General features: G+C 65.3%; 1 protein-coding gene and 1 long non-coding RNA gene across 18 annotated transcripts; one reads left to right on the top strand and one right to left on the bottom strand.

Annotated features, from left to right (window-relative positions):
• Positions 1-32,896: 32,896 nt before the first annotated feature.
• Positions 32,897-36,367, bottom strand: LOC121819255 (uncharacterized). Its single transcript, XR_006059526.1, has 2 exons — positions 35,557-36,367; positions 32,897-35,278 (listed from the first exon to the last, which is right to left on the bottom strand). It is a non-coding gene; the product is annotated as an uncharacterized LOC121819255 (long non-coding RNA).
• A 592-nt stretch (positions 36,368-36,959) lies between these two features.
• Positions 36,960-128,958, top strand: RXRA (retinoid X receptor alpha). Of its 17 annotated transcripts, none has more exons than XM_027966139.3 (10): positions 36,960-37,126; positions 101,540-101,805; positions 107,110-107,260; positions 107,827-108,006; positions 114,759-114,928; positions 118,574-118,703; positions 119,934-120,066; positions 122,283-122,374; positions 123,820-123,925; positions 125,534-128,958. In XM_027966139.3, exons 1-10 carry the CDS (start codon positions 37,099-37,101, stop codon positions 125,679-125,681), a joined length of 1,404 nt encoding a protein of 467 aa, XP_027821940.1. In that variant the 5' UTR covers positions 36,960-37,098; the 3' UTR covers positions 125,682-128,958. The 17 variants fall into 17 exon arrangements, with proteins under 17 accessions (XP_027821940.1, XP_042103912.1, XP_042103916.1 ...); XM_042247978.2 differs by lacking the exon at positions 36,960-37,126 and adding an exon at positions 37,521-37,841; XM_042247982.2 differs by lacking the exon at positions 36,960-37,126 and adding an exon at positions 40,322-43,859.
• Positions 128,959-135,822: the final 6,864 nt, after the last annotated feature.

Raw genomic sequence — 135,822 nt, 5'->3', positions numbered from 1 at the left:
ACGGAACCTCACCTCTGGGAAGGACATGAACCTAGGTGCCCCCCACCAGGCCCCTCTCCGGTGCCCAGGCGGACAGGACTAACCGAGCAGCGCCCCTTCTCCCGCAGAGCCTGGCTCCCAGCCCTCCCTGTGCAGCCAAGACCAGCCGATTGCAGCTGGCACCAGAGACCGTCCTGGCCACACCAGCTGTAAGTTATTATTAAAACTGACTGAAGCCCAAATCCACCAGCGTCCCAGCCTGCAGGCACCGCAGAGCACCTGGGGGAGCGTGGCTCAGACTTGCTCTCTGCTGGCCTTTCCCTACCGCCTGGCCAGCATCAGCCAGGGGTGCCCAGAGCCGGCTGCCCCAAGGAGCTCTGCAGTCCACCCCAGAGGCTCCAGGCCGGAGTCGAGGCCCCGCCCTGCCCAGTCTCTGCCCTCTGGGACCAGGCAGAACCCCCCGGGCCTCAGCAACCCTCGGTTCCAGGTCCCACGCCCAGTGGCGGGTGTCAGGGGGTCTCGGCTGGGGGCAGGCTGGAAAGCTGCATTTCGTACAGGCAGGTGCAGGGCTCCGGGGCCCCAGCAGAGCGCACTGCATGGCCCCTTCTTTGTGGACGGCCGGGCGCTAATGCCCCGGGACAGCCCTCCCCTGAGAGAGGTGCAGGCTGCCCACGTGCCCCGGGGCTGGGCGCCCCACCCTAACCGTCACCGCGCCCTCTTGCGGTTCTCAAGGGGCGTCCCCCGGGTTGGGGGGGTGGTCTCACATGCTCTGGCTCTGCTTCTTGCTCAGTGGGGCCAGGCTGGTCCTCGCCAGAACCTCCCTCCTGCCACCCGCCCAGCTCCAGGCCGGCCTGAGCAGACTGCTGCCCTCCCGGGCCTGAGTGCCCTCCTGGAGCCCTCGGTCACGGAGCCTCCTCAGCTCCTCCTGGGCCCCAGCATCTGTCACCCGTTTCCAAACAGCCTTGCCGGCGACGGGCCCAGACTCCCTACCGGTGTCCCCAGGACCCCGGACTTCCGGGCCCCTCTGGGTGAGGGTCCTCAGCGCTCGAGCAACTGGCTCGGAGCCGCCGCCTGGGGCGGGGGTCCCGGCTCTGGCCCTGGAGTTGAGTCACTTTGGAGGCTCAGCCTCTCTGGGCGTTGCCCCCGTCCCTGTGAAATCGAGTTATGCACCTGCCCCTGGGCCGTGCGGGAGTCATGGAAGAAGGAAAGAGAACAGGCCCTATATGGTGACCCTTTGCCCCGTGGCATGGGGACCATGCCGTCCGAGGAGCGAGGGTCTGATGTAACGAGATGGGGTGTGCGGTGCCCGGCACAGGGCGGTGGGCGCTGCTAAGGGTGGTGCCCCCGCGCTCCTCAGTCGGGGGACAGCCGCCCGTGGGCTGTGGGGCTGGGAGCCACCCGACCTCCACACAGACACACAGGGAGCCCTCTGTGCTCAGAGCCACCGCCCACCGCCTGACTGCCTGCTCTGGGCTGCCGGCCACAGGAGGCCCCGGGCCGCCCCCTCCACCCCACTGAAAGTCAACAGACCCGTTTTAGCAAACGTGGAAGCCGCAGAAAAACAGAGAGGTGTAAACAAAGTCCCCAGAGGCCCCCTCCCCAGCCCGGCCTCCGGAGTCGAGTCCTTCTGGATTATTCCTGCCTGGTTCTCCTCCTCACGTCCTGATGAAGCCCTGAGCCTTCCCCCTGCAGCGGGTGCCGTGTTCGGGGCGTCGGTGCTCAGCACACCCACAGCGCCGGGCCCTCCTGATGCTCAGCGTTCAGACGGGGAGACTGGGTGGCCGGGGGTGTGTGTGGCCTCAGGGGACCTGGAGGGCCGTGGCCCCTAGGCGTGGACCCTGGTCCTCCTGGCCCCCAGTCGGGCGCTGGTCACTACAGGACTGAACCTTGAGTGAGCACAAACAGCGGATCGAGGGAAACGTCCGCGCCTCCCAGAGGCTGGTGGGGCCAGTGGGCTGGCCAGGCTGGGTTTCTCACGGTCGGGGCCACGCTGACCCCGGGGGCCTTTCTAGGGGCGGCTGGGCAGGACCTAGGGGGCCACAGCGGGAGCTCTGGCCACCGCCCTCCCCCTGGAGGCCAGGTGGGCTTGGCTGTCTGTCCCTGGGGTTTTTTCTCTCCGGGTCCGTGTCTGCGTCCGGCCTGGGCAGAGGCAGAGGCCGCGGGTTGGCTCCCAGGAGCGCCCACAGCAGTCACCCCCCAACGACGGCGGCAGCTCCCGGCATGCCCAGCACCGCCCCCCGGCCCGCCTGGCCCGCCCTCCCCCGGGCTCGCCTTCCAGCTCGGTTAGCTGGCCCGCGGACAGGGCTGTCTCCCAGGTGAGCACGCCTTAGAAAAATGACTTCATTATCACCTTCGGCAGCTTGGAGCTGGGGGACGGATGTGTGTGGCCGAGAGGGGGCCGGCGGTGTGGACGCCCCCCGCTGCTCCTCGGGCAGCTGGGCGCCGGGTGGCAGGAGGGCCTGCGGACCCCCGCCGGAGCAGGCCTGCGGAGCTGGATCTGTGGGCCCGGGGGCGGGAGGGAGACGCTGCATTATGATAACAAATCACTCCGCTGATTGGAACTTAATTACGTCTCTTTTATCTTGGTGACAGTTACGCACCTGGGCTCAAGGCTGGCCTGGGGGTGGTGGGGGTGCTCAGCCCCCGGGGATTAATGAAACTGCGCGGAACTCCGCGGCCCTAGAGGAAGCCACGGAGGGCCCCTCCTCCTCCTGGGCAGGCCAGACAAAGCGGGTTTCTCCTGCTGCAGAACGAGAGTCACAGGGTCTTAGCAGGGGGTGGTGGGTGGGCAGGGGGTCTACCCAGTCCTGCCCAGCCAACCAAGGGAGGCAAATGGGCCTTAGCCACGCTCCGGGTCCAAGAGGCCCTGCCAGAGCCTGACCCCCTAAGTGCACAGCGAAATTGTCCCAACTCGGCCGCCACTGACCACGGTGCGGCCCTGAACGAAGGGGGTCCTATTCCAGGAGCCTCCGGGCGGACAGGGGGGCTCACAGGGCCTCTGTGCACCCCGCTGTGCGCTCAGCACCGCGAGCTGAGCTGACTCCGGAGGGTGGGCCACTGGGCCTCCAGGAGGCCTCCCGGCCGACACGGGAGTTCTGTTCAGAGAGTGAAATCCAACTATGCGTCACCTTTCTGACGGTAAATGTATCCTGTGTGGATTTTTCTGGAATGGTTTTGGTTTGAGAAACTCTGTCCCAGGAACTAACAAAATCCTGGTATTCTGGAGTTTCCGCGGCTGTCCTACGGCGGCTTTTCCCTGCCCGGGCAAGTTCAGATCCTGGGATGTGAGCGTTAACCCCAGTGGCCTCACCTGGCTCCCTGATGCGTGGCCTTGATGGGTCCCAGGCTCCTCACCTGGAGAGTGGGGGAGGCCCCGGGCGCCCAGGCCTAGGATGAGCTGGAGCTCTCACCCCGCCTGGGGCCACTGCTCTCCAGTATTGGCTGACAGGCCTCCAGGAACTCTTCCAGGGCCCATGACGGGTCCCAGGGCACGAAGGTGGAAGCGGAGGCACAGAGCGGGGCCATCGCCTGGCCAGGGCCACGCAGCTGCCAAGCGGCAGAGGCAGGATTCGAGCTGGGAGCTGGGCCCCAGGGTCTGCTCTGGGGGAGAGGTCTCCAGTCTGGCCACGGGCAGGCTGTTAGCATTTACACGACGGTTCACTCACCAAACAATAAATATTCTCTACACTTGGCAGGACACGCGGGGCAGATCGAAGCGGTATTTGGGTGGGAGAACGCGGTCCCCATGCCAAGCCTGGGGCAGGGGCTGATGGCTCCAGCACGGCTCAGACCCTGGGGGCTCCTGACCCTCTCTGGGCCCTGCTTGGGCCGGGGCTGCTCTGAGGCTCTTTTGCACCTCCGCCCACCCGGTTACAGAAGCTGGGGCTTGGGGGAGTGTCATCACCTGGGGGGCTGTCGAAGGTCCTTGGCAGGAGTTCCTGACACCGTCTCTCCCGCCCCTCCAGGTGACGGCGTCTGGGTGGGTCCCCTCCTGCTGCTCACCCCAGAGGCTGCTGAGCGGCCACACCGCTCTGCCTTCTGATGGAGACAGCCGGGGCAACCCTGGCAGAGTTACTGCAGTTTCATAGACTGGCTGATGGCCGCCGAGCCATCTCACGGGGTGATCCATCACCCAGGCCGCTGATGGCAGGGGCCGGGCGCGTCGTTGTTGCTCTGGGGGCGCTGGAGAGAGCGGGGCAGGCCTTGGTCTTCTCCCCGCTGCCTGACAGGGGCTGACCGTCGCCGTGCCACCGGGTGGGGAGGGAGGGAGGGGGTGGCCGTGGCTCGGAAGTGGATGTCCTCGCGGTGTGTGTGGGCGTCTACGGGTGCGCCCTGTGAGTGCAAGCCTGCTCGGAGCTACACTCAGCACTGGGGCTCACACACGCACCATCCAGAGCAGACACTGGGGCCCGGCTCCCCGGCTCGAACCCCTTTGCAGCCTGTGTCCGCGGATACTGTGCAGACGCGCCCTTCAGGGGGCTGAGGCATGACTTGGAGCTGGACGGGGGCCCCAGACCCGTGTGTCGTCCACCCTCAGGCGCGTCCCAGCCTCAGACCTCTCATCTGAAGACGGTGACGACGGCGGAGGCGACGTGGCACAGCGACACGGTGCAGACAGTGTGTGCGCGGACGTGTCTGTGTGTGCGCGTGCATGTGTGCATGTGTGTGCGTCTGTGTGTGCACATGTGTCTGCGTGTGTGTGCGTGTGTCTCTGTGTATGCATGTGTGTGCACGTGTGCATGTGTGTGTGCGTGTGTGCGTCTGTGTGTGCACATGTGTGTCTGCGTGTGTGTGCGTGTGTCTCTCTGTGTGTCTCTGTGTGTGTCTGTGTGTGCGTGTGCGTGTGCATGTGTGCATGCGTGTCTGTGTGTGCGTGCACGTGTGTGTCTTGTGTGCGTGTGTGCGCACATGTGTGTCTGCGTCTGTGTGCGTGTGTCTCTGTGTGTCTCTGTGCATGTGTCTGCGTGTGTGCATGTGTGTGTGCGCGCGTGTGTCTGTGTGTGCGTGTGCATGTGTGTGTGTGTGTGTGTGTGTGTGCGTGCGTGCAGAGATTTATCGTAGGGAATTGGCTCACGAGACCACGGAGGCAGAGCAGTCCCTCCGTCTCCCATCTGGGTGCCGATGGTGTCAGTCCCAGGCTGAGCCTGAGGGCCTGAGAGCCCAGAGCTGGTGCTGTGAGCTGCTGTCCGGGGGCCGCAGCAGGCCACTGCCCCACCTCCAGCCCTGGCAGAGAGCACATGCCCCCTGTCTCTGCCTTTCTGCTCTATTCAGGCCCCTGACGGACGGGTTGGCGAGGCCACCCACGCCGGGGATGGCAGTCCACTTTACAGCACTGGTGCTCACGCTAATCCCGCGTGGAGACAGCCTCACAGGCGCGCCCAGAGTCACGTCCAACCAGCTGCCTGGGCACTGCGTGGCCCAGACTCGTGGACTCGTGATGCTAACCCTCACGGGTGGGCTGGTGTGCGGGCATATGGCCACTGGTGCCAGCTCTTGCGGGCTTGTTGGGTGTGCGTGTGCAGACACGTGCGAGTGCAAGAATTTCCCTGGGTGTGCTTTCGTGTGGGCTTGCTGCAGTGTGTTGAGGGGTGGGATGGGGCCCCAGGGCCTCCAGGGCTGTGGGAAGGAGCAGAGGCCACCGGGACCCCAAACCTGGCACCACCAGGGGACGCAGGGGGGAGCCCGCCCAGTCCCACACCAGGGGCTGCACCCCTCAGGCCCTCTGCTCAGACCGCACCCTAGTGCCCCAGCCCGAAAGGGAGCAGGCGTGTTTCTTTCAATTTGGTCCCTCAGTCATGTCCGACTCTTTGCGACCCCATGGACTGCAGCAGGCCAGGCCTCCCTGTCCATCACCGACTCCCAGAGTTTACTCAGACTCGTGTCCATTGAGTCGATGATGCCATCCAGACATCTCTTCCTCTGTCGTCCCCTTCTCCTCCTGCCCTCAGTCTTTCCAAGCATCAGGGTCTTTTCCAGTGAGTCAGCTCTTTGCATCAGGTGGCCAAAGTATTGGAGTTTCAGCTTCAGCATCAGTCCTTCCAATGAACACCCAGGACTGATTTCCTTTAGGATGGACTGGTTGGATCTCCTTGCAGTCCAAAGGACTCTCAAGAGTCTTCTCCAACACCACAGTTCAAAAGCATCAGCTCTTTGGCGCTCAGCTTTCTTTATAGTCCAACTCTCACATCCATACATGACCACTGCAAAAACCATAGCCTTGACTAGATGGACCTTAGTCGGCAAAGTAATGTCTCTGCTTTTGAATATGCTATCTAGGTTGGTCATAACTTTTCTTCCAAGGAGTAAGCGTCTTTTAATTTCATGGCTGCAGTCACCATCTGCAGTGATTTTGCAGCCCCCCAAAATAAAGTCTGTCACTGTTTCCCCATCTATCTGCCATGAAGTGATGGGATCGGATGCCATGATGTTCGTTTTCTGAATGTTGAGCTTTAAGCCAACCTTTTCACTCTCCTCTTTCACTTTCTTCAAGAGGCTCTTTAGTTCTTCTTTGCTTTCTGCCATAAGGGTGGTGTCATCTGCATATCTGAGGTTATTGATATTTCTCCCGGCAATCTTGATTCCAGCTTGTGCTTCATCCAGCCCAGCGTTTCTCATGATGTACTCTGAATATAAGTTAAATAAGCAGGGTGACAATATACAGCCTTGATGTACTCCTTTCCTGATCTGGAACCAGTCTGTTGTTCCTTGTCCAGTTCTAACTGTTGCTTCTTGAGCTGCACACAGATTTCTCGGCAGGCAGGTCAGGTGGTCTGGTATTCCCATCTCTTTCAGAATTTTCCACAGTTTATTGTGATCCACACAGTCAAAGGCTTTGGCATAGTCAATACAGCAGAAGTAGGCATAGTGCGTATTTACACACCCAGAGACTCGGGTGTCCTGAGCCACCTCCAAGTCCTAATCCCCATTTCTGCGGAGAAATACACAGACGGCAGTTAGAGTCTGGGGATGAGCTTCCAGATGAGCGTCGTGGAGCTCGGGGTGCTGGCTTCCGGCAGGTCACCGTCGGCCGGCAGGTCACCATCGGCTGCTCCTTGGCCGACATGTGGGAGGTCGGCACGGCCTGGAGCCTCCCTGGGCTGCCTCTCTGCGGGATGCCAGGCTGTCTCCGGTGTGGGGTCTGGCATGTCACCCTGATGTTCATGTCAGCTTTGCTCCATGCAGCGAGTCCATTCAGGGCTGGTGGAAGAGATCGGCCCAGTGCCTTTGTGCGGCCCCTCCGTCCCAGAGCGCTGGTGGGAGAGTCGTGCAGGCCCAGAGAGCGACGAGGCCCATGTGGATGCTGCCCCGGCCCAGGTCTCACCTCCCGGCTGGCTGTTGCCTGCCGTACGACAGGTGTGTGGCAGGAGGGCAGGTGCACAGACCCCGAGCAGACCCTCTGGCCACCTGCTCCCGCAGGCCCAGGTCCGCCACAGGTGCGATGGAACCCTTCTGGAAGGGAGGGCCCTAGAGTGGGCCCTCCCCTCATGGTGCCCTCACTGTCTCTCGCCTCTGTCCCCCGAGCCCTGAGCGCGGGGGACCGGGGACAGAGGGAGCCACATGCACGGGAGACGCCCCCCAAGCATGCCCAGGCTCCCCGAGGCGGTGGTCTCGGAGGAGACTGTTTGATCTGCCCAGTTCCTAACAGGCTTGGGCGGCCTCTGCAGCCCCAGCTGCGGCTGGGAGTGGTGCCTCCAGATGGTTCTTGGGGACGGTTTTCACAGACGCCTGATCGCTGAGGACCTGACCCCACAAGACGGAGGCCCCCTCCATCCGGCTTGCTCAGCGACCGCCGCCAGGAAGGGACGTGTCTGCGCCCTGAGCCCCTGGTACCCGAGTTGGCGGTTTAAACTTCCAGCCTGAACCTCCCAATGACTCGCGTGCGGAAGGCCAACTGATGGAATGGGGACCGTGCTGCCCACCTGAGCCGCGAGGGGCGGTGAGGCTCGCAGGCCAGCCTCAGCTGCCCCCGGGGCCGGTCTGTGGAGCCCCAGGCCTTGCGGGCAGACCTGGGTGGCGGGCAGGCAGAGGGGCCACGAGGCCCGAGCCTGCAGTGTCCCGGGCAGGGTGCAGATGTGATGCTCTCGCTCAGGGCCTGCACCCAGCCAGCTTAGATGTGACTCTTCCCTGGAATGGTGGCCCTGATAGAAGCCTGAGTGTCGGCCGGGAGGAGGTGGGCCTGGGGCGGGGGCACTGGGCGGAGTCCGGGTGCACGCAAGGGGGTGTTGGGGGTGCGAGCACCCGTGGAGGGATGGGGGGCCGGGCCCGAAACAGGGGCGCGCTTCCCCGGCCTCTCCGCTTCCTGCAGAGCGGCTGCATTGAGCCTGGTGCCCCCAGCCCCCGAGAACAAAGCCCCAGGCCCCCTTTCATCTTCTCTGCTCAGGGTCCCGGGGGGAGGGATGAACAAAAGCCTGACGCCGCATCCCTTCCCGCCCCGTCACCCTCTGGCCCACCCTTTTCTTCCCTTTATATTGTATTTTAATAGAGTCAGACCAAGATGGATGGCTCTGAGCTCTGGGCGGTGGGGCTGCCCACCCGCCAGCCCCAGGGCCCTGCCTGGAGCCAGAACTGACCGCCAAGAGGTGTCCCCCCTGAGAGCTGAAGGTGGGGTGCCTTCTGTCTCCTGGGGGACCCAGTCTGGGCCTCTTGGGGTGCTGGGCCCTCAGCCTCAATCTTGGCTCTAATCTTCTCCCGATCCACCCCCAATGCTCCCGGCAATCAGCCAGGCCATGTGTGGGCCCAGGGGTCCAGTCCTGTGCTCAGCTCTGGTGCAGGGTGAGACCCCGAGTCACTGCCCCCGCTGGAAAGACCCCCAGCCATCACCCCCATGTGAGCCTGGGCTCTCGCCGTCGGCTTCTGGATCGCTGCTCACAGCTGACTGGCTCCTCACTCACTGCTTGCCCTCTTCAGCCCATCAGCTCACTTGCTGTTCAGGCGCTCAGTCGCGCCTGACTCTTTGCAACCCCGTGGACTGCAGCACGTGACACTCCTCTGTCCTCCCCTGTCTCCTGGAGTCTGCTCAAATTCAGGACACTGAGTCGGTAATGCCATCCAACCATCTCATCCTCTGTCATCCCCTTCTGCTCTTGCCTTCAATCTTCCCCAGCATCAGGGTTTTTTCCCAGTGAGTTGGCTCTTCCCATCAGGTGGCCAAAGTATTGGAGTTTCAGCTTCAGCATCAGTCCTTCTGAATATTCAGGACTGATTTCCTTTAGGATGGACTGGTTGATCTCCTTGCAGTCCACGGGACTCTCAAGAGTCTTCTCCAACATCACAGCTCAAAAGCATCAGTTCTTTGGCACTCAGCCTTCTTTATGGTCCAACTCCCACATCCGTACCTGACTACTGGAAAAACCACAGCTCTGAGTATATGGATCTTTGTTGGCAAAGTGAAGTCTCTGCTTTTTAATATGCTGTCTAGGTTGGTCAAAGCTTTCCTTCTAAGGAGCAAACATCTTCTAATTCCATGACTGCGGTTACCGTCTTCAGTGACTTTGGAGCCAAAAAATAAAGTCAGCCACTCTTTCCACTTTTTTCCCCTTCTATTTGCCATGAAGTGATGGGACCGGATGCCATGATCTTAGTTTTCTGAATGTTGAGCTTTAAGCCAACTTTTTCACTCTCCTCTTTCACTTTCATCAAGAGGCTCTTTAGTTCCTCTTCACTTTCTGCCATAAGGATGGTGTCATCTGCATATCTGACATTATTGATATTTCTCCTTGCCTCTTGAGAAACCTGTATGCAGGTCAGGAAGCAACAGTTAGAACTGGACATGGAACAACAGGCTGGTTCCAAATCAGAAAAGGAGTCCGTCAAGGCTGTATATTGTCATCCTGCTTAAATTCTATGCAAAGTACATCATGAGAAATGCTGGGTTTCATGAGAAACCCTGGAGTGGGTTGCCATTGCCTTCTCTGAAGAAGTATGGTGACTGTGTGGACCACCACAAACTGTGGAAAATTCTGAAAGAGAGGGGCATATCAGACCACCCCAGGGCTCTACCCTGGAAAATCCCATGGACGGAGGGGCCTGGCGGGCTGCAGTCCATGGGGTCGCTAAGAGACAGGCACGACTGAGAGATTTTACTTTCACTTTTCACTTTCATTCATTAGAGAAGGAAATGGCAACCCGCTCCAGTATTCTTGCCTGGAGAATCCCAGGGACAGAGGAGCCTGGTGGGCTGCCGTCTGTGGGGTCGCACAGAGTCAGACACGACTGAAGAGACTTAGCAGCAGCACACAGTCAAAGGCTTTGGCATAGTCATTGAAGGAGAAGTAAATATTTTTCTCTTGCTTTTTCTATGATCCAAAGAATGCTGGCAATTTTGTTCCTCTGCTTTTTCTAAACCCAGCTTGTCTATCTGGAAGTTTTCAATTCACATACTGCTGAAGCCTAGCTTGAAGGAGCTTGAGCATTACCTTGCTTGTATGTGAGATGAGCACAATTGTGTGGTAGTTTGAGCCTTCTTTGGCATTGCCCTTCTTTGGAATCGAAATGAACACTGACCTTTTCCAGTCCTGTGGCCACTGCTGAGTTTTCCAAATTTGCTGACATTTTGAGTGCAGCACTTTCACAGCATCATCTTTCAGGATTTGAAACAGCTCAGCTGGAATTCCATCCCCTCCACTAGCTTTGTTCGTAGTGATGCTTCCTAAGGCCCATTTGACTTCTCATTCCAGGATGTCTGGCTCTAGGTGAGTGATCACATCATCGTGGTTATCTGGGTCATGAAGACTTTTTTGCACAGTTCTTCTGTGTGTTCTTGCCGCCTCTTCTTAGTATCTTCTGCTTCTGTTAGGTCCACACCATTTCTGTCCTTTATCATTCCCACCCTTGCGTGAAATGTTCCCTTGGTATCTCCAGTTTTCTTGAAGAGATCTTAATCTTCCCTATTCTATTGTTTTCCTCCATTTCTTTTCATTGTTCACTTAAGAAGGCTTTCTTATCACTCCTTGTTATTCTTTGGAACTCTTCATTCAGTTGAGTATATCTTTCCTTTTCTCTCTTGCCTTTTATTTCTCTTGTTTTCTCATTTATTTGTAAAATCTAAAATTCTCCAAGCCAGGCTTCAACAGTACGTGAACCATGAATTTCCAGATGTTCAAGCTGGTTTTAGAAAAGGCAGAGGAAGCAGAGATCAAATTGCCAACATCTGCTGGATTATCGAAAAAACAAGAGAGTTCCAGAAAAACATTCTATTTCTGCTTTATTGACTATGTCAAAGCCTTTGACTGTGTGGATCACCACAAACTGTGGAAAATTCTGAAAGAGATGGGAATACAGACCACCTGACCTGCCTCTTGAGAAACCTATATGCAGGTCAGGGAGCAACAGTTAGAACTGGACATGGAACAACAGACTGGTTCCAAATAGGAAAAGGAGTATGTCAAGGCTGTATACTGTCACCCTGCTTATTTAACTTATATGCAGAGTACATCATGAGAAACGCTGGGCTGGATGAAGCACAAGCTGAAATGAAGATTGCCGGGAGAAATATCAATAACCTCAGATGTGCAGACGACACCACCCTTATGGTAGAAAGCAAAGAAGAACTAAAGAGCCTCTTGAAGAAAGTGAAAGAGGAGAGTGAAAAAGTTGGCTTAAAACTCAGCATTCAGAAAACGAAGATCATGGCATCCAGTCCCATCACTTCACGGGAAATAGATGGGGAAACAGTGACAGACTTTATTTTTGGGGCTGCAAAATCACTGCAGATGGTGACTGCAGCCATGAAATTAAAAGACGCTTACTCCTTGGGAGAAAAGTTATGACCAACCTAGATAGCATATTCAAGGGCAGAGACATTACTTTGCCGACTAAGGTCCATCTAGTCAAGGCTATGGTTTTTGCAGTGGTCATGTATGGATGTGAGAGTTGGACTATAAAGAAAGCTGAGCGCTGAAGAGTTGATGCTTTTGGACTGTGGTGTTGGAGAAGACTCTTGAGAGTCCCTTGGACTTCAAGGAGATCAGCCAGTCCATCCTAAAGGAAATCAGTCCTGAATATTCATTAGAAGGACTGATGCTGAAGCTGAAACTCTAATACTTTGGCCACCTGATGGGAAGAGCCAACTCATTGGAAAAAACCCTGATGCTGGGGAAGATTGAAGGTGAGAGCAGAAGGGGCCGACAGAGGATGAGATGGCTGGATGGCATCACAGACTCAATAGACCTGAGTCTGAGTAAACTCTGGGAGTTGGTGATGGACAGGGAGGCCTGGCCTGCTGCAGTCCATGGGGTCGCAAAGAGTCGGACACGACTGAGCGACTGAACTGAACTGTAAAGCCTCCTCAGACAACCACTTTGCCTTCTTGCATTTTTTTTTTTCCTTTGGGATGATTTTGGTCACCGCCTCCTGTACAGTGTTACAAACCTCCATCCATAGTTCTTCGGGCACTCTGTTTACCAGCTCTAATCCTTGAATCTATTCGTCACTTCTACTGTATAATCATGAAATATTTGGTTTAAGTAGTGCCTGAATAGTCTAGTGGTTTTTACTTTCTTTGATTTAAGCCTGAATTTTGCAATAAGAAGTTCATGATCTGAGCCACAGTCAGCTCCCAGTCTTGTTTTTGCTGACTGTATAGAGCTTCTTTATCTTTCGGCTGCAAAGAATGTAATCAATCTGATTTCAGTATTGACCATCTGGTGATGTCCATGTGTAGAATCTTCTCTTGTTTTTTTGGAAGAGGGTGTTTGCTATGAGCAGTGCATTCTCTTGACAAGACTGTTAGCCTTTGCCCTGCTTCATTCTGTACTCCAAGGCCAAATTTGCCTATTACTCCAGGTATCTCTTGATTTTCTAATTTTCCATTCCAGGCCTCTGTGATGAAAAGGACATCTTTTGGGGGTGTTATTTCTAGAAGGTCTTGTAGGTCTTCATAGAACCATTCAACTTCAGCTTCTTCGGCCTTAGTGGTGGGGCATAGACCTGGGTTACCGTGATATTGAATGGTTTGCCTGGGAAACAAGCTGAGATCATTCTGTCGTTTTTGAGGTTGGATCCAAGTTCTGCATTTCAGACTCTTTTGCTGACCCTGAGGGCTACTCCACATCTTCTAAGGGATTCCTGCCCACAGTAGTATATGTAATGGTCATCTGAATTAATTTCCCCCTTTCCAGACCTTTTAGTTCACTGATTCCTAAAATGTTGATGTTCACTCTTGCCCTCTCCGGCTTGACCACCTTCAGTTTGCCTTGATTCATGGGCCTGACTCCAGGTTCCTATGCAACAGTGTTCTTACAGCATCGGACTCCACCCTCATTGCCAGACGCCTCCGCGACTGCGCTTCACGTCTGCATAGGCCCAGTCTCTTCGCTCTTTCGGGCCGTTTCTCCACTTTTCCCCTTCTCCTCGCTACTCTCCACGAGTCCCCTTGGTCTTGGTCACCTGCTCCCCAGCACGGCCTCGGACCTCTCCCGTGGTCCGAGCAGGTGGATGGCGGGGTCCCTGCTTCACAGATGAGGAGGCTGGGCCTCTGGGCACGTTGGTCATGGCTGAGCGACACGGTCAGGAGTAACTTTGTCCTGGAGAGGGCCTCCCTGCCCTGTGAGTTCATGGGGAGACTGAGGCCCAGGCTCAGCCTTTGAGCATCAGGGAAACAGGACTTGGAACTGGGGGCTCGGGCGTTGGGCAGGCCTGCCTCTGCTCAGGTGAAGAAGGAGCACAGTCACCCTCCCAGAGGTCGAGTCACAAACTGAACTTGCCCAGTGAATGGAGAGGTCGGCGTTTCCCTCAACAAGAGGATTCGTCAGCTTCTCTGACTGGTTTCTCCTTCCTGGGGGTGAGGGCAGCTTTATCCATAGCAGCCAAGAGGTGGAAAGAGCCCACGTGTCCATCAGTAGATGAATGGACAACCCCACGTCCATCCATACAGTGGAATGCTACTCAGCCTGGGAAAGGGAGTTCTGACACACGCTACAGCGTGAATGAGCTCTAGGAACATCACACTCTGCACGAAGGAGGCCAGATGCAAAGTGTCCCGTGTCTAAATCCCCACTTAGTTCAGAATAGGCGAATCCACAGAGAGAGCAAATAAGTGCTTGCCAGGGGCTGGGGGAGGGGTGATGATAGCTGGATAGGGCAGGGTTTCTCCCGAAGGTGATGAAAATATGGAATTGGTGATGATGATGTGCAATGCTATGAAAATATCAAAAATCACTGAGTTGTACACTTCAAAAGATGACTTTTATGGTTTGTGACATATCTCAGCTTTAAACACACACACTCACAAAGCCGTACAGGGGAGCTCTGCGTGGCCGGGGGCAGTGGGGCCTGTTTCTGGTGCTTTGGGAATTGGGGCACAGGTGCAGCCCAGGCTCTGCTCAAGGAAGGGAGGCCGGGGTGGGGTCTCAGGCTGACCGCAGAGTCTCAGGGGGTCTGGGCCTCTCTGCCCAGCTCCCGCATTAGACGGATGGGCGCCGAGGCTCAGAGAGGGACCCTGGCTCCACGGGGAGGGACCCTGGCTCCGGGGGAGCGCTGTCTCAGCCTCTCTTCCCTGAGGTCTTCTCCAGCAGCCCTTGTGTCGTTGGGGGCTTCCCAGGGGTCGCCTGCAGACCCGGAGCTGGGACTCCTCCCTTTGGTCTCCGGCTGTCGCCTAGGATTGCAGGGAACTCCTGGGCTTGTGTCTAACTGTCTAAGAAATGATGCCTCACGCAGCAGGGTCAGTGATGATAACCGTCTGTGCTCAAGTGCTGTTTCTGTGCTTTTGGGAGCAGCTTTGCTGGGCAGGTCTGGTTTGGAGTCTCTTGAGAGGTTGCCGTCAAGGTGCCAGGGGGCTGAAGTGACTTGCTTGGGCTGAAAGGTCCACTTCCAAGGGCCTGGCACGCATCACTGGCAAGTCGGTGCCCGCGGTGGCCAGGAGGCCTCAGTTCCTCCCCACGTGGATGCTCCGCGGGGCACCCTCACAGCACGGTGGCAGCTTCGCCAGAGCTGGTGGTCTGAGAGCAAGCCAGGCAGAAGGGTCTTAGGACTGGCCTCAGAAGCCTCTCCTCATCAGGATCACACGATGCCCACCTCTGCTCCCCACGGGAGGGGACCACCTGCGGGCGAGAGGCAGAGTCACTGGGGCCGACAAGGGGACTGCTTGCCTGAACTTGTGAAGTTCACACTTCAAAACCTTTCTGGAGCTGGTGCGTGCAGCCTCTTCAACCCTTTGATCCTGCTGTTTTTAGTCCTTCCAAATAAATTGACGATAATTCACTGTGATTGCCCCTGCTGCATGGAGCCCCGGGACCATCTCTCGGCTGAGGTGATATTTTTAAAGCTGCCTGACACGGTCTCTTTAGCAGGCAGGAAGGCCGGCAGACCTGAGCCTTGATGGTGAAAACACCCCCAGGCGTGTCCCGTCCTGTGCGCAGCGGCCAACGCTGGGCAGGGAGGACAAAGCTGACAGCGCCATGGAAGCTCTGTGCTGGGGGAAGGGCCAGCAGTGCGAGGTCTGGAGGGCCCGCAGACCAGTGAGAAATGCCGGGACTTCCCACTGCTGGGGCCCTGGGTTCCATCCCTGGTCGGGGAACAAACCCCACAACCAAAAAATTAACCAATAAAAGTGAAAAGGGCTTCCCAGGTGGTGCAGTGGTATGGAACCCGCCTGCAAGCGCAGGAGACGCAGGAGATGTGGGCTCAATCCCTGGGTCCAGAAGATCCCCTGGAGCAGGAATGGCAGCCCGTTCCAGTATCCTTGCCTGGGAAATCCTATGGGCAGTAGAGCCTGGTGGGCTACAGTCTATGGGGTCCCAGAGAGTCAGACATGACTAAGACGACTAAACAATGACAGCAATAACTAAAAAGAGAGAGAAATGCTGCTCCCGGGGAGCCCGCTCCTTTTATTTCCAGGTGGCTCTGTGTTTCTCAGAGGCTGACCTTACTGATGGAATCAAGGCCTCCCTCTCCTCCGGCTTTAGACGGTAGTGGCTGTCACTAAGCTGTGTCCAGCTCTTGCGACCCCATGGACTGAAGCCCTCCAGGCTCCTCTATCCATGGAATTCTCCAGGCAAGAATACTGGAGTGGGTTGCCATTCCCTTCTCCAGGGGATCTTCCCAACCCAGGGATCGAACCCTGGTCTCCTGCGTTGCAGGCAGATTCTTCACTACCTCAGCTACCAGGGTAAACCAGCTACAGAGGGGTGTAGCAATTCTGGTCAGGGTATTGATTTCTCTCCAGGAGGTCAGTGCCTGCCAGGTGCCCCCATCCCAAGCCCTCTCTGCCGCTGGGTTCAGGTCACCACCCCCGCCCATCCCCCTTGCTTCTCCAAGCCTAGGGTGGGGACAGTCCCTGCTTCCAGCCCCGGCTCTTGGGGCCAGCCTCTTGCGGTTTCTCTCACCCTTGCAAACTCTCTGGTTTGTAAGCAGTCCTCAGATTACTCTGCCTGAGAGCAGCAACAAGAGGCCCCCCAACTGACGTGCCTCTGAAGGGGAGAATGGGCAAAGGACAGCCAACCAGCTCCTCCTGCTCTTCTGGGAAAGTCCATCTCTTCGCAAGGGGAGGCAGAGTTCCCATCTGTATTGCTGGGGTTCCGTCGCTCGGTCACGTCTGACTGATTGTGGCCCCATGGACTGCAGTGGGCCAGGCTTCCCTGTCCTTCACCGTCTCCCGGGGCTGCTCACACTCATGTCCACTGAGCTGGTGCTCAGTACTGTGGATGATGAGGCCAGGAGGCAGTGTTTGCACGCCTTTCATTAAAACTCCAAGAAGACACAAAAAATTTTCTAAGAACATAGTATAAGTGGGTGCTGGTCCCTTCTTGCTCACCAGGCTATGTGGGCACAGCTGGACCAGGGGCCAGGGCTGGGTTCATGGCCACTGGGTGGCAGGTGTCCAGTCTGGCACTGAGTGCTCCTCCAGAGGGCAGGGAGTTGGAAATACCTGAAGATGTCGAGAAGATCCCCTGGAGGAGGGAACGGCCACCCACTCCAGTCTTCTTACCTGGAGAAGCCCATGGTCAGGGGAGCCTGGCGGGCTGCAGTCCATGGGGTCGCACAGAGTCCGACTGAAGCGACTTAACACGCACACAGGTACAGAGAAGGACATTCGTCAGATGTGCTTAATTCCAGAAAGAGCTGAATAAATTAATCCAAATTTGCCTGCCAGACCCCGATGTCATCATTATAAATGATAACTTGAGTATTGAATGAGACAAGAAAATGTCTATGATATAATTTTAATAGAAAAACAAGAGCACAAAATGGTAAATATAGTATGATCTCTAGGTTTAATGTGTACATACATTCACAGAAAGTGAAAGAGGAGAGTGAAAAAGTTGGCTTAAAGCTCAACATTCAGAAAACGAAGATCATGGCATCTGGTCCCATCACTTCATGGGAAATAGATGGGGAACCAGTGGAAACAGTGACAGACTTTATTTCTTGGACTCCAAAATCACTGCAGATGGTGACTGCAGCCGTGAGATTAAAAGACGCTTGCTCAAAGTTATGACCAACCTAGACAGCATATTAAAAAACAGAGACATTACCTTGCCAACAAGGTCTGTCTAGTTAAAGCTATGGTTTTTCCTGTGGTCATGTATGGATGTGAGGGCTGGACTGTGAAGAAAGCTGAGCGCTGAAGAATTGATGCTTTTGAACTGTGGTGTTGGAGAAGACTCTTGAGAGTCCCTTGGACTGTAAGGAGATCCAACCAGTCCATCCTAAAGGAAATCAGTCCTGAATATTCATTGGAAGGACTGATGCTGAAGCTGAAACTCCAATACTCTGGCCACCTGATGTGAAGAACTGACTCACTGGAAAAGGCCCTGATGCTGGGAAAGATTGAAGGTGGTGGGGGGAGAAGGGGACGACAGAGGATGAGATGGTTGGATGGCACCACTGACTCGATGGACATGAGACCGAGTAACTTCTGGGAGTTGCTGTTGGACAGGGAGGCCTGACGCACTGCTGTCCACGGGGTTGCAAAGAGTCGGACACAACTGAGCTACTGAGCTGAACTGATTCACAGAGAAACGAAAAGACTAGTGGGAAAAGCCAAAGTATTAATAAAGATCATTTCTCCGTGCTGGGATTATTGGTGTTTTAATTTCGTCTCTTACCCTTTAGCTTTCTACATTCTCCAGACTTTCCCAAGGGAGTTGCTTTTCCATTTGTTTGTTTAGAGTGTTATGTTGGTCGCTCAGTCATGTCCGACTCTTTTGCAGCCCCGTGGACTGTAGCCCACCAAGCTCCCCGGTCCGTGGAATCCTCCAGGCAAGAAGACTGGAGTGGGTAGGCTGTTCCCTTCTCCAGGGGATCTTCCCAGCCCAGGGGTCAAACCCGGGTCTCCCGCACTGCAGGCATATCCTTTACCACCTGAGTCACCAAGGAAATGACTTAAAAACGCACGCTGAGAAGGACCAGTACAGACAGAAGTCGGGTGGTGCAGACGGCATCGCGTGGCGGCATCTCACCCCGATCACGTGTGCACCGCGCTCTACAGTTTCCAGAGGCCTCTCCCTGCGTCATCGCTGGGGCGGCCTGGGGAGCTGTGGTCACAGCCGGCTCCAGCCCACCTCTCTGCCAGTGATCTGTCCCCCTCAGACTGGTTCAGAATGCACCCCCGCACCCACGCCAGCCTGATTCCTCCCAAACGCTCTTCTTGTAAGCTCTGTGGCTTTGCAAGACGATGCCGAGGTCTGCTCAAGACAAGCAAGTCACACCTCAGGGTCCTGAGTCCTGAGCTGAGCTGCCATTGGCTGGGGAGCGGGTGGGGACACCGGCGGAGCCGCAAGTCCCCAGGAAACGTACACTCACTGAAGCTGTGGAAGACGGACTTTCCTGGTGGCTCAGAGGTTAGGACTCCACGCCTTCACTGCCGAGGGCGCAGCTTCCCTGGTTGGGAAGCTGAGATCCTGCAAGCCACATGGCGCGGCCTAAAAGCCTCCAAAGACAAACCCCAAACCCCACAAAACAACAGCAACGAAGGCTCCAAAAAGTCACCAAGAGCTGAATCAAAATGACGGCACCGGGAGATGGATGGGCGGCAAAGGGTGGCCGGAGGGTCCTGATGAGGTCGGGGTCAGCCAAGCCTGGTGATTGCAGTCGAGAGGGCCACAGGATGGTCGGAAAGGAAACGGGTTCCTAAGAGAAATCGTGGGGGAACTGAAGGCGTATCGACGCCAGGAGAGTGGCCGGGGCTGAGGACGCCTGGCCGTCACAGCTGCAGGGTCTGCTCCCGAGGCTCCGCACCTGGTTCTGTGTTGGTTTTCTTCAAGAGGCCTGGGATCTGCGCCCGCTGCCTGCCATGCAGAGCCTGGCTCTGCCTTGATATGGATGCCTGTCTGAGTCCCCCTGGAGGGTTCCCGGCTCAGAGGGGGCAGAGGTGGCTCCTGGGCATGAACCCTCTGGCCCAGGTCTCGCCCCTCTTACCTGGAGCGGGACCCAGGGAGTCTGGTCCGTTTCTCAGCCTCCCTGGCCCCCTCTCCCAGCTCCTTCAGCCGGAAACACGCTTCCTCTGAGACTTACGTTGCACCCCTACCTTGGGAGCCCCCTGTAGCCCCCTGGGTGGATTAGGCCCGGATGGTGCCCCACCCCCGGCCCATCACTCCCCTGCCCTTGCCTCAGGCTCTCCTCTCTCCCTGTATCACCAGGCCAGAACCCCGCAGACAGGCTCTGCCCTGGTCACCCCTGGATCTCCAGCACCGGGCTGGGTGCCCACTGCTCATGGGATACTCAACACCTCCTCCCTCAATAAACGCCCGAGTCGAGGAAGGACCGGAAGCAGGCCTGGCCAAGCCGTGTGGCTCTGACGGGCGCCTGGCGCGGGTCTCCGCAGCACACACGGGGGTCCTGAGCAGGCGGCGTCCTTCCTGCCGGAGGAACCCTCGTCCCAGTCCTCCGGGCCCTTCTGTGCTGAGTGGCGTGGCCTGAGCGGGGTGTGGACTCTGCAGGAAGCCCGCAACTTTCCCGGATCTGCCCCCAGCAGAGAGGGCTCCTGCTCACCCAGCGGGCCCCCCTCTTGGCCCGTTCGGGGACCTCCAGGTAAAGCCCCCTCAAAGGCCGCAGCCACCCCAGGCTTGGCAGAGGGCTGTGAGACGTGGGCCCCTTCCCAGGGTGCCCTGCCGCGCCTGGCTCCTGGCTGCGGAGCCCGCGTCCCCGGCACAGCTGCGCCCGCGGCCGGCGGGCCTGCCCGTCTCCTCCGGCCCTGGCATCGTCGGTGACACCCTGTTAAAAGTTGAGCATGCATTTTCCTCCTGCCAACGTTTCTCCTTTTCATTTAGCAAACATGGATTCCCTCCTGAAGATGGGATGGAGTGGAATCACACACGCCTCTGGGGCGACTTAGCCGTCAGAGCCAGAGGCGCTGGGCAGACGGGGGCTTCTCCTGCCCCCTCATCCACTGCTGGCTTCGTGACCTCAGACAGCTGTTTAGCCTTTCTTGTCTGCTGGTTCCTCCCCCCAGCCCCAGCGGCTGGAGAAGGAGCCCCCGGCGCCCCTGGCCTGCAGAGCAGGAGGCTTTATTCGCCAACCAGCGGGGCCTCCCAGAGCGGCTCCGAAGAAACCTTCTGTAAAAAAGCCAAGTTCAAGGTTGTGTCAACACCAAACACCATGAAGTGGCAATTATCCAATTAACTTGATTAGTGTAGACAGAACCGCCAATGTCTGCTCGGCATACCCGCTTCTGCCCATTTCCTGAGCTTAGGCAGCTGCGGCAGAAGAGAGAGAAGGCTGGGGCAGGAGCCTGGGCCTCTCTGCACTCCGGCCGCCCTGACTCTAGTCTGGGGGTGACAGAGCTTCCCCCACACGTCTGCGGTGAGGCCGTGTGGGCTGACCTCGCCGAGAGCTCTGGGTACACGGGGGAGCTGGCTTTAAAGGCAGCGCGTGTGGGCGGGGGTGGTGCACACCCGCTTGCATCCTGGGGGGCTGCCTTCTTTCCACCCTCATGACTTCAGGCGCTTGAAAAGTGCGTATTTTGTGGGGACTCCCTTCTCCCAGGGTCAGCGTGGGCAAGGTGCTCTGTGCCTGGGTTTCTCCGTCTGTTCCACGGGAATCCTAACGGCCTGAGCCTTAGAGAGGCGTGAGCACAGGTCTGGAGAGTGATGACGGTGTGAAGGTGGTGAAGGGGGGGAGGGTGGTGGTGGTGGTGGGGATGGTGGTGATGAAGGTGGTGGTGATGATGGTGGTGATGATGGTGACGAAGGTGGTGGGGATGAAGGTGATGGGATGGTGGTGATGGGGATGGTGGTGGTGATGAAGGTGGGGATGATGGTGGTGATGGTGGGATGGAGATGATAAAACGCTGTTCTCATGGGCTGACTACACAGCCAACCAAGGAAACATTCTCAACTGCAGAGTCCTTTCAAAGTAATCCCTCCCCCACAGGGAGGTGGAGTCAAATCCTCTTCTCTTGGATCTGGACCTCACAGCTTGCTTAACCAAGAGAGCTCTGGGGAAACGATGCCATGGGACTCCCAAGTCTAGGTCAGACGACGTTTTGCAGCCCTTCTGCCCCACAGACCTGCTAGGACGTTCCGGGAACCCTTGGGCGTGTGTGAGGGTAGCTGCCCTGCGGGCGCCCCACTGGAAAGCTGGACTGGGCGACAGTCCCCCCGAGCCCAGCCCTCCAGTCACACAGCGCGGGGCCAGACTGTGAATAAAGCCGCGAGGACCGGCCGAGCTGCCAGCCGGAGGCCACCATGCGAGCCCGCGAGTGTTCCCTGGATCAGGAGAGCTGCCTGGCTGACCCCCAGAGGGGCTCCTGACCCACACAGTCTTCAAACCGAACAAAGTTAACGTCCTGCTTACACGTGGGGGCAGCGTGTAAGGCGGCAGCGGCCGCCTGGGACTGGCTGGTTCTGGTTCTCGGCCACTTCCTGGGTGAACGTGTGTCCACAGGCGGCTGCTTGGCTTGGTGCCACGCATCTGAGTCCCTGCCAGGGACCTCACCCTGCCACGGGGTCCAAGGAACGGTCAGCTCCGAGCTAACTTCTTGGCAAGGGGGAAGGCCGGTGTATTTTGAAGCTAGTGCTTACAGAGTTGTAAAAAACCCCAGACGGAAGGCCCTGGGTGGGCCTGGAAAGAGCCTGGCACAGTGTAAGCCAAGAGCTCCCTGGTGGGGCCCCACCTGCGGCCCCAAGCCTGTCCACTCAAGGGCAGGATGGCCCTGAAGGAAAAGACTGACTGGAGGGGGTCACCCAGGCAGCTCCCGGTGGTTCCCGTGCTGACCACAGCCAGGCCCTGCTTCTGGGGGACTCGCTGGGGGTCCTGGCCTGTTGACAGGCTGCCCTGAGGGAGAGAGGGGCAGGGAGGGGGGAGGGAGGGGGTCAGGGCTGCCAGCAGGGGGGCTGCCCCGGCCCGCCCCCCAAGCTGGAGGGCAAGGGGTGCCAGCATCCCGATGCTCCGACTCTGGTTAGTTGTCAACTTCCATCAGAAACTAATGAAATTTTGACTGGGATTGTGTCAAACCATCACAGGGAAATATATCTCATCCAGCCTTACAATCCATGAACATGGTACATCCTTCTATTTATTTAGATCCTTATGTTCTTCCCTCAGCACTGTTTTGTGACTTTTTAATGTAAAAATCTTGGACAAACGTCGCCAGATTCTTTCCTGAGCACTTTAATTTTTTGTGCTATCCTAAAGCGGAATTTTTAAGACTTCATTTTTCCGTCGTTTGCGCCTAACGTGAGTACGATCGGTGCTTTTATATCACCTTTGTGTCCTGTGACTTCACTGAAGGCATTTATTGCTCCTCACGGTTGTTTTGTACATTTCTGGGAGTCTTCTACGTCAATAACTACATTGCCTGCAAACAGGCACGGTTTTGCTTCTTTTCTGAGCTTTGCCTTTCCTTTCTTCTATCCTCGGCGTATAGCAGCGTCTAGGACTCCCAGCGCCAGGCTGAACAGGGGCATCAAGAGAACACCTTTGTTCCCAATCCTGGGGAAACAAGCCAGCTTTTCACTGCTGAGAGTGACGTTGCTACAGCGGTTTTTCACTAGATTCCCTCCATCAGTTTGAGGAAGCGTCCTACTGTGCCTAGCTTACTGAGAGTTTTTATAGTGAACAAGTAGTGAATTTCGTCAAGAACTTTTTCTGAATCTTTTGAAGTAATCATATTTTCTCTTGAAATAATATGATTTTCCTCCATTAGCTTATTAATATCACAAATTTTATTGTTTTTCAAATGTTGAACCAACAATGTGTTTCTGAGATAAGTCTCAGGGATTGAGCTATTACCTCAGTGAGGTAGTATCCCTTTTTAAATGTGGCTGGATCTAATTTGTTAACATTTCGACATTTTATTAAATCTTCGAAAAATATTTTTATTAAACGTTTGATGTAAGAGTTGAGTAAATTGCTAGAATTCATCAATGAAACCCATCTGGGCCTGGAGTTTTGGGGTTATTTCTGATCAATTGAATTTCTTTAATAGCTGGAGGGTTGATCAGATTTTCTATTCATTCTGTCAGCTTTGGAAAGCTGTCTGTCCTAAGAAATATGCCCATTTCACCTCCCCTGCCGTATTTTTGGGTATCAAATTGTGTATACAAATTCTCTGTTATTTCATCAGCATCTGCGGGACCTGTGGTAATAACTCCCCTTCCACTCGGGTGCGGCTGATCCTTTTAACGCTGGTTATCTTTGTGCGCGCCGCGTTCTTGGTCCTTCTGGGTGGGGCGTGTCCGCTCCTGGACGTGTCCAAAGACCCCGGTTTGGGCTTCACCAGTTTCCTCTGTGCTTCGTTTCTGTGCCGGGATTTTCTGTTCTTGTCTTTCTTATATCCCTCATTCTATTTACCTTGGATTCAGTCTGTCATCCTGAGGGGAAGCCTTAGGTCTCTGATTTCAGGTCCTCTTGCTTTTCTAATATAATTATTTAAAGTCATGAATTCCTCTAAGAACTGCTTTCGTTGCACGCCATGAACTTTGATACGTGGGGTCATTGTTAGACAGCAGCTTTGTTCCCGATGTTTGGAGAGAACGGGATGGATCCAGGAGTCAGACCTATAATTTCATTTCTGGACAAGAGGACAGAAGCCGATTCCCTGGGCTGCTGTGGAAAGGGTGGCGGCTGCCTGGACCCTCCCGAGGGCTCCGCCGCCGGCCCATCGCAGACTCGCCGCCCTGCCTCTCCCAGCCACCTTGCCCGCCTCTGCCCAGGGCCGTCTGTCCAGCCCTGCTCTGGCGGCGGCCGCCTGCCTTGCGTTACCCTTGTGCCAGGTCCAGGTCAAACTGGCATCCGTTCATCTCTTTGGACCTCTGTCTTCATGCTTGGCCCTCGTGGTTGCCAACAGTCCCTCCTTCCATGAACTTAGAAATCTGTCTCGCTCCTCATCTAGGTGACGGGTCGCTGCTCGAAGCCTGATAATCATGGTGACAGCCCAGCTTGCCGTGCTCCTGTCTCCTTGCTGCCATCCCGGCAGAGACTGTCGCCCCATTAAGGATGGAAAGGAGGTTCGGGCGTGCTTGGGTCTCATCCAGGCTCCAGTCATGGGGCTGATCTCGGGACGGGCGGGAGATCCGATCCAGTCCCCCCGCTGCCCAGAGAGGTGACGGAGCCTGGCCAGCTGCACGCGCTCCAGGCCAGCAGTGGTGCCGTGCCCTTGCATTCCAGCTGGCAGCGCTGGTAGGGCTGGGGCCCGACCCCCTGCTTCAGCGTGGCCGCCTCCTCTTGCAAAGACCCCAGGGAAGATGGCAGGCCAGCCAGATGGCGGAGGTGTTGCTCAGAAGTGTGGGCACACTGCTTATGGGGGAAGAACCAGCTTCTTTCCCCAGCCACGAGGATAATTTGGGGAGCCTCTGGGAGCCTCCTTTTCTTCCTCCCACAGTCAAGTTTTATTTATTTACTTTTAAAGCAAATGTATTCACTGTGTGCTCTGCCCATTCTTTGACCCCAAGACCCCCCGAGGGGGTGGGGTTGGTGCTATTACTGTTTCCCATTTTACAGCTGAGGAAACTGAGGCTCAGAGAACACAGTCAGGGCCCAGGTCTGCCAGGCCGCAGAGGACGTGTCACAAGTCTTCCCACCCCGCCCTGGAGCGTCCCTGGACAACGCAGGGAACTAAGACCCTAAAGTCGCTCCTTTCGGGTTCAGTGTAGGAGGGCTGGAGCCATCAGCGCCGTAAAGGGTGTTCCCCTGGGCCAGTCGAGGCCGGTGCAGCCTTGTTGGCCGTGCAGATGCTGACCCAGGGCTGCTTGGCCGCCCCAGACAGACATCCGAGACTCTTCTGGAGGCAGTTCCAGTGAGTACCTTTCCTCATGGGACCCAGCAAACCCAGTGTCCATTAGAGGATCCACTAGAAAGAGACTCAGCTCACTAGCATCCTTTGTAGGCATCACGGGTCCAGGCACAGCCGGGACACTTAGCAGATATCACCCGCCTGCTAAGGGCCTGACACTGCAGGCTGCATCTCTGACTCTTTCAAGGGCCCTCTAGGAAGGTTCTGGGGCGCTTAGCTTAGTGGGGACGAAACAGGGACAGAACAGCCCGGGGGCTGGGCCCCAAAGACCTGTGAGATGTGGATCCAGCTGCGGGCGGCTTAGAAGGCCCAGTCCTCTCTGCATCCCCACCCCACAGGCTCCCAACAGCTGGGCAGAGGGCGGCCTGGCTCACAAGAGGGCTGTCTGTCTGTCCAGGGAGCTGGGCCCGCGGGGCCTGAAATCCAGCTTAGCTCTGAGCTTGACTGGAAGATGCAGATGCGCCGGGAGCTGCTCAGGGCTGGCGGTCTGGGTGGAGGGAGGGGAGTCAACACTAATCCGTCTTCAGATGGCCGAAGGGGGTAATCGCTAGAGTGACAGGGCTGAGAAATCCTGTTAGTCCTCCGCTCAGCTGCGGCTGTCACGCGGCGTCCAGACAAAGCCACTCCTGGGGGCTGCAGGCGTGATGAAGAGCTCACGTTCAGGGAGGGCAGGCGGCAGGGACCCCAGAGAGGGCTGATCTCCGAGGCTTGCTGGAGGGGGAGGGCCGAGGCTCCAGGGCCTGCTGGAAGCGTCTGAGGGTCCAGGTCCTGGCAGCGGGCCTTGGGCGAGCCCCTCCCTTCTTCTGGGCCCCAGGGTCCCTTGTGTAAAATTGTGGGAGGGGGAGAAGACCTCCCAGGGATCAGGTGGTCTGGGGGCTTTCTGAATCCCGCCTGACACACTTGACTTGCCAGTCCTCTGGAGGTGGTCGGGGCAGGGTGAGGCCACGGGCTGTCTTGCCACCAGGGCAGTGGGGGCCCTGCAGCTGGGTTGACCCAGGGTAGACTGGGGGTGGGAAGGGAGCCGGGGTGGGATGGGGGCAGGGGGGACCCAGGGTAGACTGGGGGCAACCCGGGGTGGGGTGGGGGCGGGGGGGGACCCGGGGTGGGGTGGGGGCGCGGGGGGGACCCGGGGTAGACTGGGGGGGACCCGGGGTGGGGTGGGGGCAGGGGGAGACCTGGGGTGGGACGGGGGCACGGGGGGGACCCGGGGTAGACTGGGGGGGACCCGGGGTGGGGTGGGGTTGGGGGAACCCGGGGTGGGGTGGGGGTGGGGGGGACCCGGGGTAGGATGGGGGGCACCCGGGGTGGGGGTGGGGGGGACCTGGGGTAGGATGGGGGCACGGGGGAACCCGGGGTAGACTGGGGGGCACCCGGGGTGGGGGCGGGGGGGACCCGGGGTAGGATGGGGGCACTGGGGGGACCCGGGGTAGACTGCGGGGGGACCTGGGGTGGGGTGAGGGGGACCTGGGGTAGGTGGGGTGGGAGCGTGCAACCTGCTCCACCAGCCAGGCTGACAAGCTTTTCCCTCCTGGAATCAGGCTCCAGCTACAGACCAGCCTGGACCGCGGCCGGGCAGCCCCCCTGGGGAGCTGTGATGGGAAGCAAGTCACAGTATCCTGACCTGGCTCCCCTGCAGAACAGGACCCACGGCGGCGGCATTTGTCTCCTTGTGAGAATGGGCGTGCTCCTGGAGGAGCTCACAGTCAGGAGGGCGGTCCCCCAGGCCCAGAGCCCCCTCCCCGGGCTCCCACCCCCTCTGCCCACAGAGATGGAGGCCCTTTTAAACCCGACTTGCTGGGGTAGAATTACCGCTCCCCGCTGAGCATGCTGAGACCCACCCACCAGCCCCTGCGGTTGACCCCCCGCCACCCGACCTCCCCAGCAGGAGGCTCTGCCCTCTCCTGTGCCCCCAGAACTGCCCCACATCCAGGCCCCTGCGGCCCCCGAGCCCTGACGCCTGGTCAGAGGGCCCGGGAGCCCTGCTGGCTCTCTGAGCCGCATCTGCGTTCCTCCTGGGCTTCCTGTCGCATCCGCTTTCTGGTCTGAGTGTCTGGCCCACCTGGGCGGGTGTCACCTGCAGATGGAGGGAAAGGGGGCCCAGATCACCGACTGCTCCCTTCCTTGCTGCCAGTCCCCTTTGACCCTTGACTGCTGACTCTCGGGAGGCACTGCTGAGTGAAGGTGCCGTTTGTGGGGTGCCGGGGCCCAGGGCTCCGTCCTGCAGCTCAGGACGTCTTGGATGAAGCCAGCCATTCAGCTGTGTTGGCAACAGACAGCCAGGAACAAAAGCCAAGTGGCTTCTGCGTCAGCCTTTAAAACCACTGAAATGGTCTCACTTGTCACTCTGTGGTCCAAATATTTTGCCCACTTACACGCAGCCTTCTGTGCTTGTGAAATTAAGTGTGTTATTACTCTCACCTGGCCCGGTGACAAGGCGGGCAGATCAGATAAATAACCTCGCAGCCGATCAGGCGAGTGGGAGCGTATCCTTATCGGCACAACGTGGACACGGCTACTTCCGGCTGGGTGTGGGTGGAAGAGGGGCCGCCTGGGGGGGTGGGGGGGCGGGTGGCCTGGGGGGGGGGGGGGGCGGGTGGCCTGGTGGTGGGGCCTGGGGGTTCCCCCACAGTGAGGAGGGTGGGAGGCAGGTGAGCTTAGAGAGGAGATGAGACCCCTGGCTTCTGGGGCTCAGGAGGCTGTCTCAGGGGTGGGGGGCGGCGCGGGGCCGGGGGTGGGCTGAGCTGGAGACGGGCCCTGGACCAGTGTCTGCTTCAGCACCAGGAATCAAGTTTCAGATGCATTCAGACAGGCTTTTGTTAACTCTATTTTTTTTCTTTCTGATTTTAAATGTGATAAAGACTCATCATAGAAAAACGACGAAAATTGCAAAGGAGGCGGGCAAGCTCCTGGCTCCCCACCAGCAGCAAGCGGGCCCAGGGGCTTCCTTCCTGATTTTTGCGGGTGCGTTTACAACCGAGTCTTTCCCACTACCAGCGCTCCCGTTTCCAGCACGTGTGTGTGTGTTCAGTAGGGGCTGATCCTGTATTATTTAAGAGACGATCGCCGGGGTCTGTCTAGGCTGCCCACCTTCCGGGCGGCCTCATCCCATCTCCTCTGAGTTGTGTTTCCTCAGGATGGAGCGCAGCCAGCTCAGCTCCGGGCACCGCAGAGGTGCTGGCGGCTGGGGCATGCCCAGGGCAGGGCTTGGGGAATCACTCACCAGCGGGTTGCGGGAGGCAGGCTTATGTTACAGCGCAGGAAGCCGAGGCTGGGGAGAGGACGGCCAGCGGGCACGGAGGATGAGCCGCCGGGGGCACCCCTGAGTCTGAAACCCAGGGAGTGACACCGGTCAGGCTATCAGGGTGACAGTGTCCCCGGGCGGCTAAAGTTTCTCTGAGTCCGGTGAGCAGAGAGGGCCAGCGGGCGGGCCGCTGTGTGCCAGGTACTCACAGGGTCAGCCCAGCCGGCTGGCTCTTGCAGACAGCCCGACATGGGCCTGGGCGGCGCTGCGTGGGGACTGCGGCTTCCCCAGGTGCCGTGACTCACCCTCTCTGCCCAGGGTGGCAGGTGTGCAGCTGGCAAGGTGCGAACTCGCCTTTGCTGGTGCCCCTGTGGTCTCCCAGGCAGCTCTGAGTGGCCCTGAGGCCCCACTGGGAGGCCCCTCTGCCCTCCCTCCCAAGCGCTGAAGTCCTGAGACCCAGGAGCTGAGCCAGCAGGGCATAGCTCATGGGGACGGGCCCTCACCCAGCTCAGCTCTAGGGGCCCAGCTGTGGCCGACTCCCCAGCTGTGGGCATGGTGTGGGCAGACTCGGCTGAAACGGGCCTGTCCCGGTTGAGAGGCCCAGCACCCTGCGACAATGGAGACCCGTACATAAACACTGGGACGACCTAGAAACGTCTGCCCACGAGGCTTAAGCCGGGCGATGCTGGGACCTCGCCTGGGCGGAGCCCCTGGAGGGACCTGGGGTGTGAGATGACCCTGGGGTGACCCTGGAGGCTGGGCCGGGTGGGGCTTGATGGCCGGGTCACCCCAGCGGATTCCTCGCGGCTCGCCCAGGGCGGGCGATCGGCGACTTTAGTCCTTCAGACCACCCTGGGCACCCAGGATCAGCCCTGTCTTTGGCCCCTGCTGCGGGTCCCCTCTTGACTCGGGGGTCTGTGGCTCGGCAGAGTCGGGCTGGCCTCTCAGGGGAAGGGGACTGAACCAGCGTGTGGCCCCGGCCCTGTCTTGGCCCCCTGCCCTCCGCAGCAAAGGCCTTGCAGGAAAGGGCCTTGCCGCTAAGCCCACTTGCAGCTCCTGGACCTGGGCACCCGTCCAGGCCGTGCAGGGGGCCTGTGACCGCCGGGTCTCCACCCTCCATCCTGCGTCTCCTTCGCCTCAGGGAAGGTGGGGACTCCACCACTCGTGTCCCAGGGTGAGTTGAGGGCAGCCCATACCTGCAGAGTCTGGGTGCTCTGGGGGGCGCTGCGGGGCTGCCCAGGACAAAGCGCAGACCCCTATCCTGGGAATGTGCTGGTGGAGGCACCCGGCAGGTCCCACACACAGCCAGCACTGCCTGGAAGCAGGAGCTGGGGACAGGGGCCCACGAGGAGCAGGTGTCCCCAGTGGGGGTGAGTGGAGGCCCACGCCCGTGGCCGAGGAGGAGCGCCGTCTCCTCTGGCTCGTCGACAGTGCGTGGGCTGGGGCTCACCTTCCCGTCCTACCTACAAGGGTGATGCTGAGTGTCCCGGAGAGGCGGGGTGCTGAGGCTGGGCCCCTGCAGGCAGGTAAGTCTGACTCTCCTCCTGGGTGACCGCCTTTCCAGGGCAGCCCCTTTTCTCTGGGCAGTTTTTTTTTTTTTTTTTTTTTTAAGGCTCAGATGTGGCTCCTCTGGGGAGCGTGGACCCTCGTCAGTGGGAGAAATAAACGCCAACAGTCATCGACCCGAGGATGGGGGCGCCCTGAAGAGGGCTCTGGGGCGGGTGGTGGGACCAGGAAGGACGGGGCAAGCTGGGAGTGATGGAGTTCAAATCCTCTGGAGGTTGTCTCAGTGCTGTCTCTGGGTTTTTCCCAAAGCAAACCCTAAAAGGCTTTCTCAGAGAACATACCTGACTCAGGGACTGGAGACCCATTGTACTGATGGGCAAACTGAGGCCCCAAAAGGGAAAGGGTGTTTTCATAAGTACAAAAGTTCTGAGATGTAAATAGGGACCCTGAGAGCCCACCCCCAGGCTCAGAGAGGAAGCCAGCCCCGTGAAAACAACACCATACTTCCTTCCTTGCCCCCCTCCAGAGTATCCCGAGCTCCCACGATGTCCCAGGCAGGGCAACGGAAAGTTGGTGGTCCCATGCCCAGGTCCCCAGCCTCGACGGGCTCTCAGGCCGGTGGGAACATCCAGGAAACAGGACTCCCGGAAGCACTGGGAGGGTGTGGGCTATCAGCGGGGCAGAGCAGGCTCAGCCCGGCTTTGGGGCGTGTGTGTCGGGAGCGGTCAGCCAGCTGCCCACAGGGGCCGCGGTGGGGCAATGCCTTTGGTGGAATGTGGAGTGGCCGGTGTGGACAGCGGTCCAGAGCTGCTGTCTGCCCGGGATCGGGCGGCTTTGTGGGCAGGGCTGGGTGCCGGCAGGAGGGAGATGACTCAGGGCAGGAAGGGAGGGCCTGGCCGGTTTTCTTAAGAGTTTGGACTTTATCCCGAGGGCGATGAGGAGCAGGAAAGGGTTTTTTACTTGCCGGGCGGGGGGTGGCAGGGCTCTGCCCTCCACTGGGTGGCCGCTGCCTTGGACCCTGAGCTGCAGCCAGGCGCTCCTGGGATGGCGCTGGCCGAGGGCAGCTGTGGCCCAGCTGGCGGGTGGTCTGGGGGTAAGCTGGGCGCGGGGCAACGTTTCCTGGGACAGCTTCTCTGGACGCAGGCACGGAACTCCGTTGCCACGCTCCCATCCCGCAGCGCACCACGACTCCCCTTCACGGCTGCCATCAATAACCGCTCCCTTCTCCCGGGTGCTGCAGTGGCCACATATATAATATTTAAACCACATTGGTGGGTGACAGAGACGTACGGATATTTTTAATCCCAACAGGCTATTACGGTTCATATCATGTCTGTCAAATAAATATTATGAATCATCTCCCGTTATCTTTATGGGGGCAAGCTGACTACATCAGGGAGACTGCGCACGCAGCTCTGCCCTGCGTGTTTATCCGCCTCTTATGTATATGTATGTGTATAGACGGAGATTTACGGAGCAATTGTCGATAATAAATGCTCCTGGTAAAACACATTATCTTCTTGCTTGGTGGGTGGCGTCTGGAGAGGGCATGAGGAAGAGGAGTTGGGGAGGGGAGTGCCATCTTCGGAGCCAGGCCTGGGACGGGGTCAGCACCCCAGGCTGCGCCTCTCGGCCTGAGCCCTTCTCCTCTGCTCCTGGGATCCGTCAACACGGATTTCCCTGTTGATGTTATCATGTTTCGTGTTAAAAATAAAAAAGTCTCTATGATTAGCTGGCTCTTTTCTTCCATCTTAAAGAAGAGGCTGAGGTTCAGAGAGGGGCATGGGAAAGCCGCTGGCTGAGCCAGGCACAGCCTCCCCACTCCCGGTACCCACCCTAGCACCCAGGTTTCCAGGTCTGCTGCCTGGCCCTTCTCTCTGCACCTGGTCTTAGCATTTGCACACCGGTGAGAAGCAGGGAGATGGGGCAGTCCGCTGGTGGCCCCAGTGAGTGGTTGTCCCTAAGCAGGGGGTGGATGTCCGACCACTAACCCTTATTGTAAATCTGCTGGCCTTGGTGCTGGGGCTGCTGCGTGACCTGGAGCCAGTCACCGCTCCCCTGAGTTTTTGTATCGCCTCTGGTGAACCGGGGGAGCAGGAATCTGTCTTTGGGGCCGGAGTTGGCAGACGGGGTGGCTGGGACTTCATGACCCCAGGAAACGGCGGCATCCTCCTTTGCTGACTCGGAACTCTCTGGACCCCAGCCCTCGCGGGGAGCCACCCCGAAACCCGTCTTTCTCCACAGAGCCACATCCCCTTAGGCCTGTCCCACACAGACTGGTTTGGCCAAACTGCCTTTCAGCGCCCAGAGGTTTGGGACGACGCTCCCACACGATGGAGGGGAGCGGCCTGCCTTCAGAGCATCCGACGGGGACGAAGCCTAACCTCTTTCTGGCCGCATTTGTCTGGCTGTGCAGGGCTGGCCACTGCTGTGGACAGGAGTGGTCAAGAGCCTGCAGGGCAACAGAGGCTTCGCAGAGGCGTCTCCTCCTCCACCATGTCCCCCGACCTGGTCTGCTGGCTTCTCCCCACTAAGCAGGACAGGCTGAGTGCAGACCAGCGGCTTTCCTGAGCTCCCCCACATGATGGAGAGACAGGGTGGACCTCAGAACAGCTCTGTCCGCCTTGTTGGGCGAGCTTGGGTGCCCCTCTGCCCCTTTGGGCTTCCTCCTCACCTGCCAGCTTGAGTCAGCTGTCACCAGCGACAGAGAGGGTCGCCCCCACAGGAGGTGAGAGAGTGCCCTCCAGGCTGGGGGATTTGAGAACAGGCTGGGGTGCCTGAGCCCCTGCCCTGTTTATGGGGGTCAGGGCCCCACTCTGTCTGTGAGATCCTGCTGGTCATCAGCTCAGGACCACATGGGCCCTCCTTGGAGGAAAGAACCCAGAAGCATCCCAGGTGCGCCCCGGTGCCCCAGGAAATGTCGGGAGCCATCCATCCAGACGCCAGTCTCCGGGGCCCCGCCTGGCAGACAGTGGCCTTTAAAAATACTGTTCACCAAGTGATTCCGGAGACTGTTTACAAGCTTGAGCTGAGACAGGCACAGGGGATAGGCCAAAGTACCTTAAAAAGCATCCTTCAGAAAGAAAAAAAAAAGAAAAAAAAAACCCAAACAAAAAACAAAACCCTCTCAGATCCCAGGTTGTAAATAGATGGATATTACTATAAAAATACTTTTGGCTGCAGAAACACATGGCGGGAAGGCTGGGGGTGGTTTTTTCCATGGTTAGCTGGGACCTGGAGACTCCAAATGGGGCAGCCACCGTTCCGGGCGGGGCCCTGTGGGATCGTTTGCACCAAAGAGCCCCAGCTCAAGGCGAGAGCGAGAACCAGAAATAACAAGGGCAAGCACATTTTCCATCAAGGAGGCTGGGTGTTTGCCTCTCTCCGCAGCCTGCTCCTCTCCCCTCCCGAGCCAGCCAGCTCCTGCAGCACCCCTGCACCCCACCACTCCCGGCCCCTGCCAAGGGCAAGATGAGGCTGAGGGCAGCGAGGCACCTGTGGACACCAGAGCCGGGCCTGTGGGGCTCTGGACACGTGCGCACTCCACTGCCCCCGCGGCCTCCCGGGGCCCTGGCTGAGGCTGGGGCTTGGAGACACCGTCGGAGGACTCTCCTGGGAGCAGAGGCCCCAAGAAACCCACGCGGCAGTTCGCCTGTGCCTGTCTCCCTGGCTCCAGGCGCCAACAGTTCCAAACGGAGTCTCTGGGTTTTCTGGGGCAAGGGGCTGGGGGAGGACTGGGAAGCCCAGGGCTTGACTCTCCTGTCACAGGCAGGTGACTTCAGATGCTCCACCTCAGGCTTCGAGGCCTCTAGGACCAGCTTGCCTGTGAGTGCCCGGCGTGTTCTGACCTGCCTGCCAAGGCTGTTGAAGGCTGTTCCTCCAACAGGCTGGCTACCTCCTCGGCCGGGCGAGAGCTTGTGCTGGTCCTCCTGCCTGGAGTGCCCTCGGCCCTGTCTTGATCCGATGAAAACTTTCCTTCTTCAAACCCAGCTCAAGAAACAGCTGTGCCCAGAAGCTGCGGGCCCCTGGCCTGACACGTCCTGGCCCTTCGGTCACTGTCCTAACACTTCCAGCCTGTCCACCACTTCCCACCCCCTTGTGGGTGCCTCTTAGGTCCCGCCTGGGCTGGGGCTCCCAGAGTGCCCACTTCATCATCTCATAATCATATCGATAACTGAAGTGGCAGGAACTCTCAGGACTGAGCTCCTCCTCCTGGGGCCAGACTCTCCCTCAGTTCAGTTCAGTCGCTCAGTTGCGTCCGACTCTTTGGGACTGCAGCACGCCAGGCCTCCCTGTCCATCACCAACTCCCAGAGCTTGCTCAAACTCATGTCCATCGAGTCCGTGATGCCATCCAACCATCTCGCCCTCTGTTCGTGGGGTTCTTACGGCGAGAACACTGAAGCGGGTTGCCATTCCCTTCTCCACTGGACCACATTTTGTCAGAACTCTCCACCACGAGCCATCCATCTTGGGTGGCCCTGCACGGCATGGCTCATAGTTTCTTTGAGTTAGACAAGGCTGTGGTCCGTATGATTACATGACTCTCCCTGCCTCACCTCATTCAGTCTTCGTGACTCAGTGGCACAGGGTGACCATGCCCACTCTACAGAGGAGACTGAGGCACAGGGAAGGAGGGACCTGGCTAGGTCACACGGCTGCGAATAGAAGGACGGGGAGCCAGCCCATGCCTGTTCACCTGGGACCACCCTCCGCCTGACGACCTAGTCTGGGCACACGGTCTGGCCCCTTGGCAAGGGCTGAAGAGACGTCTGTTGAATGAACGACCGACCCACGGCAATGGACGCGGCAGCCGTTCACGTTTCTTTGGCACCCTGCCCCCACTCAGCAAAGCGTGGCTGCCTGTCGCACAGGATGTGGCGCGAAGGCAGTGCTGCACCACAGGCCACTGGGGCCCTGGGGCCTGTGCGGGTCCACACCCTCGCTGGCCCAGACGCCCCCAGGACAGGGCTCGGGTTCAAACGCCGGCTTCCTCCTCGCTGCAGAGTGACGGTGCTCCACGCTGTCATCTTTTCCGGCCTCGGCTGTCCTCCTCAGTCAGGTGGGCTAGCAGTGCCCACTGCCCAGGAGTTGTTGGGGGTGACCAGCCAAGAAGTGGGCGCCATGGTACTGGGTGGTCTCCTCTCCCAAGCGGCGAGGGCCTCTTCATCTCCGGTGGCAGTGGTGAGGTCTGACTCAGGGCGGGAGGACAGGCTGGGAGGACGCAGTTCAGACGGGCCACTGACGGTGCACAGAGGGAAGGCCGTGCCAGGGGCAATGGAGACAGGCCCGAAGATGGGGGCTGGCACGCGGCGCACACCCCAGACGTGTCAGCACCCGTGTTCGCTCCTGCTCACCCTGCATGCTTGCCTGGCCCCAGCCCTGGTGGAAGGAAACAGACTTTAGAAGCGGGTGGCTGGCGGGGCGAAGGGGGGAGTGGGTTTGCTGGGACGACAGTGATGAGGACCAGTCGTACACCGGCCACGGCTCGAGGCAGATGGGCAGATGGGCAGGGGGCTCAGGAGCCAGCAAAACCCAGACTTTCTCGAGCAGGGGAGGAGGGCAGGCAGGGATCAGACAGGAGCCAGGGGGACAGGGCAAGCCTGGGCCACGGCCTGTGGTTGTGCTTGGGGAGGGAGGGCTCCCCAATCAGCACTTACCCGACTCCCCCCAGCCCAGGATGCTCCCAGTGGCCCGAGGGCCTCTCTCTGCAGCAGGACAGGTCTCAGTGGCCTTGTGGGATCTAGCCCCTGGCTGTCCATGGGGAGGCGGTCCTGTTGTGTGCCCATTCCACAGAGAGGAAAGTGAAGCCCAGGGAGCAGGGGAGGCAGGCTGGAGGTCACATAGGTGGCGATGGTGCCCGAGACAGGAGGGCCCCCCTCTAGTCCAGGCTGTGTCTGTCCCTGAGCTGCTGGCTGGGCCCTCCCATCAGCGCCCCTGGCCCAGGGGCCACCTGTGTGGCCCTGGTGACGTGGGGACTCCCGGGGAAGCGCCTCTGGGAGTGGACCGAGCAGGGCAGCGGGCTTGGGGGCGGGGTCAGGAGGCCCAGGTCCGTGCAGGTAACTCACGCAGGAGCCCCAACTCCAGCTGCCCCGAGCTGTCAGGACGGGCGTCCGTCCTTTCGCTTTTAAACAAACACGTCATGAATTTAAAAGTCAGGGCAGAGACCTGTCCAAGGCGTAAAAATAGCCACCTGGCCACAGAGTCAGCACCCAGCTCGCCCCTGGTCCCCAGCCTGGCGCTCCCAGAAGCCAGGGCGCCCCCTCCCCATCCAGGCCCCCTTCCCGGGGTGGGGGCGGGGCTGGCGGCGCCCGGAGTGTGGGAGTAGGGGCCGGATGGGGGCTCCAGAAAATGAAACCCTGCACTAGACGCCGGAGCCGAGCCTGTGCCGCCCGGGGCCTCAGTTTCCCCAGGCGCCGGGCAGGCTCCGCGCGCCGCGCGGCCGGCCGCTTTGTGTGGCCGCTCAGACAATGGCCCGGCCGCTGTCCGCCTGCTCCGCCCGGTGGTGGGTTTTTTTTTTTTTTTTGGGGGGGGGGGTGGTAGGCCGGGAGGGAATTCTGCTCCCGCCCCGCCCGCGCCCCCCGCCCCCGCGCCGCCGCCCCCGAGCGACTCCCGGGAACCCCTGGCGGAGGAAAACTTGCAAGTTTGCACCGCGCTCGCTCGCCTGCAACTCGGCGGCGGGGCGGGCAGCGCGGGGGAAAGGGGCGCGCTCCGGGCGCCGGGGAGGGGGGGCGGAAGGGGGTGCGCTCCGGGCGGGCGGGGCTGGGCGCGCGCGCAGGGGGCGGGGGGCGCGCTCCGGACGGCGGGGAGGCGCGGGGCGGGGGCTGCGCTCCGGCAGGGCCGGGGGGCGCGGGGGGCCGGTGGGGGGCGCGCTCCGGGCGGGCGGGGCTGGGCGCGCGCGCAGGCCGGGCGGGCGGGCGGCGGCGCTGCGCCGAGTCCGCGCCCGTCGCGGGCCCCCCGCCGCCCCCCCGCCGGCGCCGCCGCGGTCGGAGCGGGGCGCGGGCGCGCGCGGCGGGGGCGCGGGCGGGCGGGCGCGCGCGCGGCGGGGGCGCGCGGCACAAGTAGTTTACATTGTTGGGCGACTTTTGCAACAACTCGCCGCGCCGCGGCCTCCGCGCGCCGCCGCCGCCGCCGCCGCCGCCGGCTCCCGCCGCCCGGGCCCGGCCGGCCGCGCCGGGGGCCGCCGCGAGGTCGCCGCAGACATGGACACCAAACATTTCCTGCCGCTCGGTGAGTGATCGCGGGCGGCGGCGGGGCGCGTCCCCGGCGCGCGCGGGGGCCCCCGGCCCGCCCCGCCCGGCCCCGCGCCCCCCGGCCGGCCCGCGCGGAGTTGGGGCGCGGGGCCGCGAGCGGGTGGGCCGGGCAACTTTTCCCCGGGCCGGCGGGGCGCGGAGCGGGCGAGGGCGGCGGGCAGCTCGCGGGCCGCGGCGGGCCGCCGACTTGGAGCGGGCAGCGGGAGGGCAGCGGGGCCGGAGGGGCGGCCGGTCGGCTGGACCGGGGCGGCAGGGGGGGACTCCCGGCCCCGCCCGGCGGCAGCTGGCGCCCCCCGCCCGGGCGCCCCGCTCCAGCGGGGCGGCGCAACTTGTGCGCTCGCAGCCTCCGGCCGCCCTGGCATCGGGACGGCCTCTGCGCCGCCGCCCGGGCTGCGGAGTCCAGCAGGCCGCCGGCCCTGGAACGCTCGGGACCCCTCCTCCCCCAGAGCCGCCCGGGCGCCAGTGGGCAGGGTCGCCGAAGGGCCTTGAGACCGGGACCAGCAAACCCGGGGAGGCCCCTTCCAGAAACGGGGACCCTCACTCTGGCGCACGCGAGTGTTCTCCTGGCGTTCCCTGGAGCTGGCCCTGCACTTGGGGTGGACACCGTGGAGGGTCGGAGGGCCGGCTTTCCCGTCCTCCCGCTGCCATCGCGCCCAGTGGCTCCCTTGCCCTGGACCGCTCTCCAGCTCCAGGTCTGGCCCCACAAAGGAGGCGGGGGCATGGCCAGGTGCCCCCAGCCCGCTGTCCTCCCGCGGGTTTGGGAACCAGTGAGAGGCAGGGGAGGGGGAGGGGGTGGGGAGACTTTATAAATGAGCCCGGGAAGGATATTAATTTGGCGGTGGGGCCGGCAGCCGGGCTGTCAGGCTGGGTGAAGGATTTGTGCTGAATGGAAATTAAAACAGCTGATTATGAATGAAGCCCGTGGCGTGCTGCCGCTCCCGCCTGCCCACCCCCTCGCAGCCTGGGGTGCAGTTTGGCCACCCGCTTGGCCGCCAGAACGCAGCGCAGCTGCGGGGACGCGTGTTGAGATGGGGAGGTGGAGGGGAGCCGCGTGAAGCCGCCCGGCTTCCTGGGTTGGCTGGGTGAGGGTCAGTGCTCCTGGCAGGCGCGCAGAGGGGCGTGTGACATGGTGACCGGGGTGGGCTTCCAAGTTCGCCAGGTCCAAGAAGACTCCTTCCGTGACCCTGCACGGTCCAGACCTCCGCAGGTGCCAGGCTGGGCGCTCTCCTTCCTCCTCAGAGCCTCCAGGGCGGGCACGCACGTCCATTTTGCAGATGAGAAAACTGGTTGAGGCCAGCGGCTACAAAGTGATGGTTTGGGGTTTGAAGCCCCAGCCTGGTGGTGCCTGTGTGTTCGGACTGAAAGCTGAGTTGATTGTGACTCGCTGCTGCTGGGCCTGGCTGCCTGGGGTGGGAGTGGGGGGGGGGCGCTGTGTAGGCCAACAACCTCTCCTGTCGCCTATTAAAGTCTTACACACTCGTGTACACACACACAGAGGCGCCCCCGGGACAGGAATGCTCAACTCTGTCTTTGCTCTTCTCCCGGGCCCCCCGATGAGGCAGGGCCCTGCCTGGGTGCGGGGAGCGGATGGGTCCCCGTCCCTGACGTGCTGGCAGGGTTCTAGGAGTGGGCCCGTGGAGGGCCCTGGCTGCAGGCTGGCTGTGCTGGAGACCCCACAGGGAGGAAAAGTTGTGTCCCAGGAACCTGGACGGGTGTCAGGTTCCCCCCAGCCCTCCCGCCGCGGCAAGGAGGCTGGGGGGGCTTCTCTCTGACCCAGCCTGCGGCCTCCCAGGCAGCCCATGCCCCAGGCCTGAGCAGACAGCCCTGGACTCTGATTACACTTTATTTTTTTTCTAAGCTTGTGACCAGCTCTGAAGTCCAGTGGAGTTAAGGTCCATTTAAGCGGCTACTTGCCTAAGCCCTTTTGTCAACACGGCCTAATCCCTCGTGGGGGGTGAGTGTCGGAAGGCCTGGCCTGTCCAGGCGTGGCTGGCTGCCCAGGGCAGACCTGGAGCAGTTGGGCAGGCGGCATTGCCCCTTAACGGTTGTCTGTCCACTTTCGGGGCCTCGGGCAGAGGGCCTGGTCCTTCCAGCACCCACTGCCTGGGGCGTGGCGGGCCTGGGTCCTTGCTATTACCTGCCCGGGAGTCTCCCAGCTGCCGAGCCTCCGCGTGAGGGCAGGGCAGGGACAAGCCCCAGGTACGGATCTGGGCCCAAGCACTTGTCCACGGCAGCCCCTGCTGCCCATGGCTGACCAGCGCCTGTGCCGGTTGAGAGAAGGCCTGTGCTGGCAGCAGTCTGGCCGGTGGAGCTGCAAGGCTGAGTCTGCGGTCTCGAGGTCTCAGACCCTGGACCCCTGGCTGCTTGTGGCCCATTTGCCTGGGGATGGGTTGGGGGGCAGTAACAGGACGGTAGGTCTACTGATTGCTCTCCGGGCAGCTCTTGGGGACCTGGGAGAGCTTGGAGCCCGGATGAGGGGCATCTGGTAACATCAGAGCCCTCGGGACCCAAAATAGAGCACATTCTCGGGCCTCCCGAAATAACAGGGTCACGTGACTCTGCGGAGGCCGGGCTTGGAGGCCGGCCTGCCGAGGCAGTCCCGTCTTGGCCTGGGCCCTAGGACTGTTGGGGCGTTTGTTTTGGTAAACTCCGGAGGGGGCTCTGTGTGTTTTGGGGGAAGTGTCAGGGTGAGAAAATTGGCCCTCGGATGGGCTTGGCTGTGGCCGTGGCTGTTGCCTTGCCGGCCTGGACTCGGATGTCTGTCCGCTGCGCCTGGGCCCAGTGTGTAGCCCTGACCCACTCTGCCTGGATGTGGTGGGACATGCTGGGGACCCTCGGAAAGGGCCATGGGGGCCAGCCGGGCGGCTCTGAGCTGGGGCTTGGCAGAGCTGAGCGGGCAGCCGTGCGCACACCGGGGCGGCCGCTGGGGGCCGGCTCCAGCTCTACCAGCTTGTCCAGCTGTGCCTGTCCTTCAGGGCCTGCGGGGATTTGCGCCTCCTCCAGGAGGCCCTCTGCCTGCCCTCCCTGGCCTCCCCCACTCTGGCCCCTGCCCCCGTGTGGCTCTTGGGGCGGGTTTCCGGTGGTGGTCCTATCTGTCGTCCTGGGAGAGGAGGCCCCGGGGGCTGGTTGTGGAATTATTGTGCGTGCAGAATGGGGCGGGTGTGTGTGGCATCCGGCATCAGGACGGGGCCCTTGATGAGTCGGGGTGGGGCAGACTTGGGGGGTGGTCTGTATGTGTGTGGGGCCGAAGGCCCGCTGGAGCCTGTGGATGCCATCTGCAGCGTCCCACCTGCCCGGTGCTCCTGGGCTCTTTCCGCAGCTGGCCTGTTTCCGCAGCGGGTGCTGGTCTCGAGCTTGGCGCGTCCTCTAGGAGCAGAGGGCTCCCAGGCTTGACTCAGCTGCATGCACAGGACAGGGCAGAGGCCGTGAGCTGGCCCAGGACCAGACCTGACCCTCCTTCTCTCTTCTGCCCGTTCCTGGTTTTGTCAGAGTTCATGGCAGCTGGCCCTGGTGGCCAGGGGCTTGAGGTGTCCGGCCTATTGGTCTGTTCCCACGGGAGCCGGCTACTGGCAGGGTCGGATACGGGCAGGGCTCTGACCCCTCGAGGTCCCTGGTGGCTGGTGGGGCTGGTGTCCACCGGTGGGTGCCCTTCGAGCCCTTTGCCCTGGCGTGCGCCGTGCAGGTCTGTGTCCTGGACGCTGTGGAAGGTCAGGGGGCAGGGCCAGGCCCTCCCCTCTCCCCGCCTGCCCTGCCCCCGCAGGGACAGCTCTGTATTTGCTCTCCTGCCCTCGTCTCCTCCGCAGGCCCCTCTGTCCCTTGCTCCCCCACCTGCACCCTCTTGAGTGACCCGGTGTACCCTGGGGACCCTGGAGCTGCCCCTTCCTGGGGGGGGGGCTGGTGGCCAGGCCTCTGGGGACCGGGTCCCCTGTCCTTGCTGCCTGTGTGTGTGTGTCCTGCCCGCTGGCCTATCAGAGCCTCAGTTGTTCATCTGTAAAATGGACGTGCGCATGGCCCTTGCTGTGTGCAGGGGAAGGCAGTCGATTGTGTCTCCCTGACTGCTTCCTTCAGAGGTGCGGCCCATGGTCGAGCCTCCCTGTGTCCCCTGTCTGGGTCGGTCGCGGGGGTGGGGGGGGGGCCAGGTGTCCAGTGATGGAGCAAAACAGGACCATGAGGCAGGGGCGTAGCTGCTGCTGTGGCGGCCGCGCGGCAGGCTTGGGAAAGAGAGGGGCCCCGCCCCGTGCTCCACGCTCCGAGCACTGGAGGCGCCTGGTCTGGGCTCCCGCAGCCCGGCTGGGGCCCTGCTCCCCAGCCCCTGGGAGGGGGTGGGCGAGGGCCTGACTTGCACGCCCACCTAGAGCCTGGGGTGGGATGTTGGAGCAGTCGTGCCCCAGCGCCTCGCAGACTGGGAAATTGCACCCTAGAGTTACAGAGCAATTGTATAGCTCAGCAGCAGAATGAGCGTGAAATGGAGCAGAAAGCAGCTAAATAAAATTGGCCCGGGCCGACGCAGGGGAGAGTGGGGACACACACGCACGCCGTGCCCTTTGTGCCGCGCTCCGGCCGCCCAGCCGGCCCGCCCGCCGCCGGCTGTCCCGCGTCCCTCCGTCTGTGTGTCCCTGCGTCCCTGAGACCCGCGTCCCTGAGCGAGGGGGGCTGGTGAGCCTGGCGCCCGCGCAGGGCCCCCTTCATCCGTAGCCCCCGTCTGTCCCGTGTCTCCGAATGCCCCTATGACACGTCCAGGGCCCTGTGCTGCCCGCCCGAGACACAGTGGTGCCATCCCCTGGGTGCCCGGTGTGTCCCTGGGCCTGGGTTTCTAGCCCCGTGATGTGGGGGATGGGCCCGTAGAGCTGTGGGGGCTGTCGGGATGGACTCGCCTCTGGGCGGTTCTGCCTGCCTTTTCTCAGCTCCGGTTGGGCCCCGTGTCCTGGGACGGGCCCCGACTGCCTGATCCTCAGGGGGCGTCTTCAGAAACCACCTGCCTGGCGGGCCCTGCATCTGTGCCCTGTCCTGCCTCCGCGGGAGCCCTGTTAGGTGTCCCGGGCCCTCGGGTGAGCGTTCTCTTCTGGGAGACCTGATGGGGCTTGAAGCTTCACTACCCTCGTTCTCTCCTGTTTACCCTGGAAGGTCCTCCTCCTGGGTCGTCCCTCGCGAGGGGTAGGGCCAGAGCCGAGGGTGGAGAAACACGGGCTGGGTCACAGCTTGAGGTGCAGCCTCAGGACCCCTGTGGCCTGGGGTCCCCGCCCTCACCCCCCAGGGCGGAGCTGTCTGCAGCAAATCCCTCAGGGCCCGAGTGGGTGCTGGGGGTGGGCAGCCACACCTGGTCCCCAGGGCAGGGCGGGGCCTCGCTTATCGTTGTGTTCCCCACCCCCAACACGCACGCACATGCTCGTGACTGCACGCCCCACGTGTCTGTGCACACAGGTGCAGAGGCGTGCACACTCTGCATGTACGAACAGCTGCACGCCCGTGTGCACACGCGCACACTCTGCCGCGGGGGTGTGCACGCACACACAGGCCCGGCCTTCCCAGCCGGTTCCAGCACAGTCCCCACGAGGTCTTCCTTAGAAGGACTCGGGCCTGCTGGCTGGCCCCGGTCCACTCGGCACCTGGGGAGCACCTGCCCGGTGCTGGCCGGGCCCTGCCGACCCGCAGAGCTGGGCGTGAGCGGTGGGGGTGGCCAGGCTTCCTGCTGGAGCCGGTTCTGGTGCGGACTCTGGCAGAGAGGCGGGCTTGCAACAGGTGTGGGGGAGGGCCCTCCGGAGCAGGGTCAGCTGAGACCAGCACCCAGAGGCCTGGCCCCCGGGCCTGCGTGGCCTAAGCTGGGAGAGGCATTACTGTGTGAGCGGCGGCTGGTTGACACTGGGCTAGGGAGGGCCCCGAGGCCATGGCGGGGGGGTTAGGCCGCCAGCTCTGTGCAGAGGGTGAGCTGGCAGCAGGCAGGGGCTGGAGGGGAGAGGGTCCTGGGTGGGCTTGGAGCCCGACCTGGCCGGTGCCCCTGTGAGTGGGCCCGAGCCTGGGCCAGGGTTGGGGACCCCACATGGCTTCCTGGGGGCTCAGGCTGGGCCCTTGGGCTGGAGTTAGCTGTGCCTTCCTCGAGCAAGGGGCCGGAAGAGGACCCAGCCCCTCGTGCGGGCTCATCCAGGCTGCACAGTGTCTGGCCGGGCCTTAGTTTCCCTGGCCGGGCGCGGGGCACGGGGCTGCTGTGTCAGGTCCTCGTGGAGGCTGTGCTGAGTCTGGAGCCTCTGGCGCAGAGCGGAGGGGATGGAGAGGGGAGCGAGCTGGGCCTGGGCCAGCGGCGTGTAAATCCTGCAGCGGCCCCGGGTCCGCCCCGTGGAGTTCAAAGCTGGCCCCGGGTGTGGCTGTGGGGCTGTAATGAGGTTACTGATTCAACCGGCCTCCTGGTGCTGCCGCGCAGAGCGGAGGGAGGCCGGGAGCTCCGGGACGGGTCTAAGTGGCCGTAATTGACCAATTTAGCTTAAGTGTCCGTGCTGGCCCCGGGCAGAGGTCAGGTGGGGACAGCCCAGGTGGCCAGAGTCGCTGCGCTCATGGGCCCCTGACGGACGGCTGCCTTCTGCCCCGCCCTTGGGAGCGGGCACCAGTTGGGCAGTTGGCCCCGAGCCCCCACCTGGGGGTCCCTGTTGCAGTCCCCTCCGTGCCTGTCTGAGGGCCCGCGTCCTCCAGAAGCCGTGTGCTGTCCCCGGCCAGCTCGTGTGTCTGTGTGCAGGATGTGGGGCGGTGGGCGCTGGGACGGGGTGCTGGGCTTGGATGTGGGGTGACAGCGTTGCCTTGGAGAAACAGCGGAGGGCCAGCCGGGGAGCACGCACGGCCCTGCGCCGTCCAGGAACACGCGGGGGGTTGAGGAGTGGGATGGAGGTCACCAGCAGCTGCGGTCACGGCAGCTCACCCTGCACCATGGAGGGTGCGCCCGGGGCCTTGTCCAGGGGCTGGTGGGCCAGCCTGGGCCCCGCTCTCTGGAGAATCTCGGCCTCTGGTCCAGAGCACCCACCTTGCTGGCTGTTTGGCCCTGAGAGGCCAGGTCGGGTGTTGGGGGCACCGGGCAGTGGTGGATGGTGGTGACCTGGCTGAACCGTCCCCCTCAAGTGGACAGGCCCCGTGGTCCACGTTTTGGGGATGGGGCTTTCAGACTTGGGGAGCTTGAGGGTTGTGCCCAAGGTGTCCTGGCTGATGAGGGCCCAGAGGGTCAATGCTGGGATCCGAGCGGTGGTGGGCCTCCTTCTTGGAGACATGCCTGCCGTGTACCCCCATGCCCCAGCTTTGTCTGGAGCAGCTTTGGGGTGCCCTCAGCAGAGGCTGTCGCTTTCTGGAGATGCCTGGTTGAGCTCTTGGGGGTCCCCTGAGCCCCACTGTAGCCGCCCCCACCCACCTGCACGGGACAGGAGAGCTCGTGTCCCGCAGGGCTGCGGCCCAGGCCGGGTGGACAGTCCAGTTTGCTCTCTGGCCAGCTCGCTGCGTGTCCGGGCAGATCCCATCTCCCCTACCGTGGTTTCCCTGGGGCCCTCTGCCTGCTGGAAGTGTCGGCCTCTCGCCCTTGACCTCCTTCCCCTGAGCTGGGGACCGCTCCTCAGGAAATGGCCCCCTGTCCTCTCCCTGCTGAGTGGGCAGGCCCGGGGCTGTGGGAGCTGGGAAGTCGGGTGAGGGTTGGCCGGACGGTCGGTCCTGGTGGGCCCAGCTGCCCAGGTCTGGTCCTCACCTGGGGTGTTCTGGTGAGGCTGTTTGGGGTGAGCAGCGTGAGGGGGAGTCTTGAGCGTTGCAGATGGAGGTTGGGCGGGGCCTGCGGGTGCTGTCGTGCCTGCCACCCCCGAGGCCAGTTCGTGCCCTGTCCCCTGGGGTTCTCCGTGGGGCCCCCCGTCGCCCCGGCGCAGCCCTCAGGCCTCTGCTCAGGATCCTGTGACCCTCACCCCCTTCACCTGCACTCAGCGCTGCTCACTCTGCTTTCTGGCTTTCTCGTGTTCGGAGCTGGTCAGGGAGAGCAAGTGTCAGCTCTGAGCGGGGAGGCTGTGTGTCCCTGGGCTGGCCAGTCACCTTTCCGGGTCTCAGTTGCCTCACCTCTCACTGCCTGGGGAAGTCAGGGAGGCTGCCAAGAGGAGGTGATGCTGTTAGGCTTTAAGGGATGAGCTAGAGTTTGCTGGGTGGGTGATGGGTCAGGACCACCCCGGCAGGTTTCAGAAGGATCCAGCGGCACAGCCGGGCCTCTGGCTGGGTGGCCCGTCTGTTGGTGAGGCGCCAGGTGAGCATGGGGGTGTGGTCAGCTGCTCTAGGAATAATTAACCTTGGGAGGAGGGGAGGCCGGGAGTGGGCCTGGCCGGCACCTGGAGGCAGGCAGCCCCTCTGGGCCTGTTCCTGCTGACCTGACGTCCCCTCTGCTGCCTGGGCCTGGGACGTGCTGGTCTGGAACGTGGCCACGCTGGCCCTCCTCGTGCGCTTACACCAGCTCCGGCTCCTGGGGAAGGGGGCGGCCGGACCTGGGCCCCCTCCGCGTGGAGCAGCTGGGGGTCCTTTCCTCTGTTGCCTGTCTGCCCCCCCATCCCTGGTCCATCGCCAAGGTTAGCCTGCCCCCGCCGTGGAGCCTCCTGCGGGAGCGCTGGTCTGCCTGACGGCTTCTCACTTACCCCCTCCTCACCTCGATTGAGGAAAAACAGCTCTGATTGGGGCCAGAGTCCACGGGAGGTGGCAGAGCCGCCCCTGCCCCACCCCTGCTCCCTGACTCTCTGCCCAGGATCAAGGTCGGTGGGGGGGGGGGTGGTGGGAAGGCAGGAGGTGGGGGCCTTGGACACCGAGCGCCAGGCCACTCTGGGCTCAGAGGGACGCTGGGTGGGCCACGACCTTCCAGGGTCCAGCTGGAGGGTCTCGGACGTCGGGAGGGGAGCCAGGGCCTCCCCGCTTCCCTTGTCCGTCTGCCTGGACACAAGGTGGGTGCCAGCGACGGCCAGGGGGCTGCTCAGAGCTCCCTGGCCTGCCCGCCCCAGCCCTGCCGCGTGAACTTTGTGACTTGGAGCGTGTTGCTTCCTCCCTGTTTATCTCGGCTTCCTCATTCGTGAAATGGAAGGAAGGATGTTGGGCCGCGTTGGAGGTGGAAGCGCTGCTCCCCGCCGGGACCCTTGGCCGACACTGCCAGTCGGGCGGGCTCTTGTCCCCGAGGTGGGGGGACCCCGAGACCTTGGTGGGCTTGGCTGGAGGCCTTGTTTGCTGCTAAAGGCAGAGCGGCAGGCGCTGCTGCGGCCTCGGACAGTGTGGGCCGAGTTAGTGTTTTCTGAAAACCCATCTGCCTGCTCCCTCCACTTGAGACTCAGAGTCCTCGTCACTGAATGCGCCCTCTGGGGGTCCGTCCCGACTCCCATGGGAGGGGAGTCCTGCTGTGTGTGTCTGTCTACCCCGGGGCCGATTCCTGGGCATGGAGCAGCCGCTGAGGGAGCCTGAGGCCAGGGCCAGGCGGTGTGTGTTCCTGTCCCCCACGTCCGCTCCGAGTGCTGCAGAGGCCGCCGCCTCCTGTTGCTGGACAGAACCCGGGTTTCCCTTGGACCCAGTGCCCGGATGCAGTGTGGGGGGCCCTCAGCCCCAGGCGATGCCCTGTTGAGACCTCGTTCCTTCCTCTGCAGCTGAGGCTGTCTTGTTGAAACCTGGCTGGGGGGCGAGAGGTTCAAAACTAGCCTCGCTCCTGCCTGCCGCCGTTTGTCCGTCCCTCCGTGTGTCTGGCTTTGTGTGCAGACGCTTGACTCCTGCTGGTCGCGGGTGTGGCAGGGCTGTGTGAGCCCAGTCCCCGGGCTGGTGAGAGGTGCTCGGGGTCCGAGGGGCTGGGTGGACCCCAGCACCATCTGTGTCACCGGAGACCAGAGTCTTCAACCCCGCCTGGGCCTTCTCCGTAAAGTGGGGCTGATAAACCCTGGAAGGAGAGGTCGCTCGTGGTGGACAGGCGTGGTCATGCCTGCCTCTGCTGTCAGGGAGGGGATGGCGTGAGTGGGGTGTGGGAGGACCGCAGGGGGCAGAGGAGGCACAGGAGAAGCGTCACCGGTTTGCCCTGGTGTCCCTGGGTTGGGATCTCTAGGTTGGGGCGTGAGGGATGCGTAGGAGTTTGCCTGGGAGAAGCCGGCTTCCGCATCCCCACCCGTGCGTGCTGGCTCTAACTAACGTGCCTGAGGCCTCCCCCCAGGGCTTCGTGCATCTCCTGTGTGGCTGGAGCTGAACCAGCGAGGGGGAAGGGTAGAGATGGAATCAGAGAGCCCGGAGAAGCCTCTGGAACTTTTGTCCCAGGAGGTGGAGCCGTTGGAGGGTCCTGGGCCAGGGAGGGTGGCGTCTGGCTTGTGTGTGAGGAGGGGCCGGTGGGCAGGGCAGGGGGCCTGGTGGCCTAGGGAGAAGCGGTCCGGGGATTTGGCCCCGAGCGTAGGAGCGCCTGGGGCTGTGCCCAGTGTGGAGATCATAGCAGGGGCGGGTTTGGGGCATCAGGACTTCGGTGTGGAAGCAGCCTGGCACCTGGCCGCTGCCGCCTGGACCCAGGCAGCTGGGCGGGTCGGAGCTCGCGCCATGGGCCACCGGTGCAGATGGGCGCCCAAGGGGACGGCAGATGCCGCAGGCCAAGCGCACCGCAGAGCCCGGGGTGTCCGAGAGCGTCCGAGGCCTCGCTGGGCCTCCCTCGCGGGCTGGAAGGGTGGGCAGGTGTGCAGGCACGGCCCCCAGCCTGAGCCGGGCTCCCACGGGGCGCTCGGTGCCTGCAGACTTCCTCCCGGCTCTGTGGCTAGCTCGGGGCGCGGGCCTCCTCTGCCCAGGTGCGGTCTGGCTGCAGGACTGCGGGCAGTTCTGGTTCTTGATTGGCCGGCCCCCAGTCCAGGTGCCGCCCCTCTGACCCCGGCTGGCACCCTTCCCGCCCGCAGTCCCAGGGTCACGGGGCAAGGTCACACCTCCCAGGCCCTCGCTGGCTGTGGTCCTTGGGAGGCAGGCCGGCTTCCGTGTGTGTCTCCCTGTCGCCCTGCCCGCAGCTCATTGCTGCGAGCTGCCTGCTTCTGGACAGTCCCTGCGTCTCCCCTTCGGGCAGCCGAGCGCTCTTGCAGCCGGCTGACAGGGATGGAACGGCTCTCGTGGCCACGCTGGTCCTGGAAGGCGCTGATCAGCTACGGGTCATTATCGCGGGGGCAGCCAGGGAGCCCCAGGACAGGGGGCCGGCAGCCCAGCCCCTGGGCCCGGACAGGGGGCAGGCAGATCGTGGCCTTGGGGGAGTGAGTGGGCCTCACAGGGAGACCCTCTGGGGCTCTGGAGGTGGCCTGCCTGGGCCTCCCTCCCCCGCTGACCCTCGGCCCCTCCTGGTGCAGGCCCAGCACACGCGCGCGTGCACGGTGCGCCCCTCCCTGCTGCCGCTGCCGTCGCGTCCCAGCCATCTGGACACCCTGCTCGGAGCCTGAGGGCCCTCGGCTCACATGCCCGTGCTGGGTGGGTCCCTGCTGGCCGTGCGTCCCTTGGACTTGGCCCTCAGGACCTAGAGGCCGGGGGCCCCAGGGTCTGCCCTGTCATCCTCTGTTCCCACTCACAGGACCCCTGCCTTGCGTGCTCCGGCTGGCTCGGGGGTCTGTGAGCCAGAGGCTGCTGGACAGAAAGGCCAGGACTGCGAGTGGCGTGTGTTTGGGGCCCCCTGTCCTCAAGGATCCCCATCCTGCCCAGACCCTCCTTGGGGACTTGGAGCCAGGACCCCGTGGGGGCGCAGAGACGGGGTCAGGTCACCCCTGTGGCCGGGTTCCGGGGCCAGAGCGCACGTGTTAACTTCTGTGTGCCTGAGTGGGCCGCGTGAGCCCACACGGGCACGTCCGGCCTGGAGATGCACCCACAGTCCTTGCGGCCTGCAGGGCTGGGAGCCGGGCTGAGCGGCAGGCGTGGGCAGTGCCCGGGGTGTGTGCGGCAAGACCCGGCTGGTCCAAGGGGCAGGGGGCCCGAGGGACAAGCGCGCTGTGCAGGATACTGGGGTTTCTCCTGAGGGCTTCGGGGCGAGGAGGCCCCGACGGGGAGGACTTGGGGACGGGGGTCTGTGGGCAGGTGTATGCAGGAGGAAGACCGCGAGGCTGTGCGGAGGGGGTCTGGGGCCGTGGGTCCTGGGTCAGACCGCCAATGTCACCCCCAGTGGCCCCGGCCAGCCCCCTGGAGCTCCCTCTGGTTCCAGGCCTGGGGAAGGGGTCAGATGAAGGTTAGACGCAGGGGTGGGGCGGAAGGGACCCAAGAGGGACGAGGATGCTCTGGAAAGGCCTGCAGTGGGCGGGGGCTCCTCCGCGGCCCCTGTCCCGCTTCCCTGGGCCTGCACTGTGGCGACCACACTCCTGGTCAGCTCCGCTCACCCGCCCTTTCAGCGGGCACCCTGGGCAGGCTCAGACGGTCGACAAGCACCGACCCAGCACGGGAGGGCCTCCCTGGACGAGGTGGGTGGTGGAGGGTCCCCTGCCAGAGCTGGGGGGTGGTGAGATGAGGGAGCCCCAGCCCCCATCTCGTGCCCTCCAGCTGGGCTGTCTTCTCTTCCGAGCGATCCTGCACCGGAGCACGGGCCGGCCTGGAAGCCAGTCACGCACACTTTAGTGCGAATGAGCCTGACGCCAGCGCTGCAGGCGCCGCACGGAGGGGGGTGTGGAAGACAAGGAAGCGTCGTGCACTCGAGGACACGGGTCTGAGCCGCTCAGAGAGCCAGGCCCGCTCCTCATGGTGCTCTGGTTCCCTCGTGTCCTGCCTGCCCGCCTTGGACGGAGCGCTCTGCTGGTGGTGAGGGTCCCGGGCCGGGGAGTCCCAGCAGAGGGAGACGGTGGGCCGGAGCCGTGGGCGGGGTGGGGATCTGCGTCCGAGGCCCACAGGGCCTCAGCCCCTCGCCCAGGGTCACCTGGCTGGTCAGCGGCAGTGCTGAGATCTGAACCTGGCTCTCGGGACCCCTCTCGGACCTTTCCTGTGCAGGGTGCAGAGCTGGCCTCCTGGGGGGCTGGAGGCCGGGTGGGGGAGACGCTCCCCGTCCGGGAGGGGCGCATCATGGAGCCAGCCCTGCCGGTCGGGAGATGCCGTGTTTCCTACACAAACAGCCAGGGCTGGCTGGAGCAATTTTATTTTTATTTCCTATTTTTACTTCCCCGTTGGCTCTTTTTAGCAGCTCTGGGTTAGATCGGACCCCGCCCTCCAGTCTCCACCCGGCTTCCTGGTGCAGTCCTGGGGCTTCGGGGAAGCCGAGTGCGTGTGTGCGAGGCCCTGGTTCAGCTGCGTGGTTTGCACGCGCCTGGTGGCGGGGAGCTCGTTTCTCCCCAGGTCGTCCTGTGAGGTGGCCTCTTCCCACCCCTGGGGGCCCGTCGTGGGCAGTGGGTGGTGGCTGTGGGTGTGCCCCCCGGCTCACGAGCCCGTGTCTTGACGCCCTGCCCTGGTTCTCTGCTGGAAGTTGAGGTTGGGGGTGGCCGTGACGGAGGAGGAAGGGTGATCAGCGTGGGCGCGTCTGCTGGGCGGAGTGGGCTGGGGACACGCAGGTGAACAGTGTGTCTGCCTTGGACCTGGCTGGGCAGGGTGTGCTGAGGGCAGGCCTGGACTTGGCTTCCTGCAGACCGCATCTGCTGGGCCCAGGCCCGACTCACTGAGGGAGCAGCCTGCTGCGGGGTGGCTTGGGCGATGTTGGAGGGTCTGGCTGGCCGAGGTTTTCTGCGATGGGTGTGGGGACGTGGGAACCCCGGGTTGGGGGCTCACCACCCGGCCTGGGGCGAGGGGTCCACGCCCGCCTGCGTGGGTGCAGCTGGGTCTTGCGCTGGCATCTGGCATTTGGTGGTGGGTCCTGGCCTCCCGGGTCGGGCCTGGGTGGGCCTGGGGCTCAGGTGGAGAGCTGGTCGCCGTCCAGCCCCCGGCCTGTGCCCAGCCTGCTGTACCCCCCGTCTGCGGGTGCGGGCGGGCTCGGACGACCCTTGAGGCCTCTCGGGGTGCGGGTGTGGGGCCACCAGTCCCGAGCACTCTGCACACCAGGAGACCGAGGTGCCCGGGCTGGGCACCCTGCGTCTTGCTGTCTGCCCCAGGCCTTCCATGTGGAGGGCAGAGCGGGACAGGCCACAGTGGCAGGGTTTATCCAGGCTCGCTGTGGGACTAGCAGGGGCCCGTGGGGTCAGAACGGAAGGCCTGTGTGGCCCTGCCGTTGGGGAGCCGCTGGCCAGGACGAGGACACAGAGGCACATCCATCTCTCCAGCCCTCCAGTGTCCACGTCAGAGATGGACCAGCAAGTCTGGACGAGACCCCAGTGTACTGTGGGCGCCTGAGGACGCAGGGCGGTGTGGTCAGGAAGGGCTGTGAGAGGGATGGACGGAGAACACTCGGGCCTAGCCCCATCCTGCTCTGTGCCCAGGGGGCCCCTCTCCATGCCCGCCGCTCCATCTGTTGGCAGTAACGCAGGTGCCAAGCAGCTGGTTGAGCCTGGGTTCACTCCTGCTGAGCCCGCTCGTGCCCGAGACCCTCTGCCACTGCGTAGGTGCTGGGTGGGCTTCCTGGGTGGGCTTGGGCAGCAGTGCCCAGACTCAGACCCACCTGGTGGGTATGGGACTCTGACCCACGGGCCTGTGGAAGGTCCCCAGGGAGGAACTGGCCGGGCCTCGTTCCGGCCCACTGTGTGCTGGCTGGCTCAGCTGGCCTCTGTGGTGGCTGCTGCCCTGTACGAGGTGGGCTTCCTTCCGGGCCGAGGGATGTGGCTGGCCCCGTCCAGGAGGTGCCCGCTGCTGCTGGCATGTGGCTGCCGAGACCTTGGGGAGTCCCTTCGTCAGAGGCCAGAACACTGAATCCTGTGGCTGAGGCGGGTGGGGGACACCTCCTCCTTGGAGATGGCGAGATTTCTATGCAACCCGCCCTGCAGGGGCGCCGTGGGCAGAGGGTGTCTGGCTGGCGGGGCTGCCTTGTCATTGCTGGGAGGAGGGACTCCTCCCCGGAGCCTGGGGAAGCCACGTGCGGGCTGGGTGGCCCAGCGGGGGGCAGCCCTCCTGAGCCTCTTCTGGGTGCCCACTCGGCCCTTTGCTGCTGAGTGACCTGGGGCAGTGTGTCTGTCTGAGCCTGGGCTTTGTCCTCTGTGGAGGGGGGTGGCGACACTTCCAGGGTGGTCGTGGGGGTGAACCTTCAGTTCTGGGGGCCGCTCTGGCGCTCGGAGTCCTTGTCTGCAGGTTGGGGAGAGGAGTCCTCCCTGTGGTGCCTGGGGGCCTGTGGAGGCCTGCCCTGCAGCACCCGCGGCACCCAGCGGCAGGCCGGGCTGTAGGGGGAGATGTGGGAATTGGCCCCGAGTTTCCCTGGAAGGGGCGGTTGCAGACCCTTCTGGGGCCCAGGAATCCCCCAGGACCAGAAAGGGAGCCCCCTTGCCGGGTGCCGCCTGATGCGGACGTGGGGGGGATGGCGCTAAGCGCCTCGTCCTGTCCTCACTGGCCTCGCCCCCTCGCGGCCTGGGCAGGGGCGTGTGTTCTGGCGGGCGGCTCTCTGGTGGCTGGGCTCTGGGGACCTGCCGCGCCCCCCCCACCCCCACCCCAGCGAGCACGGCCCCAGGCCATGGAATGGTGTGATTCTGGGTGCCTCTCTTCCTTCAAGCAAAGAGGATCTTTCGAAACTGTGGGAAAGAGCATTTCCTCCCCAAACGCGGGTGGGGGGGGCGGGGGCTCGGTCAGCAGATGTGACGTCCCTGGCGCCCTCTCGCCCTTCTGTACTCCTGCCCGTGACACTCACGGGCCCGTGGCCAGAGGGCTGGGCAGGTGGTCAGGCCTGCAGGTGCCCCCGCAGATCTGAGCCCCCCGCAGAGCCGAGCCCCGCGGGGTCCCTGCTGGCTGTGTGTGCCGTGCGTTTGCAGCTCTGAGCCTTCGCTCTCGCTGTTCCCGCTGCCGGGTGGGCCTGCCCTGCCCTCCCCCAGCTCTTCGTCCCAGCAGCCTGATTCCCGTGCCCCTCCACCTCAGAAATGTCCCCCGGCCCGAGCCCGCACCTGCTCTGTGCCCCAGGAGGGGATCTGGCTGAGCACGCACGCGCCTGGCCTGTCCTGCCCCAGGCCTTGGTGTCCCCAGCCCCAAGTGGGTCCCTTCCTGTGCTGACGGGCAGAGAGGATGCTGTGGTCCCGTGGCGGGGGCACTGGTCCCGTGGGCCGGGCCGGGCTTCAGCAATCTCGCTTCCTGCCCACGCTGCTGCTGGAAGGGGCTGTGATTTGGCCCCCCTGTTCCCCGCCCTGGGCTCCTGACTCAGCAGCCACAGGGTTGGGTTGGTGGGGGGAGACCGGATTTCTCGACCGAAAAACCCAGCCTGGGGCACCCATGGCCCAGATTTCTTTTGTGAAGGTGGGAAGTCGAGCCCCGGGTTCCTGTCTGGGTTCCCAGCAGGAGGGTGGGGTGGGGCTGGAGTCGGGTCTGGGCCCTGGGGCCGCGCGCTGGGCCCCCTTCCCGCCCGGCTGCACTGCCCTTCCCCTGGGCACCACCCTCTGTGGCTCCCCAGTGCCCGCAGGAGGTGGCTCTTGCTGCCGCCTGGCCGTGCTCTCCTGTGACCCTCCCGCCCCCCGCCCCATGTCCCTTGGTCCTCAGGAGCCATGCCTGCCCTGTCCTCCGGGTCCTGCCCACCTTCCCGCTCCATCAGGCGTCGGCAGGGGTGTGTCCTCCTCCAGGAAGCCCCCCTGGGTTAGGTCCCCTCCCCTCACTGTCACGGTGTCAGAGTCTCATCCCCTGGAAGGAGTGGCGGGTGTGGCCTCGGACCCCCCCGCCCAGCATCAGTGCTGGCCGACGGTCAGACGGGGAGTGTGGGGTCGGGGCCACCTCCCGGGGCCCTGGGCCGAGTGGAGGGCTGGGGTCTAGTGTTCACAGAGCTGTTGCTTCGGCTGCTTGAACAGGAGGGCCCTTTGCCCGGTGGTGTTTGGGGGCCCCTCTGCCTGGAAGACGGGAGTGGGTGGCCCCAGGGGCCATCGTGAGTGCCCAGGCTCAGGGCCTTGGGCAGCGTCTCCTTGCCTGTCGGGGGGCACAGCCACTCCCCCTGGGGTGTCTCAGAGCCGACATTGGCGCGACCTGAGCGTGTGCCCAGGGAAGGAGCCAGGTCTATAGATGGAGGCTTCGTGTCCCCTGGGCAGCAGCGGTGGGAGCGCCTGGTGGGCTCGGGGCCCTTCCTGTCCAGCCCTGGGGCCAGAATGGACTTGGCCCTTTGGGTGGGCTGGCTCCTGGGATTGACAGTCCTGGCCTCAGTGGCCTCCAGCAGCAGGGGCCGCGGCCACAGGCTTGGGTCCGACATTGCGTTCTGGGCCCGGCCCTCCCTGGAGGTCTTAATCCAGAGTCTGATAGCAGCCCCGGTGTCCCCCCTCCGACGGTGCCGCCAGCAGCCGCCTGCTTGGCCCCTTAAGGTGTTGGAGAAGCATCAGCTGGGAGGGGCTCTGCCCCCAGGGAGGGGGGCGGGCGGGAACAGCTGAAGCTGACGTTAATCGCGGGGCGTGCTCCCCTCTGCTCCCGCTCCGCTGCCGCCTCTGTGCACGGTCGGGAGTGGAGAGGCGTTGGAGGCTCACCCCTAGCCCGATCGTTCGTGACTAGATCTGGGTCGCCTCCTGGCGCAGCGGCGGGCCGGCCACGGCGCTGCTGCACCTGCTCTGCAGGCGGTGCCTGGACACCCCTCCTACGGAAGCCCCCAGATGAGCCCCCCTGGGAGGGCCCCTCCACACCCACGGCCCTTGCCTCGTGCATCTGGTGTGCCTTCCCCCCGCCTGCCCTGTAGGAACCCTGTGGGGGGCAGGGGGTGGCGTCAGGTGGACGTGGGTCGCGGGGCTGACGCCTGCTTGCAGCCCAGCACGCTGGGCCGGGCCTCCCTGCCTTTCTGCAGCCCCTTCCCTGCCGCGCCGTGGTCCTGGGGGCAAAGCGGCAGCCCCAGGCCTGGCACGCGTCCGTGCTCCCGCGGGACCAGCCTTCCCGCTCTGCTTCCTGCTGCTGGAACGTTCGAGCACGTGCTGTGCCTGCCCTGAAACCTCCCTCCCCGACGGCCCCTCCCCACCCCACGTGGGGGTCGCCCCCGCAGACCCCGGGCGGTCGCCGCGGCCCTGGCTGCCCCCACCGTCACCCTCTGCCTCCCTCGAGTCTGCCCTTTTTTCTGAGGCTCTGCGTCCGCACGTGGTTCGCTGGAGGGGCCCTGTCCCGACCCCCGACTGGGGCCTGAGTTCTGCGTCTGGGGGAGGTCCCAGGGGCTGTGCCCCGCACCCCTGCAGGTCTTCACACAGGGAGTGCAGGAGGACCCTGGCTGAGGGCGGGGGCTTCTGGGAGCCGCCTTCCACCTCCCCCCGCGTCCTTCCTGGGCGGCCTTGCAGAGCTGGGGTGCTGGGAGCTCTGGGGGCCTCCCACGTGGGCACGGGGCGGGGGGTGGTAACAGCTGGCCTGGCCGGGACCCCGGGTCACAGGACGGGAGGACCAGGCCTGGGGGAGGTGCTGTGCCCAACGCAGTGCCAGGGGGCAGGGGAGGCTGCCCCTTGGCTGCACTGGCCGGAACCGGGGCCCTGCGGGAGCACCTTGGCCGTGGGGGAGGCCCTGTGCTGGGGGGGACCCCTGCCGGCTGGGGGGCACCTGGGCGGGCACTGGGAGGGACGGGCAGGCGGAGCTAGGGTGGGGCTGGGGTGTCCCCCTGGGATGGACTGTGCTGTTGCGGGGAGGAGAGAGTTAAGGGCTGAGGGAAATGATAATGTTTCTAATTTTCCCGTGTAATTTGATAAAAATGTAAATCGCTGGGCGGAGGACGCCCGGCCGGCCGTGGTGTTGACCGAGGTGAACTGTGGGCTTGGGGTGGCCGGCCTGCCTTAGTCTGTGCCCCTGGCACGGAGCCTGGTGCCTCTGCCCCGATGGACGGGCGCTGGGGGGCGGGGGGCAGCCCTCATGGTGTCGGGGTGTCCACCGAACGCGGGGCCCCCGGGGGGTCGGCTCGGAGCTGGGCTCCCCTCTGACCACCCCACCCCCACGTCCAGAGGAGCGCGGGGCCTGCGGTGACGATGGTCGCGTCCTGGGTACGTGGGGTGATGCTGGAGACGCGCTGTCGGACGAGACGGGCGGCCAGGAGGCTCTGTGGGGGGCTCGGGGCAGCCCGTCCAGGGGCCCCAGGGTGGGGGCGAGGCCGGCCCCCGGGGTGTGTGTCGGCGCGGGGGCCCGGGTTGATGGCAGTGCGGTGGGCGGGGGGCAGCCATGGGAAGCCCTGGAGCTGCAGAGGCCGGGCCCAGGGTCAGAGTGGGGGCCTGCGCCCCTGAGGGGTGGTGGCCTTAGGGGTAGGGGCACGGTGGGGCTGGGCTGTGATTAGAGCCACATCCCACAGGCCAGGACTAGGGGCGCTGGGAATCAGGGTGCACTCTGGGAATTGGGGTGCCTTGAGGTTTGCATCTCAGAGGTGGTGCTGTTTGTGGGGTTGTGGTGGGGGGAAGCTGGAGCTGCGGGTGGTTGGTTGGGCTGCGCGGGGTCTCATGGAGGCAGGAGGACCTGGGAACCTGGGGCCTGTGTCAGAGCCTGGTGTGTCCTCAGGGTGGCGTCTGGTCAGCACGACCCCAGGGCTCGAGGGTGGGGGCAGGCGGCGGGGCGTCGGCGCGGCCTTGGCCCATGCGGGGGGTGCGGCATTGGCTGGGGGGCGGGGGTGCTCGCTGAGCACAGGGCGCCCGAGGGCCCCCGCTGCAGGTCAGTGGGTCAAGGGCTGGGGGAGCCCGGCACTGCTGGCTAGCCCCGTCTTGGCTGTGGGCCTGCCTTCCTGAGAGGGGGGCACTTCTGCATGTCTGCACCCCTGCCCTGTCCCGGGGTCCATCCCTCGGAGGCGTCCCGCTCGGCCTGGACGCTTGACGGCCGGGCTGGGGGGCAGCTGGGACCTGGGTGGGAGAGCGGAATCCCGAGAGTGGCCCCGAAACGCCGGCTGACCCTGACCTCAGGGACCTCAGCCCGACTTCACCCCAGACTCCGGCTCCGCCAGTGTCCCTGGGAGCCGCCGTTTTGGCCAGCGGGCAGAGCGTCTCTGGGCAGGGGCCGGCGTGTCGGCCGAGACCCAGTTCTGTCCCGAGCGGTGTGGGCAGGGCCGCGTGAGGGGCCGCTGACGAGTGGGTTCGTGTCGGGCCTGGGCTCACGGTGGGGGTAGGGTCCCCTGAGGCCTGCTCCGGCCCCGGAGAGCCCGCGTGGAGGCTCTCCCAGGAGAGGGGTCTGGGCCTGGGGCCGCCCCCCCGCCGACGCTCTGTGCCTGCACACCTGGGCAGGGCGGCTCTGGGCAGGGGGTGACCCTGCCTGGGGGAGGGCTCGCTGGGCTCGCGGCGGGTGCACGCCTGGTGGAGGAGGAACCAGCAGACAAGGAGTCGCGGCCTTCCGGGGACTCTGGGGAGGAGGGCGCTGAGGCTGGCTCGGTGGGTCAGGTGGGGACTCACGCCAGCATCCTGCTGGGAACACTTTCCCCTCTTGCCCTGCGGGACCCCGCCACCCTCCCCGGGCACACGCCTCTGCCCAGGGTGTGCTCAGGCCCGGGGTCAGGAGGGGTGGGTGTCCAGATGGCTGGGCAGGCGTGCCTGCCCAGCAATACCAGGAGAGGCCGTGCTGATTGCGGGCTGTGATTAAACGACCTGTCCGGCTGGCTGGGCAGCTGGTCAGCGTCAGCTCGCACGGCAGGATGTGTGGACGCTGTCCGCTACGGCGGGGGTGGGGTGGTGGATGGGGGGTGGAGAGCATGGGCCGCTGGGAGCCTCGGGGGCGGGCGCTTGCTGGGTGGAGAGTCAGACACGCTGTTGGGGTTAGAGACCCTGGCCTGCCCCACCTGCCCGCCCTGGGGTGGAGGGTCAGACACACCGCTGGGGTCAGACACCCCGGCCTGCCCCACCTGCCCGCCCTGGCCCTGGCCCCTGGCCCCTCTGAGCCTCAGGCCCCTCATCTGTGGAGGCGGCTGTCTGTCACGCTCTCGCATCTGGGTGGAGCAGAGGCCCCTGGCGGCTGGTGGGTGGCCTGGGCCCCCTGGGGGCGCCTGCTGTGGGCTTCTGCTCCTCCGAGGCCAGCAGTTTCCATGCGGGGTCTTCGTCCTTGGAGGCCCAGTGGGCACGCGGCCGATGGACGCTCCCAGACCTGCAACTGGGGTCGCCATGTGGACGCCTGGGCGGCTGCGTGGGGGCCTCATTGACTGTCCCTCCCACCCCGGGCAGCGGCTCACCCCGGATGTTTTCCTCCTGGGTTGGGAGGCAGGCGGGAGGGAGGTGGGCCAGGCTCCTCGCCCGCCCCACAGCACCTGGGGCTGCGTTGCAGGGGGGCTGAGGGTCCCGGGTCCCCTCTGTCCTCATCTGTGTTCTCAGCTGGCCTTTCCCTGCTCCCGGGTCAAGGTGGGCAGATGCCCTGCGAGGGCCGGCCGGGCCTCCCGCCTCAGCGTCCCCGCCTGTGAAGCGGGAGCAGCTGACGCAGCGGTCGGGAGGAGCGTCTGCGCCGTGAGGCCCGCCTGCCAGCTCGTGGGCAGTGCTGGCGGTGGAGGCCGCTCTCTGTGGTCCCCTTAGGAAGCGATGGCTCTGGGGACAGTGCTGACTCTCCTGGGGGCGGGCCGGCCGTGGAGGTCCAGACAAGGCAGGGCCGGGAGCAGGAGGCTGGGGAAGCTGCTGGAGGCCTTGGGTCCCTTGCTCCCCTCCGGGGGCTCACCCCTTGTTGGGGTCTGTGGGCCCGGGGCAGGGCGCTGGGCAGGGAGGCGCGCGTGGCCTGGCGATGGGACAGAGCTGAATGTGCGCGGGCAGGTGTCCAGCCCCAGCCCTGACCTGACTGTGTCACCCCAAACCCGGTGCCCTCCCAGCGCGGGAGCCCCCGGCAGGGCAGGGATCCGACGCCCTGGGAAACGTGATCGCCTCCCTGGCCTGTGAATATTTCATCAGTGGATTAAAAATTGAAGTGGAACCATCGTGCCCCACCCGGGAGGGTGGGGGAGGGGCGTTGGCACCGTTTCAGGCCCGTTTGAGTCTTTCTCTGGATAACGGAGCCTTGTCAATTAGAAAGCGACATTGCTGTTTAGAATGCCGCTCTGCGGCCCTCTTTAATTAAGGCCGAGATGTAATAACCGATCTGCTGCCGTGAATGAGTTTTTAACCATCTGAATGAGGGGTGACCGGTGCCCAGCGGGATTTGTCAGGGTGGGTGTCCCGGGGGGCCTGAGATTCATGGGGGCTGTGGTGCTGGCCGGGCAGGGGCATCTGGCCTGTGTTGGTGATGGCGTGTGTGTGTTTGGTGTGTGTTGGTGTGTGTGTGTGTCTGGCGTGTGTTGGAGGGGGTGTGTGTGTCTGATGGGTGTTGGTGAGGGGGATGTGTGTTTGGTGTGTGTTGGTGGGGAGTGTTGGTGGGGGTGTGTCTGGTGTGTGTTGGTGGGGTATGTGTCTGGTGTGTGTTGATGAGGGGGTATGTGTTTGGTGTGTGCTGGTGGGAGGGTGTGTGTCTGGTATATGCTGGTGGGTGTGTGTCTGGTATATGTTGCTGAGGGGTGTGTGTCTGGCGTGTGCTGGTGGGGAGTGTTGGTGGGTGTGTGTGTGTCTGGCGTGTGTTGGTGGGTGTGTATGTGTGTCTGGTGTGTGTTGTGGGTGTGTGTGTCTGGCACTTGTTGGTGGGGTGTGTGTGTGTGTGTTGTGTATTGGTGGGGAGTGTTGGTGGGGTTGTGTCTGGCATGTGCTGGTGGGGTCGTCCTGGTCTGTGTGTGAGGCGGAGGGGGTGCAGACTCTGGTCTCTGTGTGGGGCTGGGGGGTGCAGACTCCGGCTCCGTGTGTTTGTGGGTCAGGATGGGCACGCCTGGGGGCTGAGGTCAGGTCTGACTTGGGGCCGGGGGGAGCCCCGGCGGTCCCGAGGGTCCTGTGAGTGACGTGAGGGGCTTGGGTGCGGCGGGGACGGCTCTGGGCTTGGGCCTGGCCAGGCGTATGCTGGGTGCTGGTGAGCCGGGATCGTTGAGCCCCCAGGCCTCCCGGGCCGTCGAGGAGCCTGGACGTGGGTGGACAGTGCCATTCCGGGTGGGCAGGGGCTGGGCTGGGGGGTCCAGCCAGGTAGTCGCTCGCTGGGACCCGCGGGTCTGTGGGGCTGCATCGGCGCCCGTGGGTGTGTCTTGGGCCCCAGGGCGGCAGCAGGGGTCCCCTCCAGGCCCGCAGATGGAGGCCCGGTGCTGGGCAGCGCTGCCCGGCTCCTCCCCACTGCACCCGCCCACTGGCAGGCAGAGGCGGCCACCCGCCAGGAGCCGACAGTGTGGGGCGGCGCGTCTGGACCACCCAGCCTCCAGCCTCCCTCTGCCGGGCCTCCGTGTTTTCCTTTGGCGGGGCCGGTGCTGATCCTCGGCTGCCGGCGGGCGCTGGGCGCCGCGCGCCCTGGCCGTATCGGCGGCTCCTGCCTGGCTCAGTGGTGGCTACCTGGCAAGGCAGAGTCAGGGTGTGGGTGTCATGGGGTCGTCCGAAGGGCTGAGGGAGGGGCCGGCTCGGGGCGGCTCCCTGTCGGTCCTCAGCCTCGCCTGCACGCCATGGTGGGGTGGACAGGGCCCTTGCATCAGGCACGGTCCTCCTGGAGAGCAGGGTGCCCGCTGCCTTGGAGGATGTCTCGGGGGGGGGGGCAGTGGGCTGCACCTGGAGTTTTGGGGCCCCAGGAAGTGAGCTCAGCTGGGGAGGGGCCATATTTATTTTCTTAGATGATTTAAAGGCTGCTGGAATTTTGCTCTTGAATGTCCCCACAGGGTGGAATTTCTGATGGCCCTGGGTGTGCGAGGCGCGGGCCGGGCGGACTGAGCTGGAGGCGGCCTGGTGGCCTGGGCCGCGCGCGCGCGTGTGTGTGCCTCTGAGCACGCACGGGGACGTCAGGCTGGCGTCCATTCACGTGGCTGCCGGGGGCATTGCTCGCCCTCAGCAAACCTTCCCCTGCGCGCGGAAGGGCTCTGATGGCCGGGGGTGGGGGGGGGGCCCCGTCTTTCTTGGAGGTTGTGGGCCCCAGTGTGCCCGTTCGCTGGTCCTCCCGAAAGCGTGGGCTGGATACCGTTCACCTCCTCCAGGCCAGAGGATCGTCTGCCCTGTCCCCCTGCACCTCCCCAGGGTGGGTGGGTTGAGGTGCCCTCTGTCTGGCAGTGACGCCTGGCCTTGGGCAGGGAAGGGCCTTTTGTCCCCGAAGCTCCTGGTGCCTTCGGAGGGCGGTTGGTGTCCAGGGCTGGGTGAGCCGAGCTGTCTGTAACCTGGGCTTCCTGACCTCTCCCTGACAGCACTGGCAGGACTAAGGGGCAGTGCCAGACCCCGCTCCGAGCCTCACCAGGGGTGCCCTGAGCAAGCTGCACGTGCAGCGGGCGGATGGTCCCGAAGAGGCCACAGCGGGGCGGGTTGGGGCCTGCCGTTCCGGGGAGCAGAGATCTCGAGGCCCCGGAGCAGGGACTCAGGCCGGCCCTGACCACAGGCCTCCCTGGTTGGCTGGCTGTGGGGGCCAGGGGCCTCGGGAAGCCGTGGCTGTGGCGTGCGCTGGGCCGTTCTGACCCGGGCTCTGCCGTTGTCGGCAACCAGTGGAACCAAGCTCTGTCTCCAGGAGCGGAGTGACGAGGCCCTGTCCCTTGTCACTCCTGCAGAGCTTGCAGCCAGGTGCCTCCACAGGTCACTGTGTCTGCCCTCCTGAGCTGTTGGCCTGGTGGGAGAAGGCCTGTGGGCTTGGTTAGCTATAGCTCTGACCCAGTTAGGGTATCCCCCCCCAGCCTGCCTGCCTTAGAAAGAGGGGAGCTTTCAGAACCGCGGTGTCCAGCCATGGCCCAGACCAAGGAGGTCGGCAGCCTTGGCGCTGGGCTCCCCAGTGGCCCCCCCCCAGTGGCCCCAGGTGATGCTGACGTACAGCTGGGCCCGGAGCTCCTGGTGCCCTTCCTGTAGCCGTGTGCGTGTGTGAGTGCGTGAGTGAGTGCGTGAGTGTGCGTGCGTGCATGCGTGCGCGTGTGTGTGCGTGCATGTGTGTACGTGTGTGTGTGCGTGCATATGTGCGTGTGTGTGCGTGTACGTGCATGTATGCGTGTGTGTGTGCATGCGCGTGTGTGTGCATGCATGTGTGCGTGCGTGTGCATGTGTGTACGTGCGTGTGTGTGTGTGGTGGGGGGCGGGTATGTGTGGTTCCCAGGAGACTGAATCTTTGGGAGCTCTGCTGTTGCTGAAAGCCTCAGATCTGGGTCAGGCCAGGCCCGCGCCCCGGGCCTGTGCACTCCAACCCCCCCGCCAGCGCCCGTGGGCCTTCCAGGCCGGTGATGAGCACGGGCCTGCCCCAGCGCTGCGGGGTGTCCAGATGAGGGGGACTCCTGGGGCTGGCTCCCTTGCCCGCAGGGAGCTCAAGAGCTGGGTCTGTGTTCCAGAAGCGCCGGGACCTGTGATTGCAGGAGGGGTGTTCGTCCTTTCTTGGCCTCTGGGGTTCAGGGTGGCTGGGGCCGCGCTCCCTGCAGGCATGACCCCCCCACGCTGTGCCTGGCTCCCCCCTGCCTGTCTCTGCCCCGGGGCTCTCCCTCACCTGGGGAACTGCAGGCCCAGGTCCCCAGGGGGCTGTGGGTCCCCAGGGTCAGTGGGAGCGGTGGTCAGGGGGCTGGGCCAGGCGGGTGTTGGGAACTCTCTCAACCAAAGGACAGACGATGAAGGCAAGTGGGACCCTCACTGTGGGTCAGGGAGACATCGGGCACCCCCACCCGTTTCCTCATCTGGCCTTGGGAGGCGGGGAAGGCGAGGGGCTCTCACAGTCAGCCGGCCGTGGGCCCTGCTGCGTGTCAGTTTAGGTTTTGATCTCCGCTTGTCTGGGCTTCACCTCTCTGGCGGGGTGGGGAGGGGCGGCCCAGAGTTCCGGGGCCAGCAGAGCCTGAGAGAAGGGACGGGTGGCGGCTGCCCGGGGAAGTTTGCACAGGGTCCTCTGTGGCCGGGGCGAGTGCCCGAGGTTGGGGAGGCCTGGACCCCTGCCTGCCACCTGGGGGGAGCAGTGCCGCCTCCGCCCTCACCCTGCTCCCCAGCCTGAAGGGCGGCGGGTCCTTGCAACACAGCGGAGGCAGGTAGGGGCCTGGCCCGGTGTGCAGCCTGCAGCTGTGTGGGGAATTCCTCCCAGCGCCCTGCCTCTGCTCTGCCCCGGAGTTTGCATTTTTTGGAAGCTTGGCTGCGATCTAGTCCCAGAGGAGCAGAGGCTGGGCTGCTCCCAGGTGTCAGATAAGCCCTTGGTGGTGGCAGGGGCAGGGGGTGGGTTGACCACAGTTAGGTTGGGGGGCGGGGCAAGGTCTGGGATGGCTGCTGGGCTTTGATGTCCCTGAAGAGGGGCACGGTCGTGTGTTACCGGAGCCAGCGCGGGGTCCCCTGGAGCTGTCACTGGCTCAGGCCAAGTCTCCTTCCCCTGCTGACCGGAAGCATGGACCTTGCTGGCTTTTGCCCCTTCCCTGGCCTCTCCTGGAGGGCTGGGGGCCTTCTCAGGAGGGGGCCTGTCTTCACCCAGCTTCTCCATCCCAGCTCTGTGGGGCTGGCTAGACTTGTCCCGAGCTGGGGCAGTGTCAGGCTTCTGTGGGTCAGCCCACTCGGGAGCAGGGGACCTGTGGGCAAGCTCCTTGACCCCATGTCCTGCCCGGAGCCTCAGCTGCCTGGTCACTGAAGTGGGCAGGATAAGGTGCTGCCGTGTTGCTGGCCCTCTGTGCTTGCTGGGATCGGCCTGGCTCACGTGGAAAGATGGCGTGTGGCAGCGGGGCCTGGGCTCCCTGGACCTGGCCTTGGGCTGGACTCGCGGTGCTGGGTATGAGAAGGCTCCCTGGAGGTCGGTCCAAGGGGAGGCGAGGGTGCCGGGCACACAGCCCTGCCGAGGAGGGCAGCCCCTGTGCAGAGTGGGGGTCTGCGGGGCTGGGTTGGGGCCTTCCTGCCCCTGAGTGCCCGGCGCAGGGGCACACGCTCCTGCTCACTGGTTCTTGGACCAGACACCGCGGGGCTTCAGACGGGAAGGGTGGAGTCTATCAGGGTCCTGTGGGGTGCGGCCACAGCTTGGGCGTTCTCACCTGTGCCCACGCGGCTGGGAAAGGCCTCCCCTCACCTGCCTCCCTCCCTGCCCTGCAGGCGGCCCCGAACCTCAGGAAGCCCCGGGAGGGTTGGGGAGCGGAGAGGGTGCAGCAGGGGCAGAAACAAGACACGCCAAAGCAAAGCCAAAGTCTGCCCCCAGCCCCCAGCCCGCACCCCCACGCCTCCTTATCTGGTCCCCGGGCCGCCTGTCGCAATTGCTCGCTCGGGGCTGGGTTGAGAAATGCGATCGAGAGATAGCTGTCTGGGGCGGTCGGACTGGTTTGGATCCTGCCCCCGGCGGAGGGCCTGCTCCCCCCACCAGGAGAAACTGGCCTGCACCCTCCCGCCTGCATCCTGGCCTTGTTCCAAGGAGCGGGGGGTCTGGGGGCCGGGAGGGGGGCTTGCATGGGGAGGGCCTCCCCTCCGCCCTCATCTTGCAGCTGTGTGACATCAGGACCCCCCCTCCCTGGCCTCAATTTCCTCCTCAGCCCCTGGGGTGGGGTTGGAGGGGGGGGGTCTGTGTGCAGGGGTGGTGCCAGCCAGGGGTGGTGCCAGCCAGGCCCCGCTAGCCCGGGGTGCTGTGGGGGACGCAGCCCTGAGCAGGGTGGAGGGAAGAAGTGCTTCTCCCCAGCAGAAGTCGGGGTTCTGTTAGCTGGGACCTTCCAGGACGCAGACACATGCCAGAAGTAAGCAGTGAGGGCCACGCTCGGGGCAGAGCGCGCGTTCCTAGAAAATGGACTGAAAACTGTGCTTTCTGCGGACGATGATCAGTTTTGCCCCCGCAGCCCGTGACCTGAGTTATCAGAGGATGACAGCGTGGGGCAGCTTGGGGCAGGGAGCAGTCAGTGGGAGAAGTGCCGGCCGAGAAGGAGCCTGGGGTGGCCACAGGCGTCCATGATACCGGGGGACGTGGGGAGGTGGGCTGGGGTCAGGGAGCTGGAGTGTGGGGGGCGTGAGATCCTTTGGGTGCGTGATGGGAGGGAGGTGTGACCCCCACGTGTGTTTCTGTGGACAGACTCTGGTCTCCTGCCCACCCAAGGATTCTGTCCTTCAGAGGGGTCCCCGTGGGAGGCCATGTGTCACTTATAAGTGTGGCCCCAGCCGAGGAAGGAGCCAGTTGTAACCCCGTTCCCAGGTCAGAGCCCAGGCCGCTGGGTTCTGTTCAGCCCAGCTTGCGTGTCCTCGCCAGTGAGTGTCCTGGCCCGGTGGGTTCTGGGCTGGACAGGAGGCTTGTCACGCTGTCAGCGGCCTCTTTCAAGCAGGAGGTTGGTGAGGGCTCAGGGTTGATTTGGGGCGAGGGGCAGGACGTGGGCAGCTGCTGTCCAGGGTGAAAGGGCTTCCATCTGCCTGGGCTGGGGTGGAACTTGGGGGAAGCCTTCCTGGAGGAGGCAGCAACCTGCAGTCTAGATAAGGGAGCGGGTGGGGGCCGGGGGACAGCAAGCACAGAGACCGAGACCTGAGGGTGAGGGGGATCACGGCGGGCCCCACAGGCCCTTGTGGGGTCTGACTTGAGCTCCTGGGCGCCCTGGCCGTGTCTTCTGCAGCCGCTACTTGCTGCGGTGGCCCCGAGTCTCTCTGCTCCCCTCGCCATCCGCAGGATGGGGTGGGGGAGCCGGGGCTGGCCTTGGGCCTGTCGGCAGGTCTGAGCTTGGTCTTTGTGTGAGTGTGCTCTGCACGTGGGCAGAAGACCAGGAGCCCCACAGTCCATTTACTGCCGTGGGCTCAGGAAGTGGCCCCAGGATCCTTTGGAGCCCAGGAAGCCACAAGGAAATAAGGGGTGTAGGGGAGCCCCCCGGGGGCCGCGCTGGAATGGCCGGGAGGCTCGCACTTCAGCAGGTGGCTTGGGCGCAGAGGGCGTGTGAGCAGCTCCTGGTAAAGAGAGGCTCCAGGTGAGGCCAGGAGGCTGCGGGGCCAGCAGCGGAGACCGGGAGGCTGGGCGGGGGCACCCCGTCCGTCCTCGGGACAGGGAGGGAGGCTGCAGCGATGCTGTTGGGTCCGAGCTGGGGGTCCCCAGCCCTCCCGAGCAAGGGTGTCTTGGAACTGGACTTGGAAGCCGCTGTTCCCATTATGCCCCTGCGGAAACCGAGGCCTGGCGGTGGGTGCCTGAGGCTGTTCAGAGCCTGGGAGGGCTGCGGGGCCCGGTGGCCTCAGTGGGCTCCGTGTCGGGGTGCCCGCGGGCTCCGTGTCGGGGTGCCCGTGGGCTCCGCGCAGGGAAGGCACCTTGTGGTCAGTGCTTACCAGCAGCCAGCTGCTGAGCCGAGGGACAGCTGGCCGCCCCGGCCCCCCAGTCCCTGCTCCTCGGCCCCCTAGTCCCTGGCACCCAGCACCCAGCACCCGGCCCGCCAGCACCCAGCCCCCCAACCCCCGGCACCACAGCCCCCGGCCACCCAGTCCCCCAGCCCCCAACCCCCAGCCCCACAGCCCCCAGCCACCCAGTCCCCCAGCCCCCAGCCCCTGGCACCACAGCCCCTGGCCCCCCAGTCCCCAGCCACCAGCCCCCAGCCCCCAGCCCCTCAGTCCCCCAGCCCCCGGCCCCCTGGCCCCCCAGCCCCCGGCCCCCCGGCCCCCCGGCCCCCAGCCCCCTGGCCTCGTGGAAAATGACTTCCGTAAGTCTGCATTCTCGTTCTGCTCCCGGCTCCACGCCTTCTCAGGGCATGCAGTGCAGCTGTGTCTGGAGGGTGCCAGGCTGGGGAGGGTGGCCCCCTTCCCTGGCCCTCTCACCCCCATTAGTGGGCCTGGATTTGAGTTTTCCTGAGGACTGGTTAAGACAGACTCCTTGCTCCCCCTGCTATAAATAATAATAATAAACAGTCAGCGTTTGTGGCTGGACTTCCACGGGGGCCAGGTACATGTGGCCAGGGATTGGACGGGCCATGGTGGGCCCCTCCTCCATGTCCACCCGTCCAAACACACGGCCGAGGCTCGGAAGGCCCTGCGCCCTGTCCGTTTCCCTCATGGGCTGCGTCTGGCTGGATGTTTGGCTGAGCAGGGCAGCCTGGGGGCTCTGGTGGGCCTGGCCTGCGAAGGGAAGGGGCTCATGCTCTGAGACGCCTTGTTGCCCCCACCGGGGGACAGGTGGAAGGTCTGGGGACCCTGGGATCCCGGGCTGGAGGGGGGCGTGGAGGTGGAGCTGGGGAGGGGGCGGGCACCTGGTGGGGTGGGGTGCTGTGTCCCTCAGCCCCACCATCTGGGCTGGAGCCCCTGGCTCTGGCCCAAAGCCCCTGCTTTCGTCGTCTTGCCTTGGGGGGGGGGCGGGTCCAGGGTTGCGGGCCGGGCTGACAGCCACTCGCCGCCCTCGGTGGCCTTGCCAGGCCGTGGGGCGTGGGGTCGGCATCCGGCCACTGCCCGAGCTGCTGACAGCCTGCAGACTCCCTGTCGTCGGGCTGGGGTGGAGTTGGCAGGAAGCAGCTGCTCCTTCCCCTCCGTGCCCGCTGCTCACGGGACTGCGCTGTGGCCGTGAGCCCGGCTCAGCCCTGTGGCCTTGCAGAAGCCTCAAGTTCAAGCCTGCATCCTTGAGTCTACTTCCTTCCCTAGGGGCCTGGCAGTGGGGCCGGGTGGTGCAGCGCCCGCCCCGGGCCCCAGTGTGAGCCGCTCTCAAGCCCACCGAGAGGCCTCTCCGCCCTGCAGGCAGAGGCACTTCGGCCATGAGACTGCCTTGTCTGGGGGGCAGCCTGGGATCTGGGGCCACCCCGGGCGGGGGGGGCGGAATTCTGACCAGCACCTCCTGGAAGGAATAACCCCATCCAGGGGCTGGGGATCCTGGGTGTGGGGGCTGCCCCCGGCCTGGCTAAGACCTGGGACCTTGGCCTGGGGGGACGGTGGTCACAGGGCACTGAGGTGGATGCTGAGCTGTGCTGTTGGGCGGCTGGGGGACGGGGTCCTGGGCTGGCAGTCTGGCCCGTCTCCAGGGGCCATCAGAGCCCCAGGCGAGCCCCACGCTGGCCCTGGTCTGTGGTCGGGGAGACACCTCGGGGGAGTCTGGGAAGGCCTGGCTCCCTTTGAGCCCGCCGTGGCTAGTGCCCCTTGCCTGGGCTCTCCTGGGCTTTTATCTGATGGGAGCCAGTGGCCGTGTGGTGTCGGACCTGACTTTCCCACATGCCTTGCCATGTGACTCATCAGGGTAACATAGTGACCGTGCTGCTGATTCGTTTGACTAATTACTTCTGGAGCTTTCTCTCGGCCTGGCACCTGGTCTCAGAGCCGAGAGGGAACTTGGAGAGCTCAGTGACACAGCTAGGAAGACGCAGGCCTCCCTCGAGGCAGGGCCCTGCCCCTGGACCCATGACGCACTGGGCTGCAGGCTCCTGTGTACCGAGGCCCGTTTCAGGGCCCGGCCTGCGGCGTCCGTCCCTGGGGTCTCTCCTGGCACGGCCACCCACTGCCCCTCCCTCTGCCCAGCCCGAGTCCGCCCTGGCGGGGCTGGGACAGCCGTGGCCTCCTGGGTGCACCTCCACGCGGTGCACCGGGAGCCCGGGAGCCGCCGGGCCGGCCTCCCTCTCGGTGTGAGCTCTCGGTGCTGTACCGTCCTGCCTGCTGCGCTGCGGCCCTCGGGGTCGCAAAGAGCCGGACACGACCGAGCGGCTGAATTGCTGAGCAAGTGCCTGATGGGTCTGGTTAAGATCTGGGGCACGGTGGAGGTTTCTGGTGTGGGAGCAGGCCCGTAGGCTCTTAGGGTAGATCCACCGACTACCCACATGGCCAGGTGGAGATGGAAGGTTCCAGAACGGGCTCCCAGCCTGAGTGCCTCGGGCTTCCTCCTGGTCTGACGCGTGCAGAGGCCTCCCCGCCTCCCCCGGCGCTGCCCGGCTGGGCCTGCGAGGGTGGCCGTGGAGCTGGCCAGGTCCCCAGCGTGCGCCCAGCGCCAGCTGGAGCTGGCCTCCGTGGGTGTGCTGACTTGAGAGCCACCTTTCATCCCTGGGGTGGAGGGTGGGTGGGGGCGCCCTACACCAGCCCGGGTGTGGGGCTGGGCCTGGGGTCACGTGAGTCGTCCCCGAGCAGGAGAGATGGGAGGTCCCCAGGGGGGAGCCTCAGGGTCTGTGTTGAGCCCCTTGTCTCTGGCGTGGCTGTGGCTGGCTCCTGGGTTCCGGGCGGGAGGTCTTCTCCGCGAGCAGCCCTGGCCCCCGCTGCAGCCTGGCTCTCCCACACCGTGTTCGGAGGGGCCCGAGGTGTCCATGGCTGGGAGCTCTTTAGGGGAGAAGGGGCGGCCGCAGAGCTGGCACCCCACCCCTTCCCCATGGCAGGTCGGGGACGGCTGGTCAAGCCCCCGGGGTGCTGGGCACTTGATTCCTGCAGGGCCCTGTCTGCGGGTGGGGAGCCTCCTGGGGTGATGGATGTTCTGTGAGTGGTGGCCGCAGGCCAATGGGCAGCAGGACCTCGCTGCCCCCTGCCCCCGCAAAGCCTAGGGGCGGCAGGGCGACCGCAGAGGGGCCCCTCTTCCGGGAGACACGCGGCGGGCCCAGGAGACTCTGGCCTCGTCTGCCCACCCTCCTCCCTGCCGGAGGGGAGAGGTGGAAGGTGTCCACTTAGGCGATCAGCCAATTTCACAGCTCACTGGTTTCCCATCTAAGCGCCGGCCCCGGGGGGCCTGGGGTGGGCTCCACCGCTCCTCTGCTGGGTGCTTGTCGGCCGGCCCCTCGCTCCTCGCCCTGCGGGGGCGCCTGTGGCCGCGGTCTGCCATCTGTGATTGGCTGGCACTATGTCCAGGAAGATGCGGAAGGTGCGTGTGGACAGAGGGTCGCGTGGCGAGGCTGCGGCGAGCACACCTCTGGGAGCCCGCGTCCTGGGCCGCGCCAGGCACAGTTCCGCTCGGCCAGGCGCATTCCAGGCTCAGCAGAAGAGAGCCCGCCTGCTACGTGGGAGGCGCAGGGTCGATCCCTGGATTAGGAAGACACCCTGGAGAGGGGAATGGCAACCTGCCCCAGTGTTCCTGCCCAGGAAATCCCTTGGACAGAGGAGCCTGGTGGGCTGCAGTCCACGGGGCCGCAAAGAGGAGGACACGACCAGGCGACCGAACGCCGCCGCCGCCCGGCTGACTCGGTGCAGCCCCGTCCACCTTGGTCCGGCCCTCGGAGGCGTGAGGACGCCGGGTCCTGGGGGCCCCTGGCCGCCTGGTCCCAGGGCGACGCCCGCTGCCAGCAGATGTGGGGGCGGGCGGGGCCCCCGCTTTCGGGCAGACGCAGGTGGTGTGCGTTTTGGGTAAACACAGTCACGCCGCCCTTAGCGGAAACCTCGGCCGATGATGCCTGTCACTTCCACTTACTTAGCAGTTCAGGGGAGAGGCCTTTCCTGAGAAGGGAACCGCACATCCCCAGAAAGCAGGCAGCTGGCGAGGCGGGGGTGGTTGCCGGGCGCACCCCGGCCACAGCGGGCCTTCTCGGCCCCTCCTCCCACTTTCCAGATTCTTCTACCAGGATGGCATGACAGGTCTTTCCCCCTAAATCTCGAGCTGAGCTGAGTTTCCAAGGCACACGGGCCTCTTGCCCACTTGTCCCAGACCCTGGTGCGGACGCTGGGGGGTGGGAACCCGTGTGTCCTGGCGGGGACGTCCGCTCCGGGCTCGCCGCCAGGTTTGTGGACGTTACAGAAGAGGCTGTCCGATTCCTTCTCCCCTTCCGCCCCCTTCCCTTGCGCAGGAGAGGGCTGAGGCTGGAGAGGGCTGTGCCTGTCCGCGGTCACCCTGTCGGGGGGCGGGCTGCCCTCAGCATCGGGGGCACTTCCTGCTGCAAAGGCTGTGAGCTTCGGGTAGGCTGTGTAGCTTGACTCGGGGTGCAGAGACGGAGGAGGCGGGGTGGCCCGATGACAGCCAGCTGCATGCAGGCCGCAGGAAAGTCCCCCCCGAGCGTGTCATCTCCCAGGGTCCTTTCGGGGACCCCTGCTGTAAAGACGGGGCAGGGACTCGGTCACACACAGGAGCCTGCTTGTTGGCTGTCCCTGGCTGACAACCCCCAGGGCAGGGGCACCTGGGCAATGATGGGCACATGGGTCCCCCACCTTGGGTGCGCTCAGGGCGTGGGCCGACCCGGTCTCCGAGGACGGGCTTTGGCCGGTGTGTCAGCCCCAGGGGGAGGTCGGGCATCCTGGCCCCTCTGCGGGCCTCAGGCTGGCCCCGGTGTGGACGGTGGGCCCTGTGCTGAGCGTGGCTGGGCTCTCTGCCCTTTGCCAGGGACTCTGCCGTGGGGGCACAGCGGTGGCTTTGCTGTCCATGTGGACGCGGGCCCTGCCGTCCCTCAGAGGGTCTGGGGCGGGGCATGTGAGCCGGTTTCACGTCTGCTCTTGGTGCTCCCTGGGTGGGGGGTCCGAGGGGCTAGGGCGGTCTTGGGGAGGGGTCAGCAGGCTCCGTGGACGGAAGGGAAGGTGCTTAGGGCGGAACTCACTGCCCCGTTCACAGGTCCCCCCACCCATCCTGCCTGGGTCAGGCCCACGCTGAGGAGGGGTCCCATGCCGGGGGTGGGTGGGGGGGCTTGTCTGGTGGGGGAGGCGCACACAAACGCCCAGCCTGATGAAGCTGGACCCTCTGCGTGAGCCTGAGGGGTGGCCTGGAGGTGGCAGGTCAGGGGTCAGGTGAGCGACCTCTAGGAGCCTGGCCTGAGTCTTCACGTCTGGGGTTTTGTCTGATCCATCTGGTGCCTGCTTCCGGCACCCCTTCCTCTCTGGCAGGACCAGTGGGCTGGCACGGGGTCACCGTCTCTCGGGCCGGGCCTCAGGGAGACTGAGGCTGCGAGGCGCCAGGCCCTGGGGGTAGGCGGCCGGGGAGGGTCCGTGGTCCTGGGGGGGTCTCTGGAGCCGGCACCGCCTGGGTGGTCCCCGGCACATAGCCGCATGCACGGGGCAGGTGCGGGCTCTCCTCTGCAGGGCCGGCCGCCCCCCGTGTGCAGGGGCTTGGCCGGGGCTCAGAAATTCCCCTTATCTCAGACCGTCGGGCTTCCTCAGCAGGCTGTTCCCGCCCCCGCCCCTGGCCTGGCCCATCTGGAACTTGTTACCCCTGGTGTCAGCAGCAAAGCGGCCCCTATGGTGGGCTCTCAGGACGGGGACGCGGACCCTCTTCCAGCCTGAGCCCCCTTGCGCAGCACAAGGCCTGTGGCCTGCCTGGGGTCAGCGCGGCAGGGCCTGCTGTGGGGGGGTGCCGTCGAGTGTTCCCCACGGGTGGGCTGGGCAGGGCTGGTCTTCCTGCTCCAGAATCAGCCCCTGGGAGGAGACGTGGTCTTGGGGTCGGGAGGGCAGGGGATCCCTGCGTGGACGTGGGGGTGGCTGAGGCTAGAGCGGAGGGTCGTTCACCCGGCCCCGGGACCAAGGGCTGCCCCCTGCGTTGGTGCCCTGGAGGGGTGGCTGGATGGCGGTCTCAGGCGTCTGGGGTGGGGGCTCAGAGCAGCCGCGTGTGGGTGGTTTGAGCCTCTGCCCAGCTGTGGGCCACCAGAGGGGCTGGGTGTGGTGGGCTTCCCCTGGTGGGCCTTCCTGGGGTGCCCTGGACTGTTGAGCTTGCCTGAGGGCGGCCTCCCAGGCCTCGGGTGCCCGCCTGCGTGGTGGGCCCGCGGGAGCCCACGTGCCGCCTCTGGGCCCCGCTCAGCCAGCCCTGCCGGTCTGCAGGAGCTGCTGATGGAGCTAATGGCGCTGCAGCTCCCGACACCAGCCGCGGGCCCACCCCGCCGGAGCGCCTCGGCGCCGAGCCTCCCCGCCGCCGGGCGTCTTCTGTCGGTCACCAGCCCGGCTCGCTCCCGCCGCTGAGGTGCCAGCGTGTGTGCTGGGCTCCAGGCCCCGGCCGCCCCAGCGAGCGCCGCTGCAGCGGGCGTGGGCCGGGATCTCTGCCGCCCTCTCGGAACTCTTCCTGCCGTCTGAGGGGCGGTGGGAGGGGCTTCTCTGGCCTGAGTCCCGGGTTCGCGGTTGCAGGAAGCGCAGGCTGGCAGCAGCCGCCGTCTCTCACCTGGTTCTCAGTCCTTCGGTCACGGAAGCTCCTTCTGCCTTGCATGACGTGGGGGTGGGAGAGGTCTGAAATCGAAACCCCCTCCCCCGGCGGTGTCTCCAGGAGCCCCGTCCCCGCGGCGGCTGCCTCCCCGTGGAGGAGGACCCGTCGGTGGTGGCCCTGCCCAGGCTGGGCTCTTGCTTCCCAGTGTCTGGTGCCCCCCCGGGCTCAGCAGACGGTTGGCGGGGGCTCGGCAGAGGCAGGAACAGGCTCCCTGGGGACGGGAGCACAGCTGTCACTCTGTCCCAGGGCTCGGACACGTTTGCCCGCAAGGTCCAGGGGCTCCCCCACCCCGAGGCCAGTCAGCCCCTGCCTGGGGGACCGCCCAGTGCTGGGGTACGCTAGGCGTGCTCCTCGCGGCATCAGGGCCTGGCAGCAGGGGGTGCGGAGGGCTGCGTGTTTCACTGAGTGAAACAGGGCTCCATCCTGTGGGTGGTGCACACGTGTGGGCGCCTGAGAAACCGTGGTGTCTGGGGCCCCGTCGCCCTGTCCCTGTGAGGTCCCCACTCCTGCTGCCGAGCACCCCCTGACCCCTCAGGGGCTGCAGAGGTTTCGGGGTTCCGGGCCTGGCTCCGAGGTCTAGCCGGGGGCAGCTGAGTGACCTCGGGAAGTCCCGCCCCCTCTCGTGCTGGGCGGGCCCCGTCTCCTGCAGCCTTGCGGTTCAGAGGTGGGAAGGGAGGCGGGGGCAAGGCGCGAGGCCTGTTTAACCTGGAGGCTTGCCCCTGCCTCTTATGACAGTTGTGTGTGCACGCAGGCCCATGCAGACAGCCATGTCTGCCCGTGCGGCGAGCGCGGTGTCCGCAGCGCTGTGTCCTGCCAAGGGTGGCGCGTCCCTCGTCCCTCTCGGTGTCTGGATCCTGCTGGTCTGAAGACCTAGCGGGGTGCTGGGTGGGGCTGCCGGGCACCTGGGGAGGGCATCCCGGTCATCTCGCCTGGGGACAGGGAGGGAATGTCTGCCGGGGCTTCCGAGGGCACGTGGGGTGATGCCCATCCTCTGCGGGCCCTGGGGGAGCCTCAGGCCTGAGTGAGCCCTGGGCGGCCCTGCGCTCCCCCGTAGGAGAGCCCTCTGGCTGGCATTCCCACTGCTCGGGGCACGGGGCCTCCTCTAGGCCTTGCTGGCCACTGCGTCCAGACCGGGCGTCCCCTGATTACTGTCCTCGTTTCTGTGTGGGTTCATGCTCCGTCCTCCCAGCGGGCGATCTGCCGTGTCCCCGGATCTAGAGCAGCACCCTGTGTTGAGAAGGTGCCTGGGCCCCTCCTGGTGAGGGGCACAGCGTTTGAAATTCTGTGTCTCTGTGGGTGCCCCTGGCCACATCGAGCCTTTCGGGATTTCAGAGCCATCATCCTTCCTGGCTGCCCCTGAGCTGGCTCTGAGAGCTGGCTGGGCGTCATGCTGGCTGCTGGTGGGGGCCCCTGGGTAGATGTGCTGGCCTGTGGAGCCCCCTGTGTGGTGAGTCTGCAGGGCGGGCAGAGCTGAGACCCTGGAGGGTGTGCTGTGCAGAGGGAGCCTGGTGGCTGCAGGGCCACGTGTGCTGAGAAGCGATGCTTCCAGCGGGCACTGCCAGGCTGGGTGAGGGTGCTGTCACTGTGGGGGGAGTGCTGCTGTGTCCCCTGCCGACTGGTCCTGGATGTGTCCCGAGAGCCCAGGGTGAGGCCGTGCCAGGCCTGCACCGTGGGCGGCAGTGCTGGGACCCTTGGTCCCCAGCGCTGGGGGGTGGGCAGGCTCCTGGGGCCTGCAGGGGTTGGGGCCCTGGGCATGTGGGCAGAGTGCCCGCTCAGCCCCAGGGGCACAGGGCACAGCGAGAGGGATTTTCCTCCGAGGCTGACCCCCCGCCCCAACGCACAGCCTCCCCTCCCGCCGGCCGGGCCTGGGGCCCACGGGGGGTCCCTGCCGCCCTGCTCCGTCGGGTCCGGCCTGGGTCCCTCGCCCTCCCTGGGGCTCGGTGTCCTCTGAGGTGGCCTCAGCAGGTCCCTTCTGGGCAGCAGGGGTGCCCTTGGGTGGCAGCTGCTGTCTTGGGCTTCTCTCGTTTTCCCTCGACGTTCAGCCAAGGGAAGTGGGCCGCACGCAGGCTCGGCCGGACCCTGTGCTGACTGTGAGGCCTGGGTGGGCTGGGCTGCGTCCTCCCGACTCGGCTCTGCGCCCCGGGACTGATGGGTGGCCCCAGCCGCGGGGCGGGCTCGCTCTCAAGGACATGCTCTCCCCAAGCACCGGGTTCGACGGGGTTGCGTGAAGCTCGGGGCGGAGCGGGCCTGCAGGGGCCTGTGGCGGCCCAGGGCCGGGGCGGTGGCCTCTGTACCTTCACGGTGGCCCAGCCGGTCCGTGCGCCCCGAGGACGAGCAGGCTGAGGCCTCCCGGGCGCCGCTGCATGTCGAAACCGGCCACTGGCGTGGCTGCGGTGTTGAAACAAGTGCTTCTGGGTTTCCCAACATCCTGCCGCCGTCACAGGCCCGGGTGTCAGGAGCCGGGTTCCAGGCCCTGCCGGGGCCCTTCTCTTGGGGTGCCTGGCCGCCGCGTTCTCGGGAGACCAGAAGAGACTGCCGCTCCCCCACCTCCACCCAGGGTAGGGCAGAGGGCGCGACTTCAGGGCCGGGTGACCTTTCTCTGACCTCTCGTCATCCTGGTGATCTGCCTGGTGTACGGAACTCAGGAGGCGTTGGAGTGGAGGGCAGGATTCGAACCCAGAACTCGAGTCTGCGCTGAGGCTGTGTGCTGGGCAGGAGGCGGGGGCGGGCATCTGCCCTCCTGGGAGGCACGTGCCTGTCTGGTGGCAGTGGGTGGTGGCCACGGGCCCAAGCCCCCATGTCCCCCGAGAGACTGCCCCGGGTGGGGCTGTGAGCCCTCTACTGTGCCCACCTCTGGGAGCGGCAGGAGTGGGGAACCTTAGGTTGGGCCAGGTGGCCCCCCTTTTTCTTCTGCTGACCTCAGGCTTGAGTCCGGGGCTGCCCTGTGTCGGACAGACAGCGACCACGAGGACCGCAGACTGATTGACCATCCCTGTGAGGCAGGCACTCGACCTCCGGGAGTCGCGGAGCCCTGCCTGTGACCTCCCCGGGCGGGCTTTCTTATGCTCACTGCTTATGGAGGAAGCTGGGGCCCAGAGAGGCCAAGTGACCTGCTGGGGGGCACACAGCAGTGGGCAGGGAGCTGGTGTCCAGACTGCCCAGTTTTTCTAGGATGCTGGTGGGTCCATCTAGGAGGAGGTGGTATGGTGGGAAAGTCCACCCCCAGCCCAGTGGCCCTGCCGTGTTGAGCTGTGCAGCCTCGGGCACACAGCCCAGACTCTCTGATCCCCTGAGGGGACCCTGCGGGCTCTGGGTGAAGGGGAAGAGGAGAGGGTCTCGGGCCTGCCTTCCCACAGACCTCAGCCCTGTCCCCCGCGGGGTGGGGCCTGGGGCTCTGGGAACCTGTGGTTAGGCCTCTCCCCGGCTGTGGTGCCGGCCTGTTGCCTGCCAGCAGGGGAGGGGCCCTGGAGACACGTCTCTTTTGGATGAGGAAGTGGACGCTCAAGAGAGGGTGAGGGGCCGAGCTAGGGCCACACAGCGAGGCGGGTGCTGAGCCAGGAGCCTGGGAGAAGGGTCATCGGGAGACCCATGCCTGAGACCTTTCCTGGTAAGGTGGGCATTTCAGAGGGGGTGGGGGGCACTCAGCGCTTTCTCTGGGGCTGGGAGTGACAGTGATGGAGGTGCAGGGACCCCCAAGAGGACTCCCGGTTACCCAGTGCCCGCTGTGTCCCAGAACTGTGGTTGACGCCTGCTCCATGCGCCAGCACGGCATCAGTGTGCCCAGACAGTCCTGTCCGGACAGGTCATTAGCCCATTTTGCAGATGAGAACATTGGAGGCCGGAGTGACCACGTGGTTTGCTGTGGTGCTCGGTCAGGAGGTGGGGTGGACTTGGCCCCTGGCTGCTCACCTCCTGGCACCGGGGGTCCGCTGCGTGACTCTGTAGCCCTCCCTGGGACTCTGGCTGGGCTGGCAGTCCTCACGGTGGACGTGCATGCAGGTCGGTCCCGTCCTCCCAGCTGTGTGTGGGGAGCCCAGGGCTTGGTGTGGGGTGGGAGGTGGGAGCCTCCTCTAAGTTACAGCTGGAGGGAGGCAGGTGGTGCCTCCCACAGGAAGCCCTCCTTGATGCCTGTGCCCAGACAGCGCCCTCCCTCTTGCCACGTCCCTGACCGGCTGGGCCCTCTGGGCTCCTGGAGAGGCCTCTGACTGTGGCCTGGCTGTCCCTGGCAGGGCCTGGCCTGGATTATCCACCTGTTCCCAGCACAGTGGAGGCTGTGGGGGGGTAGGCCACCCACTCGGAAGGCTCTGTGATACATACCCAGAGGGGGCCTTTCTGAGGATGAGGATGCTTAGATCCAGCGGGGTTGGGCCAGCCATGGGTTGTGCAGGCAGGCCTCAAGCCCAGGCCCGCAGGCTGCGTGCACGCTTGCGCTCACTTCGTCACCTCGGGGGTGGCCAGGGACGGGCCAGCCTCGTGGTCACGGCCTCCTGGCTGCTTTCTTACGTGATATCTCTTTGCAGAAGAGGAGATGAGGGTCAGAGAGACTGTTCGGCCTGCTCAGGTTTGCACAGCTTGTTAGCACCTTAGGGTCTCTTTGAGAGTCACTCCTTCTCTCTGAAACTCGGTCCTTCCTCGGCTGGCTCTGAAGGGCCGTGGTGAGTCCCGCAGCTCGTGTCAGCCCGTCCCTAGCTCCTTCACCCCCACTCTGCTTATCCATCTACTCTTTGTTTTGCCGGCTGTATACCAGGGTGCGGCCAGGCCCCAGGGCTGTCTGATGAGCCGGCTGTGGCTCCTGCCCTCGGACCTCCCAGACTTTGGCAGCCTCAGACATGTGGGCTGGGGCACCCTGTGGTGGGGTGAGTGCCCTATTGAGGGTATGTCGTAGCAGGCACCACTACCCTCATTGGGAGAAATCAGGAGGGCTTCCTGGAGGCGGTTTTTATTTAAACTGGATTGGAGCGAGCTGAGAGAGGTGTAGGCAGAGTTTCAGGCCCAGGGAACAGCGTGTCCTCGAGGCGAGAAAGCTGATGTGTTCCTGGAAATGACCTGGTTCCCACGCCTGGGGGTAGACCCAGATTGGGGTGGGCCAGGGCGCCCTGAGGGCTGGCAAGGAGCAGGGCGAGAGGTGGGTGCTGGGCGCCCGGGAGAGCATCCTTCTTCTGGATCACGGTGGCAGCTGGGGCTCACCTGGCTCAGTCCTGATCTGGGAGGTGGCAGGCTTCCTAAAGGGAGGCCGAGGGGTCCCCGGGCTCCCCAGGCGGCTCAGCGGTGAGGAATCTGTCCGCCAGTGCAGGGGCCCCAGGGGTCTTGGGTTCAGTCCCTGGGTCGGGAAAATCCCCTGAAGGGAATAGCAACCCCTTGCAGTGTTCTTGCCTGGGAAATCCCACAGAGAGAGGAGCCTGGCTACAGTCCACGGGGTCACGAAAGAGTCGGACACGGCCGAGCAACCGAGCCCCAGTGTGAAGGGTCCGTGGGTGGGCCTTGGCCCCTTCTGGAACCCTAGGGTTGGGGTGCTGAGGCGAGCTGACTCTAGGCTGCTGGGGGCCCTTCAGGCAGGCTCCGGCCCAGAGGAAAGCCTGGTTCATCTCGGGGTCAGCCCGGGGACCACCAGACAGGCTGGCGTTAGGGCTTGGGCCTGAGCGGGGCAGGTCAGCTGTCTCATCTTTTGGCGAGTGGGTGTGGGGCTGTGCAGGAGCCCCCTGCCTTCCCGGGCCCCTTCCAGCCCACGTGCAGGAGCCTTTGAAGGGCTCAGGGGCGGGCGGGGTTGTGAGAAAATGGAATCTGCCTGCGTTTGGCTTGGAGAGCGCTTTCGGTGGGAGAGTTTGTGCGTGTGGCTGATGAAGGAAACTGCTAAGATTCTGTAAAGCACCCCCCACCCCGTCCCCGCCCCCCCCCGAGGAGAGCAAGCTCTGGCTGCCCTGCAGCTCTGTTTCCAAAGCCGAGCAGGGAGAGTGGGAGCCGGCCACACAGTCCGGCTCGCCCAAGGTTAGCACGCCGGCCGCCTTTGCCCTGCCCCTGCAGACAGATAACGGCCTATCTCGGCGTTTATTACTTTCTAAGTAAAAACGGAATACAGATTTTCAACAGGCCTCTGGTGACGAGGGGGAGGAGGAGGAGGTCTTTGGGGGAGGCCGGCCCTCCCACGACCGGTGGAGGAGAGAGCAGTTTCTAGGAGATTCTGGACCCAGAACCCAGGGTTCGGCATCAGGCAAGGCACCCGGCCCCACCCCCCGCCCCAGCTGTGCTGACTGCCCTGAGGGCATTGCGGAGGGTCAGAGGGCATTTGGGGGCTTCTGGGCCCCCAACAAGGCGTGTGTCGGGGCAAAAGTGTGCACACGCCTTGACGTGTGTGTGCTGACGGCTGTCTCTGTATCTCCACCCCCTGTGGGATGGAGGATCCCACCTTCGCCCCTTGACCGTCCCCCTGCTGACTGGCTCCGCTTGCCTCCCTCACCTCTGTGCCGTGTGCCTGAGCGGCCTCGGACCCCCATTGCCCCTGCACTGACCAGAGGGTGGCCGTGGGAAGGTTGAGCTTGGTGTCCAAGCCTCGCTTCCTTCCCCTTCTGCAAGAAGACAGCAACGCCTGTAGGGTTTCTGAACGCGTGGGATGAGCCGCACGTCCCGGGCACGGGGCGCTCAGGAAACACCGGTTGTGCCCCTGCCTGGTTGGCGTGTGCGGGTGGGCCATGGGGGCCAGACAGCTTTCAAGGGGTCCCGGGCTCCCTGTGCTTGAGACCAGTGAGGGGTTTGGGCATTGAGCACCCAGGGGTCCTGGTGGGGGTGGGTGCGGCATGCTCCCACCCGCCTGAGGCTGGCTGCTGGGTGGACAGCTGTGTGGGTCTCTGAATTCAGGGCGGCCTGTGTGTGCTCACCTCGCGCCGCCTGTCCATCCCAGGAAGGCCCTCTGCTGCTGTTCCCAACCTGAACCGTGGGGTCCTTGTGGCGGCCCCGCGGCCCCTGGCCTAGGATGAGCCCTGTGAGCATCAGGGGCCCAGCCTGACTTGACCTGGTTGAGGACAGAAGCCCAGACCGGCTGCTTCTGAGCTGCTGGAGCAGGGAGTCCTGCCCCGTTCCCTGGGGCCCCAAGCAGGGTCAGCACTCAGCTCTCCGCTGGCCTGGGAGGTCAGCCACTGGGCCCCTGATGGGCTAACTGGCCGCCCTCCCTGTGTTCCCCAGAGTGGGGGTCACGGTCTGTCATGGAGACGCCCGGCCAGTGAGCAGGTGAGAATGGGGGTAGCCTGGCCCCTCCGCCTGCAGGGCCATCGGCGGAGGCCCAGAGCGGGGCTGGGTCTGGGCGAGCCCCTCCGTGGGGCAGGCAGGCCCCACTTGGAGCTTGCCCGGAGCTCCGGGGTCCGTGCGCTCTCAGTGAGACACACGCATTGCCCTTGTTCAGAGGCCCAGAGTGAGAGCTTACCGACTCATGCTGGATGTGGGGGTGTGAGGAGCACCCCGTCCTCCTGAAATTTAGTGTTCACCCGGAGTCTGAGTCCCTCTTTTCCCTGACCCTCCATGCGTGCGTGTCCTCAGGGTCATGGGCCCCGATTCCAGACCCACCCGTGTCCCAGCCCCTGGGATGGGGGCGGTGTGTTGGGGAGGCACCGTGTGGCTGGGCTGTCTCAGGGCTGCAGGGGCCCGGCCACCCAGGGCTTGAGGCCTGCGGCCCTCCCCCACACTTTCCTCGGCCTTCCTGCCGGCGACCCTCGCAGGGTGCTGAGCAGGCCTTACACCAACTGTGGGTTCGAAGCCGCTGGCAGGAAGTTGGCAGCTGCCATGCCTTCTGAGCGAGGCAGGAAGGGGCTGAGAGTGTGGGTGAGCAAGGCCCTGAGTTTGGGGGGTGGCGGGGTAAGGGCCCCCCGGGGCTGCTTCAGGGGCGCCTTCTGCATGGGGAGGGGCTGGGGTCGCAGGGGTCAGAGGCGGGGAGCCAGGCCACCCGGAGCTTGGCTGCGTGTTGGGGGGACAGTTCTAGCCCCGAGCAGTCTCTGTCCTGCCTCCTGAGGGGCTGCCCGCTCCTGCCTCCAGAAGGTGGCCGAGGGAGAGGGGCCACTCCCCGGGGCCGTGGCCTGGGGGTCCGTGGCTGAGGAGGGACCGTGGCCTCAGGGGGGGAGAATCAAGGCCTGGGGGGACTGTGGCCTGGGGGGACCGTGGCCTGGGGGGGACCGTGGCCTTGGGGAGGACTCTGGCCTGGGGGGGACCGTGGCCTGGGGGGAGAATCAAGGCCTGGGGGGACCGTGGCCTGGGGGGACCGTGGCCTTGGGGGGACCCTGTCCTGGGGAGGACCTTGGCCTGGGGGCACCTTGGCCTGAGGGGGACCGTGGCCTTGGGGGAGGACTGTGGCCTGGGGGGTGTGGTCATGGGTCCTGTGGCCTGGGGGCGACCCTGGCCTGGGGCGGACTGTGGCCTTGGGGGGACCCTGTCCTGGGGGGGACCTTGGCCTGGGGGGACCGTGGCCTGGGGGGGACCCTGGCCTGGGGGGGACTCTGGCCTGGGGGGACTGTGGCCTTGGGGGGACCCTGTCCTGGGGGGACCTTGGCCTGGGGGGACCGTGGCCTGGGGGGCACCGTGGCCTGGGGGGACTGTGGGCTGAGGGGACCTTGGCCTGGGGGGCACCATGGCCTGGGGGGACCTTGGCTTGGGGGGGACCGTTGCCTGGGGGGGGAGAATTAAGGCCTGGGGGGACTGTGGCCTGGGGGGACTGTGGCCTGGGGGGACCGTGGCCTGGGGGGGACTGTGGCCTGGGGGGACTGTGGCCTGAGGGTGACTGTGGCCTGGGGTGGAGAATCAAGGCCTGGGGGGACCGTGGCCTGGGTGCACCGTGGCCGGGTGGGGACTGTGCCCGGGGGGACACGCTGGGAGCTTTCTGGGGAGGGCAGGCGGGGCGGTGTGGCTCTCCCTGTCTTCCTCACGGGCTCAGCCGTGGTCCACGGGCCCGTGGGAGCTGGGCTGCACCCGGAGGTGGGGCACTCTTAACCCCTCGTGCACGCCCCGCTCCGCTCGGGGGGGAGGCCTGGAACCGGCTTTGCTGAGGGAGGCAGGTTCCGGCACAGCCAGGGCTCTGGACCCCAGCGGGACCGCAGCCTGACCGTGCATCAGCCCGCAGGCATCCGTGCGGGCCCAGCCACGCCGCCCTGGCGCCTTCTGGGGCGAGTGCAGGGTGAGAGCCAGGCCTCCCCTGCCGGTGACTGTGCTTTGTTCCCTCGAGTCAGGTTGCCCAGCGCCATCCTGTGCCCGGCAGTGGGGTCTGCCTGTGCTGTGGGTCGGGGCAGCCCTGCCTCGCGCCTTCCCTCTGGTGGGGCCTGTGCTGACATCGCCTGTCCAACAGTCGGTCAGCGAACGCGGGCAGTGCCGGCCACTGTCCCGCCGCCAGAGCCCTAGGACGGGGTCCCGGGCCTCCCGCCCACCCTGCACAGCAGGGCCCCCTTCGCACCGTCCCAGGGCCCCTCTGTCTCAGCCTCTCCTGCAGACCCCGCCCCGCTCACCTGCACTGGCTGGGCCCTGGGCCTTGGGGCTTCCTGCCTCTTGTGCAGGAGTGCTGATCCTTGCCTGGGGGCCAGAGGGGCAGAGGCTACCTCGAGGTGGGCGCCTGGCCTGGTGGGCTCCTGGGGGGCTGTGGGGGTGCAGCAGGGAAGCCTGAGGGGGTCCTGCTGGGGTGGTGGATGGACGTGGGTGGACACTGCCCTTTTGTGCCAGAGGCCTGCTCTGGCCCCTGCAGCTGCTGTGGGGCCGCCCCCTCGGAGGCCTTTGCCATGCCCCCCTGACGGCTGGCAGGGCCTTGGCTCCCTGCTGTCAGGACCCCTTCTGGCCCCTCTGGTTTCTGGGAGGTGCAGGACAGCCCTGACAGGCGTCTGAGACCTCGGGCCTGGCCTGAACAGAAGTAAGGCCCATGGGTGTGAGAGTTGGACCGCAAAGAAGGCTGAGCGCTGAAGAACTAATGCTTTCGAACTGGTGTTAGAGAAGACTCTTGAGAGTCCCTTGGACTGCAAGGAGATCCAACCAGTCCATCCTAAAGGAGATCAGTCTTGAATATTCATTGGAAAGACTGGTTGGTGCTCAAGCTGAAACTCTTAATACTTTGGCCACCTGATGCGAAGAGCTGATTCCTTGGAAAAGACCCTGATGCTGGGAAAGAGTGAAGGCAGGAGGAGAAGGGGGCGACAGAGGATAAGATGCCTGGACGGCATCACCGACTCGATGGACAAGTGTGGGCAGGCTCCGCGCGTGGGTGATGGACAGGGAGGCCTGGGGGCTGCAGTCGGAGAGCCGGACACGCCTGAGTGGCTGGACTGGGCTCGTCCTTGTGGTGGGCTCCCCAGGCGCCACCTGCCAGCGCCCGAGACCCGTGCTGGTCGGGGCCCATTGGCCTGCCCGGCCTCCAGGGCGATGTTTGGCCTCACGGAGGGAGGGTGGTGGTCTGGGCCTAGATTTGCAGGGCTTGGCGCTCTCCCTGGCTGGTCGGTTGGCATGCTGGCGTCTGGGCCGCTGACGTGGGGTGGGCCGGAGTGCAGCTCCCAGGCCCTTCCCCGAACCGCTCCCTGGGCCTGTGGAGTCTCTGGGGTCGGGCTGCAGATCCTGGGCCTGTGGGGTCTCTGGGGTCGGGCTGCAGATCCTGGGCCTGTGGGGTCTCGGGGTTGGGCTGCAGCTCCTGGGCCTGTGGGGTCTCTGGGGTCGGGCTGCAGCTCCTGGGCCTATGGGGTCTCTGGGGTCGGGCTGCAGCTCCTGGGCCTGTGGGGTCTCTGGGGTCGGGCTGCAGCTCCTGGGCCTGTGGGGTCTCTGGGGTCGGGCTGCAGCTCCTGGGCCTGTGGGGTCTCTGGGGTTGGGCTGCAGCTCCTGGGCCTGTGGGGTCTCGGGTCAGGCTGCAGCTCCTGGCTGCCAGCCTGAGTGCAGCCTTCCTGGGCCCCTCCTGGGGGCCCCTCATGGCCCAGAGCCCGGCCGGCCCCGCCCACAGTTCCCAGGCCCCTCCGCCGGCCTGCGGCATCAAGTCCGGACAGGTGTGTGTGTGTGTTCAGGGCGGCCGCCCGTGGCGGGGGCCGGAGGCGGCGTGCCAGCCCCGTGAGTCACCCTGATCCTGAGCACGGGGGTGGCGGGGGCCGGGCTGCAGGCTGGCGTGACGGGGCACGCTGCCGGCCGGGCCTGGGAACTGGCCGCGGCCCTGGGGCGGTGGGGGGCTGGGGGTTGCGTGTGGCCTCCCGGAGAAGCCGGGACAGGCCCAGGCCTGGGCGCGGGGTCTCTGAGCGCCTGGGGGCAGTGCTGTCCTGCCTGTGGACCAGGCCGTGCCTCACAGGGACCCTGTGCCCCCACCCCGCCCCGTGCCCACCTTCCGCGTGGGCTGAGAACCTGCTGGAGGAGGGTAGGTGGGGAGGCAGACGGACACAGCGTCCAGGCCCGGGGTCCAGGGCTTCCGTGTCCAGAGCACCTCCAGCCCGGGCCCCGGTCCTCTGTGCCAGGGATGTCCCGTCCTGTCTGGCGGGGGTGGCTGCGTCCCGCTGAGCGCCTGCAGCCCCTCTGGCTCCCGGGTCTTGGGGGTCAGAGGCCAGAGGAGCAGCCCTGCGGTGCTTCAGTCGGGGCCGGGGGCACTTAGAGCCGCAGGGGTTCCCGCCCTCCTGAGGGTCAGCTCTCCTCCTGTCTGCTTGGCGGCAGAGCCAGCAGCGCCCTGGGGGGGTGAGAGCCGGGGCCCCACGGTGGGGATGGGGTGGGGTGCTGGCTGTGAGGCTGCAGATGGAGCCGGGTCTGGGCCTGGAGGGGCCCCGCCTTCCAGCGCCGATGTGGGGCGCTGTGAGGGGCGGCTGGCGGGCTGGGCTGGTCTCCCAAGTCTTAGGGGCGGTGGGGCGCGGGGCTGGAGCAGGGCAGAGGTGGCAGGGTCCTGAGCCTGGGGCGGGACCCTGCCTGTCCTCCGGGGCGGGGGCTTAGACCTGAGCTGGCATCCACAGGGCTGGGCCCTGTCCTGAGCTCGCTACACGGGTGTGAGGAGGGCTTCCAGGAGCGAGTGTCCCTGGCAGGAAGATGCAAGGGGAATGAATGGTTGCTTCTACTCCGAGGGCCAGGCCTGGGACTGAGAGGGGTGGAGGGCCACACCAAGTGCAGGGGGCTGGGGTTCCGGGCACTGAGGCCTGTGTGGGGCAGGCTGGGTCTGCGGGAGAGAGGTGGGGCTGGGCTTGCTGGCCGTGGCGGGTGGAGACCTCTGGTGAATCTGTTCCACGATAACGGTCAGCAGAGGGCTGGGGGCCCTGGTCTGGGTTGTGGGGTGGCTTCCCTGCGCACCAAGCCCCTGACTTCCGTGGTGTCCTGCTGTGCTTCCTGGGAGTGGGGACAGGAGCAGACCAGTGCTCCTGGGTGGTGGGGGGCGCTGCAGGTGGAGAGACCCAGCCTCAGTGTGCCCGCCGCTGCCCCCGGGGGGCCTTGGTCTCTGCGCTGCACCTCTGTGTACCCTGCCCCCGCCAGGATGTGAACGAGAAGGAGGGGCCGTGGGCCGAGCCCGGGGCAGCTGGGGGCTCTGCGTGGCGCTGGCGCGGCCGCCTCCGCCCACCCCGGCCCTTGCCTGCTGTTCTCCGCACTGGCCGTGCAAGGAGGAAGGAAGCTGAGGGTTGGGTGGTGTGTGTGTGTGTGTGTGTGTGTGTTTTCGCCTGGGCTCTGGGGGCCCTGGGCAGGGCCCGTCCTCTGGCTTCCTCGGCTGCCAGGGTGAGAGGCCTGGGAGAGGCAGGGGTCTGCAGTGGGGCCGGAGGGGCCTCCTGGAGGCCGGGAGGTGGGCACCGAGGCAGGTCCAGGACAGCTGGTGGGAGGGAGAGGCCGCCCCGGGGAGAGCCCCGCACCAAAGTCCTCACTGTTGCTGGACCAGCCGGGCGGCCCAGAAACGAGGTCAGAACCGGGCCCCAGTGCTTGGAAGGAACGGGAGGTCTCTGGGGGCGACGGGTGCTGGGGGCGAGGGGAGGGACCTTTCAGGCCCCTGCTGACCCCCTCCAGCTACACCGGGGGGGATGCCAAGGCTGAGCAGGGGGCAGCCTGGGGCTCGGGGCTGGGGGCCTGTGGTCTGTGGCTTGCTCTGCTCTCCAGGGGGCAGACTCTCCCACTGTGGCCGGCCTAGGCCACAGACGTGATGTTGATGAGCGTGGCTGGGGAAGAGACGTGAGCGCCGTGGGCTGCTCCTGGCTGGTTCAGCCTCTGTGGGTTGGCTCCCTGGGGCCCCTCCTTTTCTGCCCACCCAGAGGCACTGCAGCTCGGGGTTGGCTCAGCCCCGGCACACTCTGGGTGCCTTTGGCCGGGCCTGCCCAGGGGCAGGGCCTGGTTGGTGGGACTCCCAGGGCCCGCTCAGACTTGCAGGCTGAGGGGACCCACAGATGTGGCTCATGTGTGCGCACGGAGGGGAGGTGGCCACAGTCGAGCCCTCTGAACACCCAGTCCTGCGAGAGCTCCCCAGGGCGTCTGCACAGGTGGGTCACATGTGCAGAGTGCGTCGCCACCGAGGCCACCACCCGGTGGGGCAGGCCCAGCGCCTGGCCAGCTCCACTTGCTCTGAGGGTGCAGAGGGGACATGGACTGGGTTGGGGCAGGCCAGGAGCAGGGGACTGTCCACGCGCGGGCTGATGCTGGGGTCTGAGGCTGAGGGGGCGTGGCGGGTGGGGGCCAGCTGCTGGCCAGGCGGCGCCCTGGGCCCGGCTCTGTAGCTGCTGGGAGTGAGTCTGCGGTGACTCTGAGAGGCGGCCCTGCCTGCCACCTGTGGGGCTGAGCACGAGCGGGCCCGGGGGTGGTGGCTGGAGGTAGCGTTCACGTGACAGGGCTTGCTGGCTGCAAACGAACTGAGTCAGTGGGGCGAGGGCCCTGTGGACGTCATGGGCACCTCCTGGCTGTGTCCTGGGTGTCCCGGACCCTGGCTGCCCGGCCGGGCCCTCAGGCAGCTGGGGAGGAGCCGGGCGTCACGGTTGACCACCAGCCGCAGCTGAGTTGGCCTGGCCTGCCCCTAGACTGGGCTGGGCTGGGATCCTCGCCGTGGGCAGGCAGGCCCCCGCCACACCCCCGTCCACCTGGCGAGTTTAGCCTGGCGCGCTCCTGGGCTCAGAACCGGAGGAGCAGGGAGCCGCGAGGAGGAGCGAAGCGGGGAATCCCGGCCCAGGCGGAGGAGGGGCGGCCGCAGCCTTGGGCCCGTCCGGCCAGGATCCTGCTAAAACCAGGCCTCCGCAGAGGCTGTTTGTGTCCTTATCGTGAAAACCACACCACGTGTGCTCGGCAGACACCCGAGCCAGGCGAGGTGGGAAGGGATGCCCCACCTCCCGCTCCAGAGCCGGGCGTCCTGGAGTCGCCACTCAGCAGTGTGAACCCCGGGAGTCTCCTCCTCCTCGCTGAGCCCTGACCCGGGTGGGTTTCTGCGAGTGTGGACCTTTTCGGGCAGGGTGGGGTGGGATGGGGATGGACCCCCTCGCCTCCCATCCGGTCCCACAGTAGGTTGGGTTTCAGGTGGAGACTACAGTTGGGGCCGATGCGTGCCCGAGGGTGTGGGGTTCGCGGGAGATGCGGGCAGGGGCTGCTGCTGGGTCTGTCTGCCGAGTCTGCCTGGGCAGGGGTACCCCCGCCCTTCCGGAGGAGTCCTGGGAGAGGAGGGAGGCTGCCTGGGCCCCACGTGGGCAGCGGGGTTTCCATGTGCCCAGGGGTAGGCAGGGCTGCCAGTGTGCCCGCCAGCCGCTGTGGAGCAGGCAGCGTGCACGCGGCGTGTGCGGCCAGAGCCGCCAGGGCAGCTGGCCTGTGTGCCCGGATGTGTGCAGCTGGCTGGACCTCAGGCCTCTGGGGGCGGGGGGCCGGGACTGAGGACCCTGTACTCGCCTGTGCGGGAGCAGCAGGGGGCCCTGTGACGCAGCCCCCGCGCCCCCCGCCCCCCTGCAACTGCCGGCCCTGGGGCCGGGCCGCTGGCCGCCGGCCTACAAAAGGCATTCTGTGCCCCGGAAGAATGACCCCGTTGTGTGGCTGGAGGGTGGCCGGGAGCCACTACGGCTTCCTTCCTTCCCAACGTCCTGCTCGCCTCCCTCTTGGGGGCAGAGCCCCCACCTGGGGCCCAGCTGGTCCTGCCAGAGCCCTGCTTCTCTGGCTGCGGGCGCCTCGTGGCCCCCCGTCCCGGCAGTCAGAGCCCTGCTGTCCACCCGCCGCCCTCGCCAGGCCCGCTGGCCCGTCCTGGGCTCAGCCTGGGCCTCTGCTGCCCCTCCTGCACGACCTTCGCTGCCGGCGAGCAGCGGGGCCAGGTGGAGACCTGAGGGTCGGTGGCCAGGGGTCTGTGGCCCCCAAGAAGGCTGCGTCGGCTTGCTCCAGCACTCCGGCTGGGTCAGTGCACCTGGGGGGTTGAGCGTCCTCATGCCAGCCTGCAGCTAGGGTGCTGGGCTCAGCCAGCCCACTTGGCCGGCCCGCACCCCGGCAGCTGGCGGCCGTGAGTGGGTTTCAACTGTGGTCCCGGCTTTGTCCTCAGCCTCTGCTGGCCCCCGGCTGGGCCCGGGTCCCATGCGCGGCGCTGTCTGCAGGCCGAGGCCGAGCTCAGATTGAGGAAACGAGGCTGGGGTCCCCGTCCTCCTCTGAGCAGCCTGTGCTTCGGCCAATGGGAGCGGCCTGTGGTCACAGGTGTCTGGGCGAGGGTGGGGGGCCGGGCGGTCCTGGGAAAGGGGAACTCGGCCACTCTGGCGAGTTCCCAGCTGCCTGGCGGAGACGCTGGCCTCCTGGGCCCCTTCCCAGGCTTCCGCGGCCGACTTGCCCGCCACGCTGCAGCGCCAGGGGCCGAGGGACCCCGGGCCGGTGGGCCGGGGACCGGTGCGGCCGCCCCTGTGGTGGGACCTCTCGCCGGCCCTGGCTATGAGGCTGCAGCTGCTGGCCTCTCTTTCCGGAGGTGGCCTGGCCTGGCGGGCGGGGGACCGCAGGTGGCTGGCAGGTAGGGCCAGGCTGGGGTGGGAGAGGGGGTGCTGGGGGCCTGGGAGGGGCCAGGGTCTCCCCTGAGGAGTGTGGCGTTCCTGGCGGGTATCTGGGCCAGGCAGGGGCAGGTGAGGACAGCTGGGTGGGGGCCAGGCTGTCCCCGCAGCCCGTGACCTTCCTGGGCCCCACTGCGGTCATCCAGCGCATGCCCGGAGCCCGGCGTGCTCAGGTCGTCTCTTTGGGGTCCTGAGTCTTCCCGTGGTGTCTGCACAGCAGATGTTGGGTGGGAGGGGAGGAAGACTGCCTCTCCCGTCTCCTTGCCCCGAGGCTCCCTGGAGGAGGGCCTCTTGAGGTCTGGCTTGGCCCTTCTTCACACGAAGAAACTGAGGCTCTGGCGGGCAGAGCTTGTCTAGCTGTAGGAGGCCCTGGACCCGCTGAGGAAGTTCCATGGGGTTGGGGCTGCCCAGGGCCGGCCCGGGATGGACAGCTGGCCCCGGCCCTGGCTCAGCCCTGGGTTTCAGCTCCCGTGGGGCGGGCAGGGAGGCCTGGAGGAGGCTGGAATCCCAGGAGGTCCCAGTCCCTGCATCGTACGGGGGGTGCCAGCACCTGTTCCCGCCTGGCCCGCCTCACTGCCACCGGCCTTTGTTTTGGTTGCAAGGCGCTCTGCCCCGTCACGTTCACCCTGTGCCAGGGCCCACGAGAGTCACTCGCCATGCTCTGCCAATGCTCCTGTAAGGACATCCTCCACTGTGCCCAGTTTTGAGGGGATGCTGAGGTCCCGAGACATGACGTGACGGTCCCAGAGCCACACAGCGGTTCAGGGAAGAGACTTGGCGGCACGCACGGGAGCTGGGAGCACTTTGCCTGTCCAGGCCTCCTGAGTCCCTGCTGTCGTGATTGGTCAGGGTCCTGCCCCCACGTCTAGGGTGCCTCGCCGGCCTGGCCCGGCTTTTCTCCCGCCGTGTGCATGGTGGTGGGCGCCAGGCGAGGCTGCTCCAGGCCGCCTCCGGGACCTGAAATGAGAGCCTGCTGGAGAGCGGGGTGCCGGGCTGCCTGCCCTCCGCTGCCCTTTACAAGCCTCACCTGTGTTCAGCAGTCAGGATCCCAGGGGCGGGCACCCAGGCTTGCTGGTGCCACGCACACGTCCTGGGGCTGGTGTCCCCCACCCTCGCCGAGCCACCGCGAAGGCTGGCTCCAGGTCCAAGTCTCCAAGCCCGAGGTTTCTCGAAGGCTGCGTCCTGCAGCGGAGAGCCCTGCGCCGCGGGGGGCTCTGCCTTCCTGATCTGGAGGCGTTGGCGGGGGTCTGTGTCCACACCCCTCCAGCAGCTGTCCCTCGAGGGCAAGCACTGGGCAGCCCAACATGCCAGCCTGGACAGACCTCCAGCTCTGCTGTTGGTTTTCTCGTCTGTAAAGTGGGTGCAGGGAAGAGAATTTTCTAGGTCTGTTTGTCTCTTGACACGACAAAACATTCAGTCAAGTGAAGCGAGCTTCACACGGAAAATGTCCTGGGCTGGCCTGGGCGGCTCTGTGCCCGTAGAGGGTGTGGGATGTGTTGACCCTTAGTCCGGAGTTCTTAGATAGAAGCAGTGAGTGAGTGAGTGAGTGAGTGAGTGTGTGTGTGAGTGTGTGTGTGAGTGTGAGTGTGTGTGTGAGTGTGTGTGTGAGTGTGTGTGTGTGTGTGTGTGTGTGTGTGTGAGTGTGTGTGAGTGTGTGTGTGTGAGTGTGTGTGTATGTGTGTGTGTGTGTGAGTGTGTGTGTGAGTGTGTGTGTGTGAGTGTGTGTGTGTGTGTGTGTGTGGCGGGCACTTCGGTTGTTGCAGCCCTCGTGTGACAAGGTGTCATCGTGTTTGGTGGCTGGGCCGGACATTCTGAGTGTGCTGCAGGCACGCTGCCCGTCTCCATGGGGGAGGGGCCCTTGTCCAGGCCACACGTGGGAGGTGCGCGCAGGGTTCGGGGATCTGTTGACGTAAAGCGTGCGCTTGGCTGCTGGGCATTTGGCCGACTTTTTCTGCCCATTGTCTCCTGCCTGGCTTCTCTTGGTACCGCCTCAGGCTTTTTCCAGTCGCTCATTGCCTGGGAAGTCCTCCAAAGCGGCGTGCTAGCGCTGTGGGTAGCATCGAGTCACTAGGCCCGAGCAAGGACGGCTCCGCGAGTCGAGCGCGTGCCGTGCCTGAGCGTCTGCAGTTGGTGGCCGCCATCCCGAGCGCACCAGGCCTCCCCGCTCTTGTCCGGGGTCTTCCTGCACCTGCGTCGGCCGCCTGCTCAGCTCTGGGCAGGTGCAGGCGCTGTGCTCAAGGCCTCTGATGGAGAGGTTGTCCTTTGCTGTCTTTCTGAAGGTGCAGGCGGCAGCTGACCGCCCGCGAGGCCAGGTGGCAAGGGTCCACGGAGGTCCAGTGGGCTGCGGCTCCCCGGGAGGGGCTGCGCCCTGCTGCCCGCGCGGCTCTGTGGACGGCGTGTGGGTTTGGGGAGTCGGGGTGGGTTTGGAGCCTCGAGGGGCGTAGTTCTGGGTCCCTGCTACTCTGTGTTATGTGCCGGGGGGCCGGCCAAGAGAGCTGGACACCTCTGCCTGCCTGGCTTGCGTCCCCTGGCCTTGGTGTGGCCCTGCCCCGGAGTCTGGGCCTCCTGGAGTCCAGCTGCCCTGGGGGTGCGTGTGACCAGGCCCTGCGGCCCCTCCGCGTGGCGCTGCCCTGGGGGTGCGTGTCAGCCATCTGGCTGGACGGTGATCGGCAGCCCTGGGCCCCACCTCCCATCCAGAGCTGCCCGGGGCTCGCAGCGGCTATCTGCCCGTGTCCCGAGGGCAGGTGCCAGCGGTGGAAGCGTACAATCCCCAGGTCCCCCTCCCGCACCGTCGACCCTGGTCTTGGCCCCTCCTGGAGGCTGTTTGTGGTTGTTGACGAGGCTGAGAAGGGTCCACGGAGGTCCAGCGGGAAGGGGCACTGAGGCAGGGGGTGCTGGGGAGGCGGGGAGAGGGTGGGCTTTGGGATTGAGGGCCGTGATGGGGGTCATGGGAGGCTCTGGTGGTGGCCGAGGGCGCGGGGGTCCTACTGCCAAGCGGCCAGTGCAGGGGCTGCCACAGGGCGGGGAGGGCATGCTGAGCCGGCCGCTGTGGCCTGGCTGCGGCCAGATCCCAGCGTGGCCTCTTGAGGCTCCGTCTGTACAGAGGGGCTGACGGGGCCCTCACGGAGGTCACGGTCATCCAGGCCCGGGGAGGCTGTCCCGCTGCCAGACGGCCCGTCCGCCTGCCTGGAGGCCCGTGGGCTGGGTGGCCGGGCTGGACGCTGCTGTGGGAAGTCGCTGCGTCGCTGTGCGGGTTCTCTGGGCTCGTGGGGCGTGAATGCAGCCTGTCCCTGTGTCTCTTGCGTACCCTCACTATGGGGGCGGGTGTCCGCTGGCTTCTCCCCTCTGCTGCCTCGACGGCCCCTGAAAAGTGCCCGCTGGGGGTTGCGGAGGGTCTCAGCCTCCTGGCCGCTGGCCCGCGAGGTGTGTCAGGAACGAGGCCTCAGGTCAGGGACCTGGGACTGCGCTTCGATGCTCTGTGAGGACGGGGTGAGGTTCTTGGTCCCCCAGTGCAGAGTGGGGACCCCGTCCTGTCCCTGCACTTGCTGGGGGCCTGGGGCGGGGACTGGAGGAACAGCCTGGCACGCAGCAGGTCCCCAAGGGGTGGCCGGGGTGGGGGTCAGATCTCAGCTTGGGGACAGTCCTGCCAGCTCGTGAGCCCCCAGGTGGGCCGGCTCAGTGGGACGTAGCCCGAAGGGGTGCCGAGGTGCAGTCTGTGCGGGCCTCCCCCCAGGCTCTTAGCAGGGGTGAGTGGGGGTGATAAGCTGGGCTGTGTGGGGGCCACCGTGCTAGCCCAGGCGGGAGGAGCTCCCGCCGCAGCGGAGACGGGGAAGCCCCGCTCCAGTTCTCGGTCTGTCTCACGGGAGCAGCCCTGCCTCCGTCTGCAGAGGCCCTGCCGCCCGCGCCTCCGCTCATGACGGGCACCGGCCTGGTGACTCCGGATGAGTCAGTGTGGGGGGTGGGGGTGAGCCTCTGCCCTGGGAGGACACCGAGGGGCCAGGCTCGCGGCACCCTGTGGTGGTGGGGTCTCCAGAAGCCCCCCAGGAGCCCCTTGGGTGCCGGGCTGGCTCTCTGCACCCCCAGGTCTCAGCTTTGGCCCTGCTGTACCCCCCGCGTGGCTCTGGAGATGCCGAGCATCCATGCCCACATCCGAGAAATGGCGATGCTTGAGGGTGGTGGGAGGGCTGGGGACGTCCCGGTAGAGGCCAGCCCACGTCAGGCCCCAAGGAGCCGCCCTGCTCCCTGGCCGCCCGGCATCCTGGGGCGGGAGGGCCCCCGGGACAGCTGCCCCCGTCTCCAGCGCAGGAGGCCTGAGTATCTGCTGGGTGTCCCCGACGCCGCAGGGCTGCGGGAAATGCAGAGCTTCAGACAGGCCGGGGGTGGAGGCACCTGTGTTCCACGACAGAGCTGGGCGGTGGCCCCTGAGCCCGCGGAGCGGCGTGGCTCAGAATGAAACAAGCATCACTTCTTTTCCTGTTGAAGAGAAACTGCCTCAGCCAGCCCGCGGGCTCGGGGGGCCCCCTTGCCCTCTAGACGGCCGTGGGGCAGGCGGGGTTTCGTCAGGAATTCCCCCACGCCCCGCGTCCCCTCCTCTGCCGCCTGGGCCAGCTCCCCGGAGTTTCTGGGGAAGGTTCAGGGGCACTGCCTGGACGGGAGGCCGTGGTGCCCGGGAGCCCCTGCCGGGCCCTGGAGAGGTGAGCGTGCTCCCGGATGCCCGCGCTCGTCGTCCCCACGGTGGACGTCCTCGCCGGCAGCAGGTCCGGCCTGGAACTCGGGGCCGGCCTCCTGGGCTGGCCCGGGGTCTCTGCGTGAGAGTGAGGAGTGCTGGGCGTCTGGTGGAGAGCGGCTCTGGCGCTGGGGGCGGGGAGCACCCCGCCCTCCCAGCCCCTTCTTCACCTGCAGGTGGGACAAAGGGCTGCTCGAGTCCCCAGGCTCCCAGAGGGCGGGGCGGCCACCGGGGCTGTGTCCCAGACTCGAGCTTTACCTCGAGGTTGCTCTGATTTCAGGCGGGGGCTGCACAGGCCACCGGCCGCCAGCAGGCCCTGCGTTTGGGGATCTCCGCTTTGCAGAGGCCGCGGCGGTGGCGGCGTTGCGCGCAGGCTCAGTGGTGCTCTTTGGACAGAGTCCACCTGCCGGTGCAGGAGGCGCAGGTTCGCTTCGTGAATCAGGAAGGTCCCCTGGAGAAGGAGACGGCAGCCCGCGCCAGGACTGTGGCCCGGGAATCCCCATGGACAGAGGAGCCTGGCAGGCTAGTCCCAGGGGTCTCCAAGAGTCGGACTGACCGAGGGGCTGAGCACAGCCTCAGCTGCCCTGTGGCCCCCTCCCTGTGGCCCCCCGCCCCCCACCCCCTGCCTCCTCCCGGGGGTTCCGGCAGGCCTGGGGGTTCAGGTTTGGCCCCTCCCTGACCTCCTCCCAGGGCAGCTCCTGTCTGGCCACTGAGCAGAAGGAATGGCCCCGGGGAGGGCGGGGGGCCCTGTCACTGAGGTCGCCTGAATCCTCATCGTCCCCGGCCATCTCCGGCGTGGGCCCCAGCTGCTGGCTCTGTGGCCTGCGCCGTGGGGTGAGCACCTTGCTGGGCGGATGGAGAAATGGTACCCAGGTGGGAGCCTGGCCCTGGGGTGGGTCTCTGAATGCCGTGGCCGCCGTCCAGTCATTGCCAGTCCTGACCCTAAACGTCCCCAACCCCCAGCTTCCCCCAGGCCTCTGGGGACAGGCCTGCCTGCTGGGCTGACCTAGGGGTTGGTCCGTCTGGGGTCACCTGGCTGAAAAACGGGCCGAGCCCTGAGGTCCAGGAGGCCCTGGAGTCATGGGGGCGGGGAGCCGGAGGGTGGCGAGCTGGCGTTTTGGGCGCCAGCCTTCAGGGCACCTGCGGCGTGCAGGAGGGGCAGGCGCTGGTGTCTGTCCAGTAGCCCCCGTTATCTGGAGGCTCTGAGCGGCCTGTGTGGTGGTCTTTGCACCAGGCGCACTCCGGGTGTCCTGGTGGAGGGGCCGTCTTGCAGCCAGGGGAAGGGGCCAGAGCTGCAGGGCTCCGCCGTGGTCTGGCCCCAGCATCCCGGGGGTCTGGCCAGGTGTGTTCCCTGCACTGGCGAGCCTGGCTCCCCGAGTCGTGGAGAGTTGGGGTGAACGGGGCTCCGGGACTCGGCCGGAGCAATGCCCCTTCCAGCTTCAGCATGCCCCTCAGCCTCTAGGGTGCCCCCAGGGAGTGCCCTCCGTGGGTGCCTGTCTGGGTGCTGCCAGCCCAGTGGGTTGTGGAGGGTCCGCTGCAGGAACTGGGGGAAAGCTGGCGCAGACACGCTGGGTTGGCACTCTTGTTTGGCCTGGTGTGCAGGCTGGACCCCAGACCCCTGGGACCGTGAGCTTCTGGGCGTGGGCCTGGGGGGCGGCCTCCTGCCAAGACCCCGGCCTGAGCGCCCCACCCAGGGCCTTGGCACCATTGCGCCTGAGCTCTCTCCTGGACCTGGAGGTCCAGGCGCCGGCCGGCTGGCCTTGGGAGCCCCGTCTGCCCCACCCCCACCTCCCGCTTGCGCTCCCCACTTCCAGCATGGCAGCCGGGCTCCAGTCACACCTGCCACCACAGGGCCCAACCGCGGTGCCCCCAGAGTGTGCCAGTGTGCCAGCGAGGGCGGCCCCACCGCTTCCCTTCCCTCCCCCGCCCCTCGCCAGCCCCGGCCGGCTCAGGACCGCCATCAGAGCCCGGAGCATCGAGCCTTTGTCACTCGCCGCAGAAGCCACCCAGGGTCACCGTCCACAGCCTCGGGGGGCGGGGCAAGTGGCCCCTCGGGTGGTGGTGCCGATGGTGGTGGTGCTGGCAGAGCTTCCGTCCACCGAGTCCGCAGCCCCTGGTCCCTCTGGGCCCTGGTGTAGCCTTGACGCCGGTGGGGTCGCGCTGTCTGCTCCTCACTTAGCGGCCTCCAGTCGGCCTGCCCTCTCCTCCCCCTCCCCCAGGTGTCACGGAGGCTGGGCAGGGCAGTTGGCGGCCGCCTGCCTCCCACGCGGCTTGCTCGGGTGGAGCCCTGCCGGGTGTCGGGGTGTCTGGGCGGTGCGCGAGGGGTGACGGAGACGCCCGTCTTGGGTCACTGTGTTCCCCGCTCCTGTCTCCTCCGGGGTCTGGAGGGTCGGGGCTGCCCTGGACTCTGGTGTGGGCCCTGACGTCGATGGCCTCCTAGGCCTGGGACCCTTCTGGCCGGTGGGAAGGCCCCTTGCTAGGGCCCCTGCGGCCGCCTGCCCGCTGGGCTCGACCCTCCTCTGAGGCCCCGAGGTGGAGGCCGGGCTGACCCGTGTCCCCCACGCTGGGGCAGAGGCTTGGGGCGTTGTTGGGGAAAGGGCCATGGTACCCCAGAGGAGCCTCAGTCCAGGCCGCCTGAGCCCCCGGGCAGAGGCCGTGGGCCGGCTGTGCTCCCCGCCCACCCTCTGCAGGTCCCCGGCTCAGCTGGGACCCCGCTCTGCAGGGCCTGTCTGCACAGCAGGCGTGCCCACTCACAGGAGGGTGCTGCCCCCGTTCCTGAGGGTCCCCCTCCCCGTGGGGCCTGTGGACCTTCCTGCCCCCCCGGCCCCCACGCCCCGCCTCCCCCAAACCCCGGCGCGCCGTGGTCCCACCGCAGGCCCCACGGCTGCCACTTCTGCCTCCTGCGGGTGCCAGGGGAAGCAGTCCTTCCGGAAGGCGGGGGCTGGGGGTGGGTGTCCCAGGAAGCTCCGGAGGGCCTGCCAGCTCCCCGCCGTGGGGTTTCGGTTCCAGGGGGCCGGGGGAGGGTGGTCCTCTGGCAGGGGTGGGGGAGCGGATGCCCGTGCTCAGAGCCTGGCTTGGTCCTGGTCGGGTCGGGGGCTGATTCCCTGGGGCTCTTCTCGCCGCGCCCCCCTGTGCCCGTCTGTTCCTGCCCCCTGCTCAGCTCCTGCCCGCGGCCCCTCCCCACACTCCCTCGCATCTGCTGGGCTTCCTGCTTGGCCGGGCCTGGTGCCCTCCTGGCCCCCAGGACATGCAGCCTGGACCCTGAACCCCAGCTTGGGGCCTGCTCGGACCCCGCCCTGCTGAGCCCTGCAGGCTCAGGAGAGCAGTGGAGCCTCCCAGCTCTGCTTTCCGAGGGTCGGGGGTCCCCTGGCCTCGAGCCTGTGAGGCTTGCCTTGGGCTGGCATTTCCTGTCGCCACCCCCGCCTTCCCTGGCAGAGGCCGGAAGGGAGTTGGTGGGGGTTCCCCAGCTTCCTTCTGGGGGGCCCGGGCGGGGAGGGAGGCGGAGGGTTCTGGAGGGCTTTCTGGAGGAGGGAGCCCGTGCGGTTGGGGGCTGTTGGCTGGGGGAATGCCCCCCGTCCCCCAGAGGGAGCCCAGGGTCTTCTGCTTGGCCATGCTCGAGCTCGCATACAGCTCTCACGGGGAGCTCACCACCTCAGGAAGCGGCCTGTGCCTGTACCATGGGAACAGTCTCTGACTTTGCTGACTGTAACCTTTCACCCCTGCCCCGGGCCCTACAGTCACTGCTGTGCTCTGGGTGCTGAACCTTCCGGGCATTCCGTCTCTGCCCCATGGCATCCGTTTCTGGCCTCCAGGTGTTAGCGTTTAGCGTCAGTTTTATGGCCTGAAGTGCTTTCTGTGCCAAGGAAGAGGTCTGTCCCTCACTCTGCCAGGCAGGCCTTCTGTCCCTTTGTCCGGCTTGGGGCTGCCTGGCTCTTCGTGGGGGTCCCTGTGAGCTCCCAGGCCATGGCCTCCTCCCGAGGCCAGGTCTCACGGATTGCTGCTGGTCCCCAGGGGCCGGGAGGGTGTCAGCGGAGGGTGGTCCAGGTTTGGGGCAGGGAGATTCGGGAGTTGGGCTTTGCCCCTTCCCCGGAGTGCCCTGGGTCCTCGTGGGTGGGGAGGGTTGGCTGTCAGGAGCTCCCAGGGTGGGGTCTGGGCCTGAGCCTTGAGTCCTGCAGCCCAGGATCAGATAAGCATGTAGTGACCGCTGGTGGTGAGTCCCCTGAAGGTCCAAAGTATGACTTCAAGAAGAGCGCCTTATCGTAGCCCCTGCTTATCAGAGGGTGGGGACACATGCTGGCCCGGAAGAAGCAGAGCCTGCGGACACGTGGGGCAGGGGGTGTTTAGGCACTTTCTTTCCTAATGTTCCCTCCCTGGCCAGACTCCAGAAGACTCCAGAAAATACACCCAGGGCATTGTCACCCGGGCTCCGGGAAATGTCTACTGTGGGCGTTGTGTATCAACAGGAAGGGCCCTCAGTGGGAGTCTGGGGGCTTTGGGGGTTGCTGAGGTGGGCATGGGCTGGGGTGGCCTTTACCCGGGGCCTGTAGCCCCCTGGTCTGGAGTGGTTGGTGTTCACGTGAGCCTGGGGGCTGGCCTGGGGAACCAGGCCCTCCCTTCGCCTCTGGAGGGTGGGCTGTACCCAGGACCGCTGGCCCCCGTCTCTCTCCCAGTACCCCCCCCCCTCCTCGAGCCAGGCTCTCCCGCCCAGTTTTCCAGCGCCTGGCTCCCCTCCTCGTGGTTCTCATACTTGGGGTGCCGCCTGGCAGCTGGCAGCCAAGCAGGCCACTTCCCTCCTTCCTTCCGGCCAGAGCTTTCTCCTGCCTCTCCCGCCCCTTCCTGCCAAGGAGCAGCAAACAAACAAACAAGCCAGCCGCTCAGGCCCAGCAGGCCTGGCCCAGGCCCGCGCGCGTCTGCAGCTGCGGGGGTGGGGAGCTCTGCGGCCCTGCCTGTGGGGGTGGACGGCCAGCAGCGGGGGCGCCCCCGGCCCTGCCCCCTGCACTCCACCCCTTTCGGGCAGCCACCTCCAAGAAGCCCCTTTGTCTTCTCCTCCAATCTGAAACTCTCCGGTGCCCCAGGCTGGCCAAGTGGAGGTGGGGAAACTGCAGGAACACCGGGGTGACGTCTCCCTCTTGGCTTCAGACCCCCATCTCGCTTCTAGAGGAGTGTGTTGGGCGGCTCCCCTCAGGAGGCTAGGCCTTCGGGCTTCTGGATGCAGAGGTCGGAACGCTCACGTTCCCATCTGTGGCCCCAGCGGTAGCCGCTATGCTCTCTGGGGACGATGCCTGCAAAACGGATGTTGTAATGTCCATCTTGCTCCCCGCCCCCGTCCCCCGGAGGTCAGAAAGGTGCTTCCTGGGACTCAGTGACGGGGAGGGGCCTGTGCTAGCCTGCACCTTGCAGCATGGGCTGAAGCAGGGTTCCTCACGCAGGGAGGGGGCGGCGAGGGCCGGCGAAGTGGGCATCCCACGGGCCGTGGGGAAGGAGCAGTGACCGTGGGCCTGGGGGCAGCTGCAGGTTGGGGCAGCGTGCCTGCTGCGCATTTCCATGTCCGTCACAGGTGGGTGGACAAGGTCATGGGCCTTCACTGAGGTCAAGGGCGTGCAGCCAGACCTCGTGTCTCCCTCCCTTCCTGCAGCCTGCCTGCTCTCACCGACCCCTGGGGAAGACCTCTGGGCATACAGGTTGTAGGCATCCTCTTGTGGGTCATGTGTGAAAGTCGCTGCGTCGTGTCCGACTCTTTGTGACCCCATGGACTGTTCTCCAGGCCAGGATACTGGAGTGGGCAGCCTATCCCCTATCCCTTATCCCTTTCCCGACCCGGAAACCGAACCCAGGTCTCCTGCATCGTGGGCAGATTCTTTACCAGCTGAGCCGCAAGGGAAGCCCAGGAATACTGGAGTGGGCAGCCTTTCCCTTCTCCAGGGATCTTCCTGACCCAGGAAAGGAAGCGGGATCTCCCGCATTGCGGGTGGGTTCTTCACCAGCCGAGCCCCTGATGGTGATGCCGGAAGCTTAATGGCTCACAGGGCTGGGTTGCAGTTCCCATCTGTGCCAGTAGGTGCCGCCATCTGGACCTGGACGCCATAAGCTCTTACTTTCAGTGAAATGATTTATGCTCCTTTCTGTGAATGGCGAGGGCTTTCGATGAGGCAGTCTTGCTGTGCAGTGGCAGATGGGCCCCTACTCCTTGGCATGGAATTCAAGGCCCGCTTGCCATGCCCCTCCTCCCTCAGAGGGCAAGTGAGGGAGGGGGTGCCCAGCAAGCTGGGGGCTGCAGGAAGGAAATGGGTAAGAGCTCCCAGAGAAGGGGGTCCTCAGGGTTGGCAGAGCTTCCTGTGTGCCTGGTGGGGGGGCTCCCCACTCTGCGGGCTGCCCAGCACCTCCATGGACAAGTTCAGAAGGCCCTGGGCGAGAGCTCGGCTCCGGCCAAATTCGGGCCTGCCTGGCTGTGCCTGGGGGTGGCAGTGTCATGCAGCATGTCCCCGGGACTGTTGGTACCGGTGGCTGATGTTGGGGGAGGACTTGGGGGTGATGCCCAGACAAGGCTTCTTCCTGCTCTGAGCCTGGTGCTCTGGGCACGGCTGCTCTCAGGTTCGGGCATGCGAAATCCTCCTGGGGCTGTTGGGTGGTCCAGGCAGGGTGTCCCCCCAACCTGGGAGTGCCTGGAGAGGGCCACTGCACTGCACCCCTGGCCCGCTCGACTTGCCAGAAGCTCGTGTGATCACTGCAGGCTTGGCTGGAAGACCCAGAGACCATTTTTCAGATGGGAAGGCTGAGGCCCCAGGCAGGGTCCGGGGTGGGGTCCTGGTGTGCTCAGGGCACCCTGCCAGACAGAAGCAGGGTTTGCTGTGGCCTGCAGCTCTGGCTCCAGCTGCCTTGTCGGGGCCTCTTTGAGTTCCCGTGGTCTGCTTAGGCCCTCGGGCGGCAGTTTCACCCCAGAGAGCCTCCCTCCTGTGGAAGCTTCTCGCTGAGCCCTCGGGGTGGGGAAGGGAGGCCCAATTAGTGCTTGACGGGACTTGGAAAACCCTGGGATGAAAGACTGGCGTGTGGGAGGTCCAGGCCTCTCACCGCAGCCTCTGTAGGCTGCCTGTCTCCAGACCTGGCGCACACCCGGGCCCTTCCACCAGGCCCACTGGGAAGCTCCCTGCCGCCAGGCCACAGGCCACCAGGCCCAGGGCACACAGGAAGCCGTACCTCTCCAGGGCCCCATGTGTTAGAGGGTCTGGGGATGTGGTGTCTCTGCCACCACTGCTTGGGTCCCTGAGCAGGCCCGTGTGGTGTGCTGGGCCCACTGTGCCGTGGGTAGTTGGAAGGACGCAGGGCCTCAGTTTCCCATCTGTAAAATGGGGTAAGGGCACCTGCCGTTTACCTCCCAACTTCATTCACTCATCCACACTGAGGAAATGGACTGTTTCTGCTGCACGGTGGGTGTGGTGGAAACATCAGCCTTCAGGTTTTTTATTATCCCCAGACTTTCACCTTGACCCCCTGAGTAGATGGGCGGAGAGGCTGGCAACTCTGGGCCACTGGTATTCCAGGTGGATGGGCCTGGTGTGCTGCGGGTTTGAGGGGCAGCCATCTGGCCTCCCTGTTCTGGTAGGCTGTCAGCCTGCCCGTCCTACGTCTGCCTTGGGCCCAGCCTGAACCTCAGAGTTGGGCCAGGCAGGGCTGGTGCCCGGAGGGGAGCTCTGGGCGGGCCTGGCCGGGCCTCACTGGCCGGTGGGCCCCTGCTCAGGGCAGTCCCTTGCCATTCCAGGCCTGGCGTGGTCGCCGCGGCCGGGGGGTAGCGGGTCGCCGGTGCGGGCTCCTGACCGGCCTCCTGTGGCTTCTTGTCTTGCAGACTTCTCCACGCAGGTGAACTCCTCCTCCCTCAGCTCCCCCACAGCGCGCAGCTCCATGGCGGCCCCCTCGCTGCACCCCTCCCTGGGGCCCAGCATCGGCTCCTCGCTCGGCTCCCCGGGACAGCTGCACTCACCCATCAGCACCCTTAGCTCGCCCATCAATGGCATGGGCCCGCCCTTCTCGGTCATCAGTTCCCCCATGGGCCCGCACTCCATGTCGGTGCCCACCACACCCACCCTGGGCTTCGGCACCGGCAGCCCCCAGGTAAGTGCGGGGCGGGGCCCGGACCAGGGGCGGGGCCTGACTAGGGGCGGGGCCCGGACCAGGGGCAGGGCCTGGGCCAGGGGCGGGGCCTGACTAGGGGCGGGGCCTGACTGGAGCGCCCGGACCAGGGGTGGGGCCTGACTAGGGGCGGTGCCCGGACCAGGGGCAGGGCCTGGGCCAGGGGCGGGGCCTGATTAGGGGGCGGGGCCCGGACCAGTGGCGAGGGGCCTGGAGCAGGGGCGGGGTCCGGGCCAGGGGGCGGGGCCTGACTGGAGCGGCCCGGACCAGGGGGCGGGGCTTGCACCTTCTATGGTGGCTCAGATAGTAAAAGCGTCTGTCTACAATGCGGGAGACCTGGGTTCGATCCCTGGGTCGAGAAGATTCCCTGGAGAAGGAAATGGCAACCCACTCCAGTACTCTTGCCTAGCAAATCCCATGGACGGAGGAGCCTGGTCATGGGGTCGCAAAGAATCGGACACGACTGAGCGACCTCACTTTCACTGTCACTTTTTATGGCCCCTGGGAAGCAGGTGCCCTCACTTCCACCTTCTGTCTCTGGAAGCGGCCTCAGAGAGATGACCTCCTGGGCTTGGTGGTCTCCATGGTCGAGTTTGCTCAGATGGTTCTTGGAACAGTCTGTCTTTTGGGGTTGTGTCCGGATCAGGAGGCAGCTGGTGCCTGGCAGAGCCAGCTGTTGTCTCGGGGACCCCTGAGGCCTGGTCCACTGCCCACTCATGCCAACCCGCCTAGTGTGGGCACTTCTTGTCTGAACCCCGACAGAGCTGCCCAGGGCCCCAGCAGCTCATCTCCTCCCCTGGCTCTGATGGTCTCCTGGTGGGATGTTTTGCTGAATGCCTGGGAGATCTGCTTGAACCAAGGGTTCTCCTTGTTTCTGGGGCTCAAACTGTCCTTCCTGACAGACCTGAGTTCTCCTTTGCTGAGTGTCATTCATGTCTGGGATCAGCGGTCATCTTTGTGGAGGAAGGTCCCAGTAGAGCAAGGCCAACCCCACAGAGGGAGGCCCCCCATAGAGGAAGGCACTGCCACCCCAGTAGAGGAGGCCCCCCATAGAGGGAGGCCTCCCAGAGAGAAAGCACCGCCCCCATAGAGGGAGGTCCCTGTAGAGGAGGGCCCACCAGTAGAGGAAGGCACCCCCATCACAGTAGAGGAGGCCCCCCATAGAGGAGGCCCCCCCATAGCGGAAGGCCTGTCCATCAAGGAGGCCCCGTAGAGGAGGGCCTGTGACAAGAGCTCTGGGAACTGTCTCCCTGGGGAGGGCAGGACAGCCATCTCGAGAGGGAGTCCAGCACAGGCCCCCCTGCCCAGAGAAGTGTGGCTGACGGTGTCAGCGTGTCCCGCGGGCTCCCTGCCACCCGGGAGGCGCCCTGCCTCCAGGACTCCCCACTCCTGGCACAGGAGGGCAAGATGCCTTTGAGGTCTGGAGCCCACCCCCTTCCTGTCAGCTGGGCCTGTCCGGAGCTGGTCTCGGGAAAGCTGGTCTTGGGAAAGCTGGTCCCGGTCCCCTCGTCAGCCCCTTTGTTCCTGGGGGGCCCATGCTCCCTTGTGTCCCCTGGCCTTCCAGAAGCAGACAGAAGGCTGGAGGGTTGGTACGAGGGGTCTCAGCCGCCTTCCTGGGATTGGCTGTGTTCTTTGTAGCGTAGCCACCACGCCCGGATCCTCACTGGCTGCAGAGTGCCTGCCGCTCAGCGAGAGGCAGATGAGGCCCAGACTGCACCTGTCCCCTGGGAACCAGGCCAGAGGCAGCACCTGCTGGTTCTCAGGCCTGCAAAGCTCCTTGCTGCCCCCAGGCCTGGTGCCTGCCCTGCATGCCCCCAGGGCTCATGTGCGGAGGAGCCTGGGTGTGAGTCTGAAGTGGGGCCTCTGCGGAGTAGGGCTCGAGGGTGGCAGCGATGCCCCCAAGCCTGGGGTTAGCCTGTCCGGGGGTAGGGGTGGGGCGATGCTGGGGGGTGGGGGGTGTGGGGCCTCGTCTCTCCTAGTAGGTTGCTTCCGGCACACAGCGAGGCTCCCGCCACGCGATGGGTGCTTGCTGAGTGCAGGTGCTTGTGAGCAAGGAGCCGCAGGTCCCGAGCCTGATGCCGGGGCTCAGGGAGTGGAGGGGTGCTGGTGTGTCCCCCGACGTTCAGTGCTGACCCACTGCTCAGCTGTCCGCCTGCCCTTCTGTAGGTCAGTCAGGCCGCAGGTAGCTTAGCCGCGATCTGAGCCCTGGGCTGAGCCTCTGGCCACCATCCCTGGGAAGGCCTCAGTCCCCACCACCCTGCCCCCCATAACTCCTTCCCTGGGACCTGAGTTCAGCTTCTAGGCTTCAGCAGTTTGTCTTAGAAACTTGGGGTTCCCCATATTCATGGAAGTGTGGGTGGAGTTCGGGGGGGCACCCCCCCACCTCCGCCTCAAAACCACAACCGCGAAGTCAAGGGGCCGGAACCAGTGAGGCGGTCTGACTCCTGCTGCTGGCGGGGATGGCCCCCGACTCGACCGCGCCCTGCAGGGAAGTGGATGCGGGTGGTGCTGGGAGCTCTGGGCAGAACCGAGCCGGGCTGCGGGCACTGTGGCCTGAGCTGCCCCTCTTCTCCCCTGGTTCAGGGGCTCCATCAACCCAGGGGGCGTTCCCCACCTCAGCCCAGAGCTCGCCTGCAGTGTTGGGCACGTGTGGGCACCTTGGCGCCCTGGCCTCGCCACCCTGACAAGCCTCCTTGGGCAGGACCTGCATGGGCCCTACCTGTCCTTGCTGTGGGCACTGCGGCCGTGAAGCTGCATCCACCAGGCCACGTGTAGGAGTTTGCCCTCGGCCTTGACGGGCAGGCAGAGGCCAGTGGGGTCCAGGGGCCTCCCACCCCATGCTGACGGGGGTGATTGGCCTCACCGGCTAGGGCTGGAAAGGAAGGGTGTGGTGGGCGTGGACGAGGGGCGGCGAGAGACAGGAGGAGATCTGGGGCCCCGATGGAGCCGGGTGGTTATCTCAGCAAGTCCTGAAGGCTCTGCGGGAACTGAGGTGAATGCTGAGGACGCGAAAGGGGAAATGGGACGGGCCCCCACCCTGGGCACGCTGCGGAGCCGCCACTGACGCTGACCGTGCCTGAGGGCTCCGTCCCAGGTGCTAAGGCCCACCTCAGGTTATGGAGGGCGGACACCGGTCCCGAGGGCCTGCCTGTGGGGGGCTTGGGGACAGGACAGGTGGGCCCTACCCACCCAGCATGGTTTGGACAGACACAGAGGAAGTGCCCGAGTTCCTTTCCGGGGTGCCGCCCAGCGGATCCAGCTGCTCAGGGTTGTGGCCGGGCTCGCAGGCCTTGGGCGCAGCCTCCGGCCCACACCGGTGTCCTCAGGGCCCCTGGGGACCTCCCTTAGCCTCTGCTGCTGACCGGCCACCCCGGCCACCCCGGTCTCCTGCCCTTTTACCAGCAGTCCTTTGGCGTGCCCTCCTCCGAGCATGTGCTTGGCGGCTCCCTCTGGCTGGGTGCTGCCTTGCGTCGTCCGCGGCCTGGCCGGCCTGGGGGCGGCCCCCCCGAGGCCCCAGTGTTCTGCAGAGGCTGCTTGCTGTACCCCGAGCTGGGCTCATGAGCTCTGCTGTCAGCGTGGCCCCCCGATTGCTCCAGCATCCTGACGGCGACCTTTGGACGGAGGCACTCCTGTCTCTCTGGTTTTTACACGAGAAGCCTCAGGCCCAGGGCGATTAGATAATTCCTCCAAAGTCACTCAGGGAATGAAGGGGGCAGAACCCCCATGGTCAGCTGTGGCCGCCCCCCCAACCTCCCGGCGAGCCCCACCCGGGCAGGGGGCAGCGAGTGGCCTTGGGTGCCTGGCTGGGTGCTCAGTGGATGGTCTCGCGGCTCTGGGCTGGCCTATTCCTGGGGCCCTGGACACTCTTTCAGCATGCAGGGAGTCCCTCAGAGCTGTGGCTCCAGAGGCCTGAGCTCACACCTGCGTCACCCCTTAAAGCTGTGTGCCCCTGGCTGGCCTCTGCATCCACTCTGGAGGGGGGCGGGCGGCTCTTCCCGCTCACTTGGGGCTTCCCACAGGGCACAGCCCAGCACGATGGCACTCGGCAAATAGCTGGAGCCCCCTCTGAGCTGACCGTCTTCCGGAAAATGCTCCTGAAGCCTGCAGACTGTGCTGGGGGGTGGGGGGTATTCTTTGAGCCAGTGGGGTCCTCTGGACACCCCTCGCCCCTCCCCTTGTGTCCTGACAGCCCCACATGGCCATAGCTGGCCTCCCGGCCTCCCTGCAGCCCCCTGAGTCCCGTGGGCTTCAGTCTCCTCACGGAACCAGGTGGCCACCTGGGCAGGCGAGCCCAGACGTCCAGGGCTGGAAGAGCCCGTGCAGGTGCTCGCGAGTGCTCTGTGAGCACCAGCTCCTCCTGTCCTGGGAGGAGGGGGATAGGAGTCAGGGCCCACAGGGAGGTAAGGGGGTGAGGCTCCCGTGTGCAGGAGGAGCCCGGCCCAGGGCGACCCGGGGGCAGCGCGGCGGCCGCAGTCCGTCCAGAGGCGCTGCAGGACCTGACTTCCGCCTCGGTCAGGGCTTTGCAGAAGTGAGGGCATTGGGGGGCTGCCGGCTGGCGCCCTGGCGCCTGTGGGGCGCGGCTGGCTTGCAGGGTGCGGTGGGAAGCACCCCTGGGCCCTGGGCGCTGACGGGAGAGTTGGGGTGGGCGCAGCGGAACCAAAACTGCTGTGTCACTGCCGAGGCAGCTGTTGCCACGGTGACCGGTGAGTTTCCCACGCTTCCTCCTGGCGCAGCGTCAGGATGGCGGGAGGGGCGGAGGGGGTGTGTGTGTGGGTGAGGCTGTGTGTGTGTGTGTATGTGCGAGGACTGTGTGTGTGTGTGTGTTTAGGGGTGCTGTCTCCTCCCTCTCCCCTCCCTCCTCTCTGGGGTCAGGCTTCGGTGCCCATCCACGGGCTGGGGTCCCTAAAGCGCCGGCCACACCAGCGGGTCCCAGAGCTCTGGCTGGCCGCTGGGGGCAGTGCCCGGGGGTGGCAGGCAGTTCTCACTTAGGCGGACGAGGGGCAGGGGTGGGAGCCGGGGCCTCCTGGGTCCTTCTTCGAGCCTGGGGTTCCGTGGGAGCTGGGGCCGTGGGGGCAGTACGGCCTCCTCCAGCCTGGCCAAGACGACGGGGCGGACATCCTGCCGGGCTCCCTGGGGCTGGGCCTGCCGGGCCACATGGCTGGGGGTGGGTGAGGCCCCCTCCGAGCCCCCGTTTCTCTCTCCGTGGAGCGGGGCGTGGCAGTGCCTTCCTTGTCCCGCGGACGCCCCGTGGCGCCTGCCAGGGCCGACCCCACTTTCCCTCCGCAGCTCAGCTCGCCCATGAACCCCGTGAGCAGCAGCGAGGACATCAAGCCCCCACTGGGCCTCAATGGTGTCCTCAAAGTGCCGGCCCACCCCTCAGGGAACATGGCGTCCTTCACCAAGCACATCTGTGCCATCTGCGGGGACCGCTCCTCAGGTGAGCCGCGGGACCCCCGGGGTGGGGCGGCGGGGGGCCGGGGGCGGGGCGCGGCGCTGGACCCCGGGGGCGGGGTGGGGCGGGGCCGAGGGCGGGGCGGGGCCAAGGGCGGGGCGGGGCGGGGCCGTGGGGCCCGGGGGCGGGGCCGTGGGGCCGCGGCGGGGCGGGGCCGTGGGGCCGCGGCGGGGCGGGGCCGTGGGGCCCGGGGGCGGGGCCGTGGGGCCGCGGCGGGGCTGCAGGACCCTGTGGGGGTGCCGGGGTGGGGGGCGGCAGGAGCCCGGCCCTGCCAGCGAGGGTCCGCGGGAGCTCCGAGCCGCTCACCCTGGACCTCCTAGTGCTTCCAAGTCCAGGAGATGGTGGGCGGGGCGGGTGGCTCCGGTGGAGCCAGGGGGCAGCTGGGCTGTGCCCAGGGCCAAGGGCCCCTCGCATGCCCCCCCGAGCCCAGCAGCCCCGCTGGCAGACCGGCTGAGCCTTTCCGGGGCGCCTGCCCGGACCTGGAGAGGATGAGGGCTCCAGGCCCCCTGATCCCAGGCCACGCGTGGCGCTCACGGCTGCCCCGCCCGCAGGCAAGCACTACGGGGTGTACAGCTGCGAGGGCTGCAAAGGCTTTTTCAAGCGGACGGTGCGCAAGGACCTGACCTACACCTGCCGGGACAACAAGGACTGCCTGATTGACAAGCGGCAGCGGAACCGCTGCCAGTACTGCCGCTACCAGAAGTGCCTGGCCATGGGCATGAAGCGCGAAGGTAGGCCTGCCGGGCGCGCGGCCCTCCCTGCTCGCAGCTCCTTTGCGCAGTTCTGATGACGGGGCTCAGTACCCCCAGAGGCCTCCGCTGCCGCTGCGTTGGCACACATCCCTGGGGGCCGAGTTCTCTCACCCACTGACTTTTGCCTGAGCACCAGCTTCGCGCCAGGCTCTGGGGTTACAGGAGGGACACCCTGGGTCCTGCCTGCCGGCGGCTCCCAGCCCCACTGGGGACAGGCATCCATCAGAGCCTCTCCGAGGTCCTGGTGGGCCCACGAGTGCGTGGGCTCTGGGGGGCTGCGGTGGGAGGTGGGGGCTCCACCTGGAACGAACCCCAGAGATTGGACAGGCCGGTCCTGGGGCCTGCTTGTTGCCGCTCGGTAGGATGGTTCAGGAGACCCGGGGCTGGGGGGCCGGGCAGGGAGCGCTGGACACCATCAGGACAGCTGAAGCATGCTGGGCGCCGGGGTGTCCTGGGCTCTGCTTCCTCCCGCAGATGGGGCGGGGGTGCCTTGCGCCCCAGATCCTCACAGTAGAGAGACTTGGGCTGCAGGCCTCCGCCTCAGGACTGGGGCCAGGCTTCGTCGACAGCAGGTGTGTGTCGGGCGGTGGGGCAGGGAACATGAAGGCTGCTCCCCCGGGGTCACTGAAACTGTCCTGCTGTCCTGCTGGCCGGGGCCTGGGCCTGGGGCGGGCTCCTCCCAGCCCCTTGTTGTCTGTGGGCCTCGGCTTCCCTGGCCCAGGCTTGGGGGCTCCTGGCTGGGAGGTGCTGTCTGGGGTGAGGGTCTGCATGTCCCTCTTGCACTGTCTGCTCCCCGGTCCCCACAGGCTGGTGGTGTGTGTGCCTTCCCCCCAGCCATCCCATGGGGGAGCCGGGCGGCTGTCTGGTCGCCCCGCGTCCTGTGGGGGAGCCGGGCGGCTGTCTGGTCGCCCCGCGTCCTGTGGGGGAGCCGGGCGGCTGTCTGGTCGCCCCGCGTCCTGTGGGGGAGCCGGGCGGCTGTCTGGTCGCCCCGCGTCCTGTGGGGGAGCCGGGCGGCTGTCTGGTCACCCCGCGTCCTGTGGGGGAGCTGGGCAGCTGTCTCGTCACTGGGCACTGCCCTCTTGTGGAGGCTGCAATCTCCGTGTCATCCATTCGTCTGTTTCCTGGGCTCCAGGCCTTCTTGCTGACGACTCGAGACCTCAGCTGGGCCAGTGGTCCTGCAGGATCTGTGCCTTGAGGCTGAGAGGCAGTGATGGGCTGGGGGTCTTGGCGCTGGTGAGGGGCAGTGTGCCCATGGACCCCGCAGAGCGGCACCTCCTGGGCTCCAGCGTGAGCTGGGGGGCCGGCCTGGGCCTTGGTCTGCCCACCCAGCCTTCCTGATGAGGGCGCGTGTTCCATAGAGACAGTGGCCCACCCCTCTGTGTGCGGGTGGAGAAGCTGAGGCCCAGAGGGTCTGGGGCTCAGCCACGGTCACATGTGGGGCTGGAACCGGGCCCTGGCTTCCAGTGCTGACCTTCTCCCTCCAGGCCAGCAGGAGGGCAGAGGACGTGTGTACATCTGCACCTTGCTGTGGGTCAGCGAGCCGTGGCCATCTGTCCACTGAAAGTGACCATCACACAGCCAGGAAGGGCCCTCTGGGAGCAGTCAGTGCTGTCTTCGGGGAAGCCTGGGGCCTCTGGGAACCCAGAGGAGGCCCTGGCCCTGCTGTGGGCATTGGGCAGCACTTGGTGGACAGGTGTCCAGCTGACCCCTGAAGAGTGGAGGGGAGTTCAGCAGACCACGTGTCTGGATGGAGGGGCAGCACGTGCAGAGGTCGAGACCCCCAGCTGATGTGGCTCCCTGCGGGCCCCACAGAGTGACTGAACACAGGTCCCCAGGGCTGTCCAGTCCAGTAAATGCTGACCCTCCCCTAAGGTCCTCTCAAGCTTTCCACTTGTGGGCCTGGGGGACACCCCAGTGATCTGTCCCCCCAAGGTCTGGGGAAAGTGGAGACAGCATCTCCTGTCCCAGTGGGGCTGCAGTCTCGGGTGTGGGGGCTCAGTGGCTCTGACCCCCTTGCCCTTGCCCACCGGTGGCTGTTAGGGGCGCCTGCTGTGCCCGAAGCCTCTTTGGGGACCCTGCCTGGTCACATACACTCACCCACCCATGGTGCCATGACTGTCCGCGCACCCCCCCAGGGAGGGAGAGGGCCTCGGGGCAGGGAGGGGGCCTCGGGGCAGGGAGGGGGCCTTGGGGCCGTATGCGTGCGCTCTCCATCTGATGCATGAGTCTGGAGCGTTGGGCGCCGTCCTGAGGCACCGCGGCCCTAGAGGCCTGATTTATGGACCATTAGATAAATACCTGATTCCATCAGGATTCACCTCCCCTCGCCTCCTGCTGGATTTATAAGTCACGAGTAGGCAGTAAAAACCCTCCTACACGGTCCCCTCATGCTCTCAACACGACGTTAAACTCTTTGCTGGCCCGAGAGCCGCAGGGCGGTGGGAGGCAGCTCCGTCCGCCCGTGGGTGCAGTGCTGTCTGGTCCCCCACTGCTGTGGGGGCAGCCCCATCGCCTTGCCCTCTGGAGGGGTGAGTGGTGGGCACCCGTGGCCACAGTGCCAGCCCTGCAGAGGGCTCTGTGGGCCAGCGAGGTGCACGCCAGGCTCCTTCCTCTCTGCCCCCGCCCCAGGCTGTGAGCCCTGCCAGGAGGGCTCCCCAGCGGGGGCAGGGCTTTGGTGGCATGACCTGGGCAGTGCAGTGCCTGGCGATGGGGGCCCAGCGTGCCACCCCAGCCCTGTCCAGGAGCGAGTAGGCTGTAGGCCCCCAGGGCCAGCCCGCGCCCTCCTAGGTGCAGCCCCATGGCGGGCAGCCATGCCAGCTGGTGCTACACGGCTGGACCCACGTGACAGGCTTCTGGTCGCTTCTGGTGTAACGGGGACGCAGGCTCGGGGCTGGCACCTGGACTGGCTGACCGCAGGGAGGGCTGGCTAGCGAGGGACGCGGCAGGTGACGGCTTCATGTCGGGCCTGCGGGGCTGGGGCTCCAGGTGGGAAGTGCCCGTGGGCTGGGCCTGTCTGCTGGGCGTGCGGCCGCACTCTGGGGCCTGTCGGCGCTCCAGGCTGAAGAGGGTGCAGGCCGGTGCGCAGGGCTTCGTGGCCTGAGGGGGAGACCTGGCCCCCGTCTGGGTGAGCGCGCCAGGCTGCAGGGGCCGCCCCACTGCCCCGCCTCCCCGCTTACCCTCCTCCCTCACGAAGGTCTCTCCCTCTTCCTTCCTGTCTCTGTCTGCTGGCTCTGAGCGGCGGGTGTGGAGACGGTGCCTGGTGTGTGTGCGTGCACGTGCGTGTGCAGGCGGGTATGGCACCACGTTTCACTGCGGAGAGAGCCCAGCTGGGCCCCCACCTCCCGTCCACCTGGGACCTTGCTCCTCCTTGCCTGTGCATGGGGGTGTTGGCAAGCTCCCCCAAGGGAGGAATGTGGCAGAGGGCATGGGGTGCCGAGAGACTGGTGGCCACAAGATGGGTACATGTGTGTGCGTCTGAGTGTGCCTGTGCATGTGTGTGTGAGTGTGTCTGTGTGTGTGTGTGTCTGTGTGAGTGCTGGGATGCGTGTGTGGGTGCAAGCCTCTGTACGTGTGTGTGTGCACATCTGTGTGTGCATGTTTGTGTGCTGGTGTGCAGGGGAGCCTGTGTGCACCTGTGGGTGTGTCTGTGAGTGTGTGTGAGTGTGTGTGAGTGCTGGTGTGGGTGCCTGGGTGTAGGCTTGTGTGTGTGTGTGTGTGTGTGCATGTGTGTGTGCACGTGAGTTTGTGGGAGTGCTGGTGTGCACATGTGGGTGTGAGCCTGTGTGATTGTGTGCACATAACCATTCTTGTGTGCAGACTGAGGGAAAGGAGAGCCGGGTCCTCTGAGCTGGAGGCACCTAACTTGCCCTGTGGCCTCTGGCAGGGATGCCCCCTCTGCCCTTGAGAAGGGGCAGCCGGGCCAGAGCTGCTGGTGAAATCCCGTCCTTTCTGCCCCTCGGGTCCTGCAAAGGACAGGGGAGGTGCCCAAAGCAAAGGAGGCGGCAGGCCTGGGCTCCCCCACCCAGATGCCCCCTCCACCTCTCGGCTCCCCAGGGGCCGGCAGCAAGCGCAATGGCAGAGAGGGGTCCCATGCTGGAGTCTGCTGACTGCGGGGACCCTGGCTGTGTTGGGGTGTTTAGCACCCCTCCAGGTGCTGGCTCGGCTGCTGGGGAGCATTGGCCCCAGGCGGTTTCCAGGGGATCCCAGCAGGGGGTCCTCGAGCTCTGCCCTTATGGCAACGTTCCCCCCCAGCCCCATGCAGCCCCCTGCCCCCACCATGGGCTGGGAGGAGAACAAGGCCCTGTCTCGGCCGCCCCTCCTGCCTGAGGCCTCCCGCCGGCTGGATGTCGGTCACACACGACCACGTGTAAACGACGGCTGACCTGGTCCAGCAAGAATCCTAGCCACCCGCTCCCGCCGCCATCTATAAGTAAAACTAACGCTTATGGTGAGGGTGCTCACAGAGCTTCGCTAGTTAATTCTGCCCCCTCCCCACACCCAAGGGCCCCCCGGTCGGCACCCCTGTGCCCAGGCCCGTTGCGAGTGCGGGCATCCCCGTAACTGGGCCACAGCGCAGGGGCCATGGGAGAGGGAGTCGCGAGCAGATGGAGGACAGTGCCTGTGGACCCCTGGGAGGCGGGTGCCGTCAGTCTCACTGTGGGGGGCGGTGGTGCTGCGGCCCAGAGAGGCTTGGGGCTCACCCAGGGCAGAGCAGGTCTGACTCCTGAGCCGCCAGCTCTCCTGAGGGCTCAGCCATGAGAGGAGCTCTGGGCCTCAGTTTCCCAACTTGGTAAAATGGGCCTCTCAGCTCTGTCCAGAACACAGACCCCAGGGACCCCACCCTCAGGGTCTTGGGGACACTGCTTGCCAGGGTTCTGAGTTCCCATCACTTGGCTGTGGTCTAGATGGGCCTGTGTGGCTGCCTCGCGCTGGGTCCACCCTTCTGGCCTGTGACCCAGTCCCCCGCACAGATGGTGACCTGAGGCGGTGCCCGGTCCAGCCCAGCATCCGCTGTGGTGGGGGTGGTGGGTGACAGGCTGGCCAGCTTGAGCTTCCCATCCAGCCCCACCAGCTGTCAGACTTTGCAGAAGCGCCAGGCTTGCAAAAGCTCTGGCCCGAGGCCTTCTGCCTGGCTCCGTGGCCCAGCTGGTCTGGTCCACAGCGTCGGCCGGCCCGTCTGGAGTCCGGCTGCACCAACGGAAAGTCCCTCGCTTGAGTCAGCATTCGGGCTCGGAGAGTGAAGCCCCTGGCAGGGGGCAGCTGTGAGCAGCCGTTTGTGGAGGCAGCAAGGAGGTCGGGCTGGCCCTTAGGATGCCCCACGGCCCGGAGAAGGGCACCACTGGGTCCCGGCGTCTCTGAACAGTCGTTGGTGGGGCCGGCGTGGTGGAGAGGGGTCGACATGGGCTGTGATGGAGCTGTGTGGGGCCCAGGGACCCCAGGGAGCCCCAGAGCGGAGCCCTTACCCCCCAGGTTCAGAGAACAGAGGCTCCCCTGGCCCCTGGGGGTGAGGGGCTGTGAGCGGGCCCTTCCGCACAGCGCGGCGGCCGTGTGTGCACCGCGGCCCCCAGGAGTGGGCTTGCACAAGCTCCTGCTCTGTGCTGGGGTCCCCAGGGGCCCCGCAAAGCCCTGTCTGAGGTGGGCGCTGAGGGCACCTGGGGTGTCGAGGGGATGCCTCGGCCCGCTCTGGGTCAGCAGGGCAGGACCAGGGGAGGGTGGGCTTGGGGGGCTTGGCGGGCAATAGGGGGGACCGCCCAGTCCCGGTGCCTCTGCTGTCGCTCAGGGGTGTTTGGCTGTCCGTGGGGCTCTGCCTGATAGCCCGGGGCTCCGCTGTGAGGGTTCTGGTTTCTGCAGCAGCTCCTCTGGCCTTGGACTAGGCTTCTCTCCACTGCAGACTCCCCCCACTGCTCTGGTCCGGGGTCCTTGCTGTCCCCAGTAGAGGCGGGGTGGTGGGGTCAGCCTGGGATGCTGCAGGAGCCCCTCGGGGCTTTACGGGGCTCTGGGTGGGGTTCACAGCTGCGCTGTGGCTCAGTGTCCCATTGGCCTGCAGGGTGACCTCAGGGAGGTCTCAGCCTCTCTTAGGAGAGGGCGGCCTGAGCTACACGGGCTCTGAGATTGAGGGTCTGTGAATGCCCAGCATGGGGTGCCTGGTCCCCTCGGCCTTCCTGCGCGTGTGTCTCCTCGGGGCGTGTTGAAATGAACCCTTTCCTCTCTCCCTGGTTCCCAGAGACTAGGCTGCCCCCATCTGCCCAGTCCTCCAGCCTCACGCTGGACACCCCCTCGGCCTCAGCGCCCACCCCGCCCCTGCGTGGGCTGCCGGCCCTGCCTTTCTGTCCCTTCAGCTGCATTGCCGCTTCTTCCGGAAGCTGTCCTGGCTGTGCCTGCGTCCATAACCCATGAAAGCCCATGAAAGGGCTTCTCACTCCACCTTGGGATCCCTGCTGAGCTGTTCACTTCTTGAGAGTGGGGCGCTGTCCTCCCTGGCCCTGGGTGGTCCTGGTGTGAACCGGGGTTGAATGAATTAGTGAGAGGCGGCACGCTCTGTTCTCAGAACACACAGCCCCCCGGGAGCGGGAGGCCGGGCTTGGGGCAGAGACGGGGCCGCGCTCTGGCCGGCCCCGAGCACCCTCGCTCTCCCTGGCCCTGGCTGGCGGGCGGGCATGCTGCTTGGGCCCCGGGGGCGGAGGCTGCCGCGGGAGCTGCGGGCTGACCGTGACCCCTTCACCCCGCCTCAGCCGTGCAGGAGGAGCGGCAGCGAGGCAAGGACCGGGGCGAGAGCGAGGTGGAGTCGACCAGCAGCGCCAACGAGGACATGCCGGTGGAGAAGATCCTGGAGGCCGAGCTGGCGGTCGAGCCCAAGACCGAGGCCTACGTGGAGGCGAACGTGGGGCTGAGCCCCAGCTCGGTGAGCACCCCCGCCCACGTCCGTCTGCTCTGCTCTGGGGATGGAGGCCCTGGGAGCGCGCCTGGGAGGGGGTCCCCGTCATCACACCCCCGCCTGGAGGGGGACCCCCTCATCACCCCCCACCTGGGAGCGTGCCTAGGAAGGGGACCCCCTCATCACCCCCCACCTGGAGGGGGACCCCCATCACCCCCTGCCTGGAGGGGGACCCCCATCACCCCCCCTACCTGGGAGCATTGCCTGGGAGGGGCTCCCCGTCATCACACCTCCACCTGGAGGGGGACCCCCCTCATCACCCCCCACCTGGGAGTGTGCCTAGGAAGGGGACCCCCCATCACCCCCCACCTGGAGGTGGACCCCCATCACCCCCCCTGCCTGGGAGCATTGCCTGGGAGGGGCTCCCCATCATCACACCCCCGCCTGGAGGGGGACCCCCTCATCACCCCCCCCACCTGGGAGCGTGCCTAGGAAGGGGACCCCCTCATCACCCCCCGCCTGGAGGGGGACCCTATCACCACCCCCCCATGCCCCTGCACCTCCATGAAGCTCTGCTGCCAGTCAGGTGGGCGAGTTTTCGGTTGTTGGGTTCACAGCCCAGGACTTTGACTCCCTTCCAGCTTCCTGTTACCTCTGGCCCATCGTGCAGCCAGGCCTGTGGGCAATACTGAGTCTCAGCGTCGTCTGTGTCTCCGTGTGGGTTCAGGGCGGCCCTGGGGTCCCCCTGGCCTCTCCCCTCCGTTCTGTCCCTGCCTCACGTGGCCTGGACGCCCTGCCCACCCCTGCCCCAGGGCCCTTGCTCGTGTGGTTTCCACTGTTCCTCCTTCGGCTTCAGCCTTGGAAAGCGTCCCTTCCTCGGGGAGCCCTTTCCCTCTCGACCACCTTGTGCCCCCATCATGGGGGCTCGGCGCCCTGACCCTTGGGGGTCACGGCGTGGCGAGTGTGGTGGTTCGCTGTCCATCCTCGCCGTTGGACTGTCCCCCTGTGACCGGCTGCGGTCAGGAACAGGGCCCTGCCTTGCCCGTAGCTGCTTGACCCCGACCTCCCCAGTCTCAGAGCACGGGGGTCCTGTCTTGCCTGCAGTCTCAGGACACCCCGCTTCCTTGTCCCCCGTGACGGGGCGCCCCAGGCTGCAGCCTCTCTCAGACCCCCACGCTGGCTGCCCTGCCGTGTTGCCTCATGTGTGCAGTGACCCCCGCCCTGGTTTGACCCTTGACAGTCCCTCTGGTCTGTGGCCCGACCCCACCTGACGGCCTCTCCAGTCCCAATGGGGAGCCAGGTTGCGGCGCAGGCCTCACGGTTGAGCAGAAGCCCTGAAGGAAACGTCAGGGGTCGACGGCGGTCTGCCGGGTTTTACTCTTGCCCAGTGAGGACACTGTCTGGGAGGAAACAAGTCTGCCTTCTGCGCACTCCAGGAATGCAGAACAGGCGGGCAATTTCGGGGACAGGCCGGTGGGCTGGCCGGCAGGGGCTCTGCCCTCCTGTGGCCACTCCTGGCGGATTGGCCTGGGTCCCCCTCTGGGGCTGGCTTGTTGGGCTCCTTCCCCCAGACCAGGGACACCTGTCTGCTCTGGTGGAGCCTCAGGTCCCTGCCTGGAGGCTCCGCCCTCTCTGGCAAGGGGCCAGAGCTCGTGAAACTGCTGCTGAATGAGGCCTGTTTTGTCTTTTTGTGGGAATAAGGCTCAGAGAATTTAAGTACCTGCCAGAGGTAGGATGGAGCCGGCTGGAGTTCAAGCTCCTCCCCCCGGGGAACCCCTTCCTCCAGGCCTAGCCCTGCATCTCCGGTGCAGGTAACCTTTGCCCCCAGCTTATTAGGTATGACCCGGCACCTGCCTCCGAGGCCCTGGCCTACTCCACCGGGCCTGCCCTGGGCCCCTTGGGGGCTCGGGGGGGCTCCCGCTAGTGACCAGAGAAAGCCCGGCCTCCGGGGCTTCAGCCCGGGACTGGTCGGTCCTCCCCATGCCTTCTGCCCGGCTCAGTGCAGCTGCCCGGACCCCCGCCATTAAGCCTGGCCTCCCACCCGTGGGCTGGAAGGGCATGGAGCAGGGTCCCTGAGGACTGGAGCCTGGCCCCAGGCTCTGGCTTGCTTGCTGCTGGGTGTATCGCTCGGGTGAGCCGGTCTCTGGTACAGACTAGCTCTGCTCGTGGCTGCGGTCATCCGGTGGACGGGATGGATGTGCGATGCCTGGAGGGTGTGCTGGGCTTGGGCACGTGGCCTCTGGGCGCCCCGAGTGCTGGGCTTCTGGTCAGTGCTCCTGGGTGGAGGCGGGAATGCTGTGTGGGCTGGCCCCCTGGGGCTTCGGTGTGCCGGTGACTTTGGGGGCGTCTGGGCGCTGGCGCCTTCCACCCCTTTCCCCTGACTGGCCATGTGCCCTGGAAGCCACTTCTCCCGCGGCCCCAGGTCCTCCTTCTGCACGCCGGTCCCATCTGCCCTGCCGACCTCGGTGCCCCACTGTCATAGGCCTCCCGAGAGAGCCCTCAGCAGGCCCTTCACGGCCGGATTGTTTAGACTGTGCTGCGCGGGAGGGCACATGGTTTCTATCAGGGAAGCCCCTCCAGCCTCCCCACCCCGTTGGGGGATGCCTGGCTCACGTGGTTCCTGGAATGAGGCGCTTCCGCTTCCGCTGCCTGGGCCCCACCCCCCAGGGCCTCGAGGCTTCTTCATCGGAGCCCCGTGGGCTGGAGCCTGGAGCCACTGAGGCTGCCCGGGTTCCCCCATTTGTGAGGATGGGCGTTCCTTTCTGGCTAGGGGCTTCCCAGGTGGCTCAGTGGTAATGAATCTGCCTGCACTGCAGAAGACTCGGGCTCGATCCCTGGGTCAGAAAGATGCCCTGGAGGAGGAAATGGCAACCCACTCCAGTGTTCTTGCCTGGAGAATCCCACAGACAGAAGAGACTGGTGGGCTACAGCCCATGGGGTCTCAAGGGTCAGACAGGACTAAATGACCGGGCACGCACGCACACTCCTTCTGACCAGAACTTTCTGGAAGGGCTTCAGATGCACCCTTGTGTGTGTGCCACGTCCAAATCTGGGCAGCAGCAGCACCACCAGAGGGGCTGGCACCGCCCACCCCCTCCCCACGCCTGGTCTACGAGGTCGCCTGGCGTCGGCCCAAGGGCTGCGGTGGGTCATGACACGGTGACCTTTCTGTGGCTGCTGGACAAGTGGCAGCAAGCCGAGTGCCTGAAAGAACACAGATGTCACTGCCTCACACGTCTCGAGGCCCGAAGCCTGAGATCTGTGTCCCTGGGCCAAGTCAGGGCTGGTCCTCCGGGTGCTGGGGGTGGCGGCCGCGCCCCGGCCTCTCCAGCTCTGTAGGTGCCCCGCGCCCGGCTCTGGCCCTTCTTCCACGTTGAGGCGGCAGCTCTTCCCTCCTCGACCTTGGCCTCGGCCCTCACATCCTCCCTGCCCTCTGACCTTCCCCCCCAGCAGGAAGGTGACATCCCCGGGCCCACCCACACGTTCCAGGGTCACCTCCCCTCAGAACCCTTCACTCAGCTGCGCTCGCCGAGTCCTTTGTGCTGGGGTTCGGGGGCTGAGGGCGTGGGGGTCGTGGGGGCTTTGGTCAGCCCCCGCCGCCAGGTCGGGCGTGTAGGGGCCTGATCAGGGCCCTGTTCAAGGCACGGTGCTCACCACGGCGCCCCTCCCCAGCCCAACGACCCCGTCACCAACATCTGCCAAGCCGCTGACAAGCAGCTCTTCACGCTGGTGGAGTGGGCCAAGCGGATCCCGCACTTCTCCGAGCTGCCCCTGGACGACCAGGTCATCCTCCTGCGGGCAGGTGAGCGGCGGGCCTGGGCGGGGCGGGGCGGGGCGGGGGCGGGGCCTGATAGGGCGGGCGAGGGGCGGGCCTCGTGAGGGGCGGGGCCCTGACCCTGCTCGGTGCCTAGAGGCACGGGGCATGAGGCTTAGGGAGGGGGTGGGGGGTGCTGCTGGGGAGAAGGCCTGGGACACGGCTGGGGAAGGGGCCTCAGAGGAGGGCAGTCTTGCTGGGGCCCGGTTCTGCCCCTTGACGAGGTCTCCTCCTCAGTCTCCTGAGCCCTCATGTTTGGCCAGCGGGTGTCCATCCACGATGGGCCCAGGGGTGGGGGAGACGGTCCTTGGAAGAGCTTTCGCTCTGACTGGGGCACAGACCCCAGCCCCAGAGCCGACAGGAAAAGATGCTGACCTGCGGGGTGGGGCGGGGCCCCGGGTCCTCGTGCTGAGCAGGCAGCCTCTTTGTCCCGCGGGCTCTGTTTTCATCTGTGTAAAGTGGGGCCAATACTAGTTTCGTGGGGTTGAGTCATGATTGAACAGGATCACCCTTGTGACCCGGGCACAGCCACCAGCCCGGAGCCTTTGGGGCAGCGGTGACGGTCACAGCCACCACTGCCGAGTGCTCCGTGGGCTCCGGGCTGGGGTCGGAGACGGCTCGTGCGTCCGGTTTGCAGGAGCGCATGCGTACGGGGTCTTTTCTCTGCCCTCCCCCAGCCCTGTGCCCACTCCGCGTGTGTCAGGGACTCGGGGAGAGGGCGGTGGCCCCCCTTGGCTCCGACACTCCTGGGCTCCATCATTTACTGTTTCGTGGCACCCCCAAAACGCCAGCTCGGGGAGTTTGCGGGGGGGGCTGCCCGAGAGGGTCCGGGGGCTCCCTCGCGCTCCGTGGCAGCAGCGTCTGGCACGTACAGAGAGGGACTTCCCGGGCACCTGAGTGTGGGGGGCCCGGGTTAAGCAGCTGCAGGAGCTGCTCTGTGCGGGACTTAAGCGCCAGAGCTCGGGAACCGCCCTTCTGTGGAAGGGTCATGGGCTCGGGGTTCCACGGAGGCCCTGCCTCGAGAGGGTGCGAGCTGCCTCCCGGGTGCCGGGTGGGGGCCGGGGCGGGGCGAGGTGGGGCCCCGGAGCCCTGCGGGTGGACGAGTCCCTGCTCCCGCTCAGTGGCGGGGCGGGGGGGGGGAATGTGTGTGGTCCTAGGGGCGAGGGGGCGGGGCCTGGAGACCACAGTGACCCTGTGCGCGCCCCCCACCCCCCGCAGGCTGGAACGAGCTGCTCATCGCCTCCTTCTCCCACCGCTCCATCGCCGTGAAGGACGGCATCCTCCTGGCCACCGGGCTGCACGTGCACCGTAACAGCGCCCACAGCGCGGGCGTGGGCGCCATCTTCGACAGGTGGGGACCCCCGCGCAGCCTCTGTGCCGGGCACGGAGGTTACACTTGGGGGGACAGCAGGAGAGCCCCAGGACTAAGGCCCGGGTGGCTCAGAGGGTAAAGCGGCTGCCCGCAGCACGGGAGACCCAGGTTCGATCTCTGGGTCAGGAAGATCCCCTGGAGAAGGCAACCCATTGCAGTATTCTTGCCTGGAGAATCCCATGGACGGAGGAGCCTGGTGGGCTACAGTCCATGGGGTCGCTAAGAGTCAGACACTACTGAGCAACTTCCCTAAGATTAAAATCCCTAGGGCCTCCCGCGTACCCGGCTCCCACTGCGGTGTCCTTCCCTCCACATCCGCGTGTGGGAAGGAAAGCGGCCCCATCTTTACAGCAGAGATACACGGGGGTGCTGTCCTGGGGGAGCCATCGAGGACTCCTCTGATGTGTCGTGGCTCCGTGAGCCTGCGTGTGGCGGGCGTACGGCCGCGTCCCAGCACCGCTCCGGGCCTGTCCCCGGCGGGGACGCCACTGTCTGCTCCCGCCCCTCTTGCACACACCCAGGCGGCCAGTGCTGGGCAATGGTCAGGCGACTCTGTTCTCAGGCTCCGAGAACTTCTGTCTCCACTGGCGGGGTCACTGGGAGGCCTGTCCTGTCTCTGGCTGGCTTTGCCTGTGAGCCCAGAGCACGGGGGTGTCAGGTCAGCCAGCCAGAGCTGCAGAGGCTGGGGAGGGCTGTGGGTGGGTCCTTGGGGCGGGGGAGCTGCAGCACAGGGAGGGTGGACCCCCCGGGAGGGGAGGCAATGGGCGGGGTCCCAGGTGAGCCCCTGAGTGAAGAGAGTCGCTCAGTTGTGTCCGACTCTTTGAGACCCTGTGGACTATACAGTCTATGGAATTCTCCAGACCAGAATACTGGAGTGGGTAGCCTTTCTCTTCTCCAGGGATCTTCCCAGCCCCGGGATCGAACCCAGGTCTCCCACATTGCAGGCGGATTCTTTTCCAACTGAGCCCCAAGGGAAGCCCGAGCCCCTGAGTACAAGAGCCTAATGGTGGGGGGGGGGGGCGCAGCAGAGACCCCTACTGTAGCCCCCTGGGGATAAAAGCAAGAGCGTGCTGCCACACAGGACAGCCCAGGAAGAACAGGGGGGCGGCTCCTGACTGCTCCCCTCCCACCTCTGCCGGCACCAGGCACCCTGGGCAGGCCTTGATGTAGACAGTATAGGGCGTGTCTTTGCCACAGGACATTTCAGGGCCTTCACCAAACTCAAAGAGGGGGCTGTGGGGTGCTGGGTTTATTGCTTACATGCTTAGTCGCTCAGCCATGTCCGACTCTGTGTGACCCCGTGGACTGTAGCCTGCCAGGCTCCCCTGTCCGTGGGATTCTCCAGGCAAGAATACGGGAGTGGGTTGCCGTTTCCTTTTCCAGAGGATCGTATTGCTAGCCCGTCCCTCCAAGGGCACGTTTAGAAATGCCTCCCTGGCTGTGCGCCCAGCTGACAGCTCCGGGGGCCCAGGTGCTTGGGAGGTGCCTGGTGATGGGAAGTGGCACAGAGCCCCCTCTGGCAGCGAGCCAGGAGCAGGGGAGCCAGGAGCTGGGGAGGCGCCTTCCCGCGGACGTAGGGAGCGGCAGGGATGCGCGTCTGGGCCTTGGCCTGGTCTGCAGCCGGCGTGGACTCCGCCCCCAGCTCCGCCTCTGACATCCAGGACCCTGGCTCACCCCGCTGTCACGCGGGCCCCCTCTAGTCTCCGGGTTCCTGGAATAAAATCCCACAACGCTGAGCTCCTGGAGGTGGAGGAGAGGAGCCCCCCCTCTCTCCTCGGGGCCAGAGGGGACCGGCTGGGCACAGGGACTGTCCTACCCTGTCCGAATCGCCCTACCCTTCTCAGCTGCCCTTCAGGCCTGCTCGGAGTCCTTCGGGGGTGTTTCTGGGGGCCCCAGGAAGGGCATGGTCTGGCTTGGACGTTGATGTTTTCCGCCCTACCCTTCTCAGCTGCCCTTCAGGCCTGCACGGAGTCCTTCGGGGGTGTTTCTGGGGGTCCCAGGAAGGGCATGGTCACGGAGACCTTCGGGGTGTTTCTGGGGGCCCCAGGAGGGGTGTGGTCACAGAGCCCTTCGGGGGTGTTTCTGGGGGCCCCAGGAAGGGCGTGGTCACGGAGCCCTTCGGGGGTGTTTCTGGGGGCCCCAGGAAGGGCGTGGTCTGGCTTGGACGTTGCTGTTCCCTGCCCCTTCCCCCACAGGGTGCTGACGGAGCTGGTGTCCAAGATGCGGGACATGCAGATGGACAAGACGGAGCTGGGCTGCCTGCGCGCCATCGTCCTCTTCAACCCCGGTACCGCCTGCTGCCCAGGCCTGGTGTCCACCCCCCAAGGGGCCGAGGCAGCGGGGCACCCGCCGCCCCACAGCCCACTGATAGGGTGGTGCCGGCCCCCCGCCCCTCCGCTGAGCCTGCCTGTCTCTCTTGCGATGGGCTCCGCTGCCAGAGACCTGGAGCCCGGCTGGTTTGGGGGTGCTGGGGCGGCACCGGGGCAGGGGCGGGCTCTGAGGGCTTCTCGGGGAAGTGCTGGCGGTGGGAGGGCGGGCTAGCGGCAGGGCTCCTGAGTCCTCACCCTCTGTGGCTCCAGTGCTGAGGGTCGGGCTGGGGTGGAGATGGGCCCCTAGTGGGGACAGCCCGTTTCCAGGGACATTGGTCCCCAGGCCTGTGCATGAACCCACGACCCTGCCAACACAGCCCTGCCCAGTGGGGTCCCCCTGGAAGTCGAGCCTGACTTGGCTGCTGGCACTGCTTTACCTGCTGGGGTCCAGACTTGGAGTTGCCAGGGGCGGAAGGGAGGTGGCCAGAGCTGGCACAGGCCCAAGTGTAGGGAGACTGGGGGCCCAGCTGCAGAGGAGACTGCATTTCCCGAGGTGCCCAGACCCCAGGCCACTGTGGCATTGATGCTGGGCACGGTGCCCCTGCTGGGATGTCAGACAGCCGGGTCAGGGCTGGTGTGGGGGCCCCTGGCCTAGGGCTCAGAGGTCACCCAAGAGCAGGCCTGTTCCCAGGGCTGCACTGGCTTCAGATGGGCAGCAGGGGGGCTCCAGCCTCTGCCCGCTAAGCCATCAGGGTGGACCATGCCTGTCTGGGGCCTCACTCAGGGCAGGGGCCCGAATCCCAGTGCCCAGAGGGGGCTGGGGTTGGGGGTCAGTGGGGAGAGGCTTGTTGGGTGTCAGTTTGCGGAGTGACCTCGGAAACAAAGGAGCAGAGAGGGGCTTAGCTTTGCCCAACCGGGGAGCTCTCACTGCCTCAGGGAGGCCTGTGACTGCTGCCCAGATGGCCCAGGACGGCCCGTGCACCTCAGTCCTCACCCCTGGGCCCTGGGGCTTTGGTGGCCCTGGTCCCAGGCGTCTCTGTCCACAGGCAGAGCCCCTTCCAGGCCAGGCTCCTCTGCCAGAGTCCCAGGGCTCAGGGTGGTTTTGGCCCCCACAGCGTGGGTTTGGCTGTTTCAGACAGAAGGAGGTTTGGAGCCTACATTGGCTCAGAGGGGCTGAGACCCAGTGCACTGAGGCCTCCAGAGGTGATGTGGTTGGCGTGGCAACCAGGCCTGGCGGAAGCAGACCTGTCCCATCTTCCTGATGGGGTAGTGGGGTGGCGGGAGGTTAGGGGACAGGCCCAAGGTCGAGTGGCCAGCACGCAGCGGGCAGGGTGTGCGTGTGGGGCCGCCTCATCCAGGTCGGGGCTCTGGGTCCCCGCTTCCCAGGGCTGGGCTCTGACCTGTGGCCCCTTCTCCCTTGCAGACTCCAAGGGGCTCTCAAACCCAGCCGAGGTGGAGGCGCTTCGAGAGAAAGTCTACGCGTCCCTGGAGGCGTACTGCAAACACAAGTACCCCGAGCAGCCAGGAAGGTGAGCCCTGGCAGAGCCTCCGCCCACCGGGCCTTGGGGCTGGGGCAGGCCCGCCCCAGCCCTTCAGATGCTCCTGTGGGTTAGAAGGCAGCTGCCCCCGCCCCCACCACCCAGGGCAGTGGGGGACCCAGGCACTCTTCCGCCCCAGCAGGTGTACGCTCACCGTTCCCTGCAGCCCCACCAGACAGAGGGGCCCTGTGCTGGCGCACAGTAGGCACGCGTGGTGCGTAAACCAAGGCGGTGCTTTCCTCTGGCGACAGAGGAAACCGCTCGAGGCGGGGCCCTGGTGTGCTCGCCCCGGCAAGGATGAAAGCCAGCACATAGTAGGTGCTTTACAAATGTGTGCGGAGCAGATGGCCGTGGTCTGAGCAGAGTCTGCCTGCCTCTCTCCCTGCCGACTGTGGGCCCGGGAGGGCTGGCCTTGTCTCCTTGGCAGGTCCCCCGAGCCGGGCGCGCAGTGGGTTTCTGGGAGAAGGTGCCTGCAGACTGGCTGTCCAGGTTCCTGCCTCCTCTCTTCCTGGACTGTCCTCTGCCTGCCAGGAGGGGTTGGGGCCCCAGGGCCCCAGGCCTGGCTCTGCCCTCGCCCGCGCTGCCAGCCGGCACACACACGGTTAAGTGTCCGACCAGCCTCATCTGGTTTAAAGTGAAACTTCCCGAAGGAGGGGTGGCAGTCCCGCCTGTTTTTCCTGGCTCCCCGCCCCGGCCCATCTCGCCAACTCAGCAGAAAACAGCGCGTTCTCTGGCCCCGCTCCAGCCTCCGAGCTGCGTTTTTGCCTTTAAAACGTGGGTTGTGTTGCAGCCAAGCCCGGGGCTTTCCCCCTGAAATAAGACATTGTTAATAATTAGTGAGGTTCCAGGGTCCCTGGAGGGTCGTGTGCAGAAGGCCTGGAAGCGCTCGGGGTGGGGACTGGGGTCCGGGGAGGGGTAGATGTGGACGTCCGGGGTGGGGCGTTGGGCCCTGTCCCCACACGGCAGCTGTCTTTGGCACAGAGCGCAGGAGCCTGGCGTCCCTTCTCCAGGCACCCCCTCAAAGTCTTCCCTGCCCTTCTGCCGCCCACTGTCCTCCCCAGAGACTCTGCCCCTCCCCCTCCCTGCACCCGCCCTGTTCGACGTCGGGCTGCCGCGCTGCAGCTCTTTCTGGGCGAGGTGGGTGCTGGCGTGAGCCCCACTGGAGGCTTCTGGGAGCTCAGACCTGCCCCCCAGCTCAGGAGCGGCTTTATCCCGAGAGGGGGCCCACCGGCCAGGGGCTTTGCTGGTGCTCAGATCTGCCGTCAGAGCCCTTCTTCCTGCGTAAAATCCTGCTGCCCTTGGAGAAAGCCTGCCGCGCCTCTTAACTTCCCCACGAAGCCCTGACCAGCCCGCCCCAGCCCGGCCACCAGCCCTTCGTCCTGAATCTCTGCCCTGGGGGGTCCCCTTGGAGTCTTCTGCCCGCGGGCCCTGGCCCCTCTCTGCGTCCGTCCTCTGCCTGAGAGACCCCTCCCCGTTCAAGGCCCCTGGCTCAGGCAGGTCCCCTGCCGTGGCAGCCTCGGGGTCTGGGGCGGTGAGACGCCCGTCAGGCCACGGGGCCGGCGGGGAGGGTGGCGGGCACTCATGCGGCTCCGTCCGCAGGTTCGCGAAGCTGCTGCTGCGCCTGCCCGCCCTGCGCTCCATCGGCCTCAAGTGCCTGGAGCACCTCTTCTTCTTCAAGCTCATTGGGGACACGCCCATCGACACCTTCCTCATGGAGATGCTGGAGGCCCCGCACCAGATGACTTAGGCCCGCTGGTCCCGGCCCGCCCCGCCCTCCTCTGCCCGCCTGGACCTGGGGGCGTGGCCCGCCACTGCTGAGCCTGTGCTGCCGGCCGCCCTCCCCATTTTCCACGACTCGTCTGGACCCGGCAGCGGGCATCCCGGGACAGCCGCCAGAGCGGCAGGAGCCGGTGTGAGCCCTGGGGTTGGGGGGAACCCGGACGGGCTCACGGGGTACACGCCGCTATCCCCGGAGCCGCAGCGTTCAGAGGGTGGCAGGGCTCCGTCACGTTCTGTGGTCGCTGGGTTTGGAAATCTCCCGTGGGAGGTCCTCTGTTTGCAAGGATTTCTCTGCCTCCTGTGTTGGCTGGCGCCCTGCCCGCCCAGCTTCACCCGCGATTGGGAGGAGGGGACAGGTGGGGGGGGGGCTGCCAAAGACCCCGACCCGCCTCCCAGGAGGATGGGAGGGGCTCTGGTCCCTCAGAGTGAAGGGTGAGCAACCCCTTTTTCCAAAGATGACTTTCAACCTGCTCCCCAAGCCAGTCAGATTGGGAGCCGACCTCTGTGCTGGGTTTGGGGGTCGCCTAAGGCTGCAGGGACACCTGTGCACCCCGTCCCACCTGCGTGCTCTCTGCGTTGTCCTGGTTCCAGCTCCTAGTCCCACGGGGTCCTGTCCAGGCCGCCCCCAAACTTTCCAGCTTGTGCAGAGGGCTGAGGCTGGCCCCCAATCCTGCAGGGCGCACCCGATCTCTAGTGGACCGGAGGTCTGCTGCCCACCCAGGAGGCCCGCGGGGACAGGAGGGGAGGAGGGTCCTCAGTCAGCTGCGCACGCTGAGGGAGGCCAGCAGGGTCCAGAGCTGGAGGGGCCTGTGGGCACGCTGCTGTGGGGAGCGGACAGCTGGCCAGGGCCTGCGGCACTGTGGGCTGCACTGCTTGGCTGGCAGGCATCTTGTGGGCCCCTGGGGTGGGGAGCGGCCGAGCGCCAGCACCCTGGGGTCGGGTGGGGCTCCCAGAGACAGGCTGTTGTCCTGTGCCCGTCTGCACCCGCTCTGGTCGGGGGCCTGGCCGGCCAGGCAGGCCCAGCCTCCTGGGCTGGCTCTCTCAGGGTGAAGGCCTCTGCACCGTCGCGCTCTCCCTCCGGTCCGTTTTTCCATCTCATACCCCGAAACCCAGCGTTTGTTGGCTGAGGGGCCCGGAACTGCCAGCGGCCCCGGAGCAGGAGTGGGGGTCGGCGTTGTGGGTGCTCCCCCAAGCCTGTCTACCCCGGGGAGGGTGCGGGGGTGCCCCCGAGGCTGGGTGAGGACAGGCCAGCCTCCCAGCCTCCGTGGGGAAGAGGGTGTCCGTTCTTTGCCCTCCAGGGTCCAGCCCAGGCTGAGCGAGAGGCGCCTGGGCTGACCGTGTGGAGGACCCCACAGACGTCTCCTTGCTCTGGGGCCCCCATTCCCGCCCCCAGGAGATGCGTCCCCGGCCGCCCCAGCCCCCCTCCTCACCCGCCCTCTGCGGCAGAGGTGGGGCGAGCCGGGGCCTGCCCAGCACCCCTGGAAGTCTCGGCCGCCTTGGGGGTGTGGTGGTGTCAGCAGAGTGACGCAGGCACCCCGGTGGTCCTCCCCCTGGGGTCCCCCCGGTGGTGGGTTTGTAAGGCTGCCCCTCACCCCGCACCCAGTGCCTTCTGCAGCTGGACATACCCCGTCCACACCCCGCCTGCCCCGCTGCCCTGGACCACTCTGGAGCCCAGGAGAGGCCCTGTGGGGGCTGGCCTGGGGGCCCCCCCGGCCGCCCTGCCCCAAGCCTGAAGCCCCCGGCACCCCCTCCCCCGGCCTCCTGCCTCCCCCCCCCCCCGCCCCGCACCGGGCCCCCGGTGTCCTGGGGCCAAGTCCCTGGTCTTCTCCTCGGGCGCTGTCCTCGTAGCATCCTTGCTGTGTTTGAAAAGGTGATGGTGGGGAAATGGCACATTATTCGGTAGATAGACGTTTTCTTTAACCAGACCTTCAGTAGACCGATCTGGTTCAATTAAGGTGATTTTTTTTGGTAATTATTATTTTGGTGGGACAGTCTTTAATTTTCTAAAGATAGCACTAACGTCAGCTTGTTGGCCATCCTGTGCCATCCCCACTTGCTGGATGCTTCCGGCAGGCACCCCCACCCCCAGCATCACCTCCCGCTCAGTCATCAGGCGGGGCAGCCGCGGCCGAGGAGCGAAGACGACTGTGTCTCAGGTTCGGAAGGTGCCGGCCAGGCCAGCCTCTGGCTTGTCCCCCACTGGGTGTTTCCTTGGAAGCTGGCCCACCCGGGGATGTCTGTGCGGAGGGCACTCGCGTCAGCTGCTGGCCCTCATCCCCCCGGGGGAGGATGGCCCCCCACCCTGGGCGTCCCAGGACGGTTTGGGCTGGCAGACCCCCCGGGCCAAGTGCTGGAGACCACGCCGCACCCCCTGCTCCGCGGAGGCCCTGGTTGGGCCCAGCCGGAACGTCCAGCTGGAGCGTGACGGGCTGACATTGCTCCCACCGTGGGATTTGGTCCCTGCCCACGCAGGTGTGTGTGGGCAACACCCGTGCTGTAGAGACCCCGCGTGCACAGACCTGCTCACCGTCCACAGACACACAGACCAGTTACCAGCGTTTTCTGTTTATTTTTAATCAAGACTCTCTCTCGACCCCATTTTCCTATAAATTTGCTTGTTGTAAGCAAGTATGTAAGGACCCTTCTTTGGTGAAATCTGGGTTCGAATGAATACCCTGAGGCAAGGAGACGCATCTATTTTAAGATGCTTTGGAGCAAACAGCTTTAGCCATTGCCAGTCCTTAGCGATGCCTTAGCCGGGACGGGTAGCTCACAGAGAGGCTGACATACAGAGAAACAGAGGAGACGTCTAAAGCGTCGGGAAAGGTAGAAAAAAAAAATCTATTTTTGTACAAATGTAATTTTATCCCTCACGTATAACTTGGAGGGCATGGCGGGGTGGGGGGCTTGTTTTGTTTCTGCTTCTAGAGGTGAAGGCTCTCTGAGTCGACGTCGGGACACCGGACGGGCGCGCGGGCCTCGGACGACACTGCTGCGGGCGAGAAGGTGGGCCTGGAACTCTCGAGGGTTTTCCTCCCCTTCCGAGTAACGTTCACGCCTCGCTCTGCGCTCTCCCCGTGGCCAGCTGGCCTTCCCGGGACTGACTGTGAAATTACTTCCCCCCCACGTGACTGTTCTCAAAAGCATCGCGGCCGCAGGTGCCGGGCGAACAATGGTGTCAGAATTGTGGAAAAGAGACTCGGAGCAAAACGGGAGGAGAAGCAAAACATGAGCGTTTGAAAACACCCCCCTGAGCTTGCCTTTGTTCGGGGGGCTTTCCTGTCCACGGCTGGGAGCCGGCCTCGAGGGGGGCTTCCGGCTGCCCTGGAAGGGGAGGGCCTGCCGCCTTCACCCTGTCCCGAGGGCTGCAGCAGGCGTTCCAGCTGCCCTCTGCCGGCGGCCGGTCCCCGGCAGCGAGACCCTGACCTGGGGCTCCTGGGCCCTTCCTCCTCCCTGGCCTGCGCTGAATCTCAGGGCTCCTGGGTGACCGACCCCCTCCGTGCCTGGGCCCCGTCCAGAAGCCCCCCAAGAGGGGTGCCCTCAGCCCTCTTGCGGCTGGGCTTGAGCCGAGTATGGCCCTTGCATCCACATCAGCCCAGACAGGCGGGAGGCTCGCTCGGCCCCAGGATGAGTGATGCCCCATTAACGAGCGGGTGGTGGCGCCTGCCTGCCCCCACTTGTCTCCACGCCATCTGGGGGCTGGATGGGGCCCGGCCGCAGCATGCCTGCAGTGCCCAGACCCTCTCCTGCACCTCCGTCCAGCCAGCACCGTCTGAGGACCCGGGGCATCCTGGGGCTGGAAGCCCTGAGGCCCACAGCCCTGCCCGGTGGCACCAGACACTTCATACTGAGGGCCGAGGTGGCTCCCAGGGGAGGGCGTGAACCTGATGATGAGGCCTGAGGCCCGAGAGCCGGGACCCCGCAGAGAACTCCCTGTACGTGGACGTACGGTGCGCGCGGGGGTCTGCATGTTTACATACATGCAAGCGTGCCCTTGCGCGTGTGACACACACAGCCTCCCCAGCACTCAGCTGTCCCAACCCTGGCTGGCTGCAGGCGGTGCCCGGGGTGCTGATGCCCGGCCCCCACGGCGCACTGCCCGCGGCAGCCTCCCGGGAGTCAGGCATGGCCTTGCCCACCAAGCTCAGCCTGTACCTCCTGGAAGGGTGGGCGCAGGAGACAGACCCCCATGAGCCTCAGCAACCAGCCCATTCTGGTTTCCTGTCATAAAAATTCAAACATAACCACCGTGGGGACCTCTTCCTGGCCTAGAAAGTGTAGTCAGCCCCGGGGGCCTGGAGAACCAGAGGGTCACCTCGCCAGTGAGGGACCCTGGCTCAGGGGCTCCCTGGCCGTTGACCCCAGCCTCAGTAGGCCCTGGCCCAGCTCTGGACACGGTGTCTACGGGCAGACCCTGCAGGGGCATCTGGGAGGTGTAAGTGGACCCCGAGGAAGGCTGCCTCTGATGGCTGCAGGGCCTGAGGGGCTGTTGGGAGTCTCTAGGGAAGACCAGGGCAGGGCCATGGCCGAGACGACCTCCCCAGGCTGAGGGTCCCCCGCGCGTTGTCCAGGATGCAGGCCCGAGGGAGCACCCCTGGGCTGGAGTGCCGATCCTGGAAGAGCAGAGCGAGGGGGGGGGGGCAGTGGGCAGCGGCCCGAGAGGAGGAGGAGTCCAGGGCGCAGGGCTCACACCTGACCTCTTGCCAAGCGCTGTGCCTGTTGAAGGCCCCCAGTTACGCGGAGACCCTGGGCTGCCCACGGCCACTGCCAGGCAATCTGGCTCCTGGCCTCCCTGCTGCCTCCAGTTGCCATGGTGAGCCCGGCCCAGGGCAGTCCCCCTGGACCACAGATGCTGGGCTTGATAAGTTTATCTGCCTCAGGATCCGGTGACGAGCTGAGTGAGCAGGGCTGGGGAACCTCAGAGGCGAGATTGGGGCATTTGGACGGGACTGTCAGGCATCCCCGTATGGCAGGTTCCAAGCTGGGTGCTGGAGCCCGGTGACAGGAGAGAGCGGGCCCTGCTATCGTCAGGCAAGCAGTGTGGTTGGAGAAAGGCCTCTGTGGGAAAAGGAGGGAGTCCTAGGAAGAGGGGGTGAGCCCCCAGAGAGGCCCTGACACCCAGCAGGGGACGCAGAGGACAGAAGGAGCGGGGGTCATCACTGGGCCTGAGCGCGGCAGCAGCAAGGGATGAGAACCGAGCAGAGGCGGCCAGTGGGGCTGAGACCTCAGGCAGGAAGGGGCCGGAGTGTGGAGGGCGTCAGGAGACGGGACGCACGGCAGTTCTCGTCCTCTGCCCCCTGATGCCCACGCGGTCTCCTCTGCCCGCGCGCTTGGGGCCCCTCTGCAGTGCCGAGGGCTGACCCCCAGCTGAAACAGGCCGCTGCTGCCTGCCAGCCTGGCTGGGCGCGGACTTCCATCCCTCCCGTCCCTGGGTGGGGGGGGCGATCTCGAGGGCTCAGAGAGGTGGAGTGGCCTGGCCATTTTACCCAGCTGTCCCCCAGCCTCAGAAGCCATCTGGGGATGCGGGGGACCCCAGAGGAGCTGGGAGGGGCCGCACCCCCGGGGAGGAGTCCTGAGACGGATGGACGGCAGGGCCCGGAGCAGGGCCGGCCCAGCCCGCGACCCCCGACCACCGTTTGGAGGAGCTCAGACAACAGACGTGTCCGCGCCGGGTGGCCCCGGTGCGAGGCAGCACTGCCCCCTGCTGGACGCGCAGGGCAGAGGCCGCGCGGGGCCTTCCCGTCTGGCAGGTGCCCACTCCTGGCCCCTGGAATCGCCGGGAGCCTCGGAACTCCGCGGGCCAGGCCACGCCCTCGTCCGATTACGCCAGAGGGTCGGGGTCGGGGCAGAGGGGGGCCACCCCGCTGGGCCGCGGAGCCCACTGCGCGCTCAGCCCGGACTGGGAGTGGGCGGGCGCTGTCCCCTCTGGACCTCAGCCAGTGGGGACAGACACCACCTCCCAGGGCCGCTGTGCCGAGGTGGGCGAGACCTCAGTCATCCAGAAAAGACCCTGAGGTTGCCACATCCTGGGTCATTTTCCTGGGACAGGGCTGTCCCTCGGGCACAGGCCTGGCAAGCGTGGGGGCTGGAGGCCTCCGCCTCTGGTCTGGGGCCACATCTGGAGGAGGTCGGGGCTGTGGGCCGGTTCCAGGCCGGGGGACCAGGAGGGTCAGCGTTGTGATGCCCTTGACGGTGGAAGCCCCAGGGAGGTCAGAGCTGCCAGTGGGGGTGGCAATCCCGGACTGTGGGGGCCTTGGTTCCTCATTCATTCACGCACTCACAGACCACACTTACAGGCCAGGCTCCACCCTGAGGGGCGCTCTATCCCACCCCCCTGGGCCCTGACCTAACCTGGGGGCTGGCTGCAGACTGCGACTCAGAACCTGAGAGCCGGCACTCGGCACCCTGCGAGCGAGGCTGGGAAAAACCCAGTCCGCCAGAGGCGCGCTGTTGGCTCTCATGCTTCTGAGGCAGAGGTGGGTCAGGAGCGTCCAGGGAATCCAGGCCCACGGACCCGAGGGGCTCGTGGCGGAGGCAGGGGCGGGATCGCCGAGCTCGGCTTTGCTGGCTGCGCTGCCCCCGGTTAGGGCCCACCCAGCTCCGGGAGCCCGCTCTGCCTGGGGGCCTGAGGTCCCTGAGCTGCCTCCACGTTGGGCCTCTGTCCTCCTGCCCCTCTTTCTCTGCAGTGGCTGCTGGGGCCCTCCAGGAGGCCCGAGGCTCGGGACGCCAGGCCTGGGGTCCGCCCCCAGCTGGACCTGGGTGGACAGAGCGTTTCCCTCCTGGGCCTCAGCCTCCCCTCTGCGGACGGGGGACAGCCGCAGTGGGTACAGGCCGTGCAGGCGTGGAGCAGAGCCGAGACCACTGGCGATGTGCAGCCCCGTTGTTCGGGGAGGAAACAAGCCAGGGGAGGAGGTGCTGGCCCACCTTCAGCTCCAGCAGTGGGACCCCGGCCCCTGAAGTCTGGGCGGCGCTCCCGCCTGAGCTGGCCCGGGTGCCTGCCGGGGAGGGCCAGGTGTGAGCCCGCCCGGCCGCCTGCCTGGATTCCAGGCTGCCCGGTAGGACAGGTGGGGCCCCAGGGGGGCTGGTGGGGGCTGGTGGGGGTGCCTGGGGGCTTCCCTTCCACCCGCTGCCAAGCCCTCAGGAGGCGGGGTAGGGCCCGGGCTGGGCGAGGGGCCCACTCTTCGCTTAGCCACCAAGGCCCTTGGAGAGTGCAGACTGGGGAGAGGCCGCTGCAGCAGGACTCTCGGGGGCCCCTGCACCCTGAAGGTGGAGGCCGCCTGCTCTGGGAAGCAGTTTCTTACAAAACTCAGCAGCGTCTGGTGACCCCACCCATAGGTGTCGATGCAGCCGATTTGAAAACGCGTGTCCGCCCCCAGCCTGGCATACGGACCTTTGCAGCAGCGTTATTTGTAACCACTGACAACGGGAAGCAACCAAGACGTCCTTCAGTAACTGAATGGACAAGCAGACTGAGGCCCCTCCAGACAGTGGAACACTCTCAGCAATAAAACGGAATGAGCTGCCAGCCACGGAAAGGCGCGGATGGATCATAAACGCATACTGCTAAGTGAGAGAAAAACCACACGGTTCCGTTTATGCACCATTCCGGAAAAGGCATCGCTCTGGAGACGGCAGACAGATCAGTGGTTCCGGTGGGGTGGGAGTAGTGGAGACGCGGGGTTTTTAGGGCACCGAAACTCTTCTGGCGGCTCCCTGACACTGTACTTGTCCAAACCACAAGACTCTTCTGCACAAACACTGAGCCTTACTAAAGAGAGTTACTTGGGAGGTCAGGAGACTCCCAGGACGGCATGCAGACTGTGGCCGGGCAACCTTCCTGAAGGAGGGGAGGCAACAGCGGCTGAGCTGGCAGCCTTGGGGTCCGTGAAACTGGCCGTGAGGGGTGCCGCCGCGGGAGCCTGTTCTTGGGGCGATGGCGCTGTTTCTGGGGCTGCAGGCTGACAGCTCTTATCTTCACTGAAATTGGACCGTGCCGCCGGGTTGGGGGCCCTGGTGTGTCGCTGCTGGGGTGAGAGGGACCCACGTGGGGGTGGAGGAGAGCTGGAGGCCCAGCGTGCACTCCCTGAGCACCTGGCACCCAGATCTTGGTTTCTAACGCCGTTCTCCAAGGCAAGGGCCAGGGGTCCTGTGGGAGACCATGCCAGGGCTGGGCAGAAACGGCCGGAATGAGCCAGGAGCATCTTGTGCTAGAGAGTGAAAGTGGAGGCGTGCAGGAGCCGCAGAAGCGCGACCGTGGGTCATCAGGGGGACACCGGATGTGACCAGCACGGTCCCCGCGGACGAGGCTGGGACACCCGGGGCTGGGACAGACAAACAAGGTCGGGCTGGATTATGACTCAAAGGACAACATGAATACCCGTGAGCCTGTTCTCGTGTAAACACACGACCGAATAAATAAACGCGTGGTGGAGAAGAGATGACTCTCCCTGCAGAAGAGTCCCAGAGGGTTTGTGTGCGTGCTCCCTTCCACGAGCTGGAACCCGAGCCCTCATCCTCGAACGCGAGCTGTGCCCAGTGACCGCCTTGTAGAGAAGCTGCCGGGGGAGGGAGACAGAGAGGAACATTCCAGGGGAGGGGTGCGGAACCCGCAAACCCGACCTCGGCCAGGGCTCAAGGCCAACGCCAGCGGCGATGCATCCTGGTGCTTGCCTGCACCCCGGCACAGTGGCATGAATAGGGTACCTCCCTCAGGGTCTTCCTCCCAAACACCCCCATCAAGGCCCACCACGAGAAAACCACCAGAGAAATCCCCGCCGAGGGACCTTCCACAGAATCCCTGAGCAATCCTGCTCAGAATTGTCAAGGCCATCAAAGCACAGAAAGTCTGAGAAACTGCAGCCCGGAGGAGCCCACAGAGCTGTGGCCACTCAGGGCCGGGTGGGGCCGCGGGTCAGAGGAGGACGTTGGGGGAGAGCAAGACGAGGGGAGTGAGCCAGGCTTCCCAGGCGGCTCAGGTGGTGGAGACACTGCCTGCCGTGCGGGAGACCCAGGTTGGATCCCAGAGTCAGGAAGACCCCCTGGAGGAGGAGACGGCAACCCGCTCCAGTGTTCTTGCCAGAATCCCATGGACAGAGGAGCCTGGCGGGCTCTAGTCCCTGGGGCTGCAAAGAGTCGGACACGCCTGAGTGGCTGGCACTTTCACGTCACGAACACAAACCCAGGCCGAGCTCGCTTCATTGTGCTCTGCGGCAGAAGCTGTGCTGCTCACAAACTGCAGGTCAGTGGCGACCCTGAGTCTCGCAAATCTCTTGGTGCCTGTTCCCCAGCAGCGTTGGCTCATTTTGTGTCTCTGTGCCACATTTTGGGAGTTTTCCGTGTTTCAAGCATTTTCATTCCTGTTAGATGCTTTATGGTGACCTGTGACCTCTGGTGTCACTCTTGTCATTATCCGAGAAGCCGTGAGCTGCACCCACAGAAGACAGCGAACTCAGCTGACAAACGTGTGTGTTCTGACAGCTCCACCTCGCTCCCCCACCTCTCGCCCTCTCATCCGGCCTCCCTTTACCCCGAGACCGACAGTGGTCGATTAAGAGCCTACCATGACCTCTGAGTGTTTAAGGGAAAGGAAGAGTCGCTCGTCTCTCACTTTAAATCAAAGCTAGAAATGATGGAGCTCAGTGAGGAAGGCGTGTCAGGGCTGAGACAGGCCTAGAGCTAGGCCTCTGCACCAAACAGTTAACCAAGGTGTGAAGGCAAAGAGAGCTCTTGAAGGGGATTAAGAGTGCTGCTCCAGGGATCACACGGATGATAAGAAAGAGAGGCAGCCTTCCTGCTGGTGCGGAGAAAGTTCCGGTGGTCTGGACAGAGGATCAGACCAGCCCAACACTCCCTTAAGCCGAAGCCTCATCCAGAGGAGGACCCTAATCTCTTCAATTCTGTGAAGGCTGAGCGGGGTGAGGAGGCTGCAGAAGAAAACTCGAAACCTGGCAGGGTCGGCTCGTGAGGGTTCGGGGGAGAAGCCGCCTCCTAACGTGCAAGGGCAGGGGAAGCGGCAAGTGCTGACATAGGAGCCGCAGCAGCTCAGACCGTCCATGGGGGAGGCTGCCCTGGACAGCAGACGCTCAGTGGAGAGGAAGCAGCCTCCACCA

Source organism: Ovis aries, chromosome 3 (assembly GCF_016772045.2).
Source record: "Ovis aries strain OAR_USU_Benz2616 breed Rambouillet chromosome 3, ARS-UI_Ramb_v3.0, whole genome shotgun sequence".
NCBI lineage: Eukaryota > Metazoa > Chordata > Mammalia > Artiodactyla > Bovidae > Ovis > Ovis aries.
Note: the sequence above shows the minus strand (reverse complement) of the source record. Positions and strands in the feature narration are given on the sequence as shown.

Coding starts and splice junctions, on each gene's coding strand:
- RXRA (XM_060413721.1), top strand. CDS start 76,719: ATGGAGGTGCAGGGACCCCCAAGAGGACTCCCGGTTACCCAGTGCCCG. Junction 101,806..107,109: donor TCGGCACCGGCAGCCCCCAG/GTAAGTGCGGGG, acceptor TTCCCTCCGCAG/CTCAGCTCGCCCATGAACCC. Junction 123,926..125,533: donor TACCCCGAGCAGCCAGGAAG/GTGAGCCCTGGC, acceptor CTCCGTCCGCAG/GTTCGCGAAGCTGCTGCTGC.